At 42.7% G+C, this 111,670-nt stretch overlaps 3 protein-coding genes across 29 annotated transcripts; 1 reads left to right on the top strand and 2 right to left on the bottom strand.

Moving 5' to 3' along the window:
* Window positions 1-2,232: 2,232 nt before the first annotated feature.
* On the bottom strand, window positions 2,233-23,708 carry XRCC3 (X-ray repair cross complementing 3). 4 transcript variants are annotated; one of them, XM_083519827.1, is made up of 8 exons: window positions 23,629-23,708; window positions 20,381-20,475; window positions 18,974-19,111; window positions 14,734-14,946; window positions 11,285-11,439; window positions 6,072-6,284; window positions 4,866-4,915; window positions 2,233-3,619 (listed from the first exon to the last, which is right to left on the bottom strand). In XM_083519827.1, the coding sequence occupies exons 2-8, from the start codon at window positions 20,433-20,435 to the stop codon at window positions 3,376-3,378; spliced, it is 1,068 nt and encodes a 355-aa protein (XP_083375953.1). In that variant the 5' UTR covers window positions 20,436-20,475; window positions 23,629-23,708; the 3' UTR covers window positions 2,233-3,375. The 4 variants fall into 4 exon arrangements, with proteins under 4 accessions (XP_083375953.1, XP_083375952.1, XP_083375951.1 ...); XM_083519826.1 differs by lacking the exon at window positions 23,629-23,708 and adding an exon at window positions 21,687-21,854; XM_083519825.1 differs by lacking the exon at window positions 23,629-23,708 and adding an exon at window positions 21,691-21,854.
* Window positions 23,709-24,040: 332 nt separating this feature from the next.
* ZFYVE21 (zinc finger FYVE-type containing 21) lies at window positions 24,041-39,630 on the top strand. Of its 2 annotated transcripts, XM_083520231.1 has the most exons (8): window positions 24,056-24,261; window positions 26,563-26,613; window positions 28,037-28,205; window positions 29,292-29,367; window positions 30,641-30,732; window positions 34,098-34,151; window positions 37,969-38,111; window positions 38,902-39,630. In XM_083520231.1, exons 1-8 carry the CDS (start codon window positions 24,130-24,132, stop codon window positions 38,935-38,937), a joined length of 753 nt encoding a protein of 250 aa, XP_083376357.1. In that variant the 5' UTR covers window positions 24,056-24,129; the 3' UTR covers window positions 38,938-39,630. The 2 variants fall into 2 exon arrangements, with proteins under 2 accessions (XP_083376358.1, XP_083376357.1); XM_083520232.1 differs by lacking the exon at window positions 34,098-34,151 and having other exon boundaries at window positions 24,041-24,261.
* A 194-nt stretch (window positions 39,631-39,824) lies between these two features.
* PPP1R13B (protein phosphatase 1 regulatory subunit 13B) lies at window positions 39,825-104,856 on the bottom strand. Of its 23 annotated transcripts, none has more exons than XM_083517184.1 (18): window positions 104,412-104,856; window positions 81,990-82,137; window positions 79,936-80,055; window positions 76,910-76,974; window positions 58,857-58,958; window positions 57,633-57,807; window positions 56,340-56,536; window positions 54,806-54,970; window positions 53,950-54,130; window positions 52,114-52,269; window positions 48,741-48,907; window positions 48,009-48,510; window positions 45,682-46,439; window positions 44,700-44,837; window positions 44,471-44,604; window positions 44,166-44,332; window positions 42,442-42,641; window positions 39,825-41,102 (listed from the first exon to the last, which is right to left on the bottom strand). In XM_083517184.1, exons 1-18 carry the CDS (start codon window positions 104,418-104,420, stop codon window positions 41,061-41,063), a joined length of 3,426 nt encoding a protein of 1,141 aa, XP_083373310.1. In that variant the 5' UTR covers window positions 104,421-104,856; the 3' UTR covers window positions 39,825-41,060. The 23 variants fall into 23 exon arrangements, with proteins under 23 accessions (XP_083373310.1, XP_083373315.1, XP_083373316.1 ...); XM_083517189.1 differs by having other exon boundaries at window positions 54,830-54,970; XM_083517190.1 differs by having other exon boundaries at window positions 54,830-54,970; window positions 104,736-104,850.
* Between the last annotated feature and the right edge of the window lie 6,814 nt (window positions 104,857-111,670).

The raw sequence follows: 111,670 nt of genomic DNA, 5'->3' as shown, positions 1-111,670 counted from the left end.
TCTGGCACTGGTCTCCCACAAAATTTACTTCAAAGCCTGCTTTTGCCAAATCAGGAATGCTCAGGAGATTGTTTTGCAAACTAGGCACACACAACACATTCCTGAATGTGTGTCCCAGCTGTGGGAACACAACCTCCCCCTCACAAACCACATTAGCTTTCTGGCCTGTAGCAAGACTTACATGTTTTTTGTTTGAAGCCCTAGCATCAGTTAGCAGTCCTTTTCTTTTACAAAAGGTTTGAGAAGCTCCACTGTCCAGAACCCACAGCTCCTCATTTTCTTGACCATCTGCAGACACCCAAGCAGTAGACTCCCTCTGCTGCCACTTGTGCTTCTGCTGTTTTTGTTGTTTTCTCGGGCAGTCCCGCAGCAGATGTCCACTGGACTTGCAGCAAAAACACCTTTTTACTTTGTTGACCACCGGCTGGTCTGCAGCAGCTCCTCCTGGCTGTTTCTCCGGCTCCCGACACCTCTGCTCTTCCCGGCTGTTGTTCCCTCTGGGATGCTCCAACAGCTGGGCTGAGGTCATCTTTCGCTCTGCACGCCTGTCCTCCTCTGCATACAACCGTCCGGTCACGTATTCCAGAGTCAGCTTATCAGTCTCTACAGACTCGAGGGAGTTGACCAGCATATCATAGCTGTCGTCAAGGGAACTCAGGACTATAAAGACTTTGTCCTCTTCCCCCACAGGCCTCCCTCTTAAGGCTAGCTCCTGGAAACAGCCTGTTAGGAATTTTAGGTGGTTTACCAGGGAGTCCCCCGGTTTCTTCCGACACCGGTACAGTCTCCTGGTCAGTGTTATCAGTGAGCCAGCTGTCTCTCGCACATGGACAGCCTTGAGCGCATTCCACGCCTCACTTGCCGTCACCTTATCAGCTACGTAGACTAGCTGGCTGTCGTCCACTCCAAGGATGATCGTAGCCAAAGCTTTCTCATCCTTTTCAAGCTGGGCCTCTGCTAGTGCCAGCTTTTCATCGTCGTCCTCATCCTCCTCCGGGGGCTGCGGTGGCTCTTCCACCACTTTCCACAGGCCCTCACGCTTGAGGAAGTGTTGCATGCGGACCGACCAGGTGCTGTAGTTCGTGGCCGTCAGCTTCTCCAGCAACACGCCAGTTCTGGACTGCTCCATCCCTGCAGCTCACCTCCAGCACCCACGGCTAGATAACTGCCACCTGTACTCTTGCGCAGCGGAAGCGTGCTGGGCCCATAACCCTGTCGCGTATTCCACGCGGCGTTTTCAGCAAAGCACTAAGAGTTCCAGGTTTTTCAGTGCAGTCCTTTTTTAATGTGAGCTATGTACAGGTATTTACAAAAGAAACAGTCCATACAGAGTACTTACAAATGAATACTCTCCACCACAGCACCACCACACTACAGCACAACCACCACCCTCCCTGTTAAACAGGCTTTCCTTTTTAAAACAGGTGATAGCCAATTACACTAATCACACTCCTGCTGAGTCACTCTGACCCAGCAGAGTATTGCATCATCCTGTTGAAGCCTGCAGACTTATCCAGTATCCTGCGAATCCCAACACTGAAACGGTTTACAATGTTAAGTTGAAATGTACAGATTTGTTTACTAGGGCACATATATTCCTTAATGCTGCTATGTTGTTGGGCTCAAGTCATATGCAGTGTGCGCTTCTCATAAAGCAAGCTAGCATAACGGAATTTGGCCTCATGCATACTTCAGAAAAGCCCATAAATACTGCTCTTGATTTCAAATACTGGCCTTTATTTTGTGATTTCGAGACAGGGAGACCCAGGAAATACTAAACCAAGGACACATTTGTTCTCAGTCTGTACATTACAAGGAGCAAAAGGGCCGCTGCCAGAAACAGCAAAGAGCACAGCTCCCCCACCCCAACAGCTTTTCCAAAATCCTTACATATAGATGATATGCTTGGTTTGCTCTCCCACACTTGATGACAAGAGCAGCGGCTAATGGGAGGATAGTGTAATGTCAGGACATTCCAGGTTAAATGGTGCTGTAGATTAGGATAGAGGACGTGACATTTAAGTTGTTGTTTCTGATGGCAGACCTGTGTTTCTTGTACTGTAATATGAAATTTCATCTTCTCAGTTTGAATAATGCGGAGTATTTGGATCACTTACCTTTTGGATGCCTAATCTAAACAAACAGGCATAGCTGAATGTCACTTTAAAGCTCTGAGGCAATTAAGGTCAGTGAAGAGTTGACAAGGGAGCAATGTTTTGTTTTGTTTTGTAAAAAAAAAAGGAAGCTTTCAACTGGATAAGTTAAGACTTGCACTTCAGCTTTAAATTAGAAATATACTTTTAAAAAATTGTTGCAAGATAAATTTAAGTCATTGAAGAATGAGTAAAGGGTTTTGCACGTTGATCTACCTAGACCTGATTTGGCTAGGTCCTGCTTAAATTTGAAATTCTGAATCCCATTCTTGCACGGTAGAAGATGAGAGGTCAGTAGTTAAGCCATGAACTCTTAATGCTAAAATATTCTGGATGTTTAACTAGAATTACTGTGCTTTCAACTTGGCGGTTTAGTTCTCTAAATACACGTCTCCATAGAAAGCAGCCTTAGAACGTAGAACAAAAGATATTGCTTCTTATGTATAGCTTATTTCCACGAAATGATTCCTGAATTTTTCTTTCAAACCTGTTACAGAGCTGTGGTCCGTTGTGAAACTGTTTAACATGTAAAGCGTCCTTGACATTTTCAAAGTGTAAAAATAAAATATTGAAAGAAAAAGACTTCTGCAAACGTGGCTTCTTATGTTAAGAGTGTTACAAAAGCAGTTAATATTTCTGTTTATCTTTTAAAAGCAAATTTTAAATAACCTGTTCTTTAAAAAAAGGGGGCATAAAAGACAAAGCTTTGTAGAATAAACTCATTATAGTTCTTCGGAATATACAAGGAAACGTCCAAAGGGGCTCCAAAGATAAACTGGATTAAAGTAGTGTCTTGGTCTTATACAAACTCTTATGTTCAGCCTTAACAGATGAAACCAACTGTAAATATTCACACACACAGGTTCTAGAGAAAGGATATTCTTACCCTAGGACCAATAAATATAAGATACTTACTCAGTGTTTGCCTCGACAAATTTTAACAAGTTAACCCTCCAGAGGATTCAGATTCAGATTAGGCTATTTGTTAGATGCCTGACTCTGCAATTGCTTTAAAACTGGGCTGGTCTTGTCCAAAAATTACTCCCTTTTAAAAGTAAAAATTACTCCCTCCCAAAATTAGTTTTGTTTACATTTCCCAGCTTAACCAAGGATGCAGTCTGGATGCAACCATGGTTCGCTGCCGATTTTACTACAGCAGCTAAATTCCATTGTACTGTAGCATGAATAAATCTGCAGCACACAAGAAGCTTCACAGTTTTCTTCATAAATTCGGTGGCGTCTCCTTTATTCCTTTTACACCTTCCAAGTTGACTGCATAGTAGCAAAAAGACGGGGGCAGGTGAGGAGCAAAAACCACCCTTAACGTCCGCAGCGCACTTCTGCCCTGGTGTGGCGCATCATTCGCAGCCAGCGGTTGGTCTGTCCTCCGGCTTGCCATCAGCCGCATCAACAGCTGATTGGACCAAGTTATTCCAAGTGCCGGAACTACTCTCTTGGTGGCGCATCTGAAAACACAATAAAGCCTGTGTCTGAACAAAACTTCCTGCTAAGTTTAAGACGGGCAGACTTGCCAGTTAAGTCGGGGATCGGGGACCTCCAGAGATTGCTGGACAACTACCGTATTTTTTGCACCATAACACTCACTTTTTTCCTCCTAGAAAGTAAGGGGAAATGTCTGTGCGTGTTATGGAGGCAATGCCTACGGGTGGCATGCCTACGGATTTTCCTCCTCTAAAAACTACGTGCGTGTTATGGTCGGGTGCGTGTTATAGAGCGAAAAATACGGTAATTTCATCACCCCTTACTAAGACCATGCTGGGTGAAGCTGATGGGAGTTCAACAACATCTCGAGGGTACCAGGCTCTCCTCCCCAAGTTAAGAGTTTGAGTTGACCCAGAGGCATATCATAGAATAGCAGAGTTGGAAGGGACCCCAAGGGTCATGTAAGTCCAACCCCCTGCAATGCAGGAATTATAGGGCTATGCTAGGGCCTTGGCCTTGTGGAACAGATGGCTTAAATCAGTGACAGGGAACCTATGGCCCTTTTGGTGGTGTTTGAGCTCCCTTTGCCCCTAACCACTGGCCACTCCAGCTCTAGCTAGGGCTGCTGGGAGCTGCTGGAGGGTCACAGTTTCTCTATCCCTGCCTTAATGTCAGTTAAGTGTTGAGTGGTTTTTTGGGTGCACCAGAGCACTGAGCACCCCCCCATACAATACATGGGCACAAAATATGTCAAATTGGATGACCACCCCCATCCCACCCTATGCATTCAGTATGTACCAAAGGGGGCTGTGGAGAATCAGAGCCTCTTGGTGCAATATTGCCACTTGTGTGTCAAGTCCATTGCTGCTAGGAGAGTGGTGAACTACCCTTTGTATGTTCTTCACTATGTTTGCACTACTGCCTTCTGGCAGGAGATATAGAAACATCAAGTCAAAGACAAATAGACTGAAAAACAGTTTCTATCCAAGAGCTGTGGCCTTTTTGAATGCTGTAACTCGATAGTGTGACCTGGGAGTTTGATGGGTGTGGTGTGGGTGTGGCTGGAATGTGGTTTGTTTGGTTGTTGTTGTTGTTTTGCTTTTGTTGTTTTAAGGGATGGCATCCAATTTCGTTGCACTTTGTGCAATGTTGCACTTGTGTAATGACAATAAAGAATCTATCTATTCTATTCTATTCTATTCAAATGTGTTTGCTGTGTTTGCTGAGTGGGTGTGTGTGTGTGTTTGCGCATGCATGTGTTGTACTCACCCAGGACTACTCTGAGCAGCACCTCCTTTCTCATCCATTGTGTCAGTTACCTAGAATGCGGAAAAAAGAGAGAGCAAGCAAAAGATTTCCAAGAGGGGAATAGGCAGGAAAATGCTCCCCTTGCAATAAAGGATTATGGACAGGCTGTACAATTCTCTCCCTCCCCCCTCCCCCACAAAGAAGGGAAAGAGTGGTGGTGGCAGACAAGGCAACAAGACTCTAGAAGCCCACATCAACATTTTATTATCTGCATTCAATTCCTTGTTGCCCATGGCTACCAGATAAATAATGTTTAAATGCAAGTTCTGCACCTAAGCAGTGATGGACTAGAACTACAAATTACAGAACTGTAGCGTTGAAAGGGGCCATGAGGGACATCTAGTCCAACCCTCTGCAGTGCAGGAATCTCTTGCCCAATGTAAGTCTAGAACCCAGGACCCCAAGAATAAGCATTTCATGCTTTACCAACTGAGCTACTCAGCCCTTGCATTTATACTGAGAGACTGCAGCTTCAGTTAGTCTGCACAAGAAGGTGGAGAGAGAGAGAGAGAGAGAGAGAGAGAGAGAGAGAGAGAGAGAGAGAAACTCCTTTGTGATCGAATGTTTCTGATCCCCAATACCAGTTTGAAGTATCTGGATAAAAAGCTGAAACATAAGGGCAATTTTTTTATTTGGAGGCAACTTCCATTGGAATCAGTGTACCATGATGCATGTTTAGATGGGGCTACTTAATACACTTTTGAATTGGAATGTGAAGATCAGCAGGACTTGCTTCCAGATAAGCAAGATCAAGTCCATTTCAAAACCAGGTATGTGGACGTAAAACTGCAATCGCACCTGGAAGTGAGTTCGGATAACATGCACAAAATATTCCATGCTGAGCAGCTGATGGAGAAGAAGAAAAAACTGCCACCTCTCACTATTTCCCAAAAGACCAGCCAAAAAAGAAATAAACTTTTGAGAATGCAATAAATAAGCCCAAGGGCTTTTTGCATTCACACATACATGCCATCCTGTTCCACCCCTATCTCGCTTGTGCTGATATGTTCTTATCTGATGTAATATTCTGGTTCACTGTCCCTTCAGTGCATCAGCTCTGCTTACATTTCCCAGAACTGCCAGATAAGCCAAAATCCAAATGGGCACATTTAGATCCATTGAAATCCATGCCCACAATGGTGAAATCAAATAAATTCTAAGCTTTACCTGATTAATGCATACCACTGGGACTCTGAACTTGCTGCTTAGCTTGTGAAGTTTGGCTCCAAATGTCTGCAAATATTTGGCTTTCAGGACGGAATCTTTGGCGGCGAACTCGCATCTGAATAAGGCAGCGATGGAATCGATCACGACCAGGCGAACCATGCCCCTTGAGACCAGCAAGTTAATCCTCTTAGTAATACACTCGTGGAAAGTCTCCTGCAATGATAAGGAACCTTCAGAAATCAGACTGAGGAGGCCAAGGCCTGCACTGTTGCAAGGGGTACTTTGCAACCTCACTGGGTCTGTTCTGCTATACTTCAGCTAATAGCTGGAAGCATCTTGAGCCTAAGATAGACTAGTAACTGGGAGTGGCCACTGAGACTGCATAACACTGGTCTTGAAAGACCTACATCGGCTCCCAGCACGTTTCCGAGCACAATTTAAAGTGTTGGTGCTGACCTTAAAAGCCCTAAATGGCCTCGGCACAGTATACCTGAAGGAGCGTCTCCACCCCCGTCATTCAGCCCGGACATTGAGGTCCAGCGCCAAGGGCCTTCTGGCGGTTCCCTCACTGTGAGAAGCTAAGTTACAGGGAACCAGGCAGAGGGCCTTCTCGGTAGTGGTGCCGGCCCTGTGGAACGCCCTCCTACCAGATGTCAAAGAAATAAATATCTGACGTTTAGAAGACATCTGAAGGCAGCCCTGTTTAGGGAAGTTTTTAATGGTTGATGTTTTAATGTATTTTTAATCTTTTTATTGGAAGCCGCCCAGAGTGACTGGGGGGACCTAGCCAGGTGGGCGGGGTATAAATAAATTATTATTATTATTATTATTATTATTATTATTATTATTATTATTCTGCTTAGTTGCTACTGTCTCTTAAGCAGTGTACAAAAAAACCCCCACCCACAATACAATGAAAATAAAAGCCAGTTAAATTATAAAAACCAGATTTGGTTTAAATGTCTGCTGGATTTTTATTTTATTTTTTAAGTTTATAGATGGCACCAGAAGTTCAACAGGACAGGGACCTCAACTAGAAGCACTATTGGTTCCCCATTCCTGGCTGTCAACAAGGATTTAATAGAACTATAGAGTTGAAAGGGATTTAAGTTGAAGATCCTAAAAAACTTGGGATGCCAAGATCAGTCATGGCTAAGCCCCACTGAAAGTAAACAGAAGCTGAACTTGTATCCCACTGCAATGAATTCTAAAACAGAAGCAAGGTTTTGTTTTGTTTTTAAGCTAATTCAAAAAGAATTAATTTTATAGCCCAAGCTATTCCACAGCCGCTGGGCAGCATTTAGCAAATAGGTTTCCCCTTGCTGCATTTCACGCCTCTTAAGCATGAACATGTTTTAAAAATAAAAATCCACACATGGCAGATTTTTATACGAAAAAATGTGGCAGATAAGAATGCATCGTGGCACTTTGTAAAAGGAAGAAAAACAAGCAAACATGGTTAGGCAAAAAGATAACACTGTGCCCTATTGGAAAACCAAATTGATCCCCTTGTTGTGCTTACAAAGAGGGAATGATGAACATGCTGGAGGGAATGTTGGTTTTCTGCCAAGTAACTGATTATACAAGGCTGACGTCTCTTCACAATGCAACAAAACAGCTACAACAGGAAACAAACTCTAGGCATTTATTGTAGTGCAGGGCTTTAGGCGTGCCGCGGTACAATACTGCACAATTCATTCTGTACCTCCCTTGCTCTCGCTGCCATCTTTGATGCAACGGATTGCTCCCTCTTGCTCAATTCCCCTTTTTGCCCCAAGTCTCTGTGGTTCTGTCCACAGTTGGAAGGTGCTTTCCTGCACCCTTGACCCTGGCAAGCAGATCTGCAGAGATGCAGAATCACTGCCAATGAGCAGCCAAGATTGTCCAGCTCCGAATGGACAATCTAGTCTGTTATCACAGGATGCTTAAGCAGGCTGCTTTTGGCTTAATTGGTCAGATGTCAGAGCAAGAGAGACTAATAAGTTTCAAGCTAAGTAGCACTGGGGAGACTATAGAATCCAGGGTGGATTTGATTTAAATCAAATCGATTTAAATCACTAGTCAGGAAGACTTGATTTAAATAACTAGTCAGGAAGACTTGGTTTAAATTTTTTTTTTTTTTACAGAAAGACTCATTCTTGCTGGTATAATCTTAATATTTACAACCAGATGAAGGTTTCATTTTTGGAATAATAAGTTTTCAGAGTAGTTTTTACAGTTATATCAAAAATTACTGATTTGGCTATATACTACATACTACACAGATAATTATGAAATTATTGTGAGGTTTAATAAGTTAACTGTTTATATTTGGACAACTTTTCTGCTGTACTTTATTGGAAGGAGAAAAATAATCATTAATAACAATTTAAACAAATTATTTAACTAAAACAATAACATTATAGCATATGTATCCATGTTTGTTAACTGATGTTAAACGGTTTTGGGGGGGAGGGGGATTTAGACTGAGTTTTAGCACACATGAAAAACTTAAAACAAATCCTTATTTCTGGATGAGTAGCCTGTGTGCTAAATAGAAAACTATCTTTAGAAAGATTTTTCCTCTAAAAGCATTTTTTATTTTAAAAATCCAATTTAAATTGGAAAAAAATCTGATTTAAATTTTAATAAATCCGATTTTTAATTTTTTTAAAAAAAAATCATTGATTTTTATCCACCCTGGTAGAATATAACGTCCATAACGTTAAAATTAAATTCAAAACAGTGCCGATTCTGCTTTTTTAAAAAAAAAATACTAGTGAAATTCTGCTACTTTCATAAATTATGCATGTTTGTGTGCAATTTTAATTTTTTAAAATAATATTCTAAATGTGCTAACGAGAGACAAGGAGATATGTAGGGCAGCAAAAACTTTAGTCAATCACTTCATAGCTTCCAAGATTTCAGCAGCAATACCTACACACTTTCAAGTACCTTTTCATAGCCCTAACGTCTAGAAACTTTTCTTTTTGAAAGAAAAACAATAAACCATGAAAGTTCAGGTTCCCTAAAAACTAATTTCTGCATCCAGCAAGGACTTCGCATTTTTGCAGCCTTTCCCATGAATTATCACCCCAACTGAGGTGCTGAAGTACTGGGTACCAGCTGTGGGATTTCAAATGGTACTGCTCTATGTGTTTTGCACAAAGCAGAGATGGGTCCTTTAGGTGTCATAACTACCGTATTTTTCGTTCTATAGGACGCACATTTCCCCCTCCAAAAATTAAGGGGAAATGTGTGTGCGTCCTTATAGAGCGAATGCAGGCTGCGCCACTAAGCCCAAAGCCAGAACAGGAAGACGGAGCACTGCGGAGCGCTCCATCTCGCTGCTCTAGCTTGGGGACGGCTGCGCGCAAACCTCTGCAGGGCAGCGGGGTGCCTTCACCCCGCTGTCCTGCAGAAGCTAGCAAGGCTGTTCCCAAGCCAGAACAGCGAGACGGAGGGCTCCGTCTCGCTGCTCTAGCTTGGGGACGGCTGCGTGCAAACCTCTGCAGGGCAGCGGGGTGCCTTCACCCCGCTGTCCTGCAGAAGCTAGCAAGGCTGTTCCCAAGCCAGAACAGCGAGACGGAGGGCTCCGTCTCGCTGCTCTAGCTTGGGGATTGCTGAGCGCAAACCTCTGCAGGGCAGCGGGGCGCTGCACTCCAAAGGCTTCAGGGATCTTTGAGGCTGGCGGTGGGGGAAAGCAGCGCTTCCCCCCACCGCCAGCCCCACAAGCTCTGGTGAATGTACAGTGGTGCCTCGCAAGACGAAATTAATTCGTTCCGCAATTCTCTTCGTCTTGCGGTTTTTTCGTCTTGCGATGCACGGTTTCCCATAGGATTGCATTGAAAATCAATTAATGCGTTCCTAGGGAAACCGACTGGACCTCTTCTGAAGGCGGGCGGGGGGCCAAAGTCTTTGCCCCCCCCGCCTGCCTTCAAAAGGTGTCCCCGCTGCGGCGGGAGGTGTCCCATGCCCCCCGCCCGGCTTCGGAGCACCGGGAGAAGCGATCTCCCTTCAGCCGCTTGCAGCAAAAGATGTCGGGGGAAGCGGGAAGCGAAGCGCTTCGCTTCCCGCTTCCCCCGCACCTCTTCTAAAGCAAGGGGCTGGGGGGAGATAGCGATCTCCCCCCAGCCCCTTGCAGCAAAAGACGTCGGGGGAAGCGGGGAAGCGAAGCGCTTCGCTTCCCGCTTCCCCCGCACCTCTTCTAAAGCAAGGGGCTGGGGGGAGATAGCGATCTCCCCCCAGCCCCTTGCAGCAAAAGACGTCGGGGGAAGCGGGGAAGCGAAGCGCTTCGCTTCCCGCTTCCCCCGCACCTCTTCTAAAGCAAGGGGCTGGGGGGAGATAGCGATCTCCCCCCAGCCCCTTGCAGCGAAAGATGTCGGGGGAAGCGGGAAGCGAAGCGCTTCGCTTCCCGCTTCCCCCGCACCTCTTCTAAAGCAAGGGGCTGGGGGGAGATAGCGATCTCCCCCCAGCCCCTTGCAGCGAAAGATGTCGGGGGAAGCTGCAAGGGGCTGGGGGGAGATCGCTATCTCCCCCCAGCCCCTTGCTTTAGAAGAGGTGCGGGGGAAGCGGGAAGCGAAGCGCTTCGCTTCCCGCTTCCCCCGACATCTTTTGCTGCAAGGGGCTGCGGGGAGATCGCTATCTCCCCCCAGCCCCTTGCTTTAGAAGAGGTGCGGGGGAAGCGGGAAACGAAGCGCTTCGCTTCCCCGCTTCCCCCGGTCTTTTGCAGCAAGGGGCTGCGGGGAGATCACTATCTCCCCCCAGCCCCTTGCTTTAGAAGAGGTGCGGGGGAAGCGGGAAGCGAAGCGCTTCGCTTCCCCGCTTCCCCCGGTCTTTTGCAGCAAGGGGCTGCAGGGAGATCGCTATCTCCCCGCGGCCCCTTGCTTCAAAGAGAAGATCCGCTGTCCCCGGGGCAAGCTTCGTTTTGCGAAGCAAGCCCATAGGGAAATTCGTCTTGCGAGGCAACTCGAAAACGAAAAAACCTTTCGTTTTGCGAGTTTTTCGTCTCGCGAGGCGTTCGTCTTGCGGGGTACCACTGTACCTTGAACGCACCTTGTTTTAGAGGGGGAGAACAAGAAAAAAAATTTTCCCCTGTTCTCCCCCTCCTATGGTCCGGTGCGTCCAATGGAGCAAAAAATACGGTAACTTGTCCCATTGCTTTCAATGAGATTTCGGTTCAACTACCCTAGATCCATGTATCCTACCAGCCAGAAACTTGCTCTGCTACTCACCAGGTCTGCGGCATGCTCAACAAAAATGCCACTTCCAAATTTTATTTTTTGCACCACATCGGGCGAAATGTCAGCCCTCGCTTTGGGCTGCTGCTCAATCAGTTGCTGCAAGCGCTTATTTGGGAAAACGTCTTCCGTACAAATGTAAACAGCACCTGCAAAATACAGAAGGGAACTCCTGGAATGACAGGCTTTCCATCATGGCAGCAGGGTGGAAGAATATACCAAGGCTGTTGGTTTTCATTGGATAAATCACACAGAGGAAACAGGACTTTTGTTGTAAAAGCAGTGGTATGTCAACCTGTCACAAGTTTCAATGTTAGGCTGGTTGACTTGCATTTTGTGGGCACAGCAAGTGGTACAAAATACCATATTTTTTCCATGTATAAGACGCCCCCATGTATAACTCAAGGGACATGGGTGGTGCTGTGGTCTAAACCAGTGTTTCCCAACCACTGTTCCGCGGCACACTAGTGTGCCGCGAGATGTTGCCTGGTGTGCCGCGGGAAAAATTAAAAAATTCGAAAGATTTTTTTTTTAAAAGTCAAATTTTCGATTGGGGTGCCGTCACTAGATGACCCCTGGGGTTCCCTCCCTTCCTCCCGCTCTGCGCCTCCCTCCTCCTCCTCCTCTTCCCGGGAGGCCCTTCCTGGCTCTCAGCCAAGGCTTGGCGGCTGCCACTCACTCACTTGCTCACCCACCTGTCCCTCCATCCCTGCACCCGGCCTCTCCCCCTCTGTCCCCGGCGCAGGGGCTGCCGGGATCCGTAGTCCCCTCGCCCTTGGGCTCCGCGCCCGCGCGGGGTGCGCGAACTATGTTTCCCAGCGTGGCCTGGCGGGCTGGGCGTTTTGTTTGAAGCGCTCTTCTCCCGGCCATGGAATGAGCGCAGCGGCGGCGGCCGGGCGGGCAGGGGCTCTTCCGCGCAGACCCCGCGCAGCCTGCCTGCGCCCCCGCGGAGATCGGGCGGCAGGATGGAGCCCGGGGATCCCCGAGGAGGCGGAGCGGCGGAGGCTGCCCCCCAGGTAGGGCTGCGTCGGGGGGGGGTTATTTTTGCAATGCTGCATCCGCGCCGGAGGGGACGCATCGGACCGCGGGGAGACCCCTTGGCGGGCGTGCAAGGCAATGCATGCGTGCAGGCGTTGCATGGAGTGCAGTGCAATGCAATGGCAACGCGGCGCCCTGCATGCATGCATGCAACTTCCACCGGCGCTCTGGACTTGGCAGGTGAGGGGGGTCCCCAGTGGGCGGCAGAGAGAGCCGGGAGGGTGAAGGGGAGCCGGGGGGGAGCAGCGCTGCTCCCCGAGCCGAGCCCGGGGGGAAACTTCGGCGTCGTTGCGCCGGGTGTTGGAAGCGGAGGCTGGCGGGGGCCCCTCACCTGCAAAACCTGGTCGCCTCTCATATATTTCGTGCATTGCATTCATCGCCCGCTTTCTCCTCCAAGGAGCTCCCGGGGGCGCGCGTGGTTCTCCCCGTGTTATCCTCGCAACAACAGCCCTGCGAGGTGGGTCAGGCGAGTGGCCCAAGGGAGCACCCAGGGATTGTCCTGGCCAGGTGGGGTGATTTGAACCCTGCTCTCTGCCCGGTCTTCGTCCTCATTTAGCCCCCACATGTGCATGACTGTGCATGACTGAGGTTTTCCCCCCTCGTCTTGGCTATGGTGTGAGTCTGTGCTGTTAATTAATGGGGTTCTGCCTTCGGAGAAGATGAGACAGCCCTCAAGGAGGTGATTATGTAATTTGCTAGCAATTCATGTCCCTCCCGGCGTGACGCTGCGCGCTGACGTCACGGGGCTGTAATGGTGGTGTGCCTCGAGATTTTTTTCATGAAACAAGTGTGCCTTTGCCCAAAAAAGGTTGGGAAACACTGGTCTAAACCACTGAGCCTAGGGCTTGCTGATCGGAAGGTCAACAGTTTGAATCCCTGTGATGGGGGTGAGCTCCCGTTGCTCAGTCCCAGCTCCTGCCAACCTAGCAGTTTGAAAGCACGTCAAAGTGCAAGTAGATAAATAGGTACCTCTCCGGCGGGAAGGTAAACGGCGTTTCCGTGCACTGCTCTGGTTTCGCCAGAAGCAGCTTAGCCATGCTGGCCACATGACCTGGGAAAACTGTCTGCAGACAAACGTCAGCTCCCTCGGCCAGTAAAGCAAGATGAGCGCTGCAACCCCAGAGTTGTTCGCAACTGGACTTAACTGTCAGGGGTCCTTTACCTTTTTATGTATAAGATGCCCCCTATTTGGGGGGAGACGCCAAATTAAGAAAACACCCTTCAGCACTACCCATGTATAAGACGAGCCCCAACTGTAAACCTAAATTTTTGGTTAAAAAAAAAACCCCTAGTCTTATACACAGAAAAATACGGTATATCTGAACAAGAATGGAAAAGTCATGTTGCAAAGTGGGCTGGCAATGCTCAGTGGAACCTCAAGCCCCTCTCCATAACAAAGTACCGTATTTTTCGCTCTATAACACTTACCTGACCATAACACGCATGTAGTTTTTAGAGGAGGAAAACAAGAAAAAAATATTCTAAACGAAACAGTGGAAGTATGATTTTTGTGGTTCATGCTGTGGCCACAGACATGTGATCTGACGGTGAGTTTGGGGTAGCCCAATGCAAAAATCCTGAGGATCCATGTGGATCACGTTTTAAGTGGGGAGGGAAGGAAAAGCACTCAAGGGACAAGGAACACGCGTGGGGTGGGTGGAGAAGGATGCTGCTAATGCAGAAGAGGGGTATAAGGGGAGAAGGCTCCTCTCCTCTCTTGCTTTGCTCCTTTAAAGGCTCTGCTTCTCTCCCTCCTCCCCGGCTCGCTAAAAAACTTTGCTGCTCTTAAGCCAGCTGAGTGGGGAGGAGAGAGGGACAGAGAGCCTGCTTGCGAAAAACTTTGCTGCTATTTAGCGAGCTGTTCTCTCCCTCCTCCCCGGCTCGCTGAAAAAAACAGCTCCGGACTCGTGTAAGCGGCTCCTCTCCTCTCCCGCTTTGCTCCTTTAAAGCAAGCAGGCTCTCTGTCCCTCTCTCCTCCCCACTCAGCAGCTCTTCTCCCGCTTTGCTGTTTCAAAGCGAGCCACGGAGGAGGGAAGGAAGGGGAACCATGGATCCTCTGCTCACGACTGCAGCAGATCCCCCCCGCCACCCGCAGGCATTCGCTCCATAACACGAACAGACATTTCCCCTTACTTTCTAGGAGGAAAAAAGTGAGTGCTATGGTGCAAAAAATACGGTATGTACCTGAAGCCCAATGCAGAGTATTTTGCTCTTCCAAAGGATAAGCAAAGCCAGAATAAACACTATGCAGAATAAAAGTAGTGCACAATTATCACAAATCGGAGAACTTAAGATGTGCCAGTTGAAGAACTGATTTATTGGGGCACAGGTTTTTCAAGCATGCAGCACCTCTCCTACAGATACTAGACACTCCAAGCACGTGTACAGAAATGTATGTTTCTTACCAGATTCCAATCCACCGTATTTGTAAGGATATTGCACAGAAAGGCTCAGTTGCAAACCAATCTGGGTCTTCCCAGCAGAACTTTCGCCAGCAATTTCGGTGATTCCTGCAAGGGGAATGCCGCCTTGTAGCAAGCTGTCCAGAATCGGGCAGCCCAGGCTTAGCTTCTGGTGTTGGGAAGTGTTGTGGTTTCTGTCCTGGAATAGCTGAAGAGCTAAAAGGAGGATTCAGGAAAGAAAAAAGCTGGTATTTCCATCCCCAATCCCTGTGTAGCCATATCAAACATAATAAAAAAATTATATAAATACACACACACCCTGCCCACCTGGCTGGGTTTTCCCAGTCACTCTGGACAGCTTCCAACAAATTAAAACAGAATATTAAAAACTTCCCTGAACAGGTCTGAACGTTATCACAATATACGTTGTGTTGGAGCTGGAACTTAACGAGTTAAGTTTCTCCCATGATGCCACACCATTCTGACGTCAGCTTTCGAAGCTGGGAGGAGTTTGGGAGGAGTTAGTCAGTCCCACTCTGTGTTCCGTGGGGAAAAGACGCAAGTCTGGCATGGCTGCAAATAGTCCTGGAAATTCCTGAGAAATGTTGGAATAAATGCTGTAAATAGACAAGCTGGACTCTGTGTGTTTGTCTGGAAGCTGAATCAAGCTGGTGACAGTTCTACACCGCTGTGTGAAACTCTGCTGAGCCGTGACTGAGTGGCGCAGCTGAGGGAAGCGCGCCGGACCGGGCAGCCATAAATCGCTAATCGAGGTTCGTAAATCAATTAGCGGGGGTCACGGCTAATAACCAAAAGTCACAGGTTATGGATCCTAAATCATCGCTTGTAAAACTGTCACGGGAGCTGTAAAATCTGCGGTGTCGAGCAGAGACGGCAGGAAGAGCAGGCAGAAGCAAACAAGCAAGCTGCAAGACGCAGAGAAGTGCCTGTGTTGCTGAGAACTGCGCAGAGCTGAGGTATCGTTTCTCCACGAAGCTGAGGAGCCGGAGGAGCTGGTGCGATCGTAAGTACAGCTTGGGGCCCCCTTGGGAGAACGGGAGAAGATGGCAGATGGCCAGGAAGGGATTCAAGCTCCGTTTGAACAGCTTGAGGAACTCACCGTCCAAGCGTGGAATACCTGGACAAAAAGGGTGAGAGCGTGGTTCATGGCCACGGAAGTTTGGGACATTTCCCAAAGGGAACCAGTGCAACTGGTGGACAGAGATGACAGAGTTGCAGGAAAGTCGCAATCTGCTTCTCTGGAGGAGAAAATGCAGAGGGAGAAAGCTATGAAAGCTGAGTTCTGCATGTTGAGAGCAGGTGTTCATGCTAATTTGCAACAGCACCTGGAAAGCGTTGAATCTGCGTATGAGGCTTGGCGTGTGCTGAAACGTCTGTGTGAAGGCTCAGCAGGAGGCCAAGGGCAGATTGAAGCTGGAAGCCTAGAGATGGCTGGAGCCCCTGTTCCTGATGATTTAGCCTCAAGGAGTGCTAGTGAGCAAGTCGGGGGGGCGGAAAGTTCCAAAGGCAAGTTTGAAAAGTTTTCCACTGAACCTGCTGGAATGAAGAGCAGCTTCAGGGGGGGCGAGGCTGGTGGGAGGCGCCGTTCCAGGAGGAGGAAGGCCAAGCCAGCTGGGAGCCCCGGGCAGTGTTTTTCCACTGGAGTTCAACGTCTGCGTGGCAGTTGCCCCCACCGGAGCACACAGGCGCGGCAGGATGTTGTCAAGGACACTTTTCATGGGATCCAGACGGGTTTCCATGGGAACCAGTCTGGGAGAGCAGGCCAGCCTGGGAACGCAAGAGGAGGACGTGGAAAACAACGTGAGGAGACGTATCAGATAGCAGCGAGCATGGCTTTGTTCGAAGACGGCCGTGTGGAAAATTCCAAGTTTCGTTTTGTTATTGACTCTGCAGCTAATCGCAATTTGATTCCAGAGACACCTGCTGTCGAGAGGTGGAACTGCACGGCAATTCCTGCCGGGAAATCTGTACTGTTTGCAAATGGACAGAAAGGAAATTTGACTAACGTTGTAAATCTGCATTTTCGTATTTTACAGGAAACGCTGGAGTGTTATACCGTTCCTGGGATGAACCACTGTCTTTTATCTGTGCCTTATCTACTGAAAATGGGATTTACGGTTTGTTTTCAGGGTGATGTGTGCACAATCTCCAAAGGAGGGAGGATGCTTGCCAAGGTTAAAAAAGGGGCAGAATGATCTCTTCATTCTTAAAACGTCTCTGGAGAGTAATGGGAAGGTTAAGAAAGCACAAGCACTGCGTGCTACAATTCCCAATCATGATGAATGTGTCCATATTTGGCATGCTAGGACGGCACATAGTTCAGTAGAAGAACTACAGGTGCTGCCGGAGGTTTCTAAGGGGTGTAAGATTTTAGAATGTGGACATGCTGTAAGTTGTGAAACTTGCAAGCTGGCAAAGGTAAAAGGATGCAGTTATCCAAAAATTGAGAGGACAACCACTAGGCCTTTTGAACAAATTCACGTAGATTTGTGGGGTCCTGTAAAAGAACCAAGTCTGGGAGGGTCAAGGTTTCTGCTCTCGATACAGGATAATTTTACACAGAATTCCTGGACACACGGTCTCAAATCCAAGGGTGATGCAGCACAGCTGTTCAAACGTTGGATTGAGGAGGTGGAAGTAAAGTTTTCCACCAAAGTGCAAGCTGTCACAAGTGACAGGGGAGCTGAGTTTACAGGTTCTGCTTTGCAGAAGTACTTTCGCAAGAAAGGGATACGTCACACAGTGACTTCACCCAATCAGAGGGGGGAGGCAGAGCGGAAGTGTCAGGCTCTGGTTAAAACTGCACAGGTGTTGCTGGAAGATTCTGGGTTGCCTCCAAGATTTTGGCTGGAGGCAATCAAGTATGTGAGCTTCACCTGGAATCGCACCTACAATTCCATGGTAGGGGACACACTGTTTGGGCTGTTGCATGGCAGGAAACCCCAGATTCATTTTTTGCGTATGTTCGGGTCACATGCGTCTGTGTCAGTACCTGCTGCGTTGCAGGGGCCAGATGGATCCAAGTTCCGGAAAATGATCTTCTGTGGGTATGAGCCAACAGCGAGTGCATGGAGGTTTGCATTTCCATCAGGTGATCAGAGTAAGTTACTGATCAGCAAGCACGCTGAGTTCTATGAGCAGGATGAAAAGTCAAAACCTGCTTCAAAGCGTGATGTTCTTTCAGAATGTCTTTCTGATTCAGAACAGGAAGATTCTGAGGGGGAGGAAGAAGAAACTGAGTCTGATGATGACGATCAGGTAACTGACCAAAGTCAGGAACAGGAGGAGGTATCTGAAATTTCTCCACAGGTTAAGAGAACACCCAAAAGCGAGCCCAGTTCTCCGGTGAGTGTAATGGAGAGGGTTCGGAAACGTTTTAAGTCAGAGGGGGAATCCCGTGAGGCTGAGGACACAGGTCCTGGTGGCAGTGAGTCAGAGGTAACATCCGAGTTTGTGCCCAGAAGGTCTAGTCGCTCAACGAAGGGCATTCCGCCGGAAAGGTACCAGGCGACAAGTGCGTGGGCCTGGTTCGCACAGTGTGATTCTGGGAGTGTTGAAGGGGTTCAACAGGTGCCTGGGAAAGATGCTGGGAAGGAGCACAAGGCAAAGGGAAAGGTGTTGAACTCAAAAGGGTCTTGTCAGAAGGTGCGGCAAGGGAGGGTGTTGGAGCTGGAACTTAACGAGTTAAGTTTCTCCCATGATGCCACACCATTCTGACGTCAGCTTTCGAAGCTGGGAGGAGTTTGGGAGGAGTTAGTCAGTCCCACTCTGTGTTCCGTGGGGAAAAGACGCAAGTCTGGCATGGCTGCAAATAGTCCTGGAAATTCCTGAGAAATGTTGGAATAAATGCTGTAAATAGACAAGCTGGACTCTGTGTGTTTGTCTGGAAGCTGAATCAAGCTGGTGACAGTTCTACACCGCTGTGTGAAACTCTGCTGAGCTGTGACTGAGTGGCGCAGCTGAGGGAAGCGCGCCGGACCGGGCAGCCATAAATCGCTAATCGAGGTTCGTAAATCAATTAGCGGGGGTCACGGCTAATAACCAAAAGTCACACGTTGATCCCTTAACATCTGCTAGATCAGAGAATCTTCCATTTTCAAAACCCCCAATTGGGGAAGGGCATAACTGGATAAAGCCATACATTCATATCCACGCTGCAAACTCATGATATTTCTTTAAATGTGCATTTAAAGAAACATCATGAAAAAGTAGAACTATTTACCTGTAAGCACAGAGTTTTTCCTTAATGCACCAGAAATGGCCCTTAGCAGGTACTGTACATCCGTACAGGACAGATTTGTCAGCCTTTGCAAATCTGCTCCTGAAAGGTTCATAATCTCTTGGATAGATTTGATTTTTGCTGAAATGAGAAAAGTGATTGAACATAACCTACTTAGATTTTTTTTTTTTAAAAAAATGAAATGTAGTAGCAGCGGAGGACAGGTCTTGGGCATGTGTTGTATTTTAGGCCCTTAGGCTACAGTCCTACACATAGTAACCTGGGAGTAAAAACTTGTTGAACTCCTCAGCCTTACTTACTTCTGAATAGAAATTTACCGTATTTTTCACTCCATAAGACACACTTTTCTCCTCCTAAAAAGTAAGGGGAAATGTGAGTGAGTCTTATGGAGTGAATGGCGATTTGCAGAGAGGGAGAGCTGCGCAGCGCCTCTTCAGCGACGTGCCTGTCTTGCGAAGCGGGAGGAGGAACAGAAGGGGCTCCTTCTGTTTTTCCTCCCGCTTCGCTGAAGGGGCGCTGCGCAGCTCTCCCTCTGCGCAGCGCCTCGCCTGCGCAGCGATCCCGCTTGCTGTCCTGGCTTCTGCCTTAGCCGTGCGCATCCTCTTCCGGGCAGGGGGAGCCTTCATCCCACTGCCCTGAAGAGGCTTGGCGCAGCTATCCCAGAAGCCAGAACAGCCAGAGGCTATCCCAGAAGCCAGATCCCTCTTGCTGTTCTGGCTTCTGGGATTCAGAATATTTTTTTTCTTGTTTCCCTCTTCCAAAATCTAGGTGCGCCTTATGGTCTGGTGCTCCTTATGGAGCGAAAAATATGGCTGCACTGACAATTACTGTTCTGAGATGAAGTTTCCGTATTTATCGCCTCTTGGTACCCTTCCCTACACATTAACTAGTGTTACAACTCAATCCTGTGTCTGTTTACCCAGAAGTAAGTCTCAAAGTATTCAATGGGGCTGAACCTCAGAAAACAACCTGAGTTCCTTTACAGCAGCTTTACTACAACTCCCATCAGCCCCAGCGAACTCAGCTAATGCTGAGGGGTGATGGGGAGTTGTAGTCCACCGACGTATGGAAGGCACCAAGATGGGGAAGTTTGATTTATAGACAACCAAATACAGATCTATATATGCCTGATCCCACTGAGTTCAATAAGTTTTGGGTTGCAAAGTTGTAATCCTACACACATCTACCTAGATGCAAATCCTATTGGAAAATGAGTGGAACATTTCTAACAGGTCTGGGCTGGTGGCAGCAACAGCAACCTATCTAGTCTGAGGACATTTCCCCTATGTCAAATGTAGCAAGAGACTTTTTAAAAACAAAAAACCCCTCTTTTCTTTATGCCTGTACAGTGATTGTGCGATGTGCAAATAAGAGAATAGGAGTAAATACCTTTCTTAATTGCTGCAATCACTCTGGGGTTCATGTCAAGCTGTTCCCAGTCCATTTCTTCACAAATGCTGAGCCAATATCCTGCAACACAGTATCTATGGCAAGCATGGAGAAGAAAATAATATGACTAAGAGAAAACGTAAGAAAGTTACTTCCCGAATGAGTGATGGTAACCGCATCACTCCCAGATCTGACCATCACTTCCTCTTTCCTTTCAAGGCTGGCTTCTATGCACATGTACACAGGGCATGCTCTGAAGGCACATGAGGTCACTATCTTGATGAAGTTAAGCAAGCCAGGGTCTGGCCCAGTGCCTGGAGAGACCTACTGGAGACACAAGTATGCCAACTTGAAGGGGACTCAGAAACTACAACTAATCCAGAATGCGGCAGCTAGACTGGTGACTGGGAGCAGCCGCCGGGACCACATAACAAACACTGGCTCCCGGTACGTTTCTGAGCGCAGTTCAAAGTGTTGGTGCTGACCTTAAAATCCCTAAATGGCCTCAGTCCTGTAGGAGCGTCTCCACCCCCAATTGTTCAGCCTGGATACTGAGGTCCAGCTCCAAGGGTCTTCTCGGTGCCCTCTCTGCGGAGCACCCTCCCATCAGATGTCAAGGAGATAAAGAACTACACAACATTTAGAAGACATCTGAAAGCAGCTCTGTATCAGGAAGTTTTTAACATTTGACATTTTATTATGTTTTTATATGTGTTGGAAGCCTCCCAGAGTGGCTGGGGCAACCCAGTCAGTTGGGTGGGGCATTAATAATAATAATAATAATAATAATAATAATAATAATAATATAATAATAATAATAATAATAATTCTTAGCTCCTTCATCCATGAAGGACTTCTTCACACAGCACATATTTAAAGGATGCAATTTGCTACCACAATATGTTCTGATGGTCACCTTCTTAAGGTAAAGGTAAAGGGACCCCTGACCATTAGGTCCAGTCGTGACCAACTCTGGGGTTGCGGCAGTCATCTCGCTCTATGGGCCGAGGGAGCCGGCGTTTGTCCGCAGACAGCTTCTGGGTCATGTGGCCAGCATGACTAAGCCGCTTCTGGCGAACCAGAGCAGCACACGGAAACGCCGTTTACCTTCCTGCCGTAGCGGTTCCTATTTATCTACTTGCACTTTGACGTGCTTTCGAACTGCTAGGTTGGCAGGAGCTGGGACCGAGCAACGGGAGCTCACCCCATCACAGGGATTCGAACCGCCAACCTTCTGATCGGCAAGTCCTAGGCTCTGTGGTTTAACCCACAGTGCCACCTGTAACCCACAGGCCACCTGGGTCACCTACTTTGATACCTCCAAAAGAGGATTAGATGAATTCAGGGAGTTTAAGGTTATCGGATCTGCTAGCCACAGTGCTTATATTTCCTCCAGTATAGGAGAAGGTGTTTCTTTGAATCCCAGTTGCTGTGGCTCACTAGCAATTAAAGTGCTATTGTGCTCATGTCCTGCCTGTGGTAGAAGCATAAGAAAATAAATATACAAAAACATATCTAGGAATAAACTTTGGATTGGGTTGCATACTTCTTGTGTCATGTTCTCAGTGTTTCAAATTAGCCACCCGACTCACCTCCAAGTAAATTTGTGGTCCTAAGCACTCTCTAGCCCAGGCATCCCCAAACTCGGCCCTCCAGATGTTTTAGGACTACAACTCCCATCATCCCTAGCTAACAGGATCAGCGGTCAGGGATGATGGGAATTGTAGTCCCAAAACATCTGGAGCGCCGAGTTTGGGGGTGCCTGCTCTAGCCTCTGCATGTTCTAATGAAGCCAATGAGGGTTTTCTCCTCCTGAGATTCTTCAGCGTGTGCAGCAACTGCAGCCGATCAGGCATGCAAGAGAGCAAAATTCCAAAGGCCCCCAAGCAGAAGCCAAGGTCCTCTGCAACTAATGTTTTAAAAAATAATTTTTATTGAATGATTTTGTTACAAAAAAACAATATAACCATACTACCACTAAATATAATTAAGAAATAAAAATTACATACATCAATATTTAGTTTGTCATTTGTTATTTACCATCTTATTTCCTCCCAAACATTCCATACAAAAACACATATGTACAGACACCCACACACCCACAATGATAATAATCAAAATAAAAAAATTCCTTCCAGTAGCACCTTAAAGACCAACTAAGTTAGTTCTTGGTATGAGCTTTCGTGTGCATGCACACTTCTTCAGATACACTGAAACAGAAGTTGCCAGATCCTTCTATATAGTGAGAAGGTGGGGAGGGGTATTACTCAGAAGGGTGGTGGGAATGGGAGATTGGCAGATAGCTGAGATGAGCCTGTTGACGACTCTTAACGACTGCAATAGGTCTTACCCCTTGCCTTTTCCTGTAAGACCTATTGCAGTCGTTAAGAGTCATCAACAATTGACTCAATTGACTAGCAAACTCAGAGGAATCTCAAAGCGAAAATTTGCAGAAAAATGGGATGGTTATAGAAGATATGTTCAAAAATGCAATAATAGTTTTGACTCTGTGCTAGCGTTAGAGTGATAAAGGAACTAAAAGGAGGTGGACAACAATTAAGGATTTATTATGTTTTCAGAATGTATTGGAAAATTTATATAGATATTGTTCTGTGTACGTTCGATTGTAAGATAAAATATATGCAAAGGGACATGACAGGAAGTCAAAGTTGAAGAAAAGATTTTGTAAGATAAAAGGGGGGGAAATATTTACTTTCATTATTATCATTACAGATAGGTAGCCGTGTTGGTCTGCCATAGTCAAAATAAAAAAATTCCTTCCAGTAGCACCTTAAAGACCAACTAAGTTAGTTCTTGGTATGAGCTTTCGTGTGCATGCACACTTCTTCAGATACACTGAAACAGAAGCTGCCAGATCCTTCTATATAGTGAGAAGGTGGGGAGGGGTATTACTCAGAAGGGTGGTGGGAATGGGAGATTGGCAGATAGCTGAGATGAGCCTGTTGACGACTCTTAACGACTGCAATAGGTCTTACAGGAAAAGGCAAGCTCATACCAAGAACTAACATAGTTAGTTAACGCTAGCACGGAGTCAAAACTATTATTGCATTTTTGAACATATCTTCTATAACCATCCCATTTTTCTGCAAATTTTCGCTTTGAGATTCCTCTGAGTTTGCTAGTCAATTGAGCCGTCTCCACCAATTCCTGTAATTTGAATTAAATTGTGTGCTTTCCCCCATTGTCCCTGAGGAACAACCACGTTACAACGCGCGGAAACAACCTACCGCAACTGCAGCTGCAGCCGCACTCACGCATCGCCAGAGAGCAGGACCTGCATTGCAACTGCAAACCTCCCCTTAGCGGGCCATCGTAGCCCGCGCTGCGCGCGAGCCAATCCGGGAAGGCTTCGGAGACCTCACAGCCAATCAGAAAGGGCGGAGAGTGTACGGTTTCCTGCAAACGTTCTCTTGCAAACTGCGCACGCGCTGAAGCTCTCCCCTCCCATTCCGCGCGCGACTGGCCTTCACGAGCCGACGGGATTGGCTCAAAAGAGTCCCGTCGACGGGCGGACGGGCGGGGACGTCCCTCAGCGCCTCCCCGCGGCGGGGAAAAACAACAGACCGAGGTTGGTGGGCGGGGCGGAAAGGACAAGGGCTTTTTGAAAGAGTTTCATTGGGCGGCTTGGACGCCCGTCTTCTGCCCAAGCAGCGCTGATTGGCGGGGGCGGCCTTGCCACGAGCTGGTGGCTTCGGGCGAGTCGCCGAGCGGCGGCTGTGAGGCGAAAGATGTCGGGCCGGGAGGCCCTCGACGCCAAGAAGCTGGTCCGCTCTCCCAGCGGGCTCCGGATGGTGCCCGAGAGCCGCTCGGCGGTGAGCCCCTTCGGGCTGGAGGAGCCGCCGTGGGTGCCCGATAAGGAGGTAACGGAGGCAGCGCAGGGCGGGGAAGGCGAGGCTCCAGCCGCTCCCCATAGCGATTCCCCTCAGAAATCCCGCCTGAGGAACCTCGGGGGAAGGGGAGACACCCCCACCCCCAAAAAACCCCACCATCCCTAAACTGGGCTTGGCTCTCCCTCGCCTCGCCCGCCTCAGGGTCTCTCTTTCCCCGCCTCGGCTGGAGAAGGAGGACCCTGCCCTGACAGCCCCCCGGTTGGGCCCTTCGCGGAATGTCCTCGCTTTATATATATCATTTATTTGTTCGGTTTATATACCTCCCTTTGTATCCAGAGACCCCAGGGCGGTGTACAGCATTAAGAACATAATTTACGAGGCACAATAATAATAATAATAATAATAATCAAGGCCTAATACAGAACATCACAGTAGCGTTCCTGAGGGGTTGAACAAGCTGACCCTTAGGTCATTTCCAATTCATAATTTCCATCATAATTTCCAATTATGAAATATGATCACGGTAGCTTCCCTGCAAGTAGAAAGCCAGCGCCTTGCGCCAAGGTGTATGCTGCAGCTGGGAGCACTTTCGTGTGTGTGTGTGTGTGTGTGTGTGTACATACACACATTCTTTTCAGCATGAAATTTCTCTCTTTATATATATATCTAGAAAAATTCCATGCTTAAAAGCATAGGAAAGATTTTGACCTTGGCTTTCGAAGCATGTGGGTAGTCTTGTCTGGACAAGAATGTTTTTAGGAGGTGCCGAAAGGAGTGGCAAGGAGTCCCTTAGAAGGTTTGCTGGACTCCAGCTCCCATGAACCCCAGGCATGGATGGGTGGAGTTGGGCATTCAGTGATGTCTGGAGGGTCATCAGTTCCTCATTCCTCCGCTTGAAATTGACGTGCTAGCTTTTTTTGTTTGCAGGGAGGATTTTTGTTGTGTGTGTTAGTGCGGCGAATGGGGAAGAGCATTCGGAAGCTAATAATCCCACCTGTAATCTGAACTCTATTCTGGTGGTAACCAGACCTGTTCTTTTCGGCCACCTCATTCTGCTAATGTGTGTGGATTTGGCTGCTTCCTCGCCAAGCACCAACTCTGAAATTACACGCTCCGAGTTAAGGATCAGCAGCAGTTTGTGCTGGGTGTGGGAGCTGATGAGAAGCTAGCACAGGAATCTAAAGGAGAGGCTAAGTAGCGGGTTATTTTGGCTGTGGAGTTCCTGAGAGAGGTGACAAGCTGGAGGAGATGTGTTAACGGAAGGTCAGAGAGAAAACAGTTGCTGTAAATCAAGACGGGGGATGAGTGGAGCTTAAACCATTTTTCAGCAAAAAAGTAGGAGGAGTGGTCATAATTTATTGACTCATGAGCAAGTCAAGGCCTGAGGAAGACTGAAGGTAGAAGCTGTGGAGTCTCAGAAGTAGGTAGAAGTGGTGGAAGACCAGACAAGTCTTTTGAGGCAGCTGTTGCATCAGGGAACTGCAAGGCATGGGAGGATCAAGAGACAGAGCAACAGGAAGGTTGGGTATGTGTAAAGCAGTCTAAAAAGAGGGAATACCCAACAGAGATAATAAAGAATGTTGGTGAGGGAGTCAGGTCAAATGCAGGCCTCAGAGGAGGGTATTGAGGTGAGATGAGACATGGCTGAATCTGAGAGAATGCTGTTCCACGTTCAATAACAATGTCAGGTTATGCACCTGGTTAGCAGAAAAATTGGCTTTTATCTTGCTTACAAAGGAATCAGGTTCCCCAGGAACTTCATGTTTATATGAGACAAAAGGATGTGTGAAATGAATTTATTGGTAATCACAGTTTCTCAGTATCTTTTATCGATAATAACAGTATCCATTGAGGGGTCTCTTAGAAAGAGAAGTCACAGGTAAACTTCATGATGGTTTGCATATTCCCTGTTGTAGTTTGTCTGCTTTGTGTAGTTGAATCTAACATATGGACTATTCTGTATATACAGCTCTAAAGCAGGGGTGGGGAACATGAACCTTAAGATGTTGTGGGACTCCTAAGTCCCATCAGCCCTAGCCAGCATGGCCAGTTGTCAGGGATGATGGGAGTTGTAGTTCGACAATATATGGAGGGTCCTGGGGCCCCCTTCCTAGTTGTACTATGAAATCTTCTACTTGAAAAGTAATGGGCAAATGAGGTTATTCCTTAAATACCTTTCAGTAATTCCAGTTCTAACTTGTGTGTGTTTTTCTACAGACGAGACTAGGACACAATAGAAGTAAATGCATATAAATATGTTGATGAAGTACTAAATGCATTCCTTTAGTTTTGGGCACAAGTCTTCCCATATTTTCCATTACTATCTTCTAGTGTCCCAGATGCATGCAGTGCAATGCAAAGTTTGACTTCATAACCAGAAAGGTAAGAAGATAAACGCAAAATATACACCAAAATATGAAACCTTGTTCTGAGGTAAAATTGGCATCGTCACTGGCCATGATCCAGAATTAGGCATATGAATGTTACAGTTGGGCTGCTTTTGGGAGGAAAGGAGTAGTTTTCCCCTGAGCATTTTACTTATAATAGCTAGTGACAAAAGCCCCTCTTTAATTTTATGTTACAGTTTGTCCACTTTGAGCTGCTGCAGTATGAATTGTATTGAAGCTCCTTCCTATGTGCGTATTTCACCCACAGCAATTGTCAGTTGCCATAGTTTAGCAAAACTTGAATGAGCTGCAGTGAGCTTTGGACTTGTTCACTTCTCCCACTCCCAGAAAAAACATCCTCTTTCATGACCAGGAGAAGTTTGGAATCATCCCACTTCTCCTTAACCTCTAGACAAACTGTGGTCAGCACTATAGTTTGTTCCAGTTAAACTATAATGACTGTTAGCCACTGTCAGTTGAATCAAAGGGTTGTATTCAACTAACATCTACTCAGAATGCAGCCACTGACTAACTTGGGTCCATTTATTACAATGGGTCTCCTGAGGAAAGCTGTTGACTACAACAAACAAACAAAACAGAAACTTATGAATGCCACCTCTCAGCTGTGTAGGGAAATGAAGGGGGGGCATGAACCAGAGGTACATTGCAATGTCTTGATGTCTTATTAAACTATGGCTTAGCATGACACACAAATGTGGGCTTTACCTTACTACACAGTAACTAGTAAATATTGCCACAAGGCTGCCATCTTTTGCTATTTTTAAAATCTTGGAGTGGGCAACTTTGACTCATCTTTCATCTATATTCAGCTTTTTTTTCAGACTTAAAAAACATAATTATTCACTTTAAGTCATCCAAGTCATCCTGGGAACCAGTGCCCACTCACTTAGAGTGCTATATAGGATGTTCAGAGACTAAGATAGGGAACACACTGTAGCATATTACATTTTGACAATAGTTTGCAGGTTTCTGCTCTTCCCCTATAGTGAAGTTGAGTGCTTAAACATGAATTTCACAGTGTTGACACTTCAAGCATGTTGAATGTTGCATGCTTTATCAGAACAGGGAAAAGGGAGAACATTTTAATGTTCTTGATAACTACAATTTCAATGAAGTAGACTTGAGAAGAGGGGAAGCAATTATTGTTGTGCATTATAAATCTGAAAAGGCAGCGATTCCTGGGTCAAAATACACTTTTCCATAGTTTTCATTCTGACAATCATTCTGGCACTCTTTAACTAGGCATCTCGAGGCTATCCCCTCCATCCCTCAAACACTGCATACTATATTTATCTCTCATCTGCGTTTCAGTCATATGCTAGAACCATCGGTTTTAACACAAAGCTCCGACTTTGCTGATACAGTTTTTCCTTTGTTTCTCCTTGCCCTCCCCCCAGCACCACTGCAGGAGATGCGGAAAGTGCTTTTGTGACAAATGCTGCAGCAAGAAAGTGCCTCTTCCTCGTATGTGCTTTGTTGATCCTGTGCGCCAGTGCGCCGAATGTGCTCTCATTTCTCAAAAAGAAGCAGAGTTCTATGACAAGCAGCTCAAAGTGCTTATGAATGGTAAGTACTAAGCATGGGCTGCCCGTAGGCCAGATTTTTGCTTTTTTTGCTGGGCATGGGAAATTAGAGTTGACTTTGGAGTTTTGTATTAAATCTAGCATGATAAATGACAGTGTGATTTGCTGTTTGATTCTATAGAATTTGTGCTTAACTATCTAAAAGGCAGTATTTAAAGGTCTGTTTTGGGCAATTAATAATCTACTTTTAAAAATAAATGGTTATAATATCAGAAAGAAGGCAGCCTTTAAAAAATATATATATGGTGCTAGATAAAAATGCATTCTCTCAGTTTGGGAATATGTCTGCAGTGTCAGATCATGAAAATGGCAAATCTCAGTCCTTTTATAGTGACAAACGGCCATGTTGCTCTGTCAATATTATTTTTCTTAGAAATGTTCTTTGTCACTTTTTAATGCCTATTCTGTGTGTTCAGCTTAATTTGACATTCAGGAAACCATACAAAGTCAGCAACAAGCACAGTGAATAAGGATGGCATGTTCTGCATGTGAGTTTGAAGGATGATTCTTATGTAATAGTGTCCCTTTGTACATCATTCACATTTCAGTATCTAATGCACACAATTCTTGCCCAAATTGTAAACGTGCAAAATAAACCTCTATCCAATGTAGAAAACTTTGATTTCAATTTGTGCAGCATTGTTTCAGCTCTTTCAGAATATTTAGATTAATAGCCAAAGAGCATTCAGCATAAAGAGAACAAGGGATTTCTTCTTATTAATTTACACTGGAATAGTAACCTGCAAGTCACTCTTTTAAGTGCAAAAATAAGGTATATTTTCCTAAGTATAATGTAGTCAGGAACATCCTAGTTCTTCTGAATGGTAGCTTAAACTCCTAAATGACTTCATATCATATATTATTATATTTCATTAATCATGATAGAACATGCTGTTACTGCTTTTTCACCTAAAGTAGATCTGAGAATATTTAATAAACCATGAATTCATAGCTACCTCAACAGGCAGGTTTAGAACCAGATCTTTCAAGGTCATTATCTTAATTATAAATTCTAGGCATATTAAGTGCATATTTTCCTTTCCCCCCTCCCTGTTTCCTGGATATCTAGGTGCTACATTCTTTGTAACTCCAGGGACATCAGAAAAGTCAGAGATGATGGTTTGTCGACTTTCCAACAACCAGAGGTGAGAAGTGTTCTTCATTGGCTACTAGGACTTGCTCAGCAGTTAGTCTTATTCTTCATAGTGCTGTTGCATAAGCTGCAATTCTAGATCCTTATTGCTTCCCAAGAATTGATTTTGCCATTCTCTATTCCAGCTGTTATAACAACCCGTAGTTTGGGCTGCTGAAACTTGCAGCACACTTCATTTGGGTTTGATTTGATATTGAGTAGCAGTAAATCTGTGATCTCTGAATCCATCCAAATAACAGCTGTCTCTGGGCAACTAATGTAGGCATTTAAATTGTTTTCAAAGTAATGCATCACATAACCAAAAGCATCAGTGAAAACTGGTTTTGAACCAGTATGGCACTGATAAATAAGTTTCAGTGTAAAGTTTTGAATGTACAAAAGTAACCTTGGAGTGAGGTGGCAGGGAAACTCCATCTGGTAATTTAACCTGATTAATTGATATCTACAAGCTCTTTTCATTACAAAAAAACTAAGCAGTTTCACAATCTCCCACATATCTACAGCATCCATTCTTTCTTTTTGTGTATTTGGTTGCATCTTTCTGGTGACTCCCATGCATTGTTCTTGCTGTAGATTCTGGGTGCAGTACCATATCCTAATACTCTAATGCAGTGGTTCCCAGTTACCTAAGTACTGTGGGCCCCCTGTTTGCAAAAGCCAAGCCATGGACCCCCTCTTTGATAACTCTATGGTAGTTTTTGTTATGCAAATGGTGCTACGGATCCCCTGGGTGGGTTATATGAACCGCCAGTTGGGAACCACTGCTTTAATGGATCGCTCACTATTTTTACTCTTATCCGTGAACTAGAGGAGCAAACATTTCAGAAGTGACCATTAACCAAAATTTTATAGCTCATGAACAGTCCCACTGTTGTTGGCCTAACCCGAAAGTAATTTCTACTGGAGGACAATCTAGCAGATGGGTAGATACTCCCATCTATCACCCATAGGATTGCAGTGTTGAGGAAGTAGATTGCCTTGCATTGTGCAGACTCCAGACCAGAAGTTGCTCAAGACAGTTGTGTCAAGACAGTTTTTAAATGAAGGAGCATTCAGTCATGACCCCCTACTTGCAGACTGAAGTAGTGCAGGATAACACCTAAGTAACAGTTGTACCTAAATCTAATGATCTTTGCCATGCTTCGCCTATCTAAAAAATCAAGGGATCTATATTAGTAGAACATGTGCTTCTTACCAGTGTGACTGGTATGTATTGTGAGCCCTGCAGATTGACATATGGTGGTGTTCTCCTCTTTTGTGTGTAGATACCTATTTCTGGATGGAGAGAGCCATTATGAAATTGAAATTGCACAGATTTCCACAGTCCAGATACTTACTGAGGGATTTACTCCTGGAGGTAAATCTTGTACAGAATTAACTGATGTTTAACCAGCAGCTGGTAGTGTTTCGGCCTACCCTGAAGACAGGGATATTGCTCTGTTACCTTGATTCAGGAAGCCTAGCCCAGTGCTTTTTGTACATTTGGAACTCAGTCCTTTTACCGATGTCCAATTCAGTAGAATTCTGGCTTAACTTAAGTGCAGACAAAAAACAGTTGGCTATTTATTCCAAATCAGTATATGAATTTTGGGTCGATCCCTATAGTTCACTGCTTTTTAACTTCCTTTGTTGTCTTAGGGTTGCCAGGTCATAATGCTCCATTGACAGTAGAAGCTACAAGTAGCAGAATCCCCCTATCCAGGTCTGTATTCCAGACCTAGTAGCCCTGCTTACTGTTGGCTCCCTCCGTTGCTTTGTTCTTGTTAATAGTACATTTCTCAGTCGTACTTTCTCTTTTCTTAATTTATTTTTATTTATTAAATTTGTATACTGCCCGTTATCCATAGATCTCAGGGTGGTTCACAACATAAAAATACAAGATAAAAACAAGAACAACAAAACCACAAACCAATAAACCCTCATCTCCTCACACCCCCTCCCACAAACATATTTTAAAGGCCTGGTTGAAGAGGAGTGTTTTCATTGGCACCTAAAGGGGTATTATGAAGGTGCCAGCCAAACCTCCCTGGGGGGAGCGTTCCACAAATGGGGAGCTACTGCTGTTTTTGTGTTGCCACCCTCCTGACCTCTCATGGGGAAGGCACACAAAGAAAGGCCTCAGACGATGATTGCAGGGAGCTGGTAGGTCCATATGGAGAGAAGCAGTCCTTTCTCATTGGCTAGATGTCTCCATTACCCTTTTTTCCCCTCCCTTTATTTTTCAAGCTACTGCCTACTTTGTCCCACTTCCTTTTTGCCATCCTTCTCTTCACAACCCTTCCTAGAATTCCACATTTTCTCTACCCACAATAGACTTCAGTGAGGTTTCGGCATAGCTCATTCTTGCTTTCAGTTTCCTCTAGCCTATTTCTATTTTTAACCTTCTAAATGGGTCCTTCCCTTGCCTAGTTCTCGACTTTCCTTTAACTCCCTTGCTTTTGAGTTCCATTCCCTCACTTTTTGTACCTTCTGGGACTTTCCCCAGTCCTCTATATGAAATGTAAATTCCAAAAAACCTTTAACTCACCTTTCCCCCATATAAGCTGAACAGGAAACAGCTTTCTTGTTCCCCAAGCAATAAGAGCCATCACACCAGTTCTAGATGCTTCACTGCCTGGAGAAGAACTGACTGCTTCTTTTCAGAAGGCACTTACCTCTGTGTTGTGACGAGGTTGTAAATGGAGATCATAATCTTGAAGCACCTACTGCAAAAAGTATGAGGTATAACTGACTGGCAATGGTTGACACAATGGCAGGCAGTTATAGCATCACAGAGAGCATGTTGACTACAGTGGATGCTCTGGTTGCGAATGTGATCCATGCAGGATGCACGTTCGCAACCTGCGGGTTGCGATTTGGCACTTCTGCGCATGCGCGACCGCTGAAAACCAGAAGTAACCCATTCCGGTACTTCCGGGTTTCGGTGGTCCGCAACCTGAAGCAGCTGTAACCCGATGTATGACTGTATAGGGCATTTGTTCGCAGTCTGTGACAGGCTGCTAGCAACTTAGTTTCCATGTAATCTGGAAAAAAGTTTCTAGCCCTCATGACTGCAGATTAATATAATGCCCAACAGATGCTGAAGGATTGGAGGTGATGATCTTTTCTTCAACCTTTGTGAGTTGCCTGCACATCAAGATATATTCAACTGTTAGTTTTTGGGTTTTCCCATTTGTGAGTAATGAGCGTATTAAAATGCATGCATTGTTTGCCAGGTGTAGGATCTGATATTTGTCACGCTAGATAAGTTCACTAAAGTTATTGTCCTATAAATGTTTTAGTACCCTGTCTGTTTATGCATACATGAATTTTAGAATCATCTCTTTTCCTTGCAATTGCTTAATGAAAAACAAGAGCAGAGCTCTTTTGTTTCATTGCTGAATCTGATTCTTGGATTCTTACTGTCCAAAGACATGACATAACCACTTTTTGCCAAAACTGACAGCTGTTTACAAGACTGTGCAGGGTCTTGGAAGTGAACATCATAACCTTCTCCTCTTCTCTCTCTCTCCCCTCTCCCTCCCACCATGTGACAGTATAGATCATTTCTTAGCATTAGTAAAGCCTTCTTGTTTTTATTTGCCAAATATATAAAAGCACCCTTACATAGCTCTCATAGAATTCAAACAACCAATTAGAATTCATTTCAAAGCTTCCCGTTATTTGGCCCCAGACGAAGAAAAATGCATGTCCACATTTCACAAAGCACAGACATTCTGATGATTTTAAATCTTACTTTATTAGGTTTTCCTCTGTGTTTTTTAAAAAGAAATACAAACAGTGGAATGCTTTGCAAAATGCAAAGCAGGCAATTTGTTGTGAAACTGCTGGTTTAAGATTATTCAGTAAACAATGCACTGAGCATGCCCAGTGGGTTTTTAAAAAGAATATGCTGCAAATTTGGAACTCTGAGTCACCATTTGGATGCCTAGAAACTGCTTCCAGTTGCCAATAGCAACTGGGTAACTTGCTAAAAAGCAGTGCTGACAATGTTAATGAAAAATATGTGGGTCATAATGCACCTAAATTTCATGGTGCTGCTATTCATGAAATATTTCTGTTTTGGTGGATCTTGGGCTAATGTAGTGAGTAAACATTAGTAACAAAAATGAATGCTTTCTGATAAGCTTTAAATTGGAGATGGTATAGCCTGCTTAGCATGAAGGAAGAGGCAGGGAGAAAGAGAGAGAGGGTTGGACCTGCTCACTTTTGGCTGTTGCCCAATTCCTTGCCAATATGCCCCTAGCAGATTACTCCTTGGGGAATACTGCTCTAAACAGGTTGTCCACAGCTGCTCTAAACAATAGGCTGCTCATCACTGTCTTTATCTGTTAGATGTGTGTGATGTGATGGCTATGTTAGGGCAAACTCTGAAAAATGTCACTATCCCAGAGACATGTCAAATTCATTTGGGACCTGGCTGAACTTTTACATTCTTGTAGTTTTAGTCACAGAAAAAAGGACAGGAGGTGTGGGACAAAGGAGCAAAAGTATAGTAAGATTAAGGACTAGTGATTCAAGCGGTATTTCTTTCAGTAACATTGATTGTATTTATGCACACCTCTGGCCTGTATGTTTCTTCCAAATGCATTAATCCAACTGCAATCAAATCATTTAATACTTTGGCTGTGTATGAAATCTTCCTTTTAAAACTGAACACTTTCTTACTCATTTTTCTTGATTGATCTTTCTCCTCACTGCTTGCCTGCCTCCTTGATGTAGAAAAAGACATTCATACTTACACCAGCCTCTTGGAAAATGAACACATTATGGAAGGTCAGCACTGGAGCTCAGTTTCTTCTAAGCATGCTTTTTGTAGCTCCCGTTCAATGCATGTTTTCTGCTGCAGGCTTTAGGGCAAATGTACTTGGGTAGGGTGGGGGATTAGTGCTCGATTTAAAATCCATCTATTGTCTGATGTTCTGGAGAAGGTTAAGTCCCCTTTTTATATCCAGCTTGAACCTGTTCTTTAAAAAAAACTATCTGGCTCAGCTATCAGCCAACCTGTTCATATTCTCCTCCTCCTTTGACAGCCAGGTTTGGACTGAGAGATACTCCATCAAAGAAATGAAAGGTAGAGAAATGGGAACAGCCTTGACTTGAACATGATGGAATAGGGTACAAACAGAGGGTACTGCCTCTGTAATCTCACTGGAATGGACCACAGAGGCTGTACTTCGTATATCAGCACACATTGGACCTCCCAGATGACTAGGAATAGGTGCCTTTTGCAGGGTTTTCTTCCAGTGCTGTGTGTGTACCTGCTTATTCATGTCCATTGGAGAGATTTGCTTTTCCTGTTGTTGTTTTTTAAAGGGGCCATGACACCTCTCTGAAAGGAGGTTTTAGAGTTGTGTAATTACAACTCTAATTACAGCGGGTGGTGCTGTGGGTTAAACCACAGAGCCTAGGACTTGCCGATCAGAAGGTCGGCGGTTCGAATCCCCGCAACGGGGTCAGCTCCCGTTGCTCGGTCCCTGCTCCTGCCAACCTAGCAGTACGAAAGCATGTCAAAGTGCAAGTAGATAAATAGGTACCGCTCCAGCGGGAAGGTAAACGGCATTTCCGTGCGCTGCTCTGGTTTGCCAGAAGCGACTTAGTCATGCTGGCCACATGACCCGGAAGCTGTACGCCGGCTCCCTCGGCCAGTAAAGCGAGATGAGCGCCACAACCCCCGAGTTGGCCACGACTCGACCTAATGGTCAGGGGTCCTTTAATTACAAGTGAGATGGAAAGAAGCAGGAATACTGGGGAACGCTTTCACGCAACATGCCTGGTCTGGATAAATGTCAACAGTCCTGCAAAGGACACATGCATTGCAACTGTAAGCCTTGTAGATAGTTTCAACAATGGCCTTCTGTTGGATGGGGGGGAGGGGAGGAGAGCGATGTGGTAGGCTCCTTAGCTAAGCCTCCATTATGGTTGCCCTGTTGCATATGGCTGCCACCGCGCATGTGAGAAGTAGCAGATGGAGTGGATATTTTAGGCCCGCCTTCCCCAACATGGTGCCTTCCAGATGTTTCTGGACTACAGCTTCCATCATCCCTGAACATTGGCCATGCTGGGTGAGGCTAATGGAAGTTGGAGTCCAGAAAAATCTGGAGGGCAGCAGGTTGAACAAGGCTGGTTTAAGAGGCATCACTTTTAATGCAGTGAATCAGTATAGCTGTGTTTTTTACGCAGGGGTATTTAGAAGCTGGTTGCGTGTACCCACCCTAGTAAGTGTCAAATAAGTTTTAAAATGCTGCAGTTTCATATTATTTGAAAAATAGTCTTGAGACCAGCAGAGCTTCCTTGCTGTCATTCAGAAAGCACAGTAAGCAGTGAACTCTGATCCATGGATGATTTGTGTGTCCTCTCCAAATGTAAACTAAACTGCTGTTCCACAAACCGCTGTTTGTGCTCAGACAAACCTTGTGGATTTGTGGAGAGTATTGCAGGTCCAGATGTCTGCCCTCCTAGTTTTTCTCATGAGTCATGTTGCCATTCTGGAAGAGTTCCTACATTTCCTCCCTGGTGCCTAAATTGATTGGGGATTCCGTTTTAACATATTTTACTTGGGTGGTAAAGAGAACTAAAAACTCCACTACAGTGATCTTATATGCTGTACAGTATAAATATTTCAAAGCTTTTTTGAACTTTTTTTTGGGGGGGGTAATCCAATAAAGCACACTTAGAATGATTCAAACTTAGTTTTGTTTAAGAACTTTTTTTTATTGGAATACTTAAAATATTTAAAGACATCATGATTCAGTAGCATGTACTTGGCTTACTATGGGTATAGTGTCTGCTCCTGGAAGGAATCCATCAACAGAATGGTAGAGGGAGGCAATTTTTGGCAGTTCTCTCCCATCTCCTCCTAAATAGGCTTTGATGGGTTTGAACAACATTGGATACTAGTCGGTTTAAATTTTAAGTGGAAAAAGTTGCAAGGTATATTCATCTTAGCATGATCAAGCTGTGCATTGGCTCTGTAGCTATTTCTTCGGTGTAGCCATCTGGGAAAAAAAAAGTTAATTAGAATTTAAAAACTTGTCATTGACTGCTATTGTATGATGCTGCTACTTTTGTTATGAAACACAGCATTTATGGAAACTGGAAAGTTTTTCACAGAAAAATACAGCAACTGATAACTTTCCAGAATGGGAAAAGTTTCCTTGCTACATCATTGCTCATTGCTGAGTTAATCAGGCAGTGGCAAGACCATCTGCTCCCTGCTCGCTGCTCCCATCCCTCTCTTTTGTCTTTTCTGGTTCAATGTGACTTATGTAACCTGCTGCTGAGCTTGCTTGCTTGCTGTTGAATCAGGTCAAACTCTCTCTGCCTTTTGCAACAATATTAAACAAGTCAAGGCCTCGGCACTGTGCATGTCGCCCCACCCCCCACCCCAGAAACTGAATAAATTAATCCAAGCAAAATTCAAAGAAGCATGACATTATTATTATTATTATTATTATTATTATTATTATTATTATTATTATTATTATTATTATTTATTCTGCCCCATACCTACATTGGGACAGGACCTTTGCTTTGTGGAAATTCTTCTGGTACAAAGCAAGCCATAGAATGATACTGTGGATGGAAGAATTCACCAGCTTCAGCTGAATCCTGATTTAAGCCCCAGACTTGCAAACAAACAAACAAATTAGACCTCAGGATTCCAAATATGTACATTAATACATTTGATCAACTTGTATAATACTTATTGCAGAATTGACAGAGTGGGAGCGAAGAGGGTGGTGATGCCAGTGTTTTATAATCCAGAGCCTTTGCACACACACACACACACCCCAATTCCTTTTTTCAAGTAGCACTGCCTTTGGAATACAAAATACAGAGCAGACTAGGCCTAGTCTGTTATGTACAGCGTCAGCTCTGCATTTTAGTGCCATTTGCAGAAGGTCTGCTAATCTGCAGGACGAAAGATGGTGTGAATCTGGAATTTCATTTCTGAACTGTCTCGTTTGATTGTTTGAATCCCAATCCTCTGAAGCCAGAAATTTTGGGGAAAGCATTCAGTGGTCCATGGATGGGTCTGTTTCACTCTGTGACCATCTCCATCCATGCTTACAAACCTCCATTCCTTCTAATATAGCAGGAGTCAGCCCTTCTTCCTTCTGGTCACCTTTGGCAAATAACATTCCACTGAATACTGACACCTAGTATGCAAATACAGCACTTCAGTTGGTGCTGTGGGGTAGGATGGCTGTTTGTTTGCCTAACACAGTTTAGTGCAAAACTCTTAGACTCACCAAACACACATTCCTCAAACTAATGTTCTGTATAGTGTGTACACGGGGTATTGGAAATACACAATTCCTCTCTGTTCAGCATTAAGCATGTTAACAAGGGCCCACATAACAATGTATGTAACTCAGAGCTAGGAGACTGGCATACTTGCTCAGCCACAAGCTTTTTTGCTTGTGGTCTTTACCATGTCACTACTCAGCCTGGCTACCTTACCAAAAAAGTAGACAAAAGTTGTATGGGTTGTAACACCCCTGCGTTACAGCAGAGTGGAGTCACTCCACTCTGTTTGAACTAGAAAAATGATTAAACCTTCTTTTCAGTGGTTACTTTTTTCCCTTAGGAGGCAATACTCGCGCTACAGGTATGCTCCTTCAGTACAAGGTACCAGGGTTGGAGGAACTGAGGCAGTTTAGATTTACCGCTGGTGAAGACTTCAATTCCAACAAAAAGCTTTCGGCTACTTGGCTAGCAGCCATGCATAAGGTAACTAGTTGAACTGCTGGATCATTGTCCTCGTGTGTCATGAGCAGGGAATTTTTTTGGCTCCGTGTGGTCCAAGTATCAGGGAGTGGGGCAATCAACCTGACAATCACATGGTGGCATCATGTTGCATGATGTTGAAATCCCTTGCTTGGAGCAATGTTAAAATAATTGGGGGGGAGGAAGAGACATTTCAGAGAGCAGTTTGCCAAACTTCTCTGAAGCTCCTCCCATCCTTCTTTTAACATCACTTCCAGCTTCAAAGAACAGAGGGCTTTTACCCTTTGCCCCTCAGCTGATGAGTGGAGATTTAGATCCTGCTGCCTTGGCTGCACAATCCTGTTTGCTACATGAAACAGGGTGTGTAGCTATTGCAGGATTAAACCTGTCCTCCTGCCCATCAGATCCCCCCCCCCTTGCTCTATGTGGTTAGATGTAGAGGGATCAACGCAGAACAGTAGGAAACTGGTTCGTGTGCTTGAAAGCAAAAGGTGAATGAGTGTTTAAGGTGCAGGGTGTGTGTTTTTGTTAAAAGGAATGTAATAGCGAAACAACTTCAAACCATTTCTCTTAGGAGAAATATTCTAGAACTGCTCATTGTTCCTTTGCCCAACTGTGAAATCTGTTATAACATACCCTTATTTCTGATTGTCTTGATCTTTGCATTTTCTAATGCATTGATAAATACTCAATTCAGCCTGTGTAGATGTTCCAGAAAGACGTGAGCATCTAGTTAAAGCTGAGTAGTACTGCTTTGCTATCAGCATTTTCCCTTTTCCCCCTTTCATTGCAGGCAGCAAAACTTCTTTATGAATCTCGGGACCAATAACAGCTTCTCCAACTTGAGGGAAAAGATCAGCTCTAAGAAAAAGCTTCTTACTACTTGCTAGTTGAAACACGGTAATAAGTATTTGGTAATAGGGATCCCCCACCCACCCTTTCCTATCCCAGACGTGGTTCATCATGTGAGCACTGGCCAATTACAATGTGAGTATTTGACCTATAAGTATTCACTTTAGTGTGCAATATGTAAACAGATTATTAATGCTTTAAATATAGCCTTGCATCTATGACTTTATATTTTGTTAAATCTTGTCTGCACTTAATATGTAAAATGAAGTGTGACCTGCACTACTGCTAAGTATATAGCACAACTTTTTTGTAGTACAAATTATGTATACAGTGTAATTCATTTTTAAACAAGGAAACAAACTTTATTTGATGCTCCAGAGAATAATAGCTTTTCAGGTGTGTAGATCTCAGGTTCTTTTTCTCCTCATATCCAAATGATCTATGGAAATTTGCCTTAGATGTCATTTTATAGAAGCTACTCTTTCTTGTGGGGGATTTGTATCATGAGATAAAAACTTTCTTTTTTGTAAAATACAATTTACCAAATACCACAATTTGTCCTGTGTAATCTTTTTGAATGAAGCTACTAGCAAGACTGATTTTTGAAGTTTTATATTCATGCTTTTTGTGGTAATTCTAGCATTGGCTAATAAAGCCTGATTAAACACTATGAGCTTGTCTGTGGTAGTATTGCTGTTGACTACTGCACAAGGTTTCATGCTGGGCTCAAACTGGTTACTGTGTAGACATGAAAGCAGAGGCAGGTACATTCAGAAAGGTGCAATAAATGGGTCAGGGGGCTTCGTAACAAATTATGTTCTTTAAAAAATGTTTTGGGTTAAGAAACACCTACAAACACAACTATACCTTAGCAGTAGTTTTATTGTGCACACTGGATTAGCAGTGTATCATAGGCTTTTAACTCACATTCATTTAGCAAATATTCTTTTACAATACCCTTCCACTTCTCATCACCACAATATATACAATTAATGCTAAACAGTGGTAAAAGCAAGTTACAGCACTGCATCAATGGATATATAAATTATGCACACCGTGTACATGAATAAAGCCAAATGGCCTACAGTTTACAGGGAGGAAATTATAAAACACGTATGGCTACAACATAATGGGAAGTTCAAAATAGACTTCTGTATATAAAATAATGTACAACTAATATTCCAGTGAAGTGCTTTTTTTTTGCTCGAAACTAGATAGTGGATAAAGTTATTGCATAACTCACCCTGGCACAAGATGCCGGGCTGCCAAGAACCACAGATGCTGCCCCAGCCAAAACAGCAAAACGTCCTCTTCTTTCTCCCTTCACTCTCTACATAGCCAGCTCAGCCTTTATTCAGTCCTTCAGACCCCCTCCCTACTTTCACAGATAAGATTTAAAGGTCCTTAAAGGGAACCTATTAGCTTTTTTATAACCTGACTCTTACCTTCTCAACTATTGCACTTTTCTTTCATATAGACATACAGATCCCTTAAATATGAATGCAGGTTTGTCCAGAAGATGGAATTCAGTGTGGGTGTGTTTGAGAAAGTTTAAAGTGGTGCTGTAAGCAGAATATCATGAAAAAACATCAAGTGAAGGAATGTGGTTTTGAGAAATGTGCAAAAATCCATTCAGCATTGATGCTTCACTGTTAGTTAATAACACCTTTTATACCAGAGGACTGTTGGTAATTCCCAGATGCCAACTTACCAAGCTCTTCAAGGATTTACACAGTAAACTGAACAATCAGTTGACAATTTTAATAAAGACCTTGACAGTTACTGTGGACTAGAATGGATCAGACAGCATACCTGTGTTTTGCAAAGGTTTTTAACATCTAGCACAAGTTTTGTTCTTTTAATTCAATTGGCAAAATACTGTAGGCTGTGTTGAGTACCTCTCCCAATGACTGGGTGGGTGAACATGGAACAGATCTCACATACAAACTTCAGATCGGAAATCTCAAATGCTGTCCATCAATTTAACAAGAGCACCAATTAAAACAAGTATAGCTTTACTTCTGGTGAAATGTGATTGAAAATGTTTCCAGTGTATACTTCCAGTTGCCAGCAAGATACTGTATTGCCAAATGATGGTTTTCAGGCAAGAGTTCGTTGCCTAGGTTTTATTCTTGGATATAACTGCAATAAAACAAGATTTAAAATTATTATTTAGCAAATTATAAAGCATATTAGTTTTTACAACTCTACCACTGCATTAAAAGCAACTTTTAAGCAGAACAATTTGACAGCATCATACATATTAGTTCCATTTCCCTTTATTTCTGCTAGAATCTTTTCAACTGAGCTGTTGAAAAGGTGCTTTAGGCTGATGCTTCACAATTTACAACAATAGCAATAATCAGTTCTAAATGGGAACATTAGTAATTTTAACTGTTCAAACCCTTGTATTAGAAAATGATTCTCTTGAAGACTGGTTGTTCCACATTGTTTCAAGCTTTGGACTAATAGTAGCATTCTGAACTTAACACACAAATTTGGAAGCAAATTCCACTGCCATCATTTGAGTTTGCTTTCAGATTTGTTTAGGGCCAAAATCCCACCGTCTTCCAATTCAGATCCATACCCACTCTATGGAGGTTTCTTGCTTTTTGCTTGTTGAGTGCTTGGGCCCACCACAAGTAAGTCTTTGGCATGTATAGGGAAGGCCCAAACAGCATCCTGTTTCAACATCCTAGAATCATAGAATCATAGAGTTGGAAGAGACCACAAGGGCCATCGAGTCCATCCTGTCTCCTTTCATAGAGGCTTGCAGCTTGGTATTGTGTTTTAGAAGACAAAACTGCACTCTTGAGAACTGTACTAGTAACTGGAAATTATGGGTGTCAGAAGCAACACAGAATATTGGGGTGTGTAGGAGTTACCAGAACAGCAGGGGAGGGGAGATTGTTCCATCAAGCAAGGAGAAATGCTGTGCTGACAGAAAGTTTGTAACAGCACAATGTACATTATAAATAATCTGGGAGGAATTCAACAAAGAAAACTACAGTATTTTTCCATCTACAAGATGCCCCCATGTATATTTTTGGGGAGAAAATGGGGGGAGATACTATCTGTGTATAAGACGAGCCCAGATTTTGAACATTATTTTAGAGTAAAAAAACAGTCCTATTCGCAGAAAAGTATGGTAATTTCTGCTGAGCCCCAGTTTATTAGTTAAATTTCTCTATGAACCCTGTTTGACTATCCCATATTCTATACATTCCACATGATTCACCACCTTAAAAAGAGTTGTTCTGAGGTCTGCAACTCTGCCTGGGGAGATTAAAATGACTAACTCCCCCCCCCTTTTTTTTTACTGTTCTTGGTCTGTACTTGAACCTGCAGTGGTACAGTTCAGGAAGAACTTTCTTCCAAATAAACCAGTACCCCTGTCTTAATCATTCCTAATTGAGCAATCTGGAGGATTTCTGAAAAGCACTGTATTGTGCTGGAATTAGGAAGAGCGTGCAAGACTTACCCCCAAGAGATTTTTAGGCACATAGCCTTCCTTGTCATTGAGACGAGCCCACCACCAGTCTGTCTCATTGTCATCTTTGCGCCTCAAAATGGTAATTGCATCTCCTTCATGGAATGACAACTCATCGTTGTTCTGAGCTTCATAATCCCACAACGCATACACAATGCCTTTGTTCATTACTCCCAGTTTCTCCTGCACACCTATGACCAAGAAACAACTACATTAACCTAACATGAATAAGCAATCACCACTATTTGGAAAATGGATACTGCAATCATGGTGCCCCTGGGCTCTCATGCAGCGTGGAAATGTAATACAATGTGTAATACAATTGTAGTGAGGGAGGAGAATTCTGTTTGGTCTGCATTTTTGTGCAAACTGCCCTAATTTGCACCTTCCAGATTAATGTATGGATAGATTTCACATTTCTCCAGATTCTGTGATGCAATCCTCAACTCAATGAAAGTACCAACAGTCATTTTTAAGTGCATATTTTTGGATAAAACATTTAAAATGTGTACACCAGGATAAAATATGAAGAGTTATGAAAACAAGATGGACCAGACATAAATACACACATGTGAAATTGACATGGACCAGAGGCGGTGTAGGGTTCTTATCAAATCCCACCACAGTCATAAGGCCTGATTTCTAGAGACAGGTGGTTTTGTCATGGGGAAAGGCAAAAGAAGCACCCTGCAACTAGTTCTAGGAGATTACACCAGTAAGTGTTATACTCCATTATAAGGTAATAAAGGTTGGGAGGCCCAAGAGGTTCAGTGGTTTAGACCACAGCGCCACCTGTGTCCCTATTATACCCCATTATTTATCTGTCCTGAGTACCTCACTCTACTAGCACTAATATGAGGTTGGCCATTTTGTCCGAGGTTTGTAGAAACACATGTCCCATGGGAAATGGAAACTGGCAAAGCCAATAGGCACAAAGCTCTGAATGGTTGTGAACACGTTTTGGTGGCTGAAATTTTATGACTTGGCTTCAGCTACAGCAGCTCAAGCAGTAATTTACATTGCACTCGCTTAAGCACAGTCAACAGGAAATAATTATCCCTTCCTTTATTATTCAATATGGCAAGTGCATGTTTCTGGACATTCTGTAGCTGGGAAAGGCCTTCGTAGGTAGGCTGCTACATTCTGGATCCTACTATAACTGCTCTAACTGTCCTTTTGTGGCACAGCTGTTTCTGCTCCAAAGCAGGCTAAATATGAGTCACAGCTCATGGTGAGAAAGGCAGTCATTTCCTAAAGCCAGACATGGGAACATTTGAAGATGTGTTTGTGTCTAACGCCTTCTCCACTCTTCTACCCACTCACATACACAGTGTTCCCACTAACAGCACACAGAATTCCTCAAATCAATGAATACAACCTGTATTACCTTAGTTTCCACCCCTTTATCATCTGATTTAGTGAGCAAACTAGCCACACGGTGTATGTCACACATTCTTAATTTGATACCTCATTTGCCTCTCCACAACAACAGTCGGTATTCTAACATTATTGTTGTTTTGGTGTACTTGGAATCTGCTGTAAGCTGCCTTGAGGATCAGCTGGCTGAAAGGTGCTGCATAAATCTTCACACGAAATCGAATACACACTTTTCATTGTAAAATAAGCAATGCCATACTTCTAGGTCCTGGAACAAATGAGGAATGACAAATTCAAGCAAAGTTCTGAAATCTCAAGTTACAAAACCTGAAACTTACCATACAGAAACTGGGAACACTGAATATAACCTTCTTCCATTTCCTCACACTTGTCTGCCGCAGTTTCTATGTCACTTATGGTTGAAGCAAAAATTGCTGCTCCAGATTCAACAAGTAGCTTGCAGAGATGAACGCTGTTGCAAGAGGCAGCACAGTGCAAAGGAGTCCTGAAAACAAAGCGAAAGACTCAACATCAGTTGAGACAAAGCGTGCCCTCATTCCTGTGAAGATGGAGTTGCACTTGTAACGGGTTACTAGCTTTTGTTGGCACCCAACAGAAGTTTGTGCTCCACTTGGTCTCTTACCATCCATCACTGTCTGCTGCATTCACATTGACACCAAAATCCAACAGGAACTTAACTATGTGATGATGGCCAGCACACACTGCATTGTGCAGAGGAGTGATTCCTTCATCATTAGGTTTGCTGGGGTCATCCACCTAAGTTGGGGGAAAACAAGGACTGACTGCATGAACTTAAATATTTTCCACCATCAAAACGTAACGTAGGTGAGTAACAATATTTCCAAGTTTACCTCATATATGATCCTTTGCACCAGGTCAAACTCTCCCTCCAAAGAGGCATCCAGCAGCAAAGCCAAGGGATTGAACTTGACCCTCAAGCTGTGGCCAGTTCTCTCTGAATTGGGTTTCTTCAGGTTGGTCCTTTTGGTCTGAGTAAAAAGGCAACCCTGAGTTTCAAACTGCATCAGTATCAGAACACTTTGAACTGCATTCTATCATAGAGAAATTTATCCTGTTTTAAACTTTTGTTTTCTGGAACTAGTAGAAACATGAGAACTGCCCCAACTTTGTCTCTAGCTTTTCTTTTAATGCACATAAAATCTAGATAATCACCACTACTTGTTTTCCTAATGTAACTGAAAGGGAGCCCGCTTGGTGTATTCCCATAGGACAATAGTCTTTAATATTTTCAGACCCAAGATCTAGCTTTTAACTGTACATGTCCTGCTCTCTCCCTTTTACTTATAAATGTTTGGTGCTGGTGGCATGATCATAACCCACCGACTGAGGACCAAGGCCTTAAAAGACAGGCCTGCACAACTTTAAGCTAAATGGAGCCCACCAGCAGCTCGATGAACCTTTTGTTTTGTCTGCCTGTCTGGGAATTCAAAACCAAGGCTATCAAGAACTTGGCAGGTCACAATGTGACTGCTACACTGCTTTCAGCTTGGTGGGTCACAAATTGTTCAGACCTGGATCAAAGTGCACTTCACCAAAATACATATTGCAGCACAGTCAAATCTTGCTTCTGTACTTGCCTGACTTGCCCTATGTAACACTTTTGTCCTACATCCAAGACATAGGATAGACTTATTGGCCATTTGTTTGGGGAAAAATTAGAATATACTAAGAAAGTTGTAGGGGGGGGGGTTGGACTTGCTGTACACACTCAAACTAAAGTGGATTCAAAGTTTTGCAGATTCCACAATGTGGCATAGCACTGCTTACACCCCCCCTCCCCCAGATCACACTGGTTTTGGCGCAGTATCTTACCGCAGGAAGTGGAGGAGGAGGAAGAGCAGGGGGCGGCTGCATTTCCTCTTCTTCTGGGGATTCTGCCTCTGGGGTTGGACTAGGTGGCCGCTCAATAGAAGGGGCTATGGCAGGGTTGTTGTTGTTGTTATCATCCTCCGTTGTCTCGGGCATTTGATTTGTGTTTTCTTCGCTGATCAACTCCTCAGTTGCAGGAGAAGGTAGTTCGTTATCATTGGCATCTGATGAAGGCTCATCAGGAAGAGGAGCTGTGGAGGGCACAGCTACGGGCTCCTCAATATTGCCATTGGTGTTTGTGTTCCCATTGTCAACATCTGCCAAGGTGCCTATGAAGTCCTGTGAGTTGCTTGGCTGATAAAAAGGGGCACCTTCTATTCCTCCGGCCAGGGTATTAAAGCGCTGGTACAATAGCTTCTGAATGTTTGGCCCACTGGGGCCTTCTGGTTCAGTGATGGAACTCCGCTTCTTCAAGGGCCTGGGAGCATTGGCGAGTTTCCTGCGAAGGGCTTCCAAATCGGCATCACTTTGGTAGCGAAGGGGCGAATGCACGATGGGCGTGAGCTTGGTGGGGCTGAGGGGGCGAGGGATGTTTTCTACGTTGCTGTTATCACCAGAGGGTGGGGTGTTTTCCAGTTCTTGATCTTTTTCACTGTACTCGGGAGGTTGAGGCGGTGATGGATTGGCAGGCAAAGAGCTGTGAAGGAATGGCAACGGCGAAGGGGAAGTCGAACCGGACTGTACAACAGGCTTCCCATAAACTGAGAAGAAAAAGTAGCAGTTAGGGATGGGTCTAAATTAACATGGAGTAACTTCTCAGAAGTGTTGTTTGTTGTTTTAAAAATCATATAAAAATTAATGGCGACAGTTGTCAATTTTGTAGCTTCAAATGCATGAGGAAACTACTTAAAAGCAACTCATCTTTCTAACAATTCTGGACATTTTCATGCAGTTATAAAGCAGTCATAAAAGTGGGGAAGATTTGGAAGGGAGGTCATGGTTCTTGGGTATAGATATCTAAAAAAGGAAGGACATAGAGCACTAAAAAGCCTAAACATCTCTAATGTGTAGCATTCCTTGCAAGTCAGCCCCTTTATGAAATATAGATATGATGTGCTTTAAATAGCAAGCAAAAGAGAACAAGGAGTAGCACACCAAAGGTGCCCACTAAGCTAGAGATACAGTGGCAGCAAACTGCTGGGAAATGAAAAACAACATTCTGTTATGATATCTCAAATATACTTGAGGACATCCGTGGCTTCAAGAAAGAATACAAGATATTTCACCATTTTGTTGCATTTATCCATTTCCAACATGAAGTTATTAGTGGCGAGTTGACATTTCTTAGTTCTCTTATCAACAGTAATTTTCAACATAAATGCATAGAATGTAAATCCCTCACTAGCCCCCTCTAATGTTTGCAGAGGTCAATCATATTCCCTCTCACAGTGTGACTAGACAGGTCAAGTGGGTTTTAATCCTATGTCTTTTAGCATTATATTAATACATCCATGTCTCTTCTGGAAATGCTAATAAACCTAGTGTTAACTTCACTCCCCCCAATCACTCATGTAAATATTGGGTTGTAGTCGATGTTAGTCCTACTCAGAGTAGACCCACTGAAATTAATGAACAGGGCTATCTCAGGTTCACTAATTTCAGTGAGTTGAGATTAGTTGGAAACAACTCATTCAATAAAACAGGCCCCTAAAGTAATCCTTGAGATGGTTGCAGAAGTGGCTCATCAGGTGTGACAGAATCACATCACTATTTCCCCAGCAGGTATGTCGCTGCCAATTAGAGAGAAGGAAAGGGGAGAGGTCTGCGCAGTATGGGTGCACTGGCGGGAACAATGAATTAGCTCTCCAGTGTGTATGCACTGCGCTGACTTTGACGCCTCACCCCTCTCCTTCTTGGTAAGCAGCAGTGACAAACATGCTGAGAATCTAGCTTTGCAGCTCCACCCCAACCGGTTCAAATAAGTCCCCTTAACAACTGTCTTTAAAGTGAAGCAAATATTGTTCAGCACCTCAGATTAGTCACGATGTAGAGAGAGGGAGAGCACAAGCCCCAATTTTAGATTTGTAGCAAAGCATAACCCACTTCTGAAAGTTACTGCCTCCCAATTAGATGCAATGCTGCAAACCTGTAATGTGCAGTCATTTGTAAAGAAATCCTGGGTTAGCAGAATGCCCGAGCTCTTTTCTACCATTTGAAAGAAACAGCACTTTTTTAAAGCAAAGATCTAATTTACATCAAACCTAATTTAACTCCTGTAAGTATCAAGCAGCTCTTAAACAGAAGAGATATGCAACACCAAATTATTCTACCTGCTTTAACGGACTTGTTCAGGGTATTGTATACAGCCTGTTGATAGTTCTTTGGTGGCGTCGCTTGCTGAAGGTACATGGAATAGATGGAACTGGAGTTCACGGTTTGGGGCCCTTTCCTGGGAGACTGGGGCCTTGAGCCTTTGTCAGCTAAGAAAGGCCTGATGGCCACAGTTAAGGGGAGATCAGGCCTGCCATCGCCACCTGGAAATAATGGGGCGCCAGAAGGTTGATATGTGGGGCTTGGAGGCACAGATATTCTCTGCTGTATTTGTTGCGAGGAGCTTGGCTGATGAACGCTGCTTGCTGGTGGTAACGGAACAGGTCTTTGCCGGCTTGCTGCTGTAGAGCCTGGTCTTGGGAGGCTGCCATCTTTTCGCCTTTCAAGGGAATTGGTAGAACCTGTTCCCAATGGAATGGAGCTTGGGTAGGTCCCATAGTTCTGGGGCAACTGCTTACTTGCTCCAGGGATCGTAGGTGGTACTTTCCCTATATCAAGACCCTGTGGAGGGGAAAACAGAAGACGTGTCTGAAAAGCTGAGAAGGCTGTTCTTCTATCCTGTATAGAAAACAAATCCCTTTTTAACATGTATCTCATGGATGAAGTACACAAAATCTTGCCAGAGAGGCCCATAGCACATACAGAAATGTTGTACACAAACATGCAAAACACCATGAATTTTTGATACTGTATGCAGCAAGGGGATGGGGGTAGAAGTGGTAAAAACTCACCAGTTTATCAGTACTTCCTAATGAAGAAGACAAAGGCTGACTTGATATCGTTCCTTGTTTTAAACCAGCATCCATGCTTGATTCCTTCCAGTCTGCATTGGAGATTTGGGGCGGCTTCACCACAGGAACAGGACTCTGCTTAACTGCTGACCAGGTTCCCTCGTTAGCTGGCAACAAAGGAAAATGTTTATTAAATGGTTACTGATGCCCACACATTTGTATAAAGAGAATATGAAATTGTGAATGGAAGATAGTGCAGAATAATTCAGATTAAGAAAATCAGAGTAGGATTAGAGATGCCAACAATCAGTTAAATGTGTTTAATTTAAAATAATGTTTATTAATGTATTTTATTATTAAATTTCTACCCAGCCTATCTGTACTAGGTCCCGAAGGTGGCCAAGACCGATAAAGCATATATGCAATAAAGCATATTAAATCACAAGCTTATACATAAGGCCAAAGAAGCGACTGGTAACCTGTTTAGAGCTCTGAGTACTGCTTTGAGTTTAGTGAGATTTCATTATTTTAGGGATACATTCATAGATTTCTACTGGCTCTAGAAAAGGCCGCACAATAAACATTCTCACAGCTGGATATCACCCATGCATTTCTGTAAGTTGGTCTGAGCCCACAGGATGGGAAAATTATAATAAAATACATTAACACTAAACATTCCATTTCAATTCAAACTAAATTCTACAGATGTATTGTGCTGAAAGATAATTCATTATCTTAATCTAAAGATGCCTTTTGATTTCTGATTAGAATTAAGATCACTGAGAATACATTGTGGTTTGCAACATACAGTTCATAAACTGCTGTTTTTTGTTTTCTGAATGCCACGAAGAGCTGCCTTCAGGGCCAACATCAAGATCTGACACTGTCCATGACCTTCTATTATCATCATCTGGGGTAGTACAAAGAATCAGAAAGTCAAGTGAAGATATTATCTCCCCAACACACCCCGACATCATGCTCACCTGGAAAATAAGAAGAAACTTTCTAAATGTGAATTTTGATATAGATTATATGAAAAAACCCACCCCAGTTGAGCAAATGCATGCCATATTCTTAAGCACAGCAGTCAAGCAAATGCACTGGGAACCAGATGGATCTGCTGCTCATGTGTTATTTTCCCATTTTTGTATGGAGATAGCAGAAACTAGTAAGGTGGCTATGGAAGTACTGGTTTGTATCCATGCATTTCATGTATCCTCTTCAAGCGAGAAATTGACTTTGAATATCAGAATACTTTGACACAAACCCAGAAGCTAAAAAATGTTTTTTAAAAAAATTTTGAAGCAAAACAGCACCTGAAGAGGATGCCAACTTCCTGAATTAACTTGTAATGAAATTTGTCTAAAGTAATGGTTACTCTTAGAACAAAAAAAATGCTCTTTCTCATACATGCCGTAAAAAACTTCTTTTGTAACAACATTTCCAATTTGTGCATCTCAACTTTCATAATTTCAAGAACAGCAAGAACCCAGTATTATATAAAAGTTATAACCAGAGACTGGGGAAAATTTTCAGACTATCTGAAATGTGTATGTGATGAGCAAATAACGCTAGTGGGATTTCAAGAAGTTCTGTAAATGATAGAGGACTATTGTATTGATGAAAACTAAGTGTGTGAAGGTTTATAAAATGCAATATAAAATTAGGAAATGCGTATTTAAAAATTTGAATAATGGATGATTGTCAGAGAGGTTGAAGGAAGTCTAAAAGAGAAAATATGTGATAAATTTAGATTGGATACTATAAATGTATGTTGGAAAATTTAATAAAAAATTAAAAAAAAAAGTTATAACCAGAGATAAGAGGCCTGATTTGAAACACTTGGTACAGTTAGTAGCAAGCAGAAATAAAGCATTTAATCTGAAAATAAACATTTGGTACAAAACTTGCTCTATTTTTTTCTAAGAGGCTATTTAATGAAATAGTGTGCCTGAGAGGTCTGGTCCCCACCCCCCATAATCAATCTCTCTCTCTCTCTCTCTCTCTCTCTCTCTCCCCCCCCCCTCTCTCTCTCACACACACACACACTGCCCAATGCTAAATAACAGACTGCTTTTGAAATTGCCTTTGGTTTAAAACATGCCTTGCTGCATGGCATGGGGGGGGGGTCTGCTGTTCAAGAAAACAAGACCAAAGCCACCTTGAGCATGCAGAATTATTTGTATGATTCTTGGAACCCTGGGGTCCACAGCGGAACATGCACACTTCATTTTATTTCTGTTTCTATTTCAAAACTGCCCCGCCAACTCACTCGTTAAACTATTCAGAATTCAACAGCTGACTGAAAATCAAAGAGAGTCCCTTTGGTGGTCCGCTCCCAGTGACAATCAGCAGTTTTTGTAACTACCAGTGACAGTTCCTGTAACTACCCATCAGTTGAGTGGCTGTTAAAGTGACCTTCTCCCCCCCCCCCCCCCGCTTTAAGAAGATGAAAACTAAGTGGTAGTGAAGTTCAATTTCAGTGGAATCTGTGCACTCATAAGTAAGTTCCACTGTGTTCCATGGAATTTATTCATTAGTAGGTGTGTTTAGGATTGCAGACTGATGATGTCAGCCTGTATAAAAAGGACCCCTGACAGTTAAGTCCAGTCGCAAACGACTCTGGGGTTGCAGCCCTCATCTCGCTTTACTGGCCGAGGGAGCTGACGTTTGTCTGCAGGCAGTTTTTCCAGGTCATGTGGCCAGCTTGACTATGCCGCTTCTGGTGAAACCAGAGCGGCGCATGAAAACGCCACTTATCTTCTCGCCAGAGTGGTACCTATATATCTACTTGCACTTTGACATGCTTTAGAACTGCTAGGTAGGCAGAAGCTGGGACCAAGCAACAGGAGCTCACCCCATCATGGGGATTCGGCAAGCCCTAGACTCAGTGGTTTAGACCACAGCACCACCCGCGTCCTGTGAGCTTGTATATGTTTACTCAAAAAAGCCCCACTGAGTTCAATGGGACTTACTGCCAGGTACATGAGTACAGGTAACAAGTAACTTGTCCACAGCCACAAAGTAAACCACCTAAGAACAAGACTAGAGAACACAAAAAACAGTACCTGCTTATGTCAAAATATATACAATGTAACCCAATGTGAACTTTCTTGACTCAAGGTACCAGCATAGTTAATTATTTGCTATCTAAGTATTCTGCTTTTTCTAGATACATGAAGGAGAGCATTTTAGATTTGTTCACTTGCGAAATACCCAGAAAACAATGAAACACACACACACATGCTTCTATTGACAATATACAGACACAGTTCTAAAAATTCCTGTTTAATATGCATCTGTGTGCCAATGCTCAGATGACCATATTAAAAATGGGATTTCTTAGCTTGCCAAAGATCTTCTACAGACTCACAGTGCAGGATCTCAGAAAGAGTTGAAGCTGAATGGATGATATTGTGAACAGCAGACTGAAGAGAGGGAGGTGACAGAATAGGATCCACTATAATGTCTAAATCAGAAATCTTCCAGGGACCTGGAGATTTTTTCACACACCCATAGTCTGTATCTACTGGAGACGACCAGATCCAGTCACACAGTAAAAGAAAAAGGGGAAAAAATAGGATGTGGAAAAGAATTACAACATAAATGACAAGAGAAAGATTAAAACGTAAAAAAGAACAGGAAAATGTACAGATAAAAGTATGACACTCAACATATTAAGAAAGAGCCCTCAAATTGTGTCTCATACAAAATCTGGGTAGAAAACGATTTTCAACTTAAGCTGCAGGGGAGAAAAAATCAGTTTTTTAAAAAGAAGTGCATATGTAATTTATATGACTAAAGTGCATTCTGCATATATTGTACTTGGCTGCTAGAGACAAGGGCTCATAACCAAACAAAACAAAACCAATTAGCCAGATATGCAAAATATTGTACAAGGCTAAAGCCAATGACGTATCTGTGTTCAGAAACTGCAAGCAGGACTTGTTTTGACTAGTTAAGTATCAACTGTTTGTTTTCAAAGATAACCCACAGAAAAGGAATCTACAAGTTGCAGAAACCATCTACATAAATGTGTGTGAAGATGCATGTTATACTGTTTTTACATCTCCTGAAATGCTACTTATGTTAATAGTCTGGTCTCTTGCCTCTCCGTTTTCATGAGGCAGGGCAATTCTGGCCCTCCATTAAGCCTGAGCAAGAACTTGGTTGCCCTCCAGTTTCCACGTGAGAAAAATAATGCCTGCCAAACCTCTGAATCCACAAATTACAGGCTGTCTAGCAATGAGATGGGGGACCCTAGGGACCATTTATACCAGCAAAAAGTAGCTTCCTCTGACCCTTGTGAGGTTTCTAGAATACCCTCACTCTGAAAATTCCCTTTTAGGGCCAGAGCACTGTATTGCAAGTGAAGCCGCTTAGGATCAATCAGGTTTGAGCCACAGAGTTCCTTTTTTCCAGTATTTTGTTTTGTCCAACTGCCTTCTTCTTTCCTTCTTCTACTAGAAATAAAACTTCATATAATTTGACTGTTGCAGATCTGGAGTGGGTGCATTTGCCAAGCTCAAGGATTCTAATCATCCCCCACAACCCCGGATCATTTGGGCTCATGCTAAATAAGAACAGAATGGGGGTTGTTAAGGATCAGTAAGTTGCTCTGATCTCTGGGAGAGATGGAGAACTTTTCAGCTCACTTTATGCCTTGGGTAAACTGTGAGGGATCTGGGAAACACAAGAGGCTCTGTTCCTAGGATCTCAGGACTCTTAGAACTTCCTTGAGCACCCCAGATTTCTTCCCACCTGGGGGGGATAGCTGTGAGTTCAAAGGTGGCAGCTGTTACTGGTTGGTTACTGTCCTACTCCGCAAGGCAGTTGTGCAAGGAAGGACATGAGAGGCTCTCCTGAACACTCCCCTTCTGTCACAATACTCACATCAGAATTGTTCTTCTTGCAATTAAATATGAACTTATAATCGCAGCCATACTTAATGTAGGAGTTGCATATGGTACAACATCATATTGGCAAACCACAGAGGCATTTAATAGTAACTTTGGGACAAAGGAGAAAGCATCTTGACTCGTGTTTTTGTCAAATGACTGAACAAATGAGTTTGTTCAATATGAAAGTGAGCTCTGGGGGTGCTAATCCCTTCCACCTTATGGAAGGGACTGATGATCATCCCCAAAGGCAACTCCTTTGTCACCTCCTACTGTACAAAACAATGGACGTGTTTTTGTGAACTGCTTACCAGATTTCGATCTTCCGTGAGTTGCACTAGTAGTAATAGTGAGGGACTGTGGTTTCACTGGGTCAACTGGCACAGCATAGCTGCTGGAGCTAGGAACTTGAATGTAGGGCCCCACGGCTGCAACTCTGCCCGAAGCATTCAACGACGATTGAGGAGAGGACGTTCCATTTATCCGGTTTAACTAAAAAATGGCAAATCAAAATGTGTGTTAACATCAATATCAGCATGTGTCTACATATCTGCAGAATCTTTTTGAAAGGAAGAGTTATAGAAGAATTGCAGTGCACTTCTCTGGGGTTCAAACCCCTTAGCCCTTCGTCCTCTCTTCCCTCACCCCTGGGGCATTTTCTCTTTTATGTTCATAAACAACGTTAATAACGGTCCCGCTTCAGTTTTATTATCTCTCTTTCCCAGCTACTGGGAATGTGGAAAGCATTTCATCTCAGAAGGCACCAAAAAGCATCATATAATATATCCCCTTCTCCCTTTTGGTTCCATGCCATAGAGCTGCAAAGTCTGCATAATATGGAACTCATGAGATTATTAGGAAATTAAGTTTCTACTGCCAATGTAATTCAGCAAACTCAATTTTGAAAAAGTTAATAAAGAGTCTACCATTCCTATCCTGGCCACCAAAGTACTCCTGTGCAGGAACTAATATTTTATCACTAAATTTCAACTCACGTCTACATGACCCCACATTCAATTTATACTCTCATATTACCGCAGCAGATTTTGGCAAAACACAAGTAATGCATTATTCACTTCTATGGGGCTAGAGGAAATGGAAACTTGATGAAGCTTGATGAGCTTTGTAGAAGTATTGAAATGTGGCCCTTTTAATAGTTTATCTTACAGGGATGTTTTCTTTTTGACGTGCCTCAACTTTTTTCTTGTATAGGCGCTCACGTAGCTCATTGATACGCTTGTCCATCATGGCAACCTCCATGTTACGCTTATTCAGAAGTTCTTTCTGCTGCTGAAGCTTGGTGTTCTGTTCCTGATTAAGCCTGTTACGAATCTATAAATAAACAGAGTGATTATCACTACTTCAGTTTGGGTTGTTTTTTAAAGGTAAAAAAACTCAATAATTGTAGAAAAAAACAGCTATGTCCTGTGTGTGCCCTCTGGAATTATTTTTCATTTAAATAGCAGAATAGTTAGGCTAGACAACAAACTGCCTTTTGAAACTTAAGAGGTTTAGTGGGGAACTGCTGTATAAGAAAAAACAAGTCCAGAGCTCTATTGGGCATACAATATTAATTGTATAGTTCTTTGGAGTCAAGCCTAGGTAGTTTAACACATGCCTAAAGACTAAATACATCTACTTGCTTGTAAGTCCAATTTATTTCTTTCAGATAGATTTCTAAGGATTGTGCTCAGGGGCAGAAACTAAAATCTATATACTTCTTTGTAACCCCCTCTGACATACTTTCATTTCCCAGAAAGCACCTGTTCAGTCATGAATAAATATGGCGTGCAATCAATTAACAGCGCCTAAGTAAAACATCAAAACTATATAAAGAACACCGAAAAGAAAAGAAGTAATATAAAACCTTCCTTAATTTATAAGGAATTTGATTAGGATATGATTTCCAGTATAAAAGTCGTGCTGCTGGATTTTGTCCATTTCCAAATAAAGGATGTCATCTTATAGACATTTAGCTGGGAGTAAGCCCCACTGAACTCACAAAGACTTACTTCTAAGAAGATATAGTGCTTCATATGTGAATGAAACACCAACTAAAATGCCTGATTGTAATACTGCTTTTCTTTCTTAGAAGAGGGATGAAAGGAAAATATTTATTCAATTGCTTTCAATGGTAATGGGGAGGCATGACCAACTGGGAGCCTGGATATGGCCCTGAAACAATTTTACTTGGTGCCTTGTAACTGCTATGTTTTAATTGAGATGCATTTTAACTGACACTAAATAGAAGAATAGAAGAAATTGGGACGCGGGTGGCGCTGTGGGTAAAACCTCAGTGCCTAGGACTTGCCGATTGCATGGTCGGCGGTTTGAATCCCCGCGGCGGGGTGAGCTCCCGTCTTTCAGTCCCAGTTCCTGCCCACCTAGCAGTTCGAAAGCATCCCTAAGTGCAAGTAGATAAATAGGTACCGCTTTTTTTAAAAAAAAGGCAGGAAGGTAAACGGCGTTTCTGTGTGCTGCGCTGGTGCTGGCTCGCCAGAGCAGCTTCGTCACGCTGGCCACGTGACCCGGAAGTGTCTCCGGACAGCGCTGGCCCCTGGCCTCTTAAGTGAGATGGGCGCACAACCCTAGAGTCGGACACGACTGGCCCGTACGGGCAGGGGTACCTTTACCTTTAAATAGAAGAAAGCCCCAGTTTTGTTCATTGGCACTATGTAAAGTGAATGTCATGATTGTTTACCTGTAGCTCTTGGTATAATTTTTTTAATTCTACAGCGGCAGGCCCTGTCATCTGTCCATTGTAAGACTGGAACCCATTCAGCTTCCCTTTTCTCAGGTCCTCTAGCTGTTGAGTAAGCTGGTCCACCTTTAGCACTGCAGCTTGTAGCTCTTGTTGCTTTTCCTGGAAGATGGCACTGATATGTTCAATTTCAGTGGCTGCAATTAAAATGAATGCAGAATGAATGCAAACACATAGAAAGAGAAATGAGCATGAGGCCATAAGCAATGCTGTTCAAATATTTTCTCTGAGCTGCTGCAGAATGAAGCTTATAAGCAAAATAATTTGGGGGTGGGGGGCATAGGAACCAACTCCTAGGAGACGTGGGGGCTTCGGCCCCCACAATAAAATATTTGAGGGGGATGTTCCCCCAGGTTGATGGGCATTGCCATTGAAATGTGCATGCACCACATCATTTGATCAATTATGTGGGGTGGGGCTTACCTGCCCCCCCTATTTTATTCGAGTTGGCACCCCTGGTGGCAGCAAAGGAAAGTGCTGTGGTTGATTCTGTCTGGATAAGGCTATTAAGTGGTCATGCCTAAATTGGACTTTAGACTATTATGTTCCCCAGCCCACAACCCCCCGAATCAGCTGCTGGAGTTTGAAGTGCAGAAAGCACAAGGCAATGCTCTGCTGATCAGATCTAGCACAAGCCAATTGCAGGGACGCAATTGAATGCCTCATGCAATGGGTTTCCTGATTAATATTCCAGAGTCCCTGAAACATTAAGATATGAGGGGTCAATTAATTTCTGTTCCTTACAATCAGCACATTATACAAGCAATTCACATTAATAAGATTTCAGACTGATATTAATCTGTTTTAGTATTTCAACTTTTGTATGTGTTTTTTTTAAGTAGGGCTGTTTTATCTTTTGCAAACTGCTTGGGGTTTTTTTACAACCAAGCAGTGTATAAATTTTATGAAATAAATAAATAGCAAACGCGAGAGTCCGAGAATGCTGAAAAGACATTCTGAAATGCTACAGAATGGCATGTTTCTGCTCGTGTACCTAATGCAGGATGCTTACTAGGCTGCAACATGTTCCCTTCATTATGGCAACTGGAAAGGTGCACTCAAAATAGTGAAAATGGCTTCCAGAGGACTCCATGTTCTGAATGACTCATGTTAATGTTTCCCCATCCAACTGGCTGACAGCAGTAGCTCAAATATATTGTTATCCCTGGCCCCCAGTCAACCTCTGGGCCAAGAACCTAAGAGCTTAAAAAAATGGGAAGAAGCCACTCGTACACAAATTGCCGTTCATAATCTTGCTGTAATCCACCTGCCCTCTCATGGCACGGATTTTTTTCAGCTTTGTCTCCTGGGTTTCCACTCGTTCTTTAAGTTTCTGAAGCTTTTCACTCTCAGACACAGACTGCTGTTGACGGCGTTCTTGCTGCTTGAGATAACGTAAACGTTGTTCCTATCAAAACAAGTAGAACATGTAATCATGCTGTCTTATTTTTAGAAAAGCATTACCAGTCACTTGCCTATTACTTCTAAACAAAACAAAACCTCAGTGTGAGTCAGCCAGTGTTTAAATTAGGAAAATCTTACCTGCATACTTCTTCAGTCTGGAAACAAATATATTAAACAACAGCATGAACTTATCTTTTAAGAACCTATTAATGTAAAGTTTTTATGTGCCTCCCAGTTGTATCCTCCAAGAGATACCAGGCCCTTCATTTCTGAAGCTACAAAATCCAATCTCTCATCTACACAAAAACAAGCTCCAGCTGAAACATTCATTCCAACACATCTGTGAAGTTTCCTGCAACTTGTACTTCCTGTTCCTCAAACATGCTTCCTCCTGCAGCAAAATGGCTCCCCAACCCCCCATTACATAATTTCCCAGAGGAAATAATGACTAGCAGAAAACTACAAACAGGCAAAGATAAGGAGATCTGGAGCAAGATAAATGCCACTTCTTTAGAATGACAGCCTATGGACTAAACAAATACGGGAAATGCTTCCTTTTTCTCCTGAGGTTTTTTAAAAACAAAAAACAACAAAAAACCCACACTAAACTACTACTGTATAACCTAAACTCTTCTCAATTCACTTCTGTCCTCTAACTCAACAGAGACTTCACCTTGTGGATATTGTTTCTTTCATTTTAAAGCAAAATGACAGTGATATTATAACATGATTATGGTGGCAAATCACTGTATTGAACAAAACGCTGAACAGGACTTTATTTCAGAAGGGTTAAGAACACTAGCACTGAAATTTTGACTCTGCTCAAGTCAGTAGGTGGACCTCTGTTGATAACCATAAAGCCTCAATCACCGATGGACTATGTGACCCTAGACCTGAGACCTACATCTAAGACAACATGGCATCACACACAGGATTAATGCCATATCTGTTCTCAATTTGCAAATTTTCTGTACTACTGGGATTTAGAGCCTTCTGTGAAAACAGCACATTTTCTGTTCTTTCCTTCCTCTTGTTACTGGAAGTGTAGTTTACCTTGGCAACCAGCATTTGCTGCTGATTTTCAATCTGCTGCTGTTGCCTGGCAGCCATATCCTGAAGTTCTGAAAGTGTGAGTTCAACACGTGGGTTTCCAACCTGCAGAGAATAAAGAGAAGCAACATTATTCTGTCATTACGCTATGTGCATGCTCATAATTTTTTTTCACATTTTAGTTGCCACACATTAATAGTTGACCATTTTCTGCAATAAACTGTCCTTAACACAATTTGGAAAGCAGCCTGCCCTTTGCCCCCTTTCATATTCTTGAAAATATAAGTTTGTATGACAAGCGTGGTGTGCCGCACTACAGGGCTGCAGCAGAGACTGAAGCATGCCTTCATAGATGATGAACCTACCACCCTTGAAACAGGAAAATCTCATGAAGGACTGATCCCACCTTTTCTGCCAATACATGATGATAGGCATCACCTTGAGGGATAAGGGAAGGAAACACTGGAATTCCTTGATGCAGCCCACACTACAGCTGATGGGTGGTGGGGGTAGAGGTGAGTGGGAATCATAGAATTTGTTTTATTTGTAGCATTTGTAAGTCACCCTATAAGAAAAAGTTCTCTGGGTGGTTTACAATAAATAATAAAGCAATGTAATCCAAATAAGATACAAAACCACCACTGTCCAATGCTTTCCTTTCCCCCACCGACATGACAGCCTACCATTTACTTCAATGTGTGTGTAGAGGGGGGAGATGAATAGCAGAACTGTGTTTACAAATCTAGAGGGCAGGTAAACACACCTCCAAGGTAGCCCAATGTGATCAGGCTATAACAGCTAAGGAACTGGCTTTATAAAGAGAAAAATAATATGCCATTAGGAAGTACTGAAAATATTAAAATTTCCCAATGGATAATTGTTTCAAACTCTATTCAGCTTCTCACAGTTTTTGTTCCTAAATGTGTGTGCTTTTTTCTCCTTTATGTTAAGAGGTTATTTCCTCTTCTTATGGACTATTTTGTCCTCCAGAGATTAATGTTCAATATATACTGTCTTTGCAATCCCAGAATTCCTCTATTCCACTCCTAAGAGTCCTAGAAAGGACACAGAAACTCTTACACTTAATAGCAAAAGCTGCTCAGGTGGGAAATCTTAGCCAACATATTTTGCCAGAGGGCCAGTGAGGCCTTCACTAATAGCATCCCAGCTACTAAGAGCTTCCTTGCAAGCTGTTCTTTAAGTAACATTTTGCTACTTAACAGGACTTCAAATGCAATTTCTAATGAGGACCAAAACAAAGCTCATTCTTCAATAAAAAGCTAGTAAATTATTTACTGGTTCCCCAACGTCCTCCTAGAAATCCACACTAAAAGGAAATGAAAGTTCAACTATGTAAAAGGAAGAAAACAGTGAGCGGATAAAGTAAAAATGAAAGTACAAACGTGGTGTTAAGTAAAACAAATATAATTACATATATGAACAATACATGACATTGTGGAATTCTGTTTGCATTCCTATATGCTTTCTATAAAATAGAAGACGGTTTGACTATTGAATGTGGAGCACTGCTTTGCATGGAAGAGACTAAGGCAGCACAATAAAGCAAAACAAAGACTGAGGAGCAGAGACCAAAATAATGTGCCATCATGGGCCACCTGTGGGCATTGTAGTGTCCAGCAAGAGTAAAGCAGTGCTTGGTTCCAGAATGTCCAGGAGTTTAAATGCCTCCAAGCAGTGACCCAGGAGCAGGATTTTCAAATGGAGATACTGATGCAGAAAAACAAAATCTTCCCTGAGAGGGAGGAAGACTTACATAAATCAATGGAGTCCCAAACCGTCACTTTCAAAACTCCTTAATCTACTAGTATCCCATAATCATGTATACATAAATATATGGTTGCTTCATGTTTTACAACTACAGCATGGAAGCTTATGCTTAGGGCATGCTGCTGTCTGCTGAACTGACTTTCACATCTCATAAAAGCAGCACAAAATGCAGAGAGAAAGTAACTGCAAAGGTAGTTGAGCTGGCTACTTGCTCTTTCCACTAAACTGGCTACTTGCTCCTCCTGCTCAGATGCTTCTGTTGCCAGAGGTTGGAGCAAATGGGTTCTTTGGCTCTTTGCTGGAGGGATCACTGTGGGATATTATGCTTATTAACTGAACCATTTTTTTATTTTTTATTTGTCTTGAATTGGGAGTGTTTTTATTTTTACTGTTTTTCCTATATCAATTCTCAAGCAATTCAAAAAAGTTTCAAATCTTGTTTTGTGACTATATAATAGAGAGGTGAAAACCATGTATATCACCCTGAGTTCCTTGGAGGAAAGGTGAGATATAAATGTGATAAATAAATGAGGGCCTGATCCTGGGGCATCACATGGGAATGAATGAAGGGCTTTGGATTCAGCTGCCTCCATCCTGCCTTCGGAATGCCCTGATTAAGGGCTTAAAGGTAAAGGTAAAGGTACCCCTGCCCGTTCGGGCCAGTCTTGACAGACTCTAGGGTTGTGCGCTCATCTCACTCTATAGGCCGGGACCCAGCGCTGTCCGGAGACACTTCCGGGTCATGTGGCCAGCGTGACGAAGCTACTCTGGCGAGCCAGAGCCGCACACGGAAACGCCATTTACCTTCCCGCTAGTAAGCGGTCCCTATTTACCTACTTGCACCCGGGGGTGCTTTCGAACTGCTAGGTTGGCAGGCGCTGGGACCGAGCAACGGGAGCGCACCCCGCCGCGGGGATTCGAACCGCCGACCATGCGATCGGCAAGTCCTAGGCACTGGGGTTTTACCCACAGCGCCACCCGCGTCCCGATTAAGGGCTTACTGCATATGAAAACAGTGCCAGCGGTAGATCTATGTTTGCAGAATTTTACACATAACTATGGCTCTCCTTTGCCCGTGTGGTTCATCTGTACTGGAAGAAAGGCACTTCTACCCCATCTTAATACCACTTCCAATCTGCAGATGTAGGGGTTAGGATTGCTGTTTTAGTCTTTAGATCAGTGTTTCCCAAACCTGGATCTCCAGCAGCTTTGGACTACAATTCCATAATCCCTAGCTAGCAGGACCAGTGGTCATGATGATGGGGACTATAGTCCAAAAACAGCTAGAGACCCAAGTTTGGGAAACACTATTTTAGATGAAACCTTATGCAGTAGTTTACAAATTTCATCCAGCCTTGATACCCAAATCAAAATTAGTAGCTTTTTTTTTACTTTACTTCTTAAAATGTTTATATACCAGCTTCCATATCAATCCCAAGGCAGTTTACAACCTTAAATGTCAATGTATTAAACAAAAATTTAAAACAGTACAAAAGTACCTTGGTTGTCGAACGGCTTGGCTCCCGAACAAATCAGCTCCCAAACACAGCAAACCCAGAAGTACGTGTTCTGGTTTGTGAACATTTTTTGGAAGTCAAACATCCGATGTGGCTTCCAATTGAGTGCAGGAAGCTCCTGCAGCCAATCAGAAGCTACACCTTGGTTTTCGAACTGTTCCGGGAGTCTAATGGACTCCCGAATGGATTAAGTTTGACAACCAAGCTACAACTGTATAATAAATACATATTAAAATGCAACTATACAGTCTGTAACTCAAAATAGTTCACAGGGTACATTCCAAAGGTGAATAAATGTGTTTTCAAGAGGTGCAAACAAAACTCAACAAGGTTGGTTCCTGTTTTAAAGCCAGGGGAGATGGTTCCATAAACTGGGTACCGTGACAGAGGAGGCCCTCCCCCTGGTTGCCCCAAGGCATATTTCCACAGGCATGGAGTGCATGAAACTGCACTCCACTGCGCTGAACACAGAAACCAAGTGGACTGCCAGAGTAGGGAAGCCCTTTCCTCTTCTCTCAGCACAGAAATGCAGCAGGCTATTGCAAGAGAGACGGACCCCTCCATCCCTCTTCTGCTGGCTCTCAGCAGGCTAGAGAACATTTTTGAAGGCTAGCAACTCTTGTGAGCTAATTAACAAAGCTAGACACACACAGTCCTCACACAAAAATAAGCAGCAGATGGTTTGAAAAACTGGTGGTTGACTAACTTTAGGCAACCATTCTGCAACAAAATAAAGGTTAAAAACTGAAGTAAACATTTCTTCCCCCACAAAAAGATGAAGCACAAGAACAGTAAGAATGAGAAAAATTTGTGAGGAAAACCTCACTTGCAGTCTGATTCAATTTTTAAGTTGTGTATAATGAAGGCTTTCTACCTTCAATTATTCCTACAGTTATCATTTTACACAGAGCTCACACAGTTGATCCTCAATACTACATGTAACATATAAATTTATGTTATAAGCAGAACTTGAAATGTGCATTGCTGGGGTTTTTTCCCCTAAAAGCAACCCATGGAGCATTTACAAATTCCAACAACAAAAATCAAGATATTCTTATGAGAGATGCCAAAAGAACAATCTGTTCCTACCAGGTTGTGAAGGCTATCAAAATTTGACATTCACATTCCACTGCAGGGTCTGCTTCACTACCCACAGGTCTCGGACGCACTCAGAGCTCCATTGTTTGCCTTGGTGGAGCCCTGATGTCATCTGACTACAAACTATGGTTTTGGTAAGGATCATCAGTTACTGTCACATTAGGAAGCACTGATGGGATTTTACAAAAATGAGACACAGAAGAGCATCAGGTTTTGTACACTGAAAGCTAAGAATGTTGGCTTTCAAAATGAACACAATCCTATTTTTTAAAAGAATAATCTAAGTGCTAGACTCATTTCAAAGTATATTTTTCAGAATGAACTCAATCAATCAAGTTATTATCTTAAATTCTTATAGTACTGCTCTCCTGTTCTTCATAATAAGTTATATAATAAAAGTTATATCATGTTAATCAATGTCATATTAATATTATGTAACCTGCATTATATATAAAATGATAGCACGTTAAAACTCATTGGCATTTGACTAAACGTAACTTCACAGTATATGTCTATGGAATTAACTTTATCCTGTAAAATAGTCCGCAATAGAAAGTGGCTACAGACAATGAAACTATCTCCAAAGAATGCAATTTCACACCCTTGACAAAAGATAACAAAATAACAAACCAGGACAGTGGCTATTAGTTACAAACATACTTTCTGTAACATTACTGTGTTTACTTTGGACACAAATCTTTACCATCTGTGCCTTTCACAGTGACTATTTAGCACTGGGGAAGAGAAGGGGAAAGGAAAAACAAACAAAGATTTAAACCTGTAGTTTTACTCTCAGCTGCTTCCTTTCCATCCACATGGCAAAAGATGGTTGAGGGAAAACAAGCCAGATTCCAGATTCCTCTTCAGAACTGTACTTTTAGAACCAATATTTTAGGCCTCCAAAGAAGGGCAGCTAAGCCTCTGAACATCGGAGAACTCTGTTATAGAAGAACCCTCCAGCAAGCAGCTCTTTCTTGAAAGCTCTACTTAATCACTGAAGTTCCTGCTTTTAATCTCACTCATTATAATTCACAGCTAAAGTTCAAACAAAATTGCAGATGAACTTCAGGAAAGTTTGCAATCCTGCTAATCCATATGAAGTTCTCTTGTTAGATCAAGTCCCGTGAGAAGAGAGCCAAACATTTCTAGAAGTTAGCCTTTCAGAGCTCTCTCTGGTAACTAACTTCCTGCTGTGCTCACGCTAGCTATTAGTAGATCTCAAAATGACATCACTCACCTTTCACAACAAACCTGAGCCTATCATATGTAAGACATAAAACCTTCTTGCTCCCACCAATGGAAAAATGCACCTCCTGCTTTTAAACATATACCTAAAATAAACACAAGACCTTCGGCAAAAGATATATACTCCCACAGATTCCATAAATTCACTCCGGGCTTAACATTCTGATGACTTATACACATTTCTTCTTCGTTGAAATCTGAGGAATCTCGCTCTGCAACAGAGCACCTAAAATGGCACTAGTTTGGTAGCAATGAACAAAAACCTTTTGTAAAAATAGTATTTGGTGTTTATGCCTGCCCCACTGTTGCACATAGACAAAATTCCTAAGGCTGCTCAGAATACAGCCACTGAATATATTATTAAAATAATAATGCAGTCACTAAGCCTAGTATCTTAGCCCCAGCTTAGCCCAGCTTTCCTCAGAGCTGTTGCACTACAATATCTACCATTTCTGACCACTGGCCATACTGGCTGGGGAAGAGGGGGACTGACATCTGGGGACCAACATCTGGGGGCCCAAGGTTGAGGAAGGGTCTGCTAAGCTTCTGAGTGTTGACTCATCTTATTACCTTCATTTTCTAAAACAACCATTAAGGGCTGATTTACAAAGATGTTTGCCAAACAGGTGTCGGTGTTTAGAGCAGGAAGCAACATAACAATGAAGTGGGTTCAACAAAGGCATTCCCTGGCATGCACCCATGTGGTTTGTAAATACATAATCCAACTTCATACTTTGTAACATTTGCCTTCCCAGACACTGCTGAACATGCAGCAAACACCTGTACCACAAAAAGTGTGAATCTGAGCTAACTCTTAGTCCCTCATTCAGAGCTTTCAGGTTGCATTTTCCCCTGCAGCTTTGTTGGTGTTGATGTACAGTATGACAGGACGTGACCATTCCGAGAGGAATAATTTCATATCAGCAAGCCAAGTTACAGCACCCCTCCTGATAAAGTACAGCTACAAATACTGAAATAATACCCTTCTACAGTGCATACCATGTGGGGGAATTCACCTGGCCAACACACTAGATGCATGTCCTTGCACAAACAATGTGTCACAGTTCTCCAGAACTGTAGGAGAACAGTCAGTACCTGAGACAATGTGAATCATCCTTCCTTATTTATCAATTCAGGAACAGGGAAGAAAATAATGGCTACTCACACAGTCTTTAAGAGGAAGGATTTGCCAAACATTTTCCTTGTGAACTTACGCTAAGGAAAAGGAAGCAGTTTAAGTATACTTTCAGATGACGGTTTAATGGGGAATCTATGCATGTCCACACAATGCCATACGCACCAAAATGCCAGCCCATACTTCTGAAAAGATAAATCTACCCTCAAAGACACAGAAAACATGACTACCCTCAAAGATTCATGGTGGAGATGCTTCATCCTACACCAACATTTTCAATTCTTTATGCTTCTGCTCTACTAGCAGCAGAAAATAATGTCTGGCTTGGATCCAAAATGCTATCTCTGAAACACCTCAAAAAAATGTTCCTGAAGGTTGATGCTGCTCAGAGGAGCTAGAGATGCAGACCTTTGCATGCAAAAGGAACCAGGTTCAATCCTTGGCATCTCAAGGCAGGGATGGAAAAAGCTTCTTTCTGAAACATTGGAGAGCCACTGTTGTCAGCGCAGGCAATACCAAGTTAAGTGGACCAAATCATCTGACTCAGTATTAAGGCAGCTCCCAAGTTCCAGAGTGTTTAATAGGTGGTAAGAGCCTCTTTTTTTTAGTCCAATGACTACACTGCCTGATGTGCAATCTTTCAGCAGTTGCATGACGGTGGGGGGGCAAGGCCAGAACCAAAAGTGGGCAGAGCAGTAGGTGTTCCTTTTATAGTAGGTTACATTCCAGCCACACAAACGTCAGAGGTTTCTACATGCACATCAATCCATTATTCATCCAGGCAAGCAAAAGGCATTATCACAGTTCAAAGACACATGCCAGCCAAGCAAAAGCACTTTAGGAGGGCACAGATCAGAGCTACGGAGGGGCTTAGGTCAGGGTGAAGTCCAAGGACTGTACGGAGGCCCCCAACCCCTCTACAGAAATGAGAAACACTTTCCCCTCCTCTAATGAATCAAGGCTTCATGAAATCTAAGCCACTAAAAAGGCAAGACATTTGCTGGGCCTCAAGCTTGGGGAAATGGGAGTGTATTCCTCTCCAAAGTATGGAAGCTATTTGCATAGTCCCTGTGTTTTGTGCAATGTTTACTTTGACTGTGCTCTGCTATGACTTATCAGTCGGCTCCTGGGGCTACATACCAACACTCAAAACAGACTGTACCCTAGCATAAACTAAGCCTTGCTCTTTAGAGTGATAGAAGGTGATCCCTACCAGGGCAAGAATTCCTTTTCAAGGTCAAAACTAGAATTTCATATTTTGTAATCACCTAGCTGCCAGTTCCTATAGCAAGCAGACTGTGCTATCAATGTTTGAATCAGATGGAAGGAATATCTAGTTCTGCTGGAACTAGAACACTATCTGCTCACAATGTACATGGCGTTATTGTTCACTTGATGGTTTCATCCACAGCTCTGTCTTTTTAATTAGGTCAGAAAATGCCAGCAGCACAATCCGTTTGGAAAACCGATGATAACACCAGTGCCCCTTGCTTAACTTCATAGAAAGAAACAGGCTGATCAAATTCAGATAAATCAAGCACAGTTTTTGGAATTAAAAATAATAATAATATACCCAGTGAACTATTGACACAGGTTAACCCTTTATATCTAGATTGGAAACTTTTTAAACATTAGTATGATATTATAAAAAGTATGCAATCATTTAACCTGTACTAGTAAAGTGGGACTCTTTACTCTTCAGAAAATCATCATCCTATTTCTGTGTCTATCAGATTTTATCTGTAAAATATACATTTTCCCATATAAAGTAAGTCCCAGAAATTAATAGAGCTGCTACGCTATTAGCATCACCCACCACCAAACGCTGACACATTTAGCTCAGTCTACATTAATATTTTTTTTCCCCTTTCTCATACCCCACCCATCTAGCTGAGTTGCCCCAGTCACTCTGGGCAGCTTCCAACAAGCATACCAAAAACCCAAAAGCTTCCTGAAACAAGGCTTAGGACTACTGAGAAGACTTCAGATGCCAGCTTTCAGATATCCTATCATTTACAACTTCTAATTCAACCACATCTGTAAGAACTTGATTGTTCAGTGTGGCAGCACTGACACTTTTGAACTCCCTGCCTGTTGATATCAGGCAGGTGCCTTCACTGTATTCTTTTCAGTGCCTGCTGAAGACATTCTTATTTAGACAAGCTTACCCAGATGCTTAGAAAGTTTGGATGTGCTTTAATATGTTTTAGTCTCTTCTTTTTTGGTTTTAACTTTTCATATGCTTTCAATTATGGTTGTAATTCTTTTAGTGATTCTTTTATTTTTTTTTGTAAAATGCTTTGAGGTTTTTTCTACAATCAAGAAGCTTTCATAAAATATATAAATAAATAAATTTACAAACTGTAAATGCAGTGTCTTTCCTCTTCTTTAGGGGGGAACTATAGCTACTGGGGCACTGGAACATATACAACACAACACAACACACAAATACCCTACAATTCTCTCTGACAACTGTCTACTGCACAAGCAAATAAGTATCACTAAGTAATCAGTTCCAACAGCTAAAAGCAGTTTCTACAAATTAATTCTAAAGCAGCTATAGAGAGAAAGTGTGGTGGGATGTTTATAGCACTGTGTAAAGTGATACTTACAAAGGTACTGAGAATTAAAACTGGTAAATAAAGATGTGGTTTTTCATTCTCCATTTATCTAACTTGAAAAACGCAGGGCAAAATGTTCTGACTTGTTTACCATAATTCTTTACTCAAAAGCAGTATATGAGTAATAGAAATGCCTCATCAAGCGATACAAACAGGCACAATTTCTATAAATAGAAACGTCTGAAACTGGATTTTTCTGGATATTAAGTGAGAGAAAATGCCATCTTATTTTGATATGCTCTAGACCACTAATGTTAAGACTCATTACATGATTCTTAAATAACATAGTTACTACTTTATAATTTGTTTTCCTGACACAGTTGTGTTAAGGAAATATTTATGGAGAGGATGCAAAACATCAAAACCATAAAGGTATTTCGGAAAACAAAGACATGAAAACAGCCTTACGACTGAATATGCTACCATGAGGCACCATAACATTGCTATGTCCCTCTTGAATCCTTTCCTCTATCCTCTTTTTCAACAGTTTAGCTGAAATTCAGCAAATAATGACACAAAACTTTACAATTTGCATCTTGCATGGAACTAATATGCCCCAGCTCCTGTAATTCAACAAACATTTTCAGAGTTAACTGTGGTTATTAAAACAATTTGTTTCTATACCATTAAAATTCAGTGGGAAACATCAGAGTGTGTCAAGCATGAAAAAGAAATAGTTTCTTTAAAAAGGAAAAAAATAGGAAGAGTAATTACCTGCTGGCAACTTCCCCATGTAATTTCAAAAGAGCAAACTTTTATTTTGCTGCATTGCCCATCAGCTGTGAACTCTTGCATTTTTTCAACATGCTTCAACTCCATCTCCCCACCCATACCTACCCCGGATTTCCCAAACACAATAACTGCTGTCTACAAGCTAACTTGGCACATAGCCCTCAAAATCTTACAGGAGGTAAACCCTCATTCTCAATTTGTGAAAAATTAATCATTATCAGGTAAGTTGGGTAGCTTTTTCTGTCATGCACAGAACCTGCCCTGCCCCTGCCCTGCCCCCACAATCCTTTATCAATAGGAAAAGCTGTCTCTCTGCAGTCATCAGCAATCAGCAAACAGAAAAGGCTAGTGGATTTTGCCAGCAGTGAAAGACTTAATCATGACAAGATCAAGCCAGCTGTCAGGTCGAATCAGCTTGATGCATTGCACTTTTCATATTCATTGAAGAATGTTGAATAGGTTCTCCTTTTGCAGCTGACTCTGGATTTAAATTCGAAATACAAACACTTTTCATTTGGTCTGGAAGAGAATGGTTTAACTCTGTCTTTCTTTGGTCATATTAACTAACTGTGTGAATCTGCTTGTCAAAACAAAGTAGGAGGCCATGACTGCCTCCCCTGCACATGCTACACCAGTTTTTGCTGTTCAGGATAACAGGGTACCATGTTGACTGGCGTGCACTGACACCTGCTCTCTTATTGGGCAAAGCAGGATGTACAAGATAAATATAACATGCTCTGTGCTACTTTTTTCAGACTGGAAATGGAACAACACATGAACCAGCTAACAACATAGCACACAAGCAAAAATATTAAAGTCAAGGGGATGCAATGAGCCAAAAGCACCAGTCAGTTTCAATAAATTAATTTCCCACCCATCCCAACCCTGAATCAAAATAATAAAATTCAATTGCTCATGCTTTCAAAGGACAAGAGAAAAACAAATTTAAAGGCTTTGGTAGATTTTATAGTACCCAGAATGACTCATAGTTGAATGCTTTTAGTCCTCTAAAAAAAGCAAACAAAATAAAACAAGCAGGATAATAATGATTACAAACTAGCAAAATGGAGCTCCACATAGATATTTTGTAGCTGTACTTGTAAGCGGAGGGTGTATATGTATGCGGGGGGGGGGCGGTGTTGTTAGCAAAAAAATATGCAACTGGAATAGTACTGAAAGATGGCTAGATTAGTAGTTAAAGCTCATTTACCGGTAGTTCTGGACCACAAGAATGGATGTATATTTTATTTTTTTCAAGAGACTGTCTTCCCCTCCAGCAACATAGCAAAGCAATAAAAGGTCTAACAGGTTTTCAAAAGAGAAATGAAACTAAAATTGCCAGGAAAAATCTCAGTAATTTATCTGCTTAAACAACTACACATACTAACTACCAATTAATCTCAAGGACATAAAAATTATAAGTGATTATCATTTGGATAAGCGTTTTCTATTCTTGCATCATTTACAACCAACGGCTTTGATATTAACTTCCCCGAAAAGAGTTGTGTTTATAAAATGGGGCTTTCCCACCTCGCCCTCCCTCTCTGTAGCCCTCTGAAATAATAAATTGTTGTTGTAGTAGTAACAACAACAACAACAACAACAACTACAACAACAACAACAACAACAACAACAACAACAACAACAACAACAACAACTTGTACCTCACCCATCTGACTTAGTTGTACCAGCCACTCTGGGTGGCTTCCAACAGAATATACAAAAACACAATGGAACATCTGACATAATCCTTTCTGATACAGGGCTGCCTTCAGATGCCTATGGAAGGTTATATAATTATTTCTCTTTTTGACATCTGACGAGAGGGTGTTCCATAGGGTGGGAGCCACTACCAAGAAAGTTCTCCTACTAGTTCCCTGCAACTTCACTCCTCACAATGAGGGCACTTCCAGAAGGCCCTCAGAGCTGGACATCAGTGTCTGGGCTGAATGATGGGGGTGGAGACTCTCCTTCGGGTATACAGGGCCTGAAATCCACTACTGAGGACTGGGAAACCCTTGGGAACAAGGGAGATATAGGGCATCTGTTCAACACCCCAGTCCTATGCATGCTTCAACAGATGCAAACCTTGTTGAGTTCAGTAGCAGACTTTGCTATCTGCTAGGTTTGCTACTGACTTGGATGGCAATTACTGATCTACACATATCTACACAGCAATTGCTTATTTATTTATTTTACATTTATGCAAGTGGGATATACAACAAAAAAGGTACAGTGTGGAGTACTCCTGTTCAGGATGCCAGGAGTGTGGTGGAGTCTCCTTCTTTGGAGGTCTTTAAGCAGAGGCTTGACAACCATATGTCAGGAGTGCTCTGATGGTGTTTCCTGCTTGGCAGGGGGTTGGACTCGATGGCCCTTGTGGTCTCTTCCAACTCTATGATTCTATGATTCTACTCCATTCTGTTCCCTAAAGCCTGAAGATACCTTCCTTTTGTGCATGGATTGGCACTCTTTTGGCTACAGAAGACCAACACTCATAGCTTCAACAGTGGAAGCAGAGGGATGATTGTTTTGTTTTATCTTGTTTGAACACTGTGAATTCCTGCTAATAAGTGAAAAGGAATGCTGTTATCCCCCGTTCCACTATGCAGCAGTGACATGGTATCACGATACAGAACCTGGCTTCAATACTAGCAATACTAGCAACACGAAAAGGAAAACATCAGGTTTTGTAGTCTGCAAAGACCCCAGAGTGTCAAACGCTGAAGCCGAAGCTATACTTTCATTTCAACATGTTAAAAATAGAAACCGCTTCCCCCATGCCTCCACACTGCTTTTAAACAAACACTTCATCTGTTTATACCATTTCCATCTGAATGATGGGTTACAGGCATATTGTTTGCAGGCTTATGTCATCCGAACAGGGATGGGCAGTACATAACATGCTTTGTTATGTACGGGGCAAAAGGTTCAATCCCCAGAATCTCTCTTGAGAGCTAGTTTATGCAAACAGCAGAATCAAGTGGAAATGTTTTGCTTGGACCTCATGGCTTTAGGATGAGGGGTGACATGGTTACATTGTTCATCGGGTTGGGAAGGGGGAATCCTTGCACACAGAAAATAAGAATGTGAAGGAGAAGGGCTTATCCATTTCCCTAATGCACTGTTTTCCTACATCAAGGTATTTTCTTTTTCTTTTTGCAGAGGAGCATTTATGCCTCCCTCTGCCTGAAGCCCCTCCCCCCACAGCCTTCAGCAACAACAGTCCAGGAAAAGCTTTTTCACTTGATTCTGATGATTGCAGAAAATGGACAAAAAACCCCTGAAGAATAACCTTTTTTAAGGAAGGATATTGTTTTGTAAATAGTTATTTTATTGAATTGGTTGTAGCCACCTTGGTTACTGTCTATTACTTTCTTGCTGCTGTTTCAGTGCTGGTTTATGACATGCTTTTAAAAGTCAATTTCTGGTTTTATCTCTCTTGTTAGAAACCTTGAGCTCTTCTGAGCATATAAACAAGGATAGGACTTGTGGTCCTCCAGATGTTGTTTGGGCTCCAACTCCCACCGTCTCCAACTGCTGGTCATGCTGCTGCGGCAGCTGGGAACCGAAGTCCAGTATGATATGGAAAAGCCATGGGTTCTCCCATCTTTTGCCTTTTTTCTTTTCTTTTTTTAAGCTAAGAAATCTGGCCTAAGAGCTGGAGAGAACTTTGACACTACTAGGCAAACTGGACCATTTTTAGCTGGTGGGGTCTGCACCACATGGACTAACACATTGGAAAACAGCTATCCATTGGATTCCATGATGCTACAAGTATTATGGTGCAACTTTTGGCAAAAACATAATCATAAAAATGAATTAAAATCTATATTTCAAGAAAAGAATGCTATTCTGAGAGAAAACACTTCCAAAAATACTTGCTAAAATGTGTCTTACATGGAGATTTTTAAAATTTGCAGATTAATGAGTAAACAGGACAGAAAGTATGTCACAAAAGTGACATAGACCAGAAATAGGTTGATTTATCCATACTTAGGTGAGATGTGACTTGCACAAATACAGTCCAAGTTCTCTCTCTCCCACACCGCTAGACATTTGCAAGTGCGAGTCAGATTCTGTTTTCATTATATGGCCACACTTTTCCATACCAGTTCCAAAGCTTTGCAGTAGTGCAATAAATTAGAATCCAGGAGCAAAGTAAGGCAATTGCATGAGCATGTGCTAGGGGATGGGGAAAAATAGGAACCTCAAATCATATTCACTCAACTTGCATCATGCTCCCATCAAAATGATCTTATAAAATCAGTCCCCAGTAGAAGGCAACGACCTATAATATTTAAAGCATTTTTCACTTTACTGTTAACATTGCATGCATAATTCAATTCTTGGAAGATACTTTTTGTGCAAATGTTATACTGCACTGTTCAATGTAGATGTAATACTCAAAGGATTATGCATGTTTTTACTAATGGTTAATTGACCTGAGCGTCATTGCTCTGTGAAAGGCCTCCAGCACTGCACATATTCCACAATTTATGCTAATGGTTCAGTAAACAATGAAACAAAATAAAGATTAATCAGCCTGTGCTGTAGCAATGAAAGAAAATGGATGATCAAGACACAAACACTCTCAGAAAATGTAGCCTTTTGATTTTATTAGTACATGAACCTAATTATATTTTTACAGAAGGAATTCGTATCCTAATAATGATGATACAATTAATCTTGTCATTGTTCTCTGTAGATACAAATCAAAACAACATCAGCGTAACTATTTCTTCCTACAGAAAGGCTACAAGGCCAGTGATTCATTAAAAGAATTAAGAGGGCCCTTCTTAGAATGCTTTGCATTTAATGAATCAGTCTTTCAGTCACCATCCACCACTTCAATCTCATCCTTCGCTTTCTCTCTGTTCACAATTATACTTCCCAATTCACCTTATTTTCTACTGTTTTCTGTTACCTATAGTGAGAAGTGGGTATAGATAGAGGTTTGTTTCTGTGATCATATCAGTATAGTTATCGGGGTGCAAATTCTTCAGGCAATTATTATATATTCTCTCCTAAACCTGTATGCTGTCAGTATTTGTATTTAATTGCCGTAAGTAAAGAATGTTATTCAGAAATGTTATTCATTGCAAACAGCAATGACGAAAAGCTACTGTGTTTCTTCTCTGTCTCTTTCAGTAGGCCACTGCCTCTGTTTATTAAATAAAGGAAGATTATTAGGAAAGACTGTCAAATTCCTGTTCTTCTGATGCATCACTTTTCTGTATTAGTGTTACCACCTAAAGGAGTACCGTACTTTTCACCCTATAGGACGCACCAGCCCATAGGACGCACCTAGTTTTGGAGGGGGGAAATAAAGGGGGAAAAAATTATTTCCCCCCAGGCGCGGGGCCCGAGCTTCCCCCAACCCCAGCCCACAGAACAGGCAGCTCTCCGCAAGCCTTGGGAGACCGTCGCGACTTCCCGCCGGGCTCCCACTGCTTGCGGATATCTGCCTGAAGCCCAAACCAGGTTGGGGAACAGCGGGATGGCGGCACTGCGCCTCCCCGCTGCCCCCCGAGCTTGCGGGGCTGGCGTCGGGGAGAAGCGTGCTTCTCTCTGCCGCCAGCCTTCAGACCATGGCGGGGAACCGAAGTCCGGGGCGTGCTGTGCAGCGCACCCCAGGCTTCGAGATGCAGTCTGCTATCCGCAAGCCTAGGGAGCCCGACACGGGCTCCCAAGGCTTCCTGAGAGCTTCCTGAAGCCTGGAGAGCGAGAGGGGTCAGTGCGCACCAACCCCTCTCCCTCTCCAGGCTTCAGCGAAAGCCTGCATTCGCCCCATAGGACGCACACACATTTCCCCTTCATTTTTGGAGGGGGGAAAGTGCGTCCTATAGGGCGAAAAATACGGTACTTATCCATGCAGCTATGAGCTAAACACAATGCAAACTCCTTTCAAGGTGGGAAATCCCATTTAATTAAAAATATTTATGGGCTTATTCTTATTTTTGCAAGCCACCTTGGAATTTATTTTTAAATAAACAGTGGTGTGGAAATTAATAGGCTGCCTTTCTAAAGTGATGAAAGCAGTTTAGTTAAAATAAGACGGAACAGTAAAGCAAAACCATGATAAAAAACCACCAAAAAATGTATACAAAGCCATCCCAATCATCACTTACAAACCTGGCATATGAATATTGAAAATACTCCTGTTATATCACTGAGCCTTGACCTTCTGACACTTTAGGATATGGTGGCCTCAATCATTCTTGTGTTATATATATAGCAGATAACTATAATGCATACTATATGAGCTTCCCTTTGAAAATGGTCCAGAAATTTCAGCTGTTCAAAGCGTGGTAACCAGAATGCAATTTCAGGCTAGCAATTCAAATAACTACAATAACTACAATCAAACTGTAGGCATGTCTACAGTCTGTTTCGGGGGCCTAATCTGGCCCGCTCGTCAATTTAATCTGGCCCGTTACTTTGAGGTAAAATTGAAACTCAACAACTCTGGTTGGCTCTCATGCCTGTTCACTTCAGCAAATCTGGCCCTCTTTGAAAAAAGTTTGGGCACCCTTCCCTAAATCAGGAGGTTGTGGTGGTGGTTACCTTCTTCTTCCTTGAAATGTGCATACAGCTGAAGGAGAAAGTTGGAAGAATGACTTTTTTCCACTTTCTATTTCAGCTCGATGTGCTTTTAAAGGCTCAGATTATTTCCTCTGGACCTGGCTTCTACCTAGATCCATTAGAAAAGAGAAATTGTGTGCATACACTTTCTTTCTTTTGCTCCAGGGTGTGCGTGATCTAGGAGCGGGGGCGGCCACAGAACTCACTCAACTATGCAAATGTGCCTACAGGCCTAAAAAGGTTGGAAACCCAGACTGAGGCAATCTTTAAGAACTTTACAACCACTGGAATGGAGAAGCTTCATAATCTAGTCTTAAATCCATGTTGAATAAAAGCAGGTATGTATATACTAACACATTCTTACATGGATCAGTAAATTATTTTATAGATTGATTATATGCATGAATAGGTTTTATGGGGGGGCATTTACACAGGCTGGCTTTTTTATATTTATTCTTGTGCTAGCAAAATATTCAGCATTCCAAAAACAATAAATAATCCTAATGAATTACAAAATTTTAAGATGATTAATTACTTAAGCCTATAAATCCACTTTTGCCTTCCTGCCAGAAAATGAGCACAGGCGTATTAGACTGGCATTGTTCAAATAATTCAATGTTAGTCTGCCTATTTTTCAGTGCAATTTAGCAATTTAGCCCAACCATACAAATGGGCTACTTTCCATATTTCACTAGAATCCACTAAAGATTAATAACACAACTCTTACCACTTTGTTCAGTGGTACTTACTTCCAAGCATGTGTGCCTTGAATGTGATGGAGCAAACAAGTCTTGCGGGGAGGGGACACAAGAAAAGGGAGGGGGGAACTGCCCACATTTTAAAGTAAGACCACCACCTCTAATATTCTTAAATTTCAAATGTCTCACAAAGATTAAAAGAATCTATGGGGGACACACCCCGCCAAAACTACTTAAACTAGACTAGAATGGCTTTTGATCTGATCCAGCAGGCCTTCCTGAGTAAATGTGTGAGACAGCTACATGTATTTTCATTCTGGGTATACAGCAGAAACATGTAGTATTTCCAAGGTATTATAAACTGAAGGCTACAGGGAATTCAATATAAGCAGATGCCAAACAGTCCTGATCAAAGTTCTTCGTACAATTTCCTAATACAAAGTCCGCCCCCCCCTAGTATTGTTATAAAAGATTTACGGCCAGAAATACATAGCAGTATTTGAAAATGTATAAATAAATATTTTGGAGATGCAAATAAAATAAAATAAAATAAAATAAAATAAAATAAAATAAAATAAAATAAAATAAAATAAAATAAAAACCATAAAATATCTTGTTTTTGCAATTGGCCACATACCCCATTTTCAGAACGCTTCTCCCCAGGTATACTGATTCCGTTCCTTTGGTTTTGAGTCTGGCGGCCTGGGAAGAATACAGTTAGAACATTTAAATGCATTGCTTCTACTGAAACAGCTTCCTAAAGCTTAGTTAACTTTTTAAAAGAACATTCTCTCAAAACAAAAACTCCTATTTTGATTTGATGAAAACAATTTATGATTAAATGTTTTCCAACTTACTGGTGGGACAGGTGTTTGTTTTTCTAGCCGTATTTGAAGCTCAGTTAAGAGCTACACAATGACCGCTGAAACCAACATAATCAGAGTAGTTTTTCTGTGGTGTAACCATCAAGTAATTATCCTCTTTCTTTGTGGAGAAATTTAGAAGAGATAGACAGGATTGGGAAACTTCAAACACTGTTCCTGCCCCTTGAAAACTCACCATCACTTTTGCTGGAGGAAACAACATTCCATTTTGTGTAAAGAGCACTTGCTACTGTCACTGCTACTGTTCCAGGGAGGGTAAAGTCATTCCTCTCTTTTAACTAGTTCTCACCAAGAATTGTCTGCCCATCCCTTCACTTGTAAGAACTCAGCCAACCACTCTTGGTATTGCTCCATGAAGGAAGAAAGCAAATCTGGGGTATCTGATGCAAGGTTTGATATTTTTACCAATGTTTTCCTGCGAAACTAGTGTAGCAGTGGCGAACCTCAGGTCCAATGCAGCCCACTTGGCAACAGTGGCGTAGCGTGGGTTGTCAGCACCTGGGGCAAGGCAAGTAATTTGCGCCCCCTAACCCATGGATTTGTGCCCCCTAACCCTAACCCCCAGATGTTGCACCCGGTGCGGCCGGCCCTCCCTGCACCCCCCACGCTACGACACTGCTTGGCACTCTGAACTTTCCTGCACCACACCCTCTCTCCCTGGGTTATACTTCTCGCAGTCCTTGCTTTTATTTGGGGTGTTTTTTCCTGGTTGGAATGTGTCAATGAACTCTGAAAATGTCCCTTGCCTGTTTGGATTGAGGACAGAGGGGTGTACGAGTGTGTGTAGAAACTAGCCTACTGTACAAAGGTAATATTTACACCCACTGCTCCATCTGCTTTTGCCTCTGGCCTTGCCCACCAGTTAATCCAAGTCAAGGTTCACAAGCCAACTTCAAATCATAGTTTCAGACATAGGATCCAACTCCTAGGGACTGAGGTCCCTTCAGCCCCCCAATAAAACATTTGGGGGCCAGCCCCACCCCATTAATGGACATTGCCATTCAAGTGGTGTGCATGCACCACATCTTGTGCTTGATTATGCAGGGTGGGACTTACCTGCCCTCCCCCCATATTTTATTCAAGTTGGCTCCCCTGGTTTCAGATCAAGCCATAGTTAGTTGGTTGGGGCAGATGTAAAACATACCATAGTCGAGTGAAACAAACCAGAGTTTAGGACTGCATCCGAACACAGCCATCATCACAAACCCATTATCTGAAATGAATTTCTAAAGGAATCCTCTTCCAGATTAGAATGTTTGGATTGTCTCTTTTAGTAGATGTTATGCACTTAAGAACATAGTTGGTATGTTTTATATAAGCTCAGGAGGCAGGCTGCTTAGACATTTGAGAAAATGTACACTAGGCATTAGGCTCAGTGGTAACTTTATATATTTGATATATTTTCTACCGACCTTAGCTTGTGTAACCTGTTTATAGTGAAGCTTGGCAGAACCCAATTTTATCACCACTATGAATGTGAATGAAGCCTGGCTTGATTGGCTGCTGCTGCTACATACTGGCAGCTAAGCTGCTTGGGGATGCAGCTACAGGCTCTCACTCTATAATAATACTGGGAGTGACTGACCTAGTAATGACTTTGGAAGAAGAGGTGGGGTGGGTGGAAGGAATGTGGAATTTAGAGAAGAGCAAGTAGCAAGAGAACATAGGGATTAAAAGCTCAACTGCAGAAAAGTCCAAGTACAACATGCTTGTAAAGGCAAAAATACATACATGTAGAAGTTGGAAGAAGCAGGTATTAGCCTTAGGAAGGAACCCAAAGGTGGCTCTGAATGTTAGAAGTGCTGGCAAGCATGTACGTAAGAGTGATAGTTTTTTCACCGGATGTAATGTCCAAAGGGAGAATGTTTGCATCTTCTCTGGAGGGTCAGAAATGGCTAACATATAGCCTGTATCCTGTATGCAGCATCCAGTCCCCAGCCCCTGAGGGTTTTGTGCCTTCCCCAAATAGCCCATTAAAAAAAAAAGTTGTTGTTGTTGTTTTTGTCAACCATTCCTGATGTGTCCCTACTATAATGTCATTATACTTAAAAGCCTTTTTTCTGAGCCCAAACCCCATTTTTTGCCCAATTTTAAAATGTATGTTTTTTGGAAATGTGTAAGGAAACATACTCAGCTAGCAAGAGAAAGACAGATTAAGCACATTGGTTTTGGGTGTCTGCAAACCCAAATACTTTACACATCCTTGTCAGGCTCCAACAAAATCCTGACATTCTTTTTGAAGTCATTCATGTAGGTTGGGTTTTTTAAATTTAGTCTTCCAAATACCTGCTCCAACAGTTTCTGAAATTTTCTCTGTAACCATGATAATTAGCAGCTTACTTGTAAGAATTAAAGCTGAGATTATTATTGGGGGCACATCTTGGGAACAGAAAGGGGAGAAGGAAGAATGGCTGTAGTGTCTGGAGGCAAAAGGTTCTTCCAATTCATGAGCTTAATGAGTGGATAGGTGGAAGGAAGAGAAAGCAAAACAGAAATGTTTAAGGACTTGAGAGGTAATGAAGAGGAAAAAGAAGAAACAAGGGGAGAGTGGGGGCAAAATAATGCTGGATAGAGTTGGGCAGCTGTGGTAAAGGCCTATATGTGGGGAGCAGGGGACGCTTTGCCCTATAGAAATTCTTTTATTTAGCTTCAACCATCTGTACTATAGAGTCAACAGTACAGCACAAGTATTTTGTCATCATATTACTTGTCTTTACAAAACTGAGTCACATAAAGACGAGCTGCTGAGGCACCAATGAACAATTTAAAATATACCCACCTTGTTCACTACTTTCTGTTGGGGATTCTTCATGTCGAAGAAAAAACTTGACCTCCTCCCTACGGGGTCCCCACTTCTGTAGATGGTCATACATCATGTGATCAAAGGGGATGTGTCTTTCTAAATATAGAAAAATTAAATGTTTCTTATCAAAGCAACTTCTTGGACATTTGTTTGCAGTAAGAAAATAAAATGAAATGTTAACAGTTTATTTTACTTTTCTCTCACCTAATAACTTTTTCTAAATCACGTTAGTAGGGTCCAAATAATTTATTTCAGTTTCTCAAACATTTGCTTTTCCAACTTTTTTGAGGGGGGAATCTTCAAGGAATAAGATTGTTTTGAATAATTTTTCAGAAAGTTGCACGTCTTACAAAAGCTGAGTTTTTAAAGGGCATAGTTTTCATACCACCAAGCCATTTGCATATAACTAATTCTGTCATCTGGGATAGCCAATATGGTGCCCCTCAGATGTTGTTGTACTCTAATGCTCACCATCCCTGACCATTGACCATGCAGGCTGGGACTGATGGGAGCTGTAGTCCATAACATCAGGCATGCTTCACATTAGCTATCCCTGTTACAGTCCAACAGAATATAAGGAGATCACCATTGTTCTAGCCAAGGCCTTGTGAGCCAAAAAAACTCAGGAGGATATCATGTTCTTGGCAAGGCTACAGTACATGGCAGGTGTTTGCCATGACAAATCACAAGTTCTACTAGCCTAGATAGTATTGTATTACTACTTCATACAAGTCATTTATGTAAACTAAGGTGTGAAGCAGTATATAAATTGCTGAAATAAATAAGCTGCTGAAGATTCTAAACAACGCCAAATAATGACTTTTGCAGAATGATACCAGTCCATTTATTACTGTCCCAATGAGCATGATCTCTCCTTCACTCTATTGCCATCTGAAGAGGTAGCCATTGTGGTGATCTCCATATATTGCTGGACTACAATTCCCATCATCCCCAACTATTGGCCATACTGGCTGAGGCTGATAACATCTGGAAGGAGACCCTTCTACTTCATTTCTTAAGCTTTCAAAAAGAAAAGGGGTATAATATACCATTAGGTCAAAAGTTTGCTAAAGTCAAAGTACATTGGGTTAACAGACCTTTTGCCAATCACTTTTTCCAAAGAAGGCAACTAAGCGGGTTTGACAGAAGTGCTTCTTTACACTTCATGAGGATTGCTAAACATCATTCTGGGCTGCTGATGTAAGAAATGGGGATAGGACTCTTTTAAGCTCCCCCATGTTCCTGATGTAGTCCTTCCTCTCCCCACACCTTAACAATATTAAATGGACCTTAGTTAAGTAAGGCTCTTTGTAACATTGGCTCTCTGACTGCTTCAGTGTCTGCTCTAATCTCTCTCCAGGTATACTGATTTTTAATTTGCTCTTTACCCATTTTCTGGGGATTGTGCCATACAGAGCTAATTTATAGTAATTAAGGCAATTATATGAGACTTTCATCTTCTGCCAGAATTAGCTGGGTGGGCAACTTCTCCCATTCCGAGGAACTCTTCACATCTATTTTGTTAGCCATAGGTTTAAGGCTAAATGCGCACATTTAGTTACTGTACATGCAAGTCCATGTTATATACAAACCATCTTCACAAAGATGCTACTAAATTAAAGGTGCTACAAAAGGTGCTACTAAATTAATTTTGAATACCATGCCTCTTCTAATGATAATTTAGAGGGCAAGTGTTAATATAATGGCTGGGCGGGGTGGGGGAGCACAGCATTAAAACACAACATTGACATGTCTGACAATCCTATTTTTATTAATTAACCATTTTCATATTATCAGCCATCTCCCTGCATTCTGAAAATACCTTTTCATTTTGAGCCTGAGGGGGAAATGTGTATGTAAGTATGTTTCCCTAAGGTTGATAGTGCTAGAGCTGTTGAAAATTAGAAAGGCTGCAATTGTCTCAAACAAGAATGAAATTATAAATCCTGGCATAATATTGAGCTACTGCCCTCTCAAAAGTAAACATTCAGCATAAAATGACTAGTTCAGGATACCAAGTGATTGCTTACCATTTCCACGCCAGACTTCAGAAAGATGGCAACTACCTTCCCCAGGTTCTTTGCAAAATTCCACCACATCTCGGCAGGTTGTTTCAGGTGTAATTGGCACTTCAGTCAGAATCTGTTCATTGTTACTCAGGAACACAGTTAATATCATCTGGAAAAAAGAAAAAAAAGGCACCATATAGAGTCAATCTTTCAAAGTGGCACAGATTTTGATTTGCATAAAATATCATAAACACACCAGGGATAGGCAGATGGGTTGAAACTACTGACAAATCTCCAAGTGATTTGCCATAGATCTGCAAGGATTTCCAGCTCCCAATAGCTGAACATGCTAAACTTTAAACTTATATAAAACATTGCCTCCTCACTTGCAAAAGTGTGGATATAAAAACATTGTCGTTGTGGAGGTCCTTAGTGCCTAAATAAACTAAAAAGTGCCTAACCTTGGTTTAGGAGAGGTTAATGTCACAATAACCATATATTACTCAGAACTAATGCTCACTAAAGTCCATGAGGATGGCTCCCAGATAGGATTAGAGGTTGAATTAATTAATCTTAAAGGTGCCACACTTTCACCAGTGGCATAACATGATCAATCAAATGCTGAACTAACTAAATGATTATGGTAATATTCTACCACAGTGAGCAGTTGAGCAGCTGCATCTTGCACTGGCTGCAGCTTCTGGGCAACCTCAGGGGCAGTACCACCAAAGTGCACAGCAGCAATGTGGCCAACAGTGGTCAGTCTATCCTGATTTAGAAACAGCTGGAGTTGGTAAAAGGTACTTCTAGCCACTGAGATTACTTGGGCCTCGAGAGCTAGACATGGACCCGGGAGTAGCCCCAGACTATGAACCCTGCTCTTGAATCCTGCCAGGATTCAGACTCCATTTGTGGGCCCTCATTCAGCCCACCACCAAGTCCAGGTACTGGTTTAGGACTTGCATGGCCTCTCCTGACACAGCATACTGATGACATCTCACCCCAAATCTCCTAAAGATTACTCCCAATGGTTCCCAACAGCTTCATGTAGATGTTAAATAGCACTGGAGACAAGACAGTGCCCTGCAGCACCCCACAACACAACTGCCAGGGGAGCAACAGATAACCACCCAATGTCATACTCTGAAATAGATCCTGGAGATAGGATCAGAACCAGTGTAGGGTTAAACAGTGCCACCTCTTGGGATCCACCATGCCAAGTGATCCCATCACCTGCCTGCCAAATGATTGATAACTCCCATTTTTGTAGTGTCTGGCAGTGAGCAAAAAAAGACTTATGAATCCCTTGGCGAGTTGCACTAGATTAGAAAGTTAACAAGTTGTACCACTTGGGCTAAGCAGCCTTCTAGAACTCTGTGCCCTCCAGATGTTTTGGAATGAAACTCCAATAACCCCTGAACACAGATCATGCTAATGAGGGGTGCCACCTGAGTCACTGTGCTTCACAAATTTATGCGGGCAGGCATCAGCAGACACTTTGATAGCTTCAATGATGCTCTTGGGGGCATACTTACTTTGTGGAAGAGATGTGCATTCTTTTCCCCACAAATATCAGAGCTGTGTTGGCATGGTCTACACCAGTCTTCCCCAACCTGGTGGCCCCAAATGCTCTGGAATAAAGCATCCATGATAGCTCACCATTGTACATGCTGGCTGGGACCAAAGAGAGTTGGGAGTCCAACAACATATGAAGAACACCAGGCTGGACAAGTCTAAAGTAAACCAATATCTAAGAGCTACTTTTATCACATAATTCCAGCAGCAGAATTTTTGTTTTAACATATTGATAAAAATACTACTAAGGCTACTGCAGCATTAAAATGTTAGGCAAACATGTTTTTATGCAGATGACTCACTAGGAAGAAAGCCTGTGCCTTGTCAAAACTACTGCTTTCAAAGTGAATAATTAATTTTTTGTTGTTAGAATAGCAGAGCTAAGGCCCAGAGCTAATTTTAGATCTTAATGAAAAATCTACTTAGTAGCGAAGTCGGACATTGAGAAGCTATTAATTCCAGTACATATTCTCACAGTGGCAAATTTATTTGTATGCATAAATAAGGCTATGTCTCCATTAGTGGTTTAAAACACAGTAAGGTCATTTTCCCCTGCTGTGCTTCAAGTTGCATTTGAACATTGCTGTACACACCAGATAAGCAATGGGAATGTCTTCACTCAATGTGCATTTCCTGCTTGGTTTCCCAATGTCTGCAAGCCCCCCACCCCAGCCATCCCACCCTACCCCAAACTCGCATTCACAAAACTGCCATCTGCATATGTATAATGGCTCTCTCAAATGTACACACTTCAGCTTAACTGTAAAGTGAGTGCGTCTTGTGTTTTCAAATTGGATAAAAGCTGGTTTGAGGGGAAATGCATCAAACAGCAATATTTCTCAAGAAACTACAGGATAGATATGGATTGTGGCTCACTTCATGTGTACATGGCTTCAAACAACAGCAGTGAGAGCACACTGGAGCCAGAATAAACAGTAATGTGTGCACAGCCTAAGATTTATTTTTCCTAAATGAGCATGATCATGAGAAGCCTACAGTTGCACCATGCTAGAATGTCAAACAAGACTTTGGTGCAGCAGTTCCCATGGCACATGGGGTAGGATCACAGGACAACTGGAGAAAAGGACTGTGTTATCCTGTGCCAAACCATTTGCTTGGATTCTTCAGAATTGTCCATTGTTTTTATTTTCTTAAGTAAAATTATGCAATCATGAATGGTATACAATACCTACATAAAATGTTTTTGGAAGACATGCTTATAAAATAATAACAAAAGGCATGTTAAAGGTGTTGCAAATATATATTCATTGCATGCAGTATATTAGACTGGGATCCATACAGTCTTATGTTTATTTAAGTTTATTTCTCCCCCAGCAAACAGGGAGTTGTCTGTAATGCATGTAAATCACACCTTTTCTCTATTTAGCTCAAGGTGGCATACACACTTCTATCGCTCTCCATTTTATCCTCACAACAACTCTTTGAGATACATTAGGCTGAGAGATAGTGACTTGGTCCAAGGTCACCCATAAGCTTCATGGCTGAGTGGGATTTGAATTCTGGTTTCCCAGGTCTTCGTCCAGTACTCTAACTACTACACTATGCTGGCCTTTTCCTTTTCGCTGTATCACATCACTCCATATCAAATGATGCTTTGAGAGCAGATTTTGATGGAGTACAAAGAATTGAAGTAGGAAAGGACTGGCAGAAGAGCCCTGGTGCACACATGAACACCACACATGACCCTTTTAATTCTGGGCATAACATAGTTACGTAACATTTTTTTAAAGCAAAACTGTTTCACATTCACCATCTCAGGGTCAACTGGAAGGGAAAAGCCAACATTCAGCCTTACCATCTCTTTGACATGATGGCATACCATATAAATACAATGCTACAAAGGGGAGCATTCAAACATGATCCCCCATCCTCCGCACACACACAATCCTGCAATGTGAAGCTGTACAGTTCTGGAAGGGCTGCATTATGCAGAGACTAATGTCTGTACAATTGACTCTGTCATCAATAATATTTAGAACAGCCTATAAGGTAAAACAACTTTATCCCCTTATTACAGATGGAGTTCTGAGACTGTGGGGCAGCAAACTTGCCTTAGGCTACCAAGCCACCTCATGGCTGAACTTGAACTTCCAGCTCATATATGCAACACTATACTGGGCCTCAGCTAATTAACACAATAAAACATGTCTTACCTACACAAGGTGTAATCAAGCACAAGTTAAAGTTGCATCTTTTAATGTGTATCACATAATACAATCCAGTAGAACTTTGCCTATTGGAAATATAGAAGCAGCAGGAAGGAAAATGCTGTTGAGGGATGATATGCTTTCCTCAAATAATAAAGAGTGAACACAAACCTTGGCTTCAGAAGGAAAACCTTCTCTCTTGTAACTCTCCCAGTAGTAATGAAATGATAATTAACTGCTTTATTGCCAAGAAGAAAAAAGGAAACAGTGACCAAAATCCAGAGAGTCACAGAACTACTTCTGCATGTCCAAGGCAGCTTTGGGATGATGTTTATTGAATATCAGCCTCCTTGTGTCACATAACAAGCTTCTTTCAAACACTGAAACCTTTCAAAAGCAGTCTGATCTAGCAAGGGAGGGGGAGGGGGCCTTGCTGCTCTGGCGGTGGAGGGAGTAAAAAATACCCCTGGGTGTGTCTAAGCCCTCAGGCATACCAAACTAACGTCTTTGGATCAGAGACAAGTTCCCAAGCAATACTTCAGACGTTTCAGTGGGACTGCCATTTTCATTAAGATTTTCAAAGAAAAACACATCTTTATCTAAAAAGGGAAAAAAAACCTCAAACCCACAGCACTGCATTCCTCTAGAACTTGAGGAAAGAAAAACTTTGTTTTATCTTCAACTTTAGTACATGATTTCCCTCCCTATTTCCTATCTGACTTCACATAGGAAAGAATTAGGTTTTCATGTTTCAGTGCATAGCAATCCAAATAGCCTCTTTATAATATCCTGTTAACAGAAAAATGAATTCCCTATGAACAAACTATCAAAATGGAACCTGCATATTCTGAAAGAACCTTTTAAAAAACAATGCTTAATCAACTCAACAGTTAACTTTTAAGAGATTTCCTGGTTATCGGGATTGCTTGCAAATGAGACATTGTGTATGGACTTCATGTTTCCAGGAAAAAAACATGAAAACCAGGCTTCCTTTTATAGAACAATAAAGCTACTGTAACTTTATATATTTCTGATCACAGAAACCATCTCTGATTATTTAAGCTAGCTGCATTTTAAATAAAATGATTTTATGATGTTGCCTACAAAATCACTTGCTTCAATCTTTGGGGTAAAGTCTTGCTAGCTGAGAGTCTAGGACAAGAGAGGGAGCCTGGGCTCTCCTGTGCCAGCTCTCATTGCCATGGTGAATTTTTCTAATTTAGATTGCAAAAAAAAAGTAATTGTTGCATTTTGTCCACAAAATGAAGGATAGAAGGAGTGCGTGGATTTTACTGTATGAGGCACTGGATACAGCATTCATTAGCCTACTGGTGCTGAGCTGGGATATGTGTGTGGTTTCTTTTAACAGGCTCCTCCCCACTAGCCTTGCTCCTCACCATGAAACTGAACCATATTCAAGGTGCTTCTTCCCACTCTGTGACTTCTGCAGTCTAGAAGGCTGCTGCTGGCAGTGCAGGTTTGCTGATGGGGAGCCCCGAATGTAGGGAGATTCAACATCAAATGTTAGAATCCAGAGTTTGACCCTATGTTCTGGTTGCATGGATACATTCCAAAACAAATCCAATTTGGTGGGCATTTTCCTAGTTGGAATATAAAGGATTTATTTTACTTTTCTCCTCCATTTTAGAATATTATGTAATAAATTTTATTGACTTTTTGATGATAATATAAACAAGACATAACCAAATTTTAAAAGTTTTGAAACCCCTTCCTTAATTTATTTTGTTAAGTATATAAATAAAATAAAGGTTCATGGTTAACAAAGTTTTCACCTGTGCAAAAGGCAGGCAAGGATTCCAAGAAACAAATTAGTAACAACCCTACTCCACTATATAGAAAGACCATGCCAGGGTGAGGTGTGTGATGGAGGCAGGAACATTCAGCTATCTAACAACCTCTGTTCATAACAGCAGTTAAGTTGCTTTGCAGAATATGGACTATGAAGCCCATCTCTACCTCCACTCTGCTACACTTATTCTACAAAGTCTAACAACTTACAGAAACACTGCCTGGCTGACTTGGCCTATCAAACCAGTCCCTTTCAACATGTCTATAGATAGGAGTATTTTATTTTATGCAAGTTTAAGTTTTACATAGCTGTGAACAATGAATTATATTCTCTGGAGTGGCACTTCCCTACCTCCAACAGCAGACAGAAAGGATAAATGATTATAGATCTAGCGTGGTGTGCATTTTAAAATTTATGCACGTCTTCACGAGTATGTACTGATTCCTAACATATTAAACATTTTGTCAGCAAGATACAATTACATGTTGCTATGGACACATTAAGATGCCTCAGAAGCCAATGCAGTGCTACAAAAATAGAAGATACTTGAAGTAGTTATAAAAGGTCCACAACAATTTATATATTCTCCACAGTTCTGCATGTCTGCCTGCTCATCTTCTCCACCTGAACTATGTATTGCAGGAAAACTGAGAGAAGGGAAGGTAATAGACTAGAGTTTATGGAACATGCAATATCTAACTTGAGGGGGGGGGACTGTTTATAGATACTTACATCCTGCCCTTGCAAATTCCATTAAAAAAATTATTCTATGATCCATTGAAGAAGAGGACCAGCAACTGAATGATAAAATGCACTGTCCCCCACAGAACAAAAAGTCTATTGGAATAAAAAGGACTTAAACAAACAGCAAGGGATGGGGCCAACCATATTTCACAGGATGTTCTAGGATCTGGGTGTGGCCACTGGGAAGGCTCTCTGTCTGTCTGTCTCTCGTGCATGCTTCCATGGCAGGCAAGACGTAAAATGCCGTTTCTCCCTCAGATCCTAGGAAGGAGGCAGAAGTGTTAGCTAAGTTATCCTGGACCTAAGTGCTGCTTTACTCTTCCTCTTTAGGAAAGCTTCAGCACCTTAGTGCCAGCAGAAGTTAATTACACCAATCACCACCTTTGGCAAAGATCTATTTACATTCCTAGCACCCATAAAAAGAAATGTGTAAAATCTATATACTTAACATGGTTACATGTTACAGCTAAAGGGAAGAGGGAAAGGAGACAGCAGAGGAACTTATAGCTGGATCCTATGTATGTCTATTCCAAAGTAAATCCCACTGCATTCAATGAAGCTTACTCCCAGGTCAGTACATGTAGGATTGCAGCATGAGGGGGAAGGAAAACTGAAGCCACTTGCTCACTTCCCAGTCCATTTTATGGTCATATTTCCATACACATTTCCACTAGCCATTGTTTCTAAGTATGGAGCAGAATGCCCCCTTTCCCAGGCTAAAATAAAAGCCAACTTCTAAAGCAGGCATGTCCTAAGTCCGTTTCGGGGGCCTAATCCGGCCCTCCAGTCGATTTAATCTGGCCCCCGTGTCAGTATATGTCCTGGGGTAAAATCCCCCCAAAAACCTCAGTAACTTCAATACTAAAAAGAGCTCAACACCTTTGGCCAGCCCTCACGCATGTTCACTTCGTCAAATCTGGCCCTCTTTGAAAAAAGTTTGGGCACCCCTGCTCTAAAGTTAGGCTCGGCTTCGTGCCAGCCCTCCGCAACACAGTCACCACTTCCTTTCACTATCCAAACTTATCAGGAAACAACAGGGAGGCTTAATTTTATTTTATTACTTATTTATTGAAATTTCTATACCACCTGTCATCTGAGGATTACAAGGCAATTTACAATATAAAAACACAAAAATATCTAACATAGTATAAACAAAATCAGTAAACCCTCCCCAACCCTAGCCCAGTAGTACTGCCATATTGGTTTCCAAGCCACAAGATCTATGGAACATGTGATCCTGCTGATCCTTGCAAAGTTGCCGGGTACCAGTGCAGAATCTTAGACACAAGATGTAGTTATCATAGATCCTAGGATGTCATGATCCATAAGAACTGTATCTTTTGCAGTATGTGCACCCAGTATGCTGCCATAAGTGATAAAGGACCCATCCTAAACACAGTGGGTCCTTTGTTTGGAATGGGGCTAAGTTTAAAATCTTATTTGAGTCCCAAGTCAAATGGTGCCCTAATTAGGTAATCTAAGGATAACGTTTTTCCAGTTAAACCCAAGCAAGTCTCCCCACACAATTTGGGGGCACATTTCTCTACTTGGGATATAAAGATTCAGTTATATAAATCTATGAAAAGAGTAAAATGAATCACACACAGCAAATGAGTAACAACTACACAAAACAATGAAATGACCTTAAGGGTGCTTTCACAAGTGATGTAAAGAGTGTATTTCCCCTTGAAATCTAACGCTTGTGATTGTTAATAAAGCATTAAAAAAATGAAGGCAGCCATTTTAACATTGAAAGAGTATTCTAGGTAACGTAGGTTTTTTTTATTCCATTTATAGACACAGGAAATACAAAAACTGTTCTAACTGTCACTTATGAAAACAGCCTAAGGCATGACCTTCCAAATCAGTGCTACAAGGTTAAACTACGCAAACCAACCTTTCCAATCTCACAACTATGCAGTCTCTTGTTCACTGCAACATGGTGCACTGCTTTTCCAACTTACAAATACGCCCCCCCCCCAAGCCAAGCTAATACAGATCTCGTGAGTCTTTTCTGTCATTCGTACAGCAGCATGAAACAAATCAGAAGATTGGGAGACAGCTGCCAGGTCACTTATGAATTCTCCAGATAAGCACCAATTTCAGTACAACAAAGATCCCTGCACCAGGAAATTGCATTTCCCAAAAAAACATTTATTCACAGATATTAATAATGTGACTAATGGCAGCAGTATCTTTTTATGATCAGTAGCAAAAGGCTGAACTACCTCTACCATTCATACACCACTTGCTTATTAAAAAATCTCAAAGTGATTTACAAAAAGATGGAACAATAAAATTGAGAAAAATTCACAACCCTTCTTTAAAACATACATGAATTAAAATACTAAAACAGATTAAAATTACCTCAGCTTTCTAAGCATCTTGGTAGGCTTGTTGTCTATACAAGAATGTTTTAGCAGGTGTCAAAAAGAGTACAGTGAAGGTGCCTGCTTGATCTCAATAGGCAGGGAGTTCCAAAGTGCAGGTGCTGCCACACTCAGCAACTGAGTTCTTACAAATGCAGAACGGGTATTATGTGGCACCTATAGTAGTACCAATTCTGCGGACTGAAGCGGTTGATCATTAGCAAAATGCTTTTGTTTACAGGGTACTATACATAGGAGAAAGAAACATATACAGATATATGATCAGGGCAGCTGTTTCTCACAAACTTCTGGTGGTTGTTATTATTATTATTATTAGAAATATAACACAAGCTAGGAGAACAAGAAAATAGGATTGAAAACAAATTCTAAAATTTGCTTTTGTTTAAAAGAATTCAAACACACATAATGTAAACAAAGCAAAACAACTTTCCAATCAAGTGCATGTACAAAGACAGCATCATTGGACGGATGCTACAAAAGAATGCTACAAAAAAAGAACACAATAATATAGCTATAAGTTATGTTAACAAGCTCTCACCTTTTTTTTCATTATTTTGCCTATTTTCCCATTTCTCTGTTTCAAGCCGCTCCTCCCCAGCTGCCAAATGCTCTCTTTTGATGTGTTTAAGACACTTTGAACAATCATTCTTAGAATGTTCCTCATGTGTAAAGTCACCCAGAGAGATTTAAAAATGAACTTAAAAAGTGAAAGCTGGAATCTAAAACAGTTTCTGTGCAAAGGCTACAGTGCTACAATCTACTTAAATGGATATTCTGGTCTGGTGTGCAGCTATATGAATACAAGAGGTAGTGACGTGCCTAGATAAGAAAGCCTAATGAAACAAGGCAGAGCACAGTTGTGACAGCAAGTAGATATGGTGGATTGAATTTCACCTAATTAGGTAACCTTACATGAGGAGCTCTCTTCATCAAGTGTGTAGTTGTACTAACTGCTGCCTCTGTTAAAGCAGTGTCGCATTTTAAAAGATGGGCTAACTTTGAAGTGATTATTACATAAGTAGGGAAACTTCGATTTCCCCTCTTTAGAAATGTAGCATTTAGTCTGTTTACTACCTGCCATATAGAAGACAGTTCCCACTACCAATTATATATACATATATTAAAATCAATAGATATTAACAGCAGTAATTATTTTCAGCAGCAATCATTATTGTGCAGCATGTGCAAATGTATCTCCATGATCAAAAATGCTAACCTTTTGCAGAGACAAAGGAATAGCAACAGTGGTAAGCATTTATACAAGGGTCAGGAAATCTGTGACTTGATGCACAAATTAGCTCTCTTTCTTACTTCCAATTTCAAACAGTGCCTCCCCTCCATCATCTGCACCCTTAAATGGTATCAGCTTGCTTTTAGCATGACATAAACCCCATATAAATGACCTGCATCAAACTTTTTATGGAACATGGACAGAAGCTCCTAAATTAAGATCCAGCACTACAGGACTGTTATATACTGAAGAAAAAGCACCCCAGATCGCAGAATTCATGTCAGCAACTGGTAATCTTCTTGAGCTAATCACTCAGAAGAAGAAGCTGCCACATCAAGTTAAATACTATCTACCATTTATTTAGACAATCCAGCTTGACCATAGAAAGTTGCCTAAAGAGTACAATAAGTATACTTCCTTATCTATTCATATCCATAATCAGTAGAATTTTAAAAGTTGCTGGCACAGGTTGTCGACCCTCTCCTTTGTTGATTCTAAAAGTACATTCCAAGCACTTTATACTACCCAACAAGCAGTTACAAGTATGCATTAAAGAAGAGGAGAGGACAGAACTGGGAAACCTAGATTTAAATGTAGCATAACCAAAGACTCACTTGGCAAAGACAATCTAATTATATTTTGCCCCAAGAGGTCTAATTGCAAAACCTGTTAAAAATCTACTTCATAGGATTAGGATTAATGGGAAATTTGTTGTTGTTGCTGCTGTTGATAATAATAAGGATGATGATGATGATGATGTAATGGTCCTTCTGACCAATGTAGCTACTTAGGAACAATTTGTTTTACAGCTGCAATCTTCATGTATGCTGTGTATAGGCAAAGTAATTACTTTTAGAATGGTCAGCAATTTACTTCAGCACATATGCCAAAAAAACACAAAAATATTAAACTATTAGGAAACTGGAATTCTTGAAAGTGATCAGCTGAAAGGGAAAATTGTTGCTTACAACTACATAAAGCACATAATGCCTTTTGATATTTAATTGGCTAGATTTTCAAGATGTTAGGGTTTTTTTTAACACAAAATATAAAAGTAATTACAGTTACTTTTTTGATTACTTTTGCTCAATAGATTTAGACTGTGCCCACATTTCACATTAAACCATAAATCTTTAACTCTGGTTTAGCATGAATAAGCAACACACTGGTGCATGCTGCCCCCAAGTCCTCACTTTGCAACAAACCACAAGGCCTTCCTTGTTGTATTGTGCACTCATGGTTTGTTTTTCCCTAAACAAACCACAACCAGGAAGGAGAAGAATATATATTGACTACCATTTGTGGTTAGGAGAGAAACAACCCACAAGTCCAGGTTCAGACAACACGACAAACTAAGGCTTATAGTTTGTTTCTCTTGGTGTAGCATGGTCAGGAATGTGGGTAGGAGGAAAGCAGACACTCTTGAGCATGCTGTGTGTGTTCACGTTAAGCCAAAGTTAGATATTAGTTTAGAAAAATGTGGACCAAGTAAAATCAAGTTCATTCCTTGATGCAAACATTGGTTACGAAGCCTGATAGCCACATTTGCCCAGCCTAGTATACTATTATTCATTTAGTACCATAAATGAAATAGGTGAAACAGCTCACTCCAAGGGCCTAATTACGGGGGAAATCCATTTCTCCTTCTTAAGCAGCTTCAAGCAGGCTTTGAAAAATGTAACGATTTAGAAGCACTTTAATGTAGGGTTTTTTGTGGTGGGATAGGCTTGCAATGTCTATACATCTCACTCAAAAACCAGATCTACACTGAGGGTGGTGCTATAAAAACAGTAAAGGTAAAGGTAAAGGGACCCCTGGCCATTAGGTCCAGTTGTGACCGACTCTGGGGTTGCAGCGCTCATCTCGCTCTATAGGCCAAGGAGCCAGCGTTTGTCCGCAGACAGCTTCCGGGTCATGTGGCCAGCATGACTAAGCCGCTTCTGGCGAACCAGAGCAGCACACGGAAATGCCGTTTACCTTCCCGCCGGAGCGGTACCTATTTATCTACTTGCACTTTGACGTGCTTTCAAACTGCCAGGTGGGCAGGAGCAGGGACCGAACAACAGAAGCTCACCCCGTCACAGGGATTCGAACCGCTGACCTTTTGATCGGCAAGTCCTAGGCTCTGTGGTTTTACCCACAGCGCCACCCTTATAAAAACAGTACAAGACTATAAATAAGTAAAAACAGTACAAGACTGTAAATAATTAGTACAGCACATCTTTCATTTTACTTCATGTCAAGTTCTACTTATTTTATGCAAGCAATAAAGTTTTATTTTCCTACTCTCTCTTCACTTTGGGACATGAAATGCAAAGGCATTTACTTAGGATGTAATCCTGTACACATTTTATATGGGAGTAAGTCCCGATGAATTCAATAGGACTTCTAGAAAAACATGTATAGGACTAATCTGTTAATGTACAGCTAAGATTAAGTTTTGGAAATAAGAACATTTTCATATAACATTTAGAAAGCAGTTCTAGAAAGATACACTAATTGATCTGTTGATGGCTGAAAGATACAAAACCACAAAATGCTTCCTCTCACTTCCGAAAGTAGAACCACATGATATATACCAAAGGTAGCTGGCTTTATGCTAGCCCAAACATATCCCCAAACATAGTCAAGACAACAGCTTTCTGCTCAAAATGACAGCAAACAAGATGTGGTTCAAATACCCAAGTCAGCCACCAAGTATTTTTTTAATTTTCTTTGCCTAGAGCATACTGGCCCTAATCCAACTCTGGTCATACACAATGCAGCAAACAAAAAAACAAAAACAAAACCAGCACAAGAATGCAATTTTAATTTAAATGCACATCAGACTCTGCACTTGACTCAAACCAAAGAAGTATGGATAGACTGCATATGTCTAAGAATGTGTGTCTAAGACTACAACTATACTTACCTAAAAGTAAGTTACACTGAAATCAGTGGTGCTTACTTCAGACTAGATAGATAGATAGAAAAGATTACACAGTTAATAAGTCCAGGATTCGCACCTATGGTTTCCAATCCAGTAAATTATACATGCACAAATACTTTGTATGCACACAGTTCTCTTTAACAAAGATGTACACGCACTCACCACAGAGATTTCATCCCCTACTATAGCCTTTTTCTGCATCAAGGAATCTAAAATTGTACTTACAAAATAGCCATAAAATAAAAAGGCAAAGCAGATATATAAAGGAGCAAATGAAGCTGCAAATCTTCTAAGTCATTCAGAGAAACATGATGAGATGGATTTCATGGTTTATTTAAGCAATGGCTCAAGACACTTACACTAGTGCCTTCAACACAGCATGGCAGCAAATCATACTAAATGAAAAATGTTATTGGGTTTGAGTCCAAGCGCTAGTTATCACACTCATGGTTGAAACAGTCTATGGAATTAGAACTGAGGTCTGGTAACCATGGAGAAGGATATTTTAAACCTAATATTTCATATATTGGTGCTACACCTCAAACTACGTTTAAGTAATTCACATACAGTAAATCTGCAGCATATAAATTCTGAATCTCCTTTTATTATTATTCTTAGATAATTAACCATAGGACACAATCACTAAAGGCTTATTTACACAAACAGGAATACTTGAAGTTATTTCAGTGATTGTTAACTCAAGATTGTTACGGTGAATCAGCAATTGTTGCATGCCAGAATAGGAGATTTTCAACTATATATGCTTCCTGAATTTCATTCACCTTTACATACCTGAGGTCATGTTGCATACCTCGTCAGTTATGCAAACTAAGAAAAGACAAAAACTTCTATATATCACTACTTCAATGTCAACTCACTTAAGTCCTTGTGTAATCCCTTGATACTATAAGCAAATTATAGAGTGAAGCAAGATAAGGGTTTGCCATCTCAGGATAAATACATGTGAATGAGTCTCAAGTGCTCTGCTCAAGTAAAAGGGGAATTATGGTCAGAAAGGCGTCATGGGATCAAACAGGAGCTTGTGATTTTGCATGCTGATGTCCATTATTATTGGCCACTGAAGCCTGCACAGTGGAAAGCTATGGGGCAGTACTATTCCCTTCAGGCTCCAGTATCGCTCCACCCCTTAGATAGTCCATTGATTTGACTTATGACCACCTAGCTATAAATGCTTCCAGATTATGATAGGATTTTATCTGGACAACAATTTAGGCTTTCTTATCTGGCTTGTTACTCTTTCTTGCATTTGGCTCCAGCCTGCTTGCATCATGCATCCTTTCCAACTGATATCTTGTCTAACTCAGTCTTTCCCAAACGTTTTTGGGCAACGGCACACCTGTTTACTGAAAAAAAATCTCGCGGCACACCACCATTAAAGCCCCGCCCCGTGACGTCAGCGCGCAGCGTCACGCCGGGAGGGACGCACAAAAGTGAAAGTTTTTTCCCTCGGCAGCTCCTCTCAGCTGCGCTCAATCCGCCTCGGAGCGCAGGAGCGATGCCTCTCTCCGGCTCTCCCTCCGCACAGGCTGAGGGAGGGAGGGAGGGGCGCGTGTGACCCGTCTCTGCTGGGAGACCAAACCCAGCGAGGCAGAGTCGCGTGGAGGCGCCCAGGCAGCGCTGCCGGCTGCGAGGAGGAGCGCCAGGCAGCAGCAGGAGGCGCGGCCTCTCCTCGCCGCCGCCGCCCCGCCTCTCGCCGCCCGACTCGCCCGCCTCCCTCCAGGCATCTCGCGGCACACGAGGCAACGTCTCACGGCACACTCGTGTGCCGCGGAACACCGGTTGGGAAACACTGGTCTAACTACCTAGTTTGGACAACCCCTTTTTGTGCAATGCCCTGAAGCTCAGATCAAAGGCTCTTTGCCTAACAATGCTAACTCCAGAGCCTGGACATAATTAAGTTTAGTTCTATATTCGCTCTCTACACCAGGCTTCCTCAAGCTTGGCCCTTCAGATGTTTTTGGCCTACAACTCCCATGATCCCTAGCTAGCAGGACCAGTGGTCAGGGATGATGGAAACTGTAGTCTCAAAACATCTGGAGGGCAGAGTTTGAGGAAGCCTGCTATACACCCACGATAGAAGGGATCCCTAATTTATGTTATGAACAGGTGCCTTAATTAAGCCAAAGATTCATGCATTTGTAATTACACCCATCATTAGCCATTTCCAGTTTGTGCACCTACTTTTGCCTTCTGACAGCTAATTAGTCACTTCCACTCTTACTCCAAAAATGTATTATATAATTTTATTGTTTAAGTTTCTTTTTGACCCATATGTGATGAAAAGCAGGGTATAATTTTTAATAAATAAATAATAAATAAATAATCTAGCTACCCTTATGCTCTTATGAGATGGGGTTACTTTCAGAACCATGAAGTAAATTGTAGAACTGAATAGGTAACTCCCATTACTTTATTCTGAAGTGCCTAACTAACTGGACAGGTAAGAAACTTTGGGCTTAGTCTTGCTACCTTTGAAACAGTTCGTGAAATATTTATTTATAGGCAACTAAGGTATGTCTGGTTGCACAAGCAAAACACTTTACCTTTATTTCTTATAGACAGACAGTTATGCTTCAATGACTGAAGATATCACAAAAAGATTCCTAAGACTGTGTAACTCCATGTATGACTCGTGGAAAGCATTGCTGCTAACCCATTCTTTTTTTCCCGGAAGAAGACTGAAAATGTATTAAAATGCCACTGCATATGTGAAAAAATATGCCTCATATGCACATGCAAGTGTCTATTTTCTCCCCCTCCTCTTGGACCTGCCAATTTCCCCCTGGTAGTGTCCCCACCACTATACTCATGTGACAAGCACAGGGTTAGACAAGCACATGGGTTAGAAAATGAAATGTAGTCACCCTTGAAATGTTTAGTTCCACTCTAGTTTGCATTAGTTACCATGAATATCAGTGCTGACCCACACTTAACTGTGGTTAAAGCTGGTAAGGGACAGGTATTTGGGAAGGAAGCCTGCTTCCAATCTACTAACAAGGCTTAAGACGTTGGTAGTACAGTGGTACCTCGGGTTAAGTACTTAATTCGTTCCGGAGGTCCATTCTGAATCTGAAACTGTTCTTAACCTGAAGCGCCACTTTAGTAATAGGGCCTCAAACTGCCGCCGCACCGCTGGAGCATGATTTCTGTTCTCATCCTGAAGCAAAGTTCTTAACCTGAGGTAATATTTCTGGGTTAGCAGAGTCTGTAACCTGAAGCGTATGTAACCTGAAGCGTATGCAACCCGAGGTACCACTGTATTACATCTTCACTGGCCCCATCTCACTCTCTGCCTCATGAATACAGGTCTCTGTCTTGCTTTCGTATTTTTATTATGTAATAAATTAATATCCAAGCTTTTAGAAAGCTTCTCAAAGGCAGAAAAAATAGGATAATACAGTATAAAATAAACTTAACAGTAATACATAAAATATTCTAAACCCACAGAAAAATCAGTACCTTTCTTTAAAAAAAATATTTCAAAAAGTAAGCTGCCGCCTACAACTACAAATGGCAAAAAGGGTTAAATTATTTGAAAGCCCCAAAATAGAAGCATTACATGCTGTCTTGTATCTCCAGAGTCTAATCCAATTATGCCTACAACACTCCTCCTTGGATCCTCTTTAAGATAGTTATAAATTGCAGACTTGAGGAGCAACTATACCACTCCCAACTTACACATACACACACACTGTTTAATATTGTGTCTGACAAAGAGCTCTGCAGAACTTGAAAGCTGGCTCATTATTTTTTGCCATTTTAGTTGGTCCTAATAAAAGTGTCACCCTGCTGTAGATTTAGGCTTACTAGGTATTTGCATAATTACAACCCCAGAATCTTGGATACCTGAATCCATGTTTTGGTAGGGCAAAATACATAGTATACTGCCTAATAGGCAATACTGCCCCAAAGCATAAATCAATTACCATCCACAGAATATGGCTGATAAAAAATATGTCAGGCCTCTTGAAGGAATACTCATTCACACCTTCCCTTAGCAATTACCGTACTTTTATTGTCCTGCCACTCTTACAGTCAAAGGGGTCATTTTAAAAAAGTAATAGCTCAGAAATATTACTTATCTTACTGCAACAAATTTGTTTAGACTTATATTATGCCACTGTTTCTAACATTTTTGTACCTTGTAATTCTTTTTCTCAACCCCCTCAGTTCAAAAAGCACTGTTTCTGACTAACGTGTTTGTGTCTTTTATTTTTACCAGTCTTGTAATTCTCCCCCCACCCCCAACCCTCTCAGTTCAAAAGGAAGTCAGTTCACTGCCTTCTATTACGGGTGTGTATTCAATTTGAAACCCATTATATTAATGCCTTCCAAATCTTCTCTAGCTTGTGAACATTCTTGTTAAAATATGGACCTCAAAACTAAAGACTGTTTTCAAGGGCATCCCCTAGAACCAAGTAGGTTAGAATAATAGATTTTAGGGTTTCCCAAGAGTTGGGTAAAATAGCAATGCAAACTTAATCCAAAATAGTATTGCTTCTGCTTTCTACTCAACGTATGGGAAAATGGCTGAGACTGTCAATAGCAATTTTATTTTAACAACAAAAAACGATTTCCAAAAGTTTCTCATGAACACCACCATATTATATTGGAAAGGCCAAAAGAATTACATTTAGTGCTCTGAAATTCAACAGGTACTGTTATAGCAAGAACATAAAAAGAGCCCTGCTAGTTCATCTAGCCCAGCATCCTGTTCCCACAGAAGCCATGCAGAAGCCTTTGGGAAGTTATTCACAAGCAGGACATGAATGCAACAGTGCTTGCCCACTTATGCTCCCTAGCAACTGGTAGTAAACAAACTTACTGCAGTGATCACATGATCAAGTCCTTGATATGTTTTGCCTACAGTTGCAAAATTCTATTTTGATTTAAGATACTGTAATATCAAATTCAAGACAGTATATTGGACAACATGGCACCAACTCAATGGTTCCATTTGTTTAGGATCTTATCTTATATAATAATAATAATAATAATAATAATAATAATAATAATAATAATAATAATAATTTATTATTTATACCCTGCCCATCTGGCTGAGTTTCCCCAGCCACTCTGGGTGGCTCCCAATAGAGTATTAAAAACAATACAGCATTAAATATTAAAAACTTCCCTAAACAGGGCTGCCTTCAGATGTCTTTTAAAGATAGGATAGCTGCTTATTTCCTTCACATCTGAAGGGCAGGGCGGGCGCCACTACCGAGAAGGTCCTCTGCCTGATTCCCTGTAACCTCACTTCTCGCAGTGAGGGAACCGCCAGAAGGCCCTCGGTGCTGGATCTCAGTGTCCGGACTGAATGATGAGGGTGGAGACGCTCCTTCAGGTATACAGGATCTTGCCCTAAAATAAGCTGATGCTACCTTAGAGGGTCTTTCCCACACATAAGAGGAGAAGCAATGAGACAGAGGAGTGAGGAGTGATGGATTGTGAAGGGGAAATGAGCAAAAACAGAGATAATAAAAGAGAATGGGGAAGGAAGGCACTGTGGATTTGTGGATTCTATACAGAGTTCCAACAGCTCTCCTTTGTCACAATCTAGCATGACAAAAATGTAATGCTGGGGCATGACGAACACAGAGAAGTGTTTTTTAAAAAATACATGTATATGCATACATAAAAAAACAATTATTTACTCTATTAGGATGCCTGTCAACATAACCAGTGGGTGCATGTCCAGTGCGGAGTCTTTTGGAGAATAGTGCCAAAGGTGCTGGTTTCCCCAACACCAGTTCTTTGTTTTTCTGTAATAGGAACAAACCCTTTATTTTCTCCATTTAAGCAAATGGAAAGCATTCACCGTCCTACTGGATGTAAACTACAGTAATATTGCCCCTCTCCTGACAACTCCAGTGTTTGTGCCCAGAGGCAGGTCTTCCCTACTCAGCAGTGTCTCCAATTGCAGACTCTTCAGTTCCTCCCACAAGTCTACTGATCACAACCCCACCCTGCATCAGCATAACTCCACCTTCTAGATTCCATTCTTGGCATGCTGCTAGAGTAGCAATTGACAATTATATTTCATCTACCATATATGCTAAAAAAAAATTAAAAATCAATAAAGCACAACTACAAGGACCTCACCAATATAGTTCTGATCAATTTTACCAATATCACTTCAAAACAGTATTCTACAAAATTACATTTATTTCTTTGGGTTTAGCCATATATTGTTTTTTAGAGCTCCAATGCTTTCCAACATGGCCACAGTCACAGCATAGGTGAGAAAGGACTGGGACAGAATTGGACTTTTGATTTAACTGAGCTCCCTGCTTCTGAAAATCTCATACCCATCACAGCTCCTGTTAAGGTTTTCATTTCATTAAACATTTTTATTACATTTATATACCACCTTTATCTTCCAAGTGAGCTTTAGCTCCCAAGGTGATGTACATGGTTCTCATCCTCTCCATTTCATCCACACAACAGCCCTATGAGGTAGGTTAGGCTAAGAGATGGTGACTGGTCCAAGGTCACCCGGTGAGCTTCATGGCTGAGTGGGAATTTGAACCCTGGTCTCCTACATCATAGTCCATCACTCAAACCATTACACCACATTGGCTCTCAAACATCACAGTTCTGCTCCTGCCAGGCTCTTCCAGTTTCCTGTCCCACTCAGTGTGAATCCTCCAGTCTTAAAATCTGTAAGGGCAAGGAACTGGGAAAATGCTGCAATTGAGGGTGGTGGGAAAGACTAAGCTAGAGAAAGCTACAGCTGGCCAGACTGCTGGTAGTAAACCAGCTTTGAAAGGAAAAGCTGCTCCACCACACTGAAATGAGTCTGTGGGTCTGTGATGCAATAGTAGGAGAGGGGAGGTACAGTTCAACCCTTTAATCCTCCCACCCCACCCAGTAATGCAGCAATGCAAATGTCTGTGTGGTACAACACAACTTTGAGGGGGCTCCTAAGTGCATATGTGTATTACCCCTAACAACTGCAATACCCAATGATACTGGCCTTTTTATTACAGAACATAAATGTACGCACTTAATAAAGCTTAGCCACCGTGGCTTGAGTAGGATTAAATTATTTTAAGTGGTTTGTGGATAGCTGCCATAGGCTCAAAGCTGCTGTGGTCAATTCAAAGTAACTCTGCTTGTACTGAGCTCCTCATTCACAACGCGAGGTATCAGACAATTGGACATACTTCTATATATATGCAATTTATGCTGAAGCCAAGAACAGGAGCATCCTGGTGCTGAAGGTCAGGACTCAGAGTCACTATAAGTATTTTACTCTTTCTATGCATAATCTTCTGCATTATGACAGATACAAAATCAAACAAAAATCAAGAAAATCACTTTACTACTTCATGCCATGGAAGGAAAACAAATCCTGTTTCATTTATTTATTTAATTTACTTAATATTCCACTCTTCCTCCCAAAGGACCCCTGGGTGGTATCTAGTACTGTAACTGGAAATGCAGTAATTGTATGTAACTGTAATGTAACTGGAAATGCAGTAATTGTATGAAGTAATTGTATCAGATTTACAGAGGGATCATTGCTACTAAAATGTTTCTGAAAGGTGCATGAAGTAACATTCAAAAGTCATTGCTGTTACTGCAGTCTCATATGACAAAAAAAGAATATTTAATATAAGAATAAAATGAATACAAAATATAGGCACTAATGAATCACTAGCTTAAAACAAAAGGCAAAATAATAACAGAAACAGTGTTTTAAGAGTTATGCATTAAAATACATACAATCCAGAGACAGAAAATGCAAGCCATGTTTCAGGTTGCATGCTATGCCTGTAAAACTGACTGTGCCTGTTTTACAGCTCCCTCCTAACAACATATACAATCATCTTAAATTCATAAGTTACAGCCTTGACAAAGGCTATTACATGAGCATACTAGAAGAACTACACACACTATCGTGGTTTACATCTCATGGGATGAAATCCCCAGAACACCGATACTGGAATATGGCGAGTAAGTCATGGGAGATACTCTTCCAAAGGAACTGCTTAATGGACTGCAGCTAAAGTCAGTAAGATTACATGCATGTATATGTGTTCCACTTCAGAGGCCTAGATCATAAGCAAATTCTGTAAATCCATTCATTCCAGTGACACTCTTTTTGCCAATTTTAACAGACTGTTTTTTTTTAAGATTTCCAACAAAGGGGAGAGAATGTGTATTTGTCTTACAATGTATGACAAAAGGGGCATTTTAAGCCACACATTACCACTGCAACAGACAAACCCCCTTGATACTACTTCCTGTGTTCTTCTCAGCATGAAGAAATAATAATAATAAATCCTAATTCATTGCTTACTCTTTCCTATTTTCTCATATCCAAGCATTATCTCACTTCCATATGATTAAGGGTGGGAATCTCTGCAGTATTTAGTTTTAGGAGGGTGAATTATTTTGGAATTTCCGTTTTAGAAGATTTCCTCCAAGTTTCCTTTTCTTTAAACGCTGGGGAGCAATTGAGGCAAAATAATCTTCCGAATCGAACAAATGAATAATTCACTAATCAACATTAAGAGCTAGCTATAAATAAACCACATATTATTATGAAGCATTTCACCAAGGAATCGAAATAAATTTACAACAAAGCGGGCCATCGGAGAAACAACGATTTTAAAATAAAATATCCTGCCATTGCAATAAAAGTCAGAGCAACAAAGCAAGCCTATATTCACTGATGCTGAGATGAGTAGTGGAAAACGCAAGCCGCAACTATAGATGCATATGGGGGGGGGGGGCAGATCGCACATTTTTAATAAAGAAATAGCAGTGATGCAAAGAAGGGTTAACAGGGAACTCCGCAGCCCGGCCTTATGCATCTTTCCTTGGAAATAATCAAACCCGACTGTATTCGGTGGGGCTTTACTCAAAAGCAAGCGGGGAAGAAAACTAAGGCGCAGGTATTCCGAGTCCCAGTGGGTCTTACACACAAGTGCGCATCGGATTGCAGCCTGTTCGTGCTCTTTTTATTCCCTTCTATCCTCCAGCTACCTCTAGGTGCTTCTGCGGTGCCCATTCAGAGGCAGCAGGAGCTGACACAAAACAATGCCCGACCCATAAGGCCAGGAAGCAAACACACCTCGCAGTTCTTTCGCCTGGATTACCCCCCCCCCATTCCTCCTCCATCAACAACAATGACAGCGTCAATCAACCCACAAAAGGGCGACCAAAAAAAACACAAATCAACCTTCCTGTCCTTATTTTAAACAGCGCCATAATCATCACGGATTAGGCTTTTTCGTTTCCCCCTTTACAGTTTAAATCCTCCTCTCAGCCTGGCTCCGATCGCGAAAAGAGGGGTTGACAGGATCCCTCCCTGGCGTGCGTTTTGTACCGTTTCCTGGGATAGGCGAGGGAGGAAGGGAGCCGTTCCTGAGATCTCCCCGCTCGGGATCGAAGGAAAGGCGAGGAGGCGGGAGCACACGAGGTGGTTTTTTTCCTTTTACTCGAGAGCCGCCTGCCTTTGGCCGCCCTTTCCGCCGGGACAGACAGACAGACAGACGGGAGGATTATCCCGCCCGAGAGAGGAAGAGAAGCCCGCCCGCCTCCCTCACAGCCCCGCCGCCGCTCACCGGCATCATCTCCGGCGCCGCCGCTGAGGCCCGAGCCGAGACTCCGCTCTGAGGGAAAGGGGCGAAGCGGGCGCGCGGCGGTGGGGAGGCGCGGACGAGGCCTGCTGCCGGCTGCACTGCCCACCCGGGCCGGACGGAGGGCCAGCCTTCTTCGGGGGGCTCCTTTTCTCCTCAGTCGTCGCAGCGGCGGCGGCGGCTTCCCTTCCCGTCGCCGTCGGAATCCAAGCCGCGGCCTCCTCCGCGTCTGCCGCCGCCGCTGCTGCCGCCGCCTCTTTTTCTCCTCAGGTTTTTTCTCCCTCCCCCTCCCTCAGTCTCCACACTCACACACACAGAATTCCGGCCCTGCTCCACCCCGGGAAGGGTTAATGGCGGCGGATCCCCATTGGCCGAGGCGGGAGCGAAAAGGGGGCGGGGCTGGCCGTGGTGCGGCGCGTCGCAGGACGGCGGGCGGGGGAGAGGAGGAGGAGGGATGGAATGCGAGCGGGGCGGGTGCGCGCCTGCCTGCCTGGATTTGGTCTCCACGTGACGCGCGGGGGAGCAAATGCAAGCGATCGGGGTCCCCCCCTCCAATTTGTTCTTCACCGTCGCTTTCCAGACCCACCCCGCCGGGCACACTCACCTGTTAGGGCCTCTTGCTGGCAGCTGGGCAGTAAGAAGAAGAAGCCCTGCTTTGTGAACAGTGTTTTCTAGAATGAAATTATTATGGGGATTAGCTAATCATTCTACGTGATTTGTGTTGTGTTTGTGACACTCTACAGTGGGACCTCGGGTTACATACGCTTCAGGTTACAGACGCTTCAGGTTACACACTCCGCTAACCCAGAAATAGTGCTTCAGGTCAAGAACTTTGCTTCAGGATGAGAACAGAAATTGCACAGCGGCAGCGGGAGGCCCCATTAGCTAAAGTGCTTCAGGTTAAGAACAGTTTCAGGTTAAGTACAGACCTCCGGAACGAAGTACGTAATCCGAGGTACCACTGTATAGTGTTCAGTCTTGTTACTGTTGTTGATTGCATAGGAGCCAACTCCTAGGGGCCCAGGCCCCTTCGCACCCCACATCTAATAATAGAGCTCTCCCCCAAGTCGATGGGCATTGCCATTCAGGTTCTCTGTGGGTGTCACACATAGCTGTCAACGTCTCCCTTTTTTAAAGGGAAATTCCCTTATTCCGAATAGGATTCCTCGCAAGAAAAGGGAAAAGTTGACAGCTATGGTGTCACGTCATGTGATCGATTTTGCACCCTTGGTAGTCCGCTTTGGCATTCGTTTGAATGAAAAGCAGCGCACACGTATAATAAATCGAATCAATCCAATGTGGGGCCCATCCAGCCCAGCACACCACAGGGGCCCAAACAGCCGCCTGGGGGAAAGGCAGGATTGGAGCGCAAGGGCAGATCTCCCGTGTTTTGTGGCAACTGGTGTTCGGAAGCATTGCTGTGGTGGGCAGAGCATAGCCATTGGGGCCATTGATAGCCTTCTTATCCATGTTGAATTTTTTGGGAGTTGGTGCATTTGTTTTCCCTGGTGGAATGTGTGGCTTTGCGTGGGTAGAGAGACATCTTTCTACTCCCCTCTCCCCCAGTTTGTGGACAGTGGCGTAGCGTGGGGGTGCAGGGGGGGCCGGGCGCAACATCTGGGGGTTAGGGTTAGGGGGCGCAAATCCACGGGTTAGGGGGCGCAAATTCACAGGTTAGGGGGCACAAATTACTTGCCTTGCCCCGGGTGCTGACAACCCACGCTACGCCACTGTTTGTGGATGTTGCAATAAAACTTCTAGGACATTCGCAAACCTAAGCAGGGTCCAGCACAGGTTCACTTGCTTCACATCCTCCCTGAATGTTTTTGCCTGCCTGCAATGTGTCCTTGAACTCTGCTCATGCCTCTTGCTTGCCTGCAAGGATAGAAGGGCGTGTTATGTGTGTAGAATTTAGTCCACTGCACAAAGGTAGTGTTTACATATATTGCTGCAGCCACTTTTGCCTCTGGCCATGCCTCCCTGCCCCCTGCATGTTACCCAGAAAGGGAAAAGTTTTCCCACCCCTACCACTCGCCTCAATGCCTCCTGTTTTAGATAAATCATAGCCCCTTGCAACTCAAAAAAGAAGGCCAGTCACCTCTGCCCTTCTGTTCTGCCTTCACCTGTTCTGCCTTTTGAATTGGGCCAGATCTGCCCATGTAAGGATAGTCAAAGCCTGAAATCCGGTAGAGAAAATTTATCTACATACATTTATTATTTTGGATTGCTTTTTCTTGTGCTTTCTGCAAATCAGTTGCTTCATGATCCATCTAGAATCCTAAAACGCGCCCCACATACACACATACACACAAAACCCACTCGGTTCAATGGGTCTCGTTCTTGTTTTGACTTCATTTAGGATTCTTGTATGGAAGTAAACCCCATTGAGATCTGCAGGGCTTTATTCTGAATAAACATAATTAGAATCAGATACATACTTCCTCTGCAGTTCTTCCTTATTTCTCCCAACCCTGATGTATCAAAGGCTTGTCTGTGTTTCCGCTGTGGTTTCCTCCTTCCGTTGCATAGCATAATTTGCTTATTTTCATAGACCTTGATTTTGGCAGTGGTTGATAGAAAGCCTAAACTTTAGAAGTGGATTATGTGGTGGTGCAGGAAACCGCATATGAGCAGCTGAGTGATAGAGCCCGAGCTGGCTGGGAGTTTGGCAGCATATGAAACCTTTGAGGAGCCTTCATAACGCTCAAGGACATTGTTTAAGACATTGTTTAGGGAGGGGGATTTCTTGTGTCCCACATTGCAGGTTACACCTTATTCTTTAGGAGAAAGAAATCTGTTTATGGTTGTGTATAGAATGAACTAGAACACATGCTCCAAAGTAGAAGAGGTCCAGGGGCCAAATCTAAGCCTGAAAATGCCTCATATTTGCTGCAGAAATGATCATTATCTGAGGACCCTCTCAGACAATATTATTGTCGTATTGTCAGCTTTCTTCCAAGCTGCAACAAACAAAGGCTCTTTAACCCGTCTGCTGTGATGTGAGCAGCGAGAGAGGAGTTGATAGAGCCCTTTGGCCCTTCTTATGGTATGGCGTGGTTTATTTGCATACCACTTTTTGGCCCCAATACCACTTTGGGTCACTAAAGCTGCTCACTCATAAGCCAAGATACAGGAAAACTGAACTGTCAGGCCCAGCTGCATTGGGCCCTCCCTCCGGTGGTCTTCTCCCACTGTGTGACATCACACACACACACTGGGCTCCCCCAAAGTTAGGGGGAACCCGGCGGGTGTGTTCACAGGTGTGGCCCAAAGGAAAGCAGAGAAATACTTTTCGTAACAGCTGGGTTGCAGGAGTTACTGGAAGGAGGTGTACAAGGCACCATCCAACTGTCTTAGGGACTCCACTCCGGATTTGTGTAGGGTTTACTCCTGAGCCTTTTCTTCTCCCCAAGATATCCTGCAAGGCAGAGGAGGTTTAGGATCAGAGTTTTCCTTCTCCTAGATCAGGGGTCTGCAACCCGCGGCTCCGGAGCCGCATGTGGCTCTTTTACACCTTTGCCGCGGCTCCAGAGCGAATACTAGCGAGGGGAGGAGGCGTATTGTGCGCCCCGACACTCCCCACTGTGGCGGGCGCTGTACTGGCTGTGACGTCGCATGGGGGCAGTGCGTGCGTTAGTCACGCACTGTCCTGACGTCACCTTCCCGCCCGCCCGCTCGCTACATTGTAAGGGGCATGTACTCTGGTCACTGTTTTGAAGGGGAGTGAAGAACACACACACACACAAAAAGGTAACTTGTTAATTTAATGTTTATTTCTATGAGGAGGAGTAATTCTGAGGGGTCAAACGAAGAAATAATTAAAAAAGTGACAAAAAAATTATTTTTATAATGACGAGTTTTGCGGCTCCCAGCTTTTTTTTCTTCGGAAACGGGTCCAAGTGGCTCTTTTTGTCTTAAAGGTTGCAGACCCCTGTCCTAGATGGGCTACCTTCCCAGGTTGACAAGCCTCATCTGCCCCTCGCTTCCATCTACAGCACATGCAGAAAGCACCTTTTTGACCCTTCGACCCACTATTGGTCTCATCCACTTAATCCACCGAAGCCTATCTTCACATGCAGGGAAGTCCCTCACTCACTGAGGGTTTGAGACCCACTGGCTACCCTCACCTGGTTTAGCTGGCAAGTTGAAGCCATTTCCCAGGGTGTGGCATCCTGACAGCTCCTCATTATTACTATTTATAATGGCTAGGCAGTGCTCAAAATATTTTAGCGGGTGGGGAAATATTTCCCTTGTGCTGGCTGTCTCCTGCTGCTTTTCCTAGTGAAATAGAGCGTGGTTAAAAATATTTTTTTAAAACACACACACATTTTCCTTGCGCTTTCTCTCTTTTGCTGCTTTTCCTGGCGAGCTAGAGAATGGTGGTTTAAAAATAGGGTTGCTGGAGCAAAGAAGTTCTTCCTTTTCCTCCTCACCCCCTCCTTATTCCCTATGGGCAGCAGACAAAAGCCATTTTTGCAAAGGGCTCTCCCAGCGCTGTCAGGCTCTTGCGCTGACTCGAGGCATGCATGGAATGCTGAGAGCGGAGACCACGCCCCTTTCCCCGGGTTTCCTGTCGCCGCGTTTCCCCGCACTACGAAAAGCAGCAGGGAGGGCCCCCGGCCAGCCCTTCCGCCCGGCGCTCCCTGAAGGCGAGGTTATGGGGAGGTGGCGAGAATGCTGCGCAGGCTGCCTGGAGGACAATATAAAAAAAGCAAAGCGAAAGCTTTTATAGGGATCAAGTACGCGGCGTTAACCTAAGGTCGGTCTCTAACACGGGGGAGGGGGGGAAGGGGTTGTCGGTCTCCTTTTTTTACAGAGGGGGGCTTTTGATTCACAAGCACTGAATTGCAAAAAATAAAAAAAATAAAGATTTGAAAATAAAACAAGTCTTCTTTAGGGAAGTTTTTAATGTCTGATGTTTTATGGTATTTTTAATATTTGGTTGGAAGCCGCCCACAGTGGCTGGGGAAACATGGGTGGGGTATAAATTATTATTATTATTATTATTATTATTATTATTATTATTATTAATTTCGTATTTTAAATAATAATAACCAATCTGAAATGTTTTTCTGTGACAATAAGCAGACATCCTGCGGGGTAACTTTAAATGGATTGATAGCTCAGTCGGTAAGAGCATGGTGCTGATAACACCAAGGTTGCCGGTTCAATCCCCGTATGGGACAGCTGCATATTTCAGGGGGTTGGACTAGATGTTCCTCAGGGTCCCTTCCAGCTCTACAATTCTGTGGTTCTGTGACACACTTAGGCTGTGTACACACCATACATTTAAAGCAAGTGGCTTCTCTCAGAGAATCCCGGGAACTGTAGTTTTCACCCCTCAACGTAGGAGCCAACTCCTAGGGACCCCATAAAATATCTGAGGAGACCGGTCCCTCCAAAGTTGATGGGCATTGCCATTCAAACGCTGTGTCTTGTGATCGGTTTTGTGGGGTCAAACTTGCCTTCTCTCTCCCCCCCCCCCCGTATTTTATTCAGGTTGGCACCCCTGCCCCTCACAGAGCTCCAGTTCCCAACACAATTCACAAACTGCAGTTCCCGGGATTCTTTGGAGGAAATAATGTGCTGGAAACATACATTGTACTGTCCTGGCTCCCATTTTCATGCTGCATGTATCTTCCAGCAGTTTTAATCACTTCCTAGCATTGCTGGAGTTTTAAGAGGTAAAGCTTTTCCCAACATAGAATCACAAAATTGCAGAATTGGAAGGTACCCCAAGAGCCATCTAGTCCACCCCCCTGCAATGCAGGAATCTCAACTAAAGCATCCATCACAGATGACCACCCAACCTCTGCTTCAAAACCTCCAAGGAAGGAGAGTCCACAACCTCCCAAGGGAGTCCATTCCACTGTCAAACAACCCTTACTGTCAGAAAGTTCTTCCTGATGTTTCCTCAGGATCTTCTTTCTTGTAACTTGAAGCCTTTGGTTTGTGTCCTACCCTCCAGAGGAGCAGAAAACAAGCTTGCTCCATCTTCCATGTGATAGCCCTTGAGATATTTTTTTCCCAGGAACTTGCATTTATTTACATGCACGAAAAAAGCAACCCAATACTATATTCAGAGCATCTCCTTCCCCCAACAGAAAAATAAGGGTGCTGGGCTTTCCACAGGAACATATCCCACCCCAACCCCTCACCCACAAGGCTTGCTTCTCAAAGCTCCATTGACACAAACCAGCTCATGTCTCCTCTTCGCTCATCAACATGTTGGGTATCCCTTTAGTTATGGGAAACTCACGCCCAGTATCTGGGCATTTCAGCACACCTTCCACCACTTCCACCTTCATCAGCACATGATGGACTTTTTGAAGGAAATCCTCATTGCTCTCAAAGTCAGGGATGGGCTCAGGGGACAGATCTGATCAGTGACCCAAACTCTCTGCTGCCTCTACCAAAGCTGCTCGTTCCACTTTGGGTACAATCCGCGCTGTGAGCTCTGGGTTGAAATCTACATTGTTCACCTTCACTTCTGTGGCCTGGATACAAAGGGGGAATCCTCCATCGGGCCTCACTCCTCGCACATGGGAAGTGAACATGTTGTGCGTCAAGAGCTTCATGTTTTCAGGACAGCGGCCACCAAAGCAAGCGAAGGTAACATGTCAGCCCTTGAGATATTTGAACTACCTTAGGTGAGGTGCCAATGACAAACCTAGGCAGCATCTTAAAAAGCAGAGACATCACCTTGCCAACAAAGGTCCGTATAGTAAAAGCTATGGTTTTCCCAGTAGTGATGTATGGAAGTGAGAGCTGGACCATAAAGAAGGCTGATCGCCAAAGAATTGATGCTTTTGAATTATGGTGCTGGAGGAGACTCTTGAGAGCCCCATGGACTGCAAGAAGATCAAACCTATCCATTCTTAAGGAAATCAGCCCTGAGTGCTCACTGGAAGGACAGATCCTGAAGCTGAGGCTCCAATACTTTGGCCACCTCATGAGAAGAGAAGACTCCCTGGAAAAGACTCTGATGTTGGGTAAAATTGAGGGCACAAGGAGAAGGGAACGACAGAGGACGAGATGGTTGGACAGTGTTCTCGAAGCTACCAGCATGAGTTTGACTAAATTGCGGGAGGCAGTGGAAGACAGGAGTGCCTGGCGTGCTCTGGTCCATGGGGTCACGAAGAGTCGGACATGACTAAACGACTAAACAACAACAACAACAAAGGTGAGGAGCAACACCTCACCAAGTTCTCCCCCCCCCAAGCCCTTTTGATCGCTAAGTCTTC

This window comes from Podarcis liolepis (assembly GCF_965112155.1).
Source record: "Podarcis liolepis genome assembly, chromosome: 1".
In the NCBI taxonomy this organism is placed as follows: Eukaryota; Metazoa; Chordata; class Lepidosauria; order Squamata; family Lacertidae; genus Podarcis; species Podarcis liolepis.
The sequence above is the reverse complement of the archived record's forward strand: the minus strand, read 5'-3'. Positions and strand labels throughout refer to the sequence as shown.

What these genes read in the sequence shown, in the direction of transcription:
- XRCC3 (XM_083519827.1), bottom strand. Translation starts at nt 20,435, where the DNA reads ATGGACTGGGAACAGCTTGACATGAACCCCAGAGTGATTGCAGCAATT. An exon ending in GATTGCAGCAATTAAGAAAG is followed by an intron (nt 19,112 to 20,380) that starts GTATTTACTCCT and finishes TTCTCATTTCAG; the next exon opens with CAAAAATCAAATCTATCCAA. An exon ending in CAGTGGTATGCATTAATCAG is followed by an intron (nt 4,916 to 6,071) that starts GTAAAGCTTAGA and finishes TCCGCATTCTAG; the next exon opens with GTAACTGACACAATGGATGA.
- ZFYVE21 (XM_083520231.1), top strand. Translation starts at nt 24,130, where the DNA reads ATGTCGGGCCGGGAGGCCCTCGACGCCAAGAAGCTGGTCCGCTCTCCC. An exon ending in CGACTTTCCAACAACCAGAG is followed by an intron (nt 29,368 to 30,640) that starts GTGAGAAGTGTT and finishes TTTTGTGTGTAG; the next exon opens with ATACCTATTTCTGGATGGAG. An exon ending in GGCTAGCAGCCATGCATAAG is followed by an intron (nt 38,112 to 38,901) that starts GTAACTAGTTGA and finishes CTTTCATTGCAG; the next exon opens with GCAGCAAAACTTCTTTATGA.
- PPP1R13B (XM_083517179.1), bottom strand. Translation starts at nt 91,319, where the DNA reads ATGAGGAACATTCTAAGAATGATTGTTCAAAGTGTCTTAAACACATCA. An exon ending in AACAGAAAGTAGTGAACAAG is followed by an intron (nt 76,975 to 79,935) that starts GTGGGTATATTT and finishes TATTCTTCCCAG; the next exon opens with GCCGCCAGACTCAAAACCAA. An exon ending in TGCAAAGGATCATATATGAG is followed by an intron (nt 44,605 to 44,699) that starts GTAAACTTGGAA and finishes CCCCCAACTTAG; the next exon opens with GTGGATGACCCCAGCAAACC.